The sequence below is a fragment of the Canis lupus genome, chromosome 6 (genome assembly GCF_011100685.1).
Source record: "Canis lupus familiaris isolate Mischka breed German Shepherd chromosome 6, alternate assembly UU_Cfam_GSD_1.0, whole genome shotgun sequence".
In the NCBI taxonomy this organism is placed as follows: Eukaryota; Metazoa; Chordata; class Mammalia; order Carnivora; family Canidae; genus Canis; species Canis lupus.
In genome coordinates, this window is record NC_049227.1 from 54,355,882 (window position 1) to 54,490,351 (window position 134,470).

A 134,470-nucleotide genomic window follows, 5' to 3' on the forward strand; every position below is an offset into this window, starting at 1 on the left:
GGTGTTTCCAACACCCCAGAAGCATGAATCAGCTTCTGATATTGCCTAACTCCCTCACCCTACTCTTTGACATGACCACCTTGAACTCCTCCCATTCATCCCTGCACCCCTTCTCCCATCCAGGTTCAAGCCACACTGTCCTTCCTTCCATCTCAAAGACTCATCAAGCTTTTTCTTACGTTTGAATCTTGATATACAGATATCATTTCAAATATTACTTCCTCAAAGAGGTCCCCCCAACACTCAATTGAATCACATCTAATTGTTACCCCATTCCCTGTTTGATTTTCCTCATAATACATCTTGGTTGTTGACATACTGTGTAAATATTAAATTATCTCACCAGAATAAATGCTTTATTGGTGTATCCATTAGTTATCCATTTTGTTCACTGCTTGTCCTAAGTTCCTAGAGTAGTATTTGCCATATAGTAGGTGCTCAATAAATATCTGTTAAATGAATGAATGAATTCTGCAGCCCAGACATTATGCTAGGGACTAGGGGCAAAAGAGTAAATAAGACAGACCCCTGAACAGGGGTAGTATCCCGTTAGAAATATGCCTTGTGGTCAGTGTTCTTGAAGGGGGTATATGTTTGTTTGCAAGAGATTCATTTGGCAGGATAAGTTCATTTTTTTATTAAATTTTTAAGTTTAATTTCAGTATAGTTAACATACAGTATTATATTAGATCCAGCTATACAATATATTGATTCAACAATTGTATACATGAATCAGGGTTCATCATGATCAGTAGTTATTTTTTAACTCTATTTTTAAATAAAAAATATTTATTTTTTAAATAATAAATTATTATTTATTATAATAATAAATAATATTGCCTTAAAGACATGCAATACTCAAGACTCTTTAATCAACTTTATTCTGTTCACACATATACTTTTTACTGCATTTACTCCTGCTAACTCCCTTTACAAGAATTTTTTCTTTAATTTTCACTACTAGTAAAGAGAAGTGAATGGACCTGATGATAGTCTCCTCCTTCTGTCTTACTGCCTGATAAATCATAATCATAATCATAATCACAACAATGCTTAGAAAAAGTTTGCTGCCTATCCTCAGGAGGGAGGAAACAGCTATTCCCCTCTAGTTGAAAGACCCACCCTGGACAGGTCTAGTTGAATGATCTACTTGAAAGACGCACCCTGGTGAGTGGGAGGCTGGGTTTCAGTCCCAGCTTACCTAGAATTAGGTGTGTAACCATAAGTGCTGGGTACTTTTTTAGGCTCCAATATCTTCCCCAGTGATTTTCAGTTGATAAGATCTTTGCTACTTAATTTATGGAATTTCTGTGAAGATCAAATAGGGTAGATGTCAAAATACTTCTAGCTCCTCCGGGACAGGGAATGTACCATAATCAGCTCGGTATCTCCAGGGACACTCAGATTTAATCAGGTGCAAAATAACACTTCCTAAAAGAATCCATATACTCTTAATGCACCTCCACACCCTTGCCTAACTGATTTCTTCTGCCTGGAATGACATGTGCCTTCCCTTTTCCCCCCAACTCCCTTCCACGTCTCAATGTTTGTGTAACCATCCTTTCATTCAAAAGAATGCTGGTTTTGAATATTCTGAGCTTTGGAATCTTCAATGTAACAGTCATATAGGGATTAACAGCCTCAAGATTAAATAGGAACGACTGAATTACACTCTATAACAGGAAATGCATATACAGATGCTATAACAAACTAGAAAGGATATTCACCGTGTTTCTAAGTTTCCAAGTCCTAAGTAACCAGTGATAATCCTCAATCAGCCTGGCCAAGAAATGTCTACTATGGGCTGGTCTAGAGCATTCTTTTTGCAGTCTCTGTGATACTTCTGTCTGTCTATACTGCTCACCTTTTTTGCCATCAGCATTGATCTATTCAATCCTTGCTTCAGAGTGTGTTTCAGAAGCTATTAGTTCTTGCTTACACATGTTTTCAAACCATGTACAGTTGTGCAGATTGTGCACTACAGAGAAGCACCCAGCTTGGTGGGAGTGGGGGAGTGGTAAGAGTAAGGACTGGAATCCAGCCTATCCTGTGCTGGCCATACTGGGAGGAAGAGGGTCTTTTGTAATCTGTCCACCTAGAGGCAGTGCCACTTGGCAATTTATAGTATATAAGCTTGTAGAAACTCTCTTTCAAAATACCAAGTGACGAACTCCTTCTTTATCAATTAATTTCTACAGAAGACTACATCCCTCCAAAACTTGGGGTACAGGGGCCAGCTCTAGGATGCTGGCTTTGCATCTCCCTAATCTCGATGTTTCTGGTCGAGGGCCCATGGTCTCTCTCTCCTCGATCAGCATTCACCATCCTGAAAGAGGAGGTGGTTTTTAAACCTTTTTTTGAAAAAAAAAAAAAAATTCATTTCTTGATTGGGGGTCTGACGGGAGAACTAGTATCTCTCTGGGATAACACTTCCTCTGTTTGAGAAGTCACTCATCCCAGTGGTAGCGACGGGGGTCGATGACAGTTAAATTGTGTAATGTTCAATATCCTGGGGGCTACACATGCATTACAGCTGAAATGCAGTATCTAATGAGGAGGGCCACTCGATCTGTGACTTCTACCCCTATTTTCTTTACAAGACATTTCACAATATTGGAGTGAGGAGTAAAATAACTGTATAACGTGTGACTGAATACCAAAGAGGAACGAAACCACTCGCAATATTTTCTCAACATTTCTCTAAGGCCTTAATGAAATGTTAAGTTTCAAGGCCTCCACACAATTGAAATACATAGGATGGCTCTATAAGGAAATTTTCACAGAAGCCAAAAACTCCATCATCATTAAAATTAAATATGTTGTCATTAAAAGAAGTGGGCTTCTTTTAAATGCACTGAAATGTAAAAATATTGCTTCAAACTTAAGTCCAACGCACCACAAAAGGAGGAGGAGATGGCTGTTGAAAGAATTAATAATGAGAAATGACAGAACTGTTTTATATCTATCGCTCTTTGTGTCTCCCCCTTCTCCTTAAAAGCAGATACTATAACAAAAAAATTTAATAAGTAAAAAATACATTTTAAATGAAAAACCATGATTAACTTATTAAGAACCATTAAGTATATAATTACAAGGATTCTATTACATTAAGATACCAATTTCTTTAAAGCCAGAAATAATACCTACTGAAACTTTAATTATTTAAATGAGAAGAGAAAGAGGCATGTTATCTTCTCTGACAAAGATTAAAATCAATTTAATTGCTTCTCTGCTGCCTTGACATGATTCTCGCTGTGAGTCAAGCAACCAAAAAGGGAAATTAATACTGCAGCTGTTAATCAAGTGATATCCGTGCACTCAGTTTGATTACATCAGGGAGAGAAGCGTCGCTCCCCGGCTGCCTCGGGAGCCCACACCACTGTGGCTGGTGGTGGCAGCTGGGTGGGCTCTGACACGCGTGGAGGCTGGACTTCGTTTCTGGAGCCTGTGAGAGCCCCGGCTGAGGCCCGGCCTCAGGAAGCTGCAGGTTGCTGTGTTCGAGGCGGTTCCACCAAGACAGAGGTCTGTTCCAAATTAAATTCACCCCTTGGCTCCTGTTTCTACTGTCCACAGTGTGAAGTACAAAGAAACGCAAGGGCATCGCAGGGCTGGAGAAGGAGAAAGAATAGGAGAACCTGGCTAAGATGGAATTTTTCTTTTTTTTTTTGCCTGTAGAGCATAACAATATATTTTTCAAGGTAGACAGCCGCGGTTTCTAGAGGTCAAACACCAACTCTCTCACCCGAATTAGAACACGCATTTGAAAGCCAGGTACAGTGGCAAGCAGTGTGCACCTCGAGGCCCCAGATGTGCTGGTTTAAAAGCAGAGCTTTTGTCAGGCACCAGCCACTGAGTGAACATGCAGCAGCATCCACACTCGGCAAACTAATGTATCTGATTGTAAGAAAATGGTATTGTGAAATATTTATGAGGCTGGAAATACAAACCAGTACCCTGCCTCATCGTGTCTTATCAGCCCTTGTTAACTTTACAGATGATGAGAGGCACCGGGATAACTGAGGTTGTCAAAACGAATGGATCTCGGGCACTTTGCACCCATAGAGCTCAGTTGCATCAAAAGTCCTTTTGTTCAGGAACTTTTAACCCTCCTCTATCCTGTTTGCCTTCTCTTGTCACAGACGGAGGTGGATAATAACAAGTCTCAAGTAAATACATTCCGGAGAAGAAGATTCTTCTGAGGACCTTCCCTTTTTCCGGGATAGAAGAAAACCTCCAGTTAGGGAGCGAGAAATTCAGTTCACGGGAAAAAGTTTTGTATTTGGGCTTTTTTAACGTCCCTGCCAGTGACATGAAAGGATCATGAGCAAAATGCCCAGTTGGAGGAGAAGCCTGCATTTAGCAGGATATGCAGAAACACAAACAACAACAACAATAACAACAACAACCACACAAAACAAACAACACATACTGCTCCCCCCCTCCAAAGATTACTCCACCTTTTTTACATTTCAGAAAACTCAGCACTGGCTCAGGTCAGCCCAGGGGATGAGTTAAGATGCCCATCAGCTCTTATTTTATCTGAGCCCAGTTCACCTGTCCCCGGGATCTGTAGATGACTCTGCCTGGCTCTTTTTCATCAAATACAACTCATCCTACTATATTGGATCACCTTGCTGTTAGCCTGGCACTGTCCCTCCCCATTTCAATTTGACCAAATTGAAACAGATGCCCAGAGGCCACGGAGATCAAGACTGGTATAACAAAATTTGGAGCCAGTCTCCAAGCTTAAATCAATATTTAACGGTAAGCCTGCTTTTATTTATTTATTTTTTGGCAGGCTTTTACTGGCAAATATCACTTTAAACTGAAAGCCAGGAGCCTTAATTATAAAGGATGCCGTTCAGGCTATATTTTGAAAAACAATAACTCATTGGACAAGCCAACCTGGTGGTTTAAGGGATTGCACTCCCCCAGCACCAGGCAAGGAGAGGAGTGTTATTGCTTTCCGGATCCTTCAAGGATGTATTTAATTACCTCCTCTCCAAGCACGCAGAGGCCATTCAAATAGGGGAGAGGGGGGCAGGGGGGAGGGAGAGCCATTCCCCCTCTCAGTCCAACCCAGCAGAAGCCCCAGGCCCACCAGCGGCATCAGAGACACGACACTTCGAGCAGGTGCAGGAGCGGGATCCTCGGATAGGAGCGCGGTGAAAACCACTCGCCAAGGTGGGCACAGATCCCCCGCAGGACTTACACCCACAGACCCGCGTGCAGGCTCTTCCCTGGCGACCTTTGCTTCACCCCTCCGCTCCCCGACACGTGTGGCAAGCCTCCTCTGGCCGAGTCCACGTCATGGACAGCTGGGAAGGAAGTGACATTAGGTCGGAACCCTGAGCCCCATTGGGGCTCAGCGAGCCTGGACTAGAGATTTTATTGCTTTAGCCTAATTTTTGCATTGAGTCGCAGACACCCAAATTCTGCTTTCATCTCCCCTCCTTTGAACAGTGATAGCCAAATAGAAACAGATGATCCACGTAAGTTATTATTAAAGATTAAAAAAAAAACAACAACCCAGTGCACACACGGGTATACAAATGACTCCACACCCAACCTAGCAAGCATAACACAGCTCACCAAGAAGCAGAAGGGACTGCAAGCAATCCTATAAGGAGGAAACCCCAGTCGCCACATGGGCCCCAAGCCCGGTTCTCCTCTGCCTGCCAGAACAGATACCAGGAATGGTGGTGTCTTTCCCTACGTTGTCACGTTGTTTTACAAATGCAGACCAGCCTCCAGCCACCGCTCTCTTTCCTCTAGGAAGTAAAAATCCCAGGAAGCTTCTTCCCCTTGGAAGGCCACCCCCAAGCCCCCTGCACCCCTACTCCCCCACCCCAGGCCTTCCAGAGACTTGACACTTGCCTTTTGCTTCTCCTCCAGCTCTGGGCAGAATGACTTGCACAGGATCTCTTCCAGACGCTCCCATGGGTTCTCACACCCACCTCTGCGAGCAAAACGAGGGTGGGGGGGCGCGTCTACACTGACACCAACACAGTTGTAGGGCTTTCATTTCATTTCATCGACTTCCCTCTGCAGCTCGTCTGTCTCCCCCATGTCTGCCGCCCGCAGCAGGAGATTAAAAGAACAGAGGAGATAGAAGCTCTTGTGAGAACCACGGGAATCTTGGCAGAACCTTTATAGGAACCATATGGCAGCAACTTTGCAATACAGGAAGCACTTCGAAGGGAGAAGATATTATTATTCCCAAGAAATTTTTCTCACCCGCACGAGGGAATTGAGCACTCCTGCCATGGGATGGGAGCAACATTTTCTGAAAAGACTGTACGGATATAGGTTGTACCTAACCTTAACGTAGCTCAGTCACAGTAGGTCATCGTTAATAACCCACAACGTGTTTTCCTAATTCCCCCAAAAAGAAGACAATATGCGGTATTTCCGATATTCCCTAGCTATTCAAACCTGCTTAGACCACATTTTACTCATCTGTGTAATGAAGAGATTGAACGAGACGAATGGTTTTTAATTTGTTCCCCTTGGTTGTAGACTCCTTTTTTCAATCAAAATCATATTCAGAATAAGAACCCCAGTACACAAGACGGGATAATGACAGAGCCCATCGGATGCAGCAAGGGTGGAAGGCCTGGGTCCGCTTTTTTTAGCCTCCTCCTGACTTTTTTCTTCTTTCCTTCCCTTTTCTTTCTTGCTTTTATTTTTTAAAGAATCTTCCCCAGATTATTACTCTTGGTTCATTTTAAACCATTGGAACAAAGAGAGACACCCATCCCCTCCAGTTCTAGCAGCTCCAGACACGCTTTACTCTCTGGGTAAAGAATGACAAGCTGGGAGTGACATTGCCTCAGTGGGTCCGTGACTTCACAAGCAGCCCCACAGTCTGGCGGGGCCATAGGCTTCTCCCCGAACAATTTCAGCGGGTGGCACTTGTCTAACAACCAGGACCAGCGCTGCTAGAGGAGGTCCCAGGACGCTGCCTCCAGCCCAGGCAGCTGTGGGGTGCGTGTGAATGAGCCGCAGCCACAGAGGAGAGAGAAAAAAAGTGGCTGAAGAAGGGCATCACCATCCCCAAACCACCTCCAATTTAGAGCTTCTAGAATGCTCCAGTGGGAATGCATCAGAACTCTCACACCACAGGGATGCCTGAATATGGTTTGAATTTTGAGGATATATTCAAACTTAAGTTCGCTCTTGCTGTACTATATAGGGTTTATTTCCTAGGTCATCTTGATTTCCTCCTCTCTCAGCTGTCTGGTCCTAGAGAAAAGAACTCTGCGGACACTTTAATGGAAATGCTCCTGAACCAAGGGAACCCAACATTACTCTCGGTCAGATGAAAGCATGATGGCAGCGGCCTATTGAGAAAAAATACGACAACATCCCTTAAATGTGGTCACCATAGATACATATGTGCTCATTATTATTCCTTGAGAACCTGTTCTAGAACAAGTAGTAATAGAATTCACTTTCTCTGGGCATTAGTTAGGATGCTTTTATGAAAAAAACATTCTAGAAAGAAATGCAGAAGTAGCCCATTTCACAGGAAACATGGAAGACCAGTTCCAGTCCTCCATGACCACTGTTAGATTTTTTGAGTAGTGTTGGTTTGCCTTTCAAGGTGTAGTTTTAGAAGCCATCACTCTTTCCTGGATGAAAAACCTTGCGTATTTTACTTAACCTCTCAGAATACCTCACCCGAAAATGTGATGATGATGACAATACCTATATACCAGTCTAAATTGACTTCACAAGAGTAGAAAGGAGCTTGACACTTGAGGAGTAGCCAACGAGCCTAGTTCTACCACTAGGCTCTGGGACTGGTGGAGTCAGCATCAGACCAAGACATCCTGGATACCTAGCAAGCTAACAATTCGGTGGTCTTTAATCAGGTATTGTTATGTATTTTTTTTAATATCTGTTCAACAATATCTACTGGAGATGTTGAGGGCTGCAATGAGAAAGAACAACTTCTGTCTACCAAATTCCATCTCCCCTTTTTTCTTAGCAGTTTAGCACTTGCCAACCATTAATACTCAAGAATTTACCTTGGGTGTCTTAGCACCTTCCCTCCAAACCAGCTTCTCTGTGTTTTTCTTATAATATAGACAGTATTGTTCCTGAGAGGAGCTCCAGAAATGTCATTTTTCTCCATCTTTTCAAATTTCCAGGGATAGTTCAGACCCCAAGGATATTCTAGCGCTCTAAATTATTGACAATATAGGAAATGACCCAGCTGACCTGCCAGTTTAAGCTGAGTCTGGATGGGGCCTCCTCCCTGACAACTTCCCAGCTGAGCTGACCTTCCAATTTAATTTGATTCTGGGTGGGCTGTCCTAGCAGATCTGTCAAATAACATCAGACGGTGTGGCAACCAAAGTCTTTGGGGTTGAGACAAACAATAACAGTTAATAAATCATAAAGAGAGAAGCAGGGTTGAAAGTGAAGAAGGATGTTCTTTGGAGCTGGGACTGAGTGACTAGAACCAAGCAGAAGCCGGTCAGGCATGAAGGCGGTGTGTCCTGGTGCCTGGTCTTGGGCAATGTTGGTAGCTGACTGCACCGTGTTCTGACACTTAGCAGGGACTCCAAAGTGTATCACTGTGCTAGGGCGACTTAAAGGTCGAAGAAGACGGGCTCTAGAGTTGTCGTGAGAACTAAGGATGATCATGCATATAACGGCTCCTGCTGTTAGTGAGCTGTGGCTCCGTAATTAATAAGCAAATGCTGTGATCACTACCCCTACTGCCCTAATTATCAGTGTCTCCCAACTACAATGTGCTCGACACTTTTAGTCCTCGCAGAGAATGCAATTAATACTAGAGAAAGACATTAATAGAGATCAGGAGATTGAGGTTCAGAGAAAGCTGAGTTCAAATTCCAACCCCGTTACACTTCAGCTGTATGAGCTTAATCAATTCATGTCACCTGGAGCCTCGATTTTCTATTTTTCAAAATGGGGATGATGCTAATGGCTTGAACGGATGCTGTGGGATTGAAGGCAGCTTTCATAAAGGGTCTGGCCCACAGTGGTAGTCAGTAAATAATAGTCGTTAGTGGTATTATTTCCATTTATTAAGTTGAACATCACTGTGGGGGTCTTTGAAGGAGAGGAATGATTTTTTTCTCCACTTACACAAAAACAAAGGACAATTCCGCAGGGCACTCCTGCCAGAGGAGGAGGCCCTCAATGTAAACCCATTAACATAAGCATTTTTAATCTATTCTTGCTATTCTATAGCAAGAAAACTCCAGGGTCAGCCCAAAGTAGCTTTAGTTTTTACTCTTGTGATTGTCCTTTCTTAGCCCACGGAGGGAGGTGGGAAGGCTTAAATGTCCTGAGAGATTGATTAATGGGGTATTTTTAGAAGAAAAACTTTTTTCTTGACTTGAGATTTGGGGATTTTAAAGTTCTAAATTGACCATCGGTGTCTTCAAAGATTAGAGAAGAATATATGAACTTCCCAGATTGTGTGAAAAACTGTGGGAGTATTGCACGTCTGTAGAATGGTTACCAAAAAAAAAAAAAAAAAAAATCAGCAAACACTCCCTCCTGAGCGAGACTGAGGGAAACAGGCAGGGGAGCCGGGTGCAGTCATCGCGGGGGGCTGGGGTGGGGGCGAGACCCAGGGGGGAGGGGCCCGCGAGACGCTTTCGTCGCGGGGGGACCCGTGCGCTCTGCCCGGGGGCTGACCAAGCGGGAGCCGAGGCGTGGAAAACTCGCACTCAAGCCCCAACCCCACAGCCTGGGCCGTGCACAGACCCGGCCTCGGGGGGGGGGGAGGGGCGCCCCGAGGGCGGCGGCGGGACCCGGTCGTGCCGCCTCCCCGGCCTCTCCCCATCCTCTCCCAGGCCTCTCTCCGGCCTCTCCCAGGCCTCTCCCCATCCTCTCCCCATCCTCTCCCCATCCTCTCCCCGGCCTCTCCCGGGCCTCTCCCGGGCCTCTCTCCGGCCTCTCTGCGGCCTCTCCTGGGCCTCTCTCCGGCCTCTCCCCATCCTCTCCCCGGCCTCTCCCGGGCCTCTCCCTGGCCTCTCTCCGGCCTCTCCTGGGCCTCTCTTCAGCCTCTCCCCATCCTCTCCCCGGCCTCTCCCTGGCCTCTCCCCATCCTCTCCCCATCCTCTCCCCGGCCTCTCCCGGGCCTCTCCCGGGCCTCTCTCCGGCCTCTCTCCGTCCTCTCCGCGGCCTCTCCTGGGCCTCTCTCTGGCCTCTCCCCATCTTCTCCCCATCCTCTCCCAGGCCTCTCCCCATCCTCTCCCCATCCTCTCCCCTTCCTCTCCCCATCCTCTCTCCATCCTCTCCCCGGCCTCTCCCCATCCTCTCCCCGGCCTCTCCCGGGCCTCTCCCCGGCCCGCCGCCAGCACCCAGAGCGACGACGTGGGCGCTGCAAGCAGCCCGAGCTGGGTCTGCAGGTGTTGGGTGAAACCGCGCACAGCCCACCGAGGTCCCGGGGCTGGCAGTGGGCCCACGGGGAGGGGGAACGAGCCTCCCAGCTGTGGGGGCCCGCGGGGCGCCAGGGTGCTGAGCGCTCAGCGCCTCCAAGAGGGACCACCCCCCCCCCACCACCACCACCGCCGCAGTCTGTTTCTGAGCTTCCGCATCCTCGCTTCCGGGGAGAAGGCTCAGCTTGGTCAGAGGCCAGAGCCGCTAGGCGGCTGGTCAGGCGCCCGCAAGAGGCCCAGGGGCTGGGTGGGGCGGCCCGGCTCCGGGAGAGTCGCGGGGGCCGCGCGGGCCCGCACCCACCAGGCATCCCCGTCCCACCCCGTCCGTCCCTTGATTGCCCTATTTGGGCACATTTGCAAAAAGAGCTGCTCGCCCCCGCGCCTTTATTCCCCAAGTACAGCAGATGGCTTCGGCGCAGTGTTTCAAATCAGATGTTAGGCAGAGCCGAGCCGGGCCCAGAGCATCTGGGTTTGCAAGAAGCAGGGCGCAGAGCCTGCGAGGCCGGGAGAGCGCGGACCCAGAGCCCGCGGGAGGGCAGCGGCCTCCCCTCCCCACCTCCAGCCCCGGGATTCTTGTGTCTAACTTTAGTGCGAGGCAAGGTGTGTGCTCACAGAGCGCAGCAAGTGGATTGTTTCAGGAGGGAGAAACTTTAGGTCAATTCCTTTCCAACACACACGCATATACACACGGACAAAATGCTATCACAATTTTCCTATTTAAATTATTTTAAATGGGGTATTAAAAGGAGCAAATGAAAAAAAAAAAAAGGAATAATTCAGCTCCATGCAATGTTCATGTGTTTCAAAAACCTAAGTGGGTTGGGTTCAAAAGGACATGCTGCTGTTTCTGAAGATTATACTCTGTCTTTTTAAAAGACTGTCAGGTACAGAGTTAGTGAAGTTGTGAGGCAAAGACACACGGTGTAGAAATTACTTGTTTTTGTCAATATCTGAAGAAAAATTGAGGAATCAGAGTGGTTTCAGAGTGTCCAGTTGGATATTCGTCAGCCTTGTTGTACTGCCAGCTTGTTAGTCACAGTATGGTGCTGTGACCTTAGGCATGCTCCTGCACCTCCTTGGAGGCCCCAGTTTGATAATCTGCAAAATGAGAGGGAGGCCCCATCTTGCCCTAATATTCTATGAATAAATTAAATTCCACCTACTTAACTAATACATATTAAGTACTATGATATCTGCTATAATACTTGGCACATAAGTGCTGAGGAAGTGATGGCTATCATCACGAATAACAATATAAACTTCCCATATCTGCCATTATCATCATATCAATTTTCTTTTTTTTTAAGACTTTATTTATTTATTCATGGGAGACACAGAGAGAGAGAGAGAGAGAGAGAGGCAGAGACACAGGCAGAGAGAGAAGCAGGCTCCATGCAGGGAGCCTGACGCAGGACACGATCCCAGGTCTTCAGGATCACGCCCTGGGCTGAAGGCGATGCTAAACCGCTGAGCCACCCCGGCTGCCCTCAATTTTCTTTAAACATCAGTTGCTTTAACTTAAAAAGAAAAGACTGGGCAGCTCAGACTTAGACCGTGATCCCGGCTGGGCCTGTGGAGAAAGGGGGAAAGCAGGTGCTCACTTCCATACCTTACTTCAAGAAAGCAGAGTGAGCAGCCCATTATCATGTTCTCTTCTGGCAGCATTTCCTGATTTCACCAATGGTTTCTCTTGGGGATTGTATGGAAAAGGAATATGGGCCCCAAACCTTTCCTTCTTCCCATCTCTGAAAGCTTGTTCTCATCTACTTAAAGATACGCTCTTCTTGGTCCTTAAAGCTATTTTAAAATAATATATATTTGTGTGTTCCCTATTCTGAAAAGTAATGACCTTTTCAACTAGAAAAGGTCTAAGAATAAACCAGTGGAAATTATAACATAAAGCTTAAACACGTAGGGTTCTGCTCCTGGTGACTCTTTCTACGTTTCCCTTAGTAAACGGTATCCATTTCACTGTGCAAGTCAGGATTATCCTAGGCTTTTCTCTTCCCACTTTCACCTTCTCCTTCCCCCTTTTCTTCCTCCTACTTCTACCAGTAGTTAGTTATATAATGCCCTATATTTGATGAGTATTTGTTGAATCAACACCACTAATACCTAAAAATTATATAGGGCTTACTGTGTGCCAGATACTCTTCTTAACATCTTATATGTATTTACTTATGTAATTTTCACAATTCCATCATCCCCATATAACATATGGGGAAACTGAGTCACAGAGGTCTTAAGTGTCTTGCTTAGAGTCCCATGGCTAATAAATGGCAGAACTGCTTCTCAAATCCAGTCAGTTTAGCTTCAGAGGCTGTGTGCTCAATCACCATTCTTTAATGTCTCTTTCTATCTTGAGACATTTAGGTTTAATCTTGCCATCAGAGTCAAGTGTATTTGTTCCAAGTTGAATAAAACAGTATATTGCTTGTGCTTAGCTATTGTTTTTCTGTAATTTGTCCTACAGATACTATTTAAGTTTCTTACCTTCCCAATTGAGTAGGTGCATCCTGGAGCTCTTAGAATGGCATGGACACCAGTGCAGAGAAGTGTCAGGTGGCTCCATCACTCCTCCCTGGCAGCCTCACCACAGCCCAGTTTCTCATGTACACACAAGTCGGCAGGATGGGGAGCAGCAGGAGAGAAAGCATCAGAGGTAAACTGAGATTGGCATAAGCAGGGAAAGGAATACAGACTTGAGGGGCACCTGGGTGGCTCAGTCAGTTAAATGTCTGCCTTTGGCTCAGGTCATGATCCCAGGGTCCTGGGATTGAGACCCACATGCTTAGCAGGGAGGCTGCTTCTCCCTCTCTTCCCTGCTTGTGCTCACTCTCACTATCTCTCTCTCACACACACATAAATAAATAAAATCTTAAAAAAAAAATCAAGTCTTGATTCAATAACCTATTATGAAGAATTGGAAGTCTACAACAGGGTGTGAGATGACCCAAGCTATGCTTTTAGGAAGGTCAATTTGATAGCAGTGCAAGGGAGGGAGGGGCATGAGAACAGGCTGGAAGCAGGGATAGCAACGTACCAACTCATTCCTCAGCTGCCTCTGCTGAACCATGGTGAGGGCTTCAAGCTGTGCAATACAAATGGGAAAGGACAGATCAAGTTGAGAGATGCCTTGGAGGTAAAATTGGCCTCAGTGCCTGGGTAGACAGAGCTGGTAAGGGGGAGAAGACAAACAGGTTTTCAGAGAGCAGGAGAAAGGTAATATCAGTGGGTGGCAATGGTGAACAAGATAGGCATGGGCTGTGCCTTATAGACTAGCTTATAGTCTAGTGGCGACACATACTAGATAAATAGGCTAAAAAATTATGTCAATTTCTATAAAAGAAGAGATAGAATATGAGGTGGCAAGCAGAAAAAGAGGTCTACTTAGAGGTAGAAAAATAAGCAGTGAAGTCTTGTGTCATAGAATCCAAGGAAGTGGCAAATCTCAGCAAGAAAGAGATGGTAACAATATTAGGATGTTATAGGATTTAGCACTAGATGGCCATTAATGGCTTTGGAGAGCACAATCTGTAGAGTGGATGGGAGAGAAAATTGTGCTCAGTCAGTTCGAGAGTGACCGAGGCATGAAAAAAACAAGAGAAATCAGCCTATGCCATGCTTTGTGGAAGTTTGGCAGAGAAGGAAAGAAATAGGAGTAGCTGGAAAAGGAAGCAGGCTTGAGAGGACTTTCCTAAGATGAGGGCAAGGGTAAGTACTTCGTGGCCTCAGGGAGAGGTGAAAAATTCAGCAGACGGAAGGGCACAGAGGAAGGGGAAGAGAGGATTAAGAGCGGAATTGCACAGAGAAGTAAGGCCCCTTGGCCCAGAAGACAGCACATTATCAGGGGGCTTGAAAAGTAAAAGAACTAGGTGTCTTGAATGAGGTCAGGAAGCAGCCTAGGAAACATTTGCCCCTCCAGATGGGCTGCATCTGAAAGATACCACCACTCTCTTACAAAGAGAGAGCTGCGTGCCAGGAGAGACTCCTGAAATAGTCTGTTATTACAAATTCAATACACAAACAGTATTTGCAAAATCACGCCAGCATTTATCTCAAGAAATCAATAAAAAGTATTAAGTGGCTCTGATTTTCCTTTTACCATCTGAAACAGGAAAAATCTAGTAAGCTGTTTGGCTAGACATTACTTAAATCAATTACCTACAAATAATTAAATTTATTTTCAAGTACAACAAAATAGGAAAATCATTTCAACTGTCTCCTTTAGATGGATGTATTTTCACAGTGGGCAATGCATAAGTTGAAGGGAAATAAAAAAGAAGAAAAATAACATTTATTGAGCACCTACTAGGTTCCAAGTGTCTTGGATTAGATATAAGATGTCTGTTCTCACTGAATCCTAATACCCTATAAGGTAGACCTTGTCACCTTACTACATGAAAATGAGGTTCAAACACGTTAAAGAGCTATTCTCCTGAATGATCATCCTTTAATGTAACTACCCTAGATGTTTATGTCTAGAGACTGGCTTGGCACCAACCTCTAGACCACTGTGTTTGGCACTCTTTGCAGCATGGTAACCCCAGAGCACTAAACAATCCCATTCTTATGATTTATCATCAGAAGGACCTTAGGAACTCACCATTTCACTCATAACCATTTGTAATATATATGGTCTCAGACATCTTTCTTGCCCACAGTCTCCTCTCTGGCAATTACCTGGCCCTTAGCCCTTGTTGAAGGGGCAGTCCCAGGTAGTTAGACTCAACAGCTCTGCCCTTTGATCACAGCTCAGGAGATATCCCAAGATGGAACCTTTCATCCAAGGCCTGGACTGGTCAGCTCCTCTCTAACATGAATCTAAGACACAGAAAATGCATCAAGTTGTGATGGGCTCTGGAACTAAGAACCACGTAGGTGTGAGGTTGGAGTTGGTGCCAAACCAAAGCCATGAGCAAGTTCTAGTATGTGTCATGAGAGCAGCAAACATGAATAGAGAGAAGCAGCTGATATGAGGAGAAGAGAATGGGAAAGAAACAGAGAATGAAGGTTAAGAAACCACATAGCCCCGGGAAAAGAGATTATTTCCATCTTTGATTCCTGTCTATTTGAGGCTTCCCTATACTTCATCTCAGGCCCTTTGTGCCCATATTATCTAATGTAGCTTTATAATAAACCTTACTTTTTGAATTTGTAAATAAAAATTATTGACTCAAGAATTGCTCATTTAACACAAAATGTTGCATTAACAATATACTGACATTAGCTAACATTGAGTGCTGCACATCCAAAGTGCCATCCATTCATTACTTCATTTGATCCATAAGGAAGGTGTTAATTCTCTTCTCATCTTACAGGTAATGATACAGTGATGCAGAAAGGTGAACTCCATCGTAAACTCATTGCCTAGCACAAGTGGGACCCTACTTCCATCCTCAAATAAACTCTACTTTGCCTGTGTTTCAACTCAAAGTTAATTCAGGTCTTAAATCCAAGAGGGTTTTCTAGCAGTTTAATTGGTGGAATGGGAGTAATTCATTTCTTTTTCAGCTATAGAAACAAGTTGCAAATAGCTACAGAAAACAAAATTTATTCCTGAACCAAAAATTAAAACTTAATAATGCACAAGCAAATTGCATTGAGCTTTTATCACATTTTGCCCTTGCTGAACATTTTTGGCTTCAACAGCTGCTCCATGAAATGTAACTGTCACTACAGTGAATAAATAAGCAACTATTGCTGTGATACAGCTGCCCCTTCTAACAACATTAGGGCAAAGCCTTTAGTGGAACCACAGGCCGGAAGAGAGCTACATTCTTACTGAATATGGATGGGGTTTCATGTGGTCTATAGCGATCCCCAGCGATTACAGTGTACGTAGAAGGGCAAATGAGCTTCATAGTGGACATTTACTCTTTAGCCTGCCCAGCAGACATTCCTTCCTCTGGGGATTTTTCCAAACCTAACTCCACTTTAACTATGTGATTACTATGGGAGAGCTGCCATTTTTTTCAATGAGCCTGCCTACCTGGCCACAGTCAGTTGGTCCAAGCCGGGCCAACCAGAGCCTTCCCTTTGGATTTTGCACACTGGAACCAAGAAAGAGAATCAGTGTCTAGGAAAGGAGAATTTAAAATGTAAAACTCAGGAGCTATCAGCAGGCCATGTTTTCTACTGCACATTGGAAGGTAGCCTTCTAAGAGAGAATAAAGCCAACATTCAGAGACAAAAGAAGAATGTTAAAAGCATTTGAATCCCTGGTTACAATAGTTTTTGGGTCTAGCTGTATCACTGCTCTCCCCACATTTCATTACTCAATCCCTTCTTGGATTACATAGGCCAATAAATTCCCCTTTTATCTAAATTGGCTTGATTTATGTTTCTGTTGTTTTGTATAAGAGTCCTAACACAATCTTATCATTTGTTCTCAATTTTTGTGGCCATTTGTAAGGGAGGACATACTCTCTTTCCTCAAAAAAACTTGGGTAGCCTCAATATGTTCCTTTCCTTTCCATTATCTTTTCTCTAACCAATATTCCCCTACTACAAAGATTAGCCTCCCAATTCCATGATCTTTACAAACATCTTAGAGTCAGAGCCACCATATCAAAGAACCTCAGGAGTGCTATTTGCAAATGTGAATCACATCCTCTGGAGTTGCACAATACATAGTCATATTCAGCAGCCCTGCTAATACCCAGGACGGAGTTTTTAATGCTGAAGAGAGCATTATTAGCTTGTTTACTTACAATGTTAGCATAAAGTTTATGGAGGGCAAGATGGCAGATGTGGCCTCCAAACAAACCGAAGTGCTATATAAGAACAAAAAGTTATAGGGGTGCCTGGATGGCTCAGGGAGTTAAGCATCTGCCTTTGGCTCAGGTCATGATCTCAGGGTCCTTGGAATATGCCCTGCATCAGGCTCCCTGCTCAGCGTGGAGTCTGCCTGAGATTCTCTCCCTCTGTTCTTCCCCCATAATCATGCTCTCTCTTTCTCTAAAATAAGTAAATAAATCTTTTTAAAAACAAGTGATATTCTCTGAATATAGATTTGCTAACCCAGTAGGATGGGCCAGCCATCTCAAATATGGGATGCCAATAACAAAACAGTGCTGGCAAGGCCTGTGGGAGGATGAAGGGCATTGAAGGCTGACAAAAGCCATAGAAGAGAGAACTGCATGGGTCATTCAGGTTTTCATCCTCATGGTCAGTAGTACAGATGAAAAGAGACTCTTAGTCTTCCTTTAGTGATTCTGCTTATTAGATGTAGTCTATATAATATTCTAGTAATATCCCAATGCCAGGGGCCCTCTAATCACACTGCACTTCCCACACCAGCTCAGTTTGTCCAGATGGAAGGGGAAAGGGTACCAGATCTTCCACAGCCTTTGCCTTTGTTAGAACTTGCTCAGGAATCAAGGTAAACTAAACCATCACGTGGACATGATAAATAAGTCAAACTTTTTGAAGCAGAGAAAAAGAAGCAGGGGCAGGGTTCTACATTCAACACGGGAATGTACATTCAAAAGGACTGTTTTTTGTTTTTTTTGTTTTTTTTTTTAAAGAGAAAGTCTTCTTTCTTTCCTTAGCACCCTATTCCAGGTAATTCAAAGATTGTCATATTTAAGGAGCAAAAAAAATTTCTATAGCCTTGCTATTCAAGGTATGGCTAGAACAGTTGCACCTGAGAGCTGGTCAGAAATGCAGAATCTCAGCCCTACCCCAACCCCACTGAATCAGCATCTGCACTATAACAGGATTCCCATGCACATTTCAGTTTAAGAAGCCCCAACTTGAGGTACTTATTCAAGATGCAGATTTCTAGGCATTGCATCTAAAGATTCTGATTCTGCAGGTCTCAGGATGGGCTGAGGGAGCTATAATTTACCAAGCATCTCTGGTGTTTTTTTTTTTTTCTGGAATTTCCTGGACCACACTTTGCAAAATACCCCAACCCCAAATTTCCCTTAACACTGGTAAAAAACAATTTCTTATTCTTCAACATATTTGAAGGAGTAAGGAAAAGAAACATAGAAAGGAACAGTTTCTTTCTTTTGCAGGAAGCCAATGGTCAGAGAAAAACAGATTATCAATGTCTGTTACTATCTCTCTACCATTGCAGTATGTCCTCCCTCTGAGCTAAACAAGCAATAGGAAGAGCAGATGGGAAGACCAAGAAATAGGGAGCCAGAAGAGTGGGAAAATGGGACAGAAGAGAGACAACTAAGTGGAGAACACAAGAGAGAGAAGGGAAACAAAGTGGATCATTGCCACAGATCCATATTATGATTATCATTAAGAATTAGAATTCCAGTAATATGAAATAAGCAGGACCTGCTTAAAGCAACCATAAAAGACTCCTGAGAGACTTAAAGGATTTGAATAAATAGAAAATATATATTACTCTTGGATAGGAAAAGAGTATTATAAAAATATCAGTTCCCCTTAAATTAATCTAGAAATATTTTTTCAAGTTGATAAAATGATACAGAAGTTCATCTGCAAAAATAAACATGTGAGAACAGAGAGAACGAGCAGTTATAGCTTTATCAGATATGAAAATATATTGTAAAGTTATGCTAAGTAGAAAGTTTGCCATTGACGCTAGTATAATCAGACCTAATAAATATAGATACTTGATACATGGTAAGGTAAATAATAAATAGCATATTAAATAGTATGTTTATTGGATAAACTAGATAAATAAACATTGTGCAAATATTTAATATTTAATATTGAATCAGTTAAATAGCCATCTGCAAAATTAAATTACTGCTTATACAAAAATAAGTTGCAGATGGAACAAAAACTCAAATAGATAAATAAGAAAGCACAAAAATACTAAAATAATACCTATGTGAATAACCTTCTTTTATTATTATTCAAGAAGAGTAAAGGCCATTCTAAACATGAAATAAAGCCCATAGCCATAAAAAGATTGCTAAATTTTAATGCATAAATCCTAAAAAGTTTTTTTTTTTTTTTTGACGGAAGCCAAAATAAGGGGATCCCTGGGTGGCTCAGCAGTTTAGCGCCTGCCTTTGGCCCAGGGCGTGATCCTGGAGTCCCGGGATCGAGTCCCACATCAGGTTCCCTGCATGGTGCCTGCTTCTCTCTCTCTGTGTCTCTCGTGAATAGATGAATGGAATCTTTAAACAAAAAAAGTCAAAATAAAAATTGTAAACTTGGAAAAAGATTATAATACATATAACAGACTGTTTATATGAAAAAATAATCCAACAGAAAAATTGGGAAATGACATAAACCAACAGCTGAAAATATTAATGATCAGTAAATATATGAAAAGATGTTCAATATCACTCATAGTAAATGAAATTAAAACAAAAATGAGATACCATATTTTATAGATTAACAATGCTTTTTAATAGTTTTATAATACTTGATCTTGAATCTCATACACTGTTGGCAAGATTACAAAGTAGTACAAACTTTTTGGAGGCCACTATGGCAATATTAATCCAAGTTATAAATACTATACTCTTTGACCAATAAATTTCACTATAAGGATTTACCCTACAAAAATAATTGATATGTGTGTAAAGGTATCTGTAGAAGGATATTTGTAGTAGCAAAAACACTGAGAACAACCTTCAATAGAGATTTTGATAAATGCATTATAACATGAATATACCATGGACTATTATGCAATGTGAGAAGGAACAAGATGGATCTACATCTATCTTTATAGAAAGATGACTAGGAAATAGTAAATGATCAGGGGCAGCTGATCACTTCAGAGCAGAATATGTAGTATAATCCTTGATCATAAAGGCATGATGTCTGAAAATACACAGCCTACGTTGCAACCAGGTTTCCTACTCATAAACCTTCAAGACCTTAAGCGGAAATACTCGACCACTCTGTACCTCTACATATTGAAGGTGAGAATAACACTATGTACTTTACCTAGTGCTGTGAAAACTAAACAAAATAGACATGTAAATTGCTTAGCACAATACTGAACATAGAGTTAGCACTCTGCACAAGAAGCAATTCACAGTGGTTCTCTCTGGGAAGTAGGGCTGGGCTTGGAGCTTGCCTGGGACTTCTATTTTATACTTTGCTATACTGTTTGATTTTCAACTCAAACATACTACATTTACAATAAAAAATTCTCAATTTAAATTTCAAGTTAAAGAATCATATCAGAAATTTATTTTAAAAGACTATTCCCTACGTATTTCAATATTTGTCATATTCTCAAATTAAATTCCACTCAAAAATAAATGTCTATACTCTTTCCTCAAATATGAAAACCAAACAGCAGTTCTCTAGCATCTGTAAATCTCATACTACCCATCCAGACAGGAGGGCTGAATTTGCTTGGTGAAGGATAACAGCAGTGAGTCACAAGGCTTAAGTTGACTTATTTGTTGTTATAATAAACCATTATTCATTCATTCTCTAAAGTATATAAGACAGACTGACCTTGGTAGCATTCTTTAGGAGTGAGAAGACTGTAAGCCAAATATCTAATCATCAGAATCAAAATCTGATTTCTGGATCATCAGAAAAATCGGCCTCTTCTGCTGCCAAATGATCCTCCTGCTGACCACATTTTCAGTCAATCAGAATATAATCCTATCACAGGCAGTGAGCGAGCGTGAGGATTGCATTTTGTTTCATAGCTGTTCTAAACATGATTACTGCTTTCATCACACAGCCATATCATCAAGTCAATAAGGATTTTCTATACTGACTTTTCATGTTGCACAGACTGTCGAGAGGAACCCGGGTAATTCCAATTTGCTGCACAAAACCCAGTTCTGCAGAGAATAGATTAATACCTATTCACCTTGGCTTGCTCAGGATAAACCACGGTACTACTCACCAGTCCATTAGGACATTTCTTTTATTCCAAATATATGAAAAACTCACTAACCTTAAGTCCTCTCAAAAATAGGTTCCTCTTTTAAAAATAGACTTTTAAGACATTTCTCATACTCAAGCTATGGATGCTGTGAAAATCGTACTATTGCATTCCATTCTTTGCACATCCCTACATTTAAAAAAAAAATCATACAACAGTCTCCCCTTTTGAAACTCTGAGTCGCTTGGCACAGTAATGACTAGCCCAACGGGATTTTATGGACAGAAACCAACAGCATTCAATTGTCAAAATATTCTTCCAGCCTCAGATGTAAGCTCAGTCCCAAAAGGACATGGAATCACATCTTTCGGCCCAAAGCTCTACGGCCCCAAAGCTGACTGTGAGGAAATGAACCAACATGCAGAAAAATATTTCCTTGAAAAGTCCTGTGGTTTGGGCAGCCCCCATGGCTCAGTGGTTTAGCGCCGCTGCAGCCCAGGGCGTGATCCTGGAGGCTCTGGATCGACTCCCACGTCAGGCTCTCTGTATGATGCCTGCTTCTCCCTCTGCCTGTGTCTCTGCCTCTCTCTCTCTGTCTCTATGAATTAAAAAAAAAAAAAAAAGTCCTGTGGCTTGCCATGAGAAATAGAAGAAGTCTTGGGGTGCCTAGGTGGCTCAGTTGGTTAAGCCTCTGCCTTCAGCTCGGGTCATGATCCCAGAGTCCTGAGATAAAGCCCCACATCCGCTCCCTGCTGAGCAGGGAGCCTGTTTCTCTCTCTCCATCTGCACCGCCCCCTGCTCATGCACAAGTGCTCTCTCAAATGAATAAATAAAAAATCTTTACCAAAAAAAAAAAGCAATAGAAAAAGTCTTAAGGATCTGGAAAAAAAAGAGAGGTATATGTCATAGTTATCATTGTAAAAGAGATAACTACGTATTCAAGGTGTGAGAAATATTTAGAAGAAAAGAATAATAAAGAGATCAGGAGACATAATAACATCTTTTTCCTACCACCAATCTATCTCTTGCTCCAAAAAACATATATATTTTACCAGGAGCACTGCAAATCTCCCATACTGAATAACAAAAACTTTCCATGTGCCTGTTCAGCTACTGCCACCATTTCACAGCAAAACATTAATAGTAATAATAGTGACTATCTTTACTTCCTTAACCCCCAATGTCTCTTCACCTCACCCTAATCAGACTTCCATGGCACAGTAACTGCTTTTTTCAAGTCACTAGTGAACTCCATGTTACCAAATATAATGGTTATATTTCTGACCTCATTCACCTCAACTTCTCAACCACCACCTCATTGAAAAACTCTTCTTTTGTCATTTTTGACATTATGACATTATGATATCTTGGTTTTCCTACTAAACACAGGTGTCCCCTTGGTCTCATTTGCAATTCATCATCCTCGGCTTCCTTCTGAACCCTGGCATGTCCCATAACTGAATGCAATTCTCTCCTTTCTATCTTCCCTTACACCATTGAGATCTCATCCAGTCCTATGGCTTCAAATACCATCCATATACTGATGACTTCCAAGGGAGATCTCTGGTACAAGTATCTCCCTTAAACTCTAATCAGCTATCCAAAGGCCTAGGTGACATTTCCACATCAATGCCTAATAGAATGTCAACCTTAATGTGTCTAAGCAGAGCTCCTAATTTTCTCCCCTAAACTTGCTCCTCTTTTAGGCTTCCTTGTTTCAGAAATGGCATTATCATGAACCCAGCTTCTAAGCCAAAACCTACGATTCACCCTTAACCTCTTTTTCTCATCACCTTTTATATCAAATTATCAAGTCCAGTAATCTAACCCCATAGAATATTTGAAATGCATCATTTATCTCCATTACCATTCCCTCTACCCTAGCCCAAGACACATTTATCTCTCACCTCATGAAGTGAGAGCTCAACTTTCAATGAGATAGCAGCTCACAGAAATATACAATAGCCTCCTAATTGTTTTTTCTGATTACCAAAGAAACCTTTTAAAATATTAATCAGATCATGCTCCTCCCCCCGTCATCTGAAATTTTCCAGTGGTTCTCTATCCTTCTTAGAACAACACCCAAACCTCTTACACTGTCTTCAATGCCCTGTATGATTTGGCCTCTGACTTGAATGAGCTTATCTTTCTCCCTCATTAAAATCCAGTCATGCTGGCTCTTCTTCTATTCTTTGAATATACTGAGATTTATCTCACTTCAAATGTTGCATAAACAATGTATTCTACTTAGAATTTTCTTTCTCCAAATATTCCTATGGCTTATTTCTTCTGGTCAAAATGGATCTTGGGTTAGATGGAATCACTCCAGAGTAATTGCCTTGACTACCTAACAAAAATAGCCTACCAATTCTCTCTCTCCTGGTCACTCCCTGTAACAACCTCCTACTTTCTTTCTTTCATAACATTGATAACAATCTGAAATTAGTATTTTTAAATTATTTTTCTATGTCCTTTCCCCCTCCCATTAGAATATACACTCCATGTAAACAAGAACTACTGCTATTCTGGATCCCTACTACACAGAAGAATATTTGGCACATAATAAGAACCCAATAAAATGGCTGAGAAGAGCTAACAAATAAATGGATAACAAAGATAGTGCAAATGTAAGCTTTGCATCCATTTACTGAGCCATTCCAAATATTTACCAGGTGCTTTGTTGTGATGTTCAAGTTGGATATAAAAATAAGCAAGTATTCCTCTGCCCTTGAGGAGGGGCATCCCCAAAACCAAATTTATCAAGAACTACCAAAGAAAAGCCAAGGTAAATAGGTATACTAGAAGGAAGTGTACAGATCTTTGTTTTTGTGACATCAAATAATTATATGTAGATATTTACAGAACTAAAAAAAATAGGCAGCTTTCAAAGGTTGAAAAAATACACAGCTTTCAAATATTGAGGACAAAAGTCAGACTGGAATAATCAAGAGATAATTATTATAGAAAACAAAATTGTTGTAGGAACAAAGTAGCCCATTTGTTTAGAAGCTGAGAAGGAAGAATAAAAAGGACAAACATAATAAAATCAACAGATATTTCTGAGCCTGGTAATGACATACATGGCACATGTGTGAAAGGAGGAAAGGAGGTAAAGAAGGAGAAAGAAAAGGATGGAAAACAAAAAGGAAGATGAGAGAAAGAAGAAGCCAAGAATAGCATGGAGAATAAAACACAAGGAAAAATAAAATGTATGTGCATCAATAATCAGAGACAGAGAGGTGGGGAGACCATTAAGTCTGATGTATGTCAGACAGAAACTGGGCCCATGAGTTGGAAGTTCCACTAGACCAGGAGCTTTCCAAAGACCTGGGCTACAGCTTACTTTGTGTTCCCAGCTCCTGGTATAGTGATTGTTATGTGGGAAGTTTTCAAGAGGCTCTATGATATGATGGAAAATGCCAGAATGAGATAGCAGCTCACAGAAATTTCAAAGTGGGGCTGTATTAATCGGCTCATGCTGCCATAACAGAATACCAGAGGCTGGGTGGCTTAAATAAGAGAAATTTATTTTCTCACTGTTCTGGAGGATAGATGTTCAAGATCAAGGTGCCATCAGCATTAGCTTCTGGCAAGACCTCTTCTCCTATCTTGTAGATGGCAACCTTCTACTGTGTCCTCACTGTGTCCCTACGAAGCCTTTCCTCTGTGTACATGAAGCAAGGGGGAAAAAGTCCTGGTATCTCTTTCTCTTTTCATAAGGACACCAGTTCTGTTGGATTAGGGCTCTAGCCTCATGATCTCATTTAACCTTAATTATCTCTTTAAAGGCCCTATCTCCAAATACAGTCACATTGGAGGTTAGGACTTCAACATGACTTTGGGTCAGTGGGGAGGACACAATTCAGTCCACAACAGGTGCCAAAAAACAGACAACTCCAGAACTCTCAAGGAGAATATCAGTGCATCAAGAAAGTGGAGTTGAAAAGATGAATGAGAAGTTATTCTTTGGGAAAACTTTGGAGTTTGATGTTCTCCCTTCCTCCAAAGGTGGTAGAGGGACTGTGTGATCTCTCAGCTCGAGCCTAGTGAGAGGGGCTTTAACTCAACCATTGAAAGGAGGCCTTGATGTGTATACATGCTCCTGGTGCAAGGCTTAGGAGACTGGTCCTGATGCATATCCGAAGAATCCGGAAATGAGAGGCTGTGCTTATCAGCCTAAGGTGGTGCTAAGGTGCAATAGACTGCTGTCTTTGAGAAGTAAGTGCCCCCCCACCAATGGCTAGGCAACGAATACATGAGTGTTTCCCACATGGGGGGATATAGCCTGGAGCCAGTTTAAGTGCTCCCCAAGAGGACCACCTTGGCAAGGGTAAAGGATGCCAATAGAGAGAGTCTTATCTACACAGAAAGCCTAGAAAGCTAGATATTGGCTATCAGGAGAAAATGTACTTCTTAAGGTTATAGTTCCAAGATTCCAGCAGAGACGCTCCTAAAAATCAATGGAAACCAGTCCAAGGGACTCAGCTTTGAATAACTGAGCCAGAAAATGCAAGACTGTCTTATGATAGTACCGGTCAAGTAAGAACTTTCCATTCTCACTTTTCCTACCTGCCTCTTTGTGCTCCAAGAGTAAAGGGTCAGAACCCACAACTAGTAACTTGGGAAAGAAAAAAAAGAAAAAGAAGAAAGTATACTGTAGTCTGCAACAAGGCAGGTCGCTAGCCACCACAAGCTGAGGAAAAGGAGAATGTTTACTTCAAAACCGAGTTAGGTTTTTTTTAATTGGACCAAGCATTCTAGTCTTGGAACTAAGATTACAAAAGTCATGGAGTTTGCCAGAGTTTTTACTCTGTAGCAGGAAAACAACATCCATAGCTAAAAAATTTCAAGGAATAGTAGCAGGAAAACTAGAAGTGCCTACTGATTACATCTCATAAGAATGCTTGTTCAGCATATTGGTTATGCTGGCATAGGGCCTGCCACATAGGACACTGAATACACTTTTTGATCAATGTAAATAAAATCACTCAGAAATACTAGCAAACTCAAATAGTATTTAATCTGCTTCACTTTTCATGTACTTTTATGTTTCACTGTGAATGCTCCCAGTAGCTCCATCATTGATGTGGGCCCTATTATTATCTGTTCTATGAATGAGGAAATTGAGGCACAGAGAAATACCCCAGAAACAGCATCTGTGAATTGGGAGCTCCACTAGTCATTGAGTTTCCAGAAGAATAGAACATATCTAGGAAGGGGGAGAGCCAGGATTCATACCCAGGCAACATGTCTCAGAGACACTCTCTTTACCTCTATCCTGTTCTGCTCTGTCATATTAGCAACATTTTATTGGTTGTCTAATATGTGCTGTATGTTGGGTATGTTGACAATGGTGAAGCGAAATGCTGCCCTGTCCTCAAGGAATTTTCATTCTAGAAAGGAAGAACAAGTAACAAACAGGTAAATACATAAATACAAGAGCAATGAAAGAAATAAACAGGCTACTATAGTGGAAGGTACACACAGAACCACTTTCAGATGTGTAGTCAGAGAAGATCTCTCTGAAAAGGTGACATTTAAGCTCAGTAAGTGTGAGAAGGAGCAAGTCAGCCAACCTAGAAGGGAATTTTAAAAATCAAGTAAAATAGCAGATTTGCCACTGATCTTGTAAAATGTGCTTTAAATGGAAAGTGAGTTGACAGAGGTTAAAATGTGATATGCTTTGTGTCATATGCTTTAAGAGATGATGTCAACATTTACTCAAGAGACTGGAAGAGCAAACCCCCATGTGAGCACACCTCACTCCCCCATCCCCCCCCCCTTCCCTTGGCACATCCTGGGATGGGAGATGACTTGGGCTAAGCATTTAATGAGCCCTCCTAAGGCTCCTGATGGGTTCTTGCTCTACCTGCAGCTAGACGAGCAACCACAAGACATACGTGGCTCAGGGCAGGCTCTTTGTTCTATTCCTTTTGGATCAAAAGAAACACAGTTTGAATGTGAGAGAAGAGAAAAAGAACAGGAGCTTAAACTCCCATTATGCCATACAAGAAAGCAAGGGGTACCATCGTCAGAACACCCCTACTAGTTGGTACAAACTAGGGCAGGTGGGAAAGTATTTCTTGCTGTGAGTTTCAACCATACCATCTCTGAGAATTAATAGTTGTCCTTGGGAAGTGCGTATGTGTGCATATCTGTCTGTCTATCTGTCTGTATGAACACATGTTCCAACAGTTTGAATTTTGAGAAAAATAAAGAAATATGTTTCCATCTCCACCCACAAGACAAACTCCTAGGTGACCAGGTTGGATGCTCAAGTCTACTCTGGATTGTCTACACAGACTCAGAGTTCTATAGATACAGAGCTGTGAGTGAGAGCGGGAGGATCTTTCTGAGGACTGTTAGTCCAAACTGAGTTATTCACATTTAAGAACTAGGGATGGAGATTAAGATCCATCTCTGCGGATGGAAGATGCATGGAGAGTCACGTGGTGGAGATTAGAAAAAGGACACACTCTTGCTGAAATGGCTGACTTAGAAACAGTACAAAATTAAAAAAAAAAAAGAAAGAAACAGTACAAAATTAATAACTAGGGGACCAGCAAGAGAATTCTCTTTTAAAGATGGGTTTTCCGTGAAATATGATATGGGAAAGGTCATATTCAAGCCCAGCTTAAATAGACCTCCTACCCTAAAATTCCCTGTAGTTAATCATGTATCTTGCAACCCTGTGAAACAGTCCTGCAGAAACAAGAGATGAGCAGGCAAAGGAAGCATGGTTGGCCATATTCTCATTGCTTTGATGTCTCGCCAAGGGAGTTACATCTCAAGTAGGGAGGCATGGTAAATACCAATACCATGGTAGATTCCAGCAGGAATTTCAGGCAGGGACAACTGCAGGAGTGGGTGGGCCTGGAGACCTTGAGGGACAGAAGGAATACATGATGATGGGGTGGGCAATTTAGGAGCAGGTATGAAATAACCCCTCTGTTTCCCTATATCTTTATAGGAGAAGAAACCTATGGAAGAAGGAAAAGTGAACACTTGAGTAAACCAACCCCAGACCATATTGGAGACATAAAACTGTGTGTGCTGTCTAATTTGGCCCTGTCAGGCCAATGTAGCTATTCCTTTTGTATATAGGTCTTCTCTGGTAAGAAGCCAAATATTGAAGCCCACTTCCTCCCAGAAAGACAAAAGCTCTCTTGGGCTTTCAGCATTGGCTGGTCACTGCCAGATCAAAATGCCCACCCAGGGGAGAATGGGAAGGTTGCCTGAGGAAACTATCCTCTTGAAATGTACCTTTTCTTGGTATCCAGGCAGAAAAGGGGCTAATAATTTATGGCTTTCCATCCTATGGTATATTCATATCTATAAATGTGTGCATGTAAAAGTGTATTTCTTCTATTTTTTTATTCTTCTGTTAAGAATGTAATGGACTCAGTCCTGGGACTTTTGAGAATTGTCATGCTGAACTTGTGGTTTTCTCTAATCTATACACATTTCATTATTTGCCAATGGTGCCATAGCTACTGCTGTGACTAGCAAGTTCATATTTCCCACAAATGGGCCCATCTCCTAAAGAACTATATTAAGAAAGGAAAAGTAACCTTTCATTAGTCTTATCAACATAATTTGAATAACCTGGAAGCTAAGCAAATTGGGACTCCTATACATTAATATTCTTCTTTTTTTTTTTTTTTTACAAAGGATTTATACTTATGTTCTGGCATCTTGCAGATTCATTCTTAGCCTCCCCTGTTTCAGATCAAACCCTGTCAAATTCTACCTAAAGCCTTATACTCCTAGCCTCAGGGCCTATGATTCCTCATATGTTCCCTTGGTGCTAAGTACTCTGGTGGCACTGAGCAAAAAAAAAAAAAAAAAAAAAATCACAGTCTTAACCATGGTTAGATTTTAATTTCATTACTTTGGACTTTAACCTGCCCTCTAATTAAACAATGAACTGAGGAAAATCTAATTACTTTTCCAATATTTCATCACATCGCATTCTTGATTATTGCCATGTCACATTGAACAACTCACAGAGACTTCCTGAACATGGATAACAATCATCTTTTTCTAAACAAAGGCTGTAGTAATGCCCTTCATCAAAGAGTGGAAACATTTTTGTTTTTGTTTTGTCTGTTTTTTTTTTTTTTTGTAGTTTCACCCCTATCATGAGCTTAGTCAAGTTGAAGGCTACTCAGGTAGCCAAAGGCATTTGAAACACACTACAATAGGACTCAGCCTGTAACAATTCTCTTTTGCATTAGAAGACAGACATATGACCTTTCCTTCAGTCAGGAGCGAGTGGGTAAATGGATTATCTGATTGACTGGATATGACAGTGCTGTTGAGAAATATACTTTAAACATATTTGGCAAGTTGAAAATAGTGTGGCCCATTAGGATTAGATTATGTTAATCTGGGTTGTCATGCAGTAGGAAAGCAGTTCTGCTATAATGGTACATTGTAAAGAACTGCACGGGTCCTTCAGGTGGAAATGGCCTTTTGGTACTGAGGACAGCTAGATGCAACAGAACCCAGAGACAACATATAAGCTCTGCTACTTCCTCATCTCCTATAATTAATTGCTTTTATGAGGAAGATTAAACAAGACTGGGACCCCCTCTTGTTGCTTGATTGACTACCACTGGCCTTATGGATAATGGATAAATGAGAGAAATAAGGAAATCAATGGACTAGGTCTAGGCTTTCACCCTTTGCCTCATCATTTAAGCCGTCCCTACTCAAGCTCTCCACTGCCACCATAATCATTGGAGTTAAAAAGGAGGTCACTGTGCTTTTTTGCATCAGACTTCCAGAACAGATTTCATAAAGAATCAAAGAGAGAGTATCAATAAAGATGAAGAACAAGCACCATTAGCCTCACCAGGTATTTTAATGGCTGGAGCAACAGCCACCACAACAAAATCAGAATTTCTCACCAAATCTTTACAGACATTTCACAGTGAATCTACCTCATTTTTATTAAACTACTTAATGCACTGGATTGACTTTGAGATTGTCAGATATGAGATTCCATGCATTTGAAGTCTGTGATCCACCAACAAAGACTGTAGTGAGAGAATTTCTCACGCACAACAAGAAAAATGTTGAGTGAGAGATACTATCCTACTTGGCAATTCAAAAATCCTTCTCCTCCTCTGCTTTTTCTTTTTTTTTTTCTTCTGCTTTTTCTAAGATGCAAAGTGACTCTCTTCTGCTTCTGGGGAGGTCAAAACACAGAAAGAAAACAAGCCAGAGGAAGGATTATCTTGGATACAAACCCTTTTTCTGGGATACTAGATAATCAAGAGTGCAAGCTGGTTCAAGACAGCTAAACATTAGTCAACTGCTCTTGTGACCGTAAATGCAGCTCCCTGTTAAGTAGCATGGAAAAATTAAACCACAAAATCCCAGCAAGACAGAATGCAGACAATTTATAACTCAGATATTGCAGCTAGGGAGAGATCTCTGATAGTCTTACCTAAGAAGCAATTACAAATGAAAGAGCTTCTCGCTAGTGGAGGATTTCTTTAGGAGGTACATCAGTCAGAAAGACAAAGAGATCTATAAACCTCATCTTTCACCACATCACTGATAGACAAAGCAGGCATATTTGCAAAATTGGATGAGAGCACATCTCCAAAAGCCACAAGGATCTTTGCAGTAGGAAAAAATGGATAAATAGCTAGAGCTAAAAATACATAGTTGATGAAGTCTTTGCACTCTGAAGTCCTTAACCAGGGGGCAGCCTAGTGAGCATAAAGACTGTCAATTCCAAAGCTAAATGAATAAGAATTCAAAATAGCACTTACTATTTCTAGGATTTGGGGTAAGTTTTTTAACATCATTGAGCCTCAGCTTCCTCAGTTGGATAAAGAGTATAGTAGCATCTGCATCTCAGAATTATTACAGAGCCAGTACATAACAGATGCTCAACAAATATTATGTCCCTAATCCTTTTTTGCACAACTAGAAACTAAAAATAAGAATAGCAAAATTTCCCACTGCCTAGATAAGGCAATGTGTGATAAAAACCAAGAAGAGACAATATAACATCATTGAAAAGATAATTTGCCCTGGGAGGCAGAAGATCTGAATTCACAACCTGGTTCTATCCATTTCTAATTCTGTGATTCTGCTGTTCCAATCCTCTGGCCCTCCAATTTCTAATGTGAAAACAAAAAATATTGGACTAAATAGTTGACCCCTATTGTTTCATTTCACTGAAGGTTGTTGTTGTTAGTGATGTCTAAGCCACTGAAAAGATATTTACTTAAGCAATACTTTTGTGTAAAAAGCAACAATATATAGATAAACATCAATGCAAAAATCCTCAACAAAGTATTAGCAAACCAAATCCAACAATATATTAAAAAAAAATCATTCACCATGATCAAGTGGGATTTATTCCTGGGATGCAAGGGTGGTTCAATATTTGCAAATCAATCAGTGCAATACATCACATCAACAACAGAAAAGATAAAAATCATATGATCATTTCAATAGATGCAGAAAAAGCACTTCACAAATCCAATATCCATTCATGATAAGACTCCTCAACAAAGTAGATTTAGAGGGACTATACCTCAACATAATAAAGGCCATTTGTGAAACCCATAGCTAACATCATCCTCAATGAGGAAAAACTGAGAGCTTTTCACCTCAAGTTAGAAACAAGACAAGGATGTCCACTCTCATCACTTTTATTGAACATAGTATAGGAAGTCTTAGCCATAGCAATTGGACAAGGAAAAAGAAAAAAAAAGGCATCAAAATTGGTAAGGAAGAAGCAAAACTTTCACTATTTACAGATGACATGATACTAAATATAGAAAACCCTAAGGACTCCACCAAAAAAAAAAAAAAATCCTGGAACTGATAAACTAATTCAGTAAGGTCACAGGATACAAAATCAATATACAGAAATCTGTTCCATTTCTATACACTAATAGTAAAGAAGCAGAAAGAAAAATTATGAAAACAATTCCATTTATAATTATACCCAAAATAATAAAATACCTAGAAGTAAACTTATCCAAGGAGGTAAAAGACCTGTACTGTGAAAATGATAAAACACTGATGAAAGTAACTGAAGATGACATAAGCAAATGGAAAGATATTCTATGCTCATGGATTGGGAGAACTACTATTGTTAAAATGTCCATACTATCCAAAGCAGTCTAGACATTTAATGCAATCCCTACCAAAATACTACCAGCATTTTTCACATAACTAGAACAAACCATCCTAAAATCTGTATGGAATCACAAAAGATACCAAATGGCCAAAACTATCTTAAAAATGAACAAAACTGAAAGTATCATAATCCCAGATTTCAAGATGTATTACAAAGCTGTAGTAATCAGAACAGTATGACACTGGCCCAAAAATAAACACATAGATGAATGGAAAAAAATACAGAACCCAGAAATAAACCCATGCTTATATGGTCAATTAATCTATGACCAAAAAATAGGCATGTCCTATTTCCATAGGACAAACACTTAAACAAATGGTGTTGGGAAAACTGTTCAGCTACATGCAAAAGAATGAAACTGAACCATTTTCTTACACCATATGCAAAAATAAACTAAAAATAGGTTAAAGATTTAAATGTGAGACATGAAACCATAAAAATCTTAGATAAAAGCATAGTCAATATTTTCTCTGACATCAGCTATAGCAACATTTTTCTAGATATGTCTCCTAAGGCAAAGAACACAAAAGCAAAATTAAACTATTGGGACTATGTCAAAATAAAATTTTCAGCCCAGCAAAGGAGACAATCAATAAAACTAAAAGAGAACCCACTGAATGAGAGAAGATATTTGCAAATGACATATCCAATAAAAGGTTAATATCCAAAATATATAAATAATTTATACAACTCAATACCAAGAAAACAATCCAATTAAAAAATGGGCAGAAGACATAAACAGACATTTCTCCAAAGAAGACATCCAGATAGACAACAGACACATAAAAATATTTTCAACATCACTAATCATCAAGGAAATGTGAATCAAAATCATGATGAGATATCACCTCACACTTGTCACAATGGCCAAAATCAAAAAAGAGAAGAAACAGCAAGTGTTTGGCAGGGATGTAAAGAAAAAGGAAACCTGTGCACTGTTGGTGGGAATGGAAACTGGTACAACCATTGTGAAAAACATCATGGAGGTACCCCAAAAAATTAAAACAAGAACTACCATATGATCTTGTAATTCCACTACTGAATATATACCTAGAGAAAATAAAAACACTAATTGGAAAAGATATATGCACCCCTATGTTTACAGCAACATTATTTACAATAGCCAATATATGGAAGCAACCTAAGTATCCATTGATAGATTAACGGATAGAGAAGATGTAATATACATATACATCTAATGTAATATATATATTACTACATCTAATATCACATATGTTACATGTAATATATATATTACTAAATATGTAGTGAAACATTAATTAGCCATAAAAAAAGGATGAAATCTTGCCATTGCAACAACATAGATGGATCTAGAGGGCATAGTGCTAAGTGAAATAAGTCAGTCAAAGAAAGACAAACACCATATGATTTCACTCATATGTGGAATTTAAGAAAAAAAAACAAATGAACAAAGAAAAAGAGAGACAAACCAAAACCAGACTCTTCACTACAGAGAACAAACTGAGAGTTATCAGAGGGGAGGTGTATTGGGGGATGGGGAAATAGGCTAAGGGGTAATTGTTGTGATGAGCACTGAGTAATGTAAAGAATTGTGGAATCACTATATTGTGTACCTGAAACTAATATAATGCTATATGTCAACTCTAGTGGGATAAAATAAAATTAAGTTAAATTAAAGAGTTTTCTTTGAGATCCAAAAAAAAAGAAAAAAAAAAGCACAGCAATTTGTAATAGTAACATTTGAGGGCTATAAATTGTACTGCTTGGGGTTTGAATTCCATAGTTGCCACTTACTGGTTCAGGGACCTAGGGAATTTAACCTCTCTGTGTATTAGTTCCTTTTTCTGCAAAATGGGGAAAGTAAAAGTTGCTATATCATACAATGGAGGTGAAGATTTAGTGAGTCAGTCCATGGAAAGTGCTAAGAACAATATCTGAGGCAGAGTTAAGTACTCCATAAATAATAATTGCTATATTAGTGTTATTGCTGTTGTTGCTATTATTAATTATTATTATTGATTGAGAAAGAGATGCAATAATCACTAAATGCAGTGGTTTTGCCCACTATGGATTTTTAAACATTATGCATGCGTCTTCATATAAATGAATGTGCAATAAATTATCTTTGTATGTGCTTGTGGTACATTCAGTCTGCACTTGCATTGCCTTCTAAACACCCAGAGCAATGACTGCCCCTACTTCTGTAGCCCAAGCAGGCAGATCCAGGAAGCATTCTGAGTGTGATACAGATATCTATATACTGAGAGAAGACCAAGCCCAGAAAAGAACACCATGAAGCACTGCCATAAATTGTGGAAAGGTCAGACAATAACACAAGCATTTTCCTGAGACCTGAGAAAAACAAACAAAGGAATATACAAGTACAGAAGACATAATTTCAAAGTAAGGAACACTTTGAAAACTTTTTAAAAACTCACTTTTGAATACTATGACATTTGAGAAAAATCTGCATCAGTGTATATAACAGGGAGGCAGTATTTCCCAAATACTTAAAACCAGTGATTGATCCAGAGCAGATGTGTATGTCAATTAATCTAAATTAGATTCAAAACAGATGCCTTCTAAAAGTTTTACTTATTTTTGAAATACATTTAATGGCATTCAATTGTTTAGTGTTGGTACAACTTTGGTCTCACAAACCATGATCAGCTGTAGTACAAAAAAGTCAAGTGAACACTAGGACGATTACTGCAAAGGACAATATCTGGCCTCAGGGAATTTGCAGTGTAATGCATGAGCTCTCAGAGTCCCATGATGTAGTCAAGAGCTGCTCTGTGTGGGTCAAACATTCAGAAATCTTAAGGGCTTGAGGAGATGGGATACTGTCTTAAGGTACTGACACATCAACAAGGTTTTTCTTTTTAGTTTTCTCTAAACTTGCCCTCCAGTTCTTCTTTTAGTTGTCCTAGTAGAATCTTCCAGCCTTAGCTGGCTCTAAGTCCACATGGAAAGGCAGTTTGCTATTGATGAAGAAATCACTTCAACTCTCACACATTGTCATTGACTTTCATCACTAAGAACTTAAATTTTCTCAAGTTTGATTATTTAGAATATTATCATTTAAAACAATTCCCTTATGTTGTCTTTCTCAATCTTTTAATAAAATATTCTTGGGGGGCCTAGCTGGCTCAGTCAGAAGAATATGTGACTCTTGATCTTGGGGTCATGAGTTCAAGCCCCATATTGGGTACAGAGATTACCTAAGTTAAATTTTTTTTTTAATTTTAAGTATCTTGATGATACTAGAGAAAATTCAAACAGAAACTCAAGAATACTTAGAAAATAATTATAATAAAAATCCAACACATGATAACCTATGGAAAATAGCTAAAATAGAATTCAGAGGAAAGATAGCAACCTCAAGTACCACTGAATACAGAAAGAAAAAGAGGAAATGTGAAAATTATGCATTCAAATTTAAAATTCAATATAAGCCTTTAAAAAGCAGAACAATATAAAGAATAAAAATTAGGAAAAAATGAATGAATTTAAAGAGGAAAAAATAGAGGAAAAAATTTTAAACTGGGTAAAAACACCAAAAAACAGACAAATTATTATCAATTCTAAGAAAATAGTAAAATCAAGTAAATATACAAAATAAGAAATAAAAGGAGAAAAGTAGCTCAGAACTAAAGAAAATTGAAGGAATCATAGCAGATTATTTTGTTCCCAGTTTAATATAGTGGATAATTTCCTAGGAAAAAAAAAAAAACTTCTAAAGTTTACCAGCAGAGTACCCCCGATAGCCTGAAAGAAATTAGGAAGGTGCTTTGTTTTTTCCCTACTGTCTGTTAACCTCAAGCTCAGACATGGAGGGTCTGTATCAACAAGAAAACTAAGTAACCAATTTTCTAAAGCACCGGTGCTTTTTAGCATGCAGAGTACCAGAGCAGTATCTCTGTGTACCCACATGGAGATTACAACTCCAAGAAAATGATGTAGCAAATCTAAGGTATTGAAAAGAGGAAAAGGTGGCAGTGGTTTATTATATTTTATCATATATATATATATATATATATATATATATATATATATATATATCAAACAAAGTCCTTCAAATGGTATGGAGAAAAAGAATCCTGGAAGAAGTATGCGTTTAGATTTTTGGAGCACTTGAGAAGTTCAGTCGGTTAAGCATGTGCCTTCAGCTCCAGTCCTGGGATCCAACCAGTTCCATGCAGGCTCCCCAGTGGGGAGTCTGCTTCTCCCTCTGCCCCTCACCCTCTGGTGCATGCTCTCTCTCTCTCACTCATGCAAGTGCTTTCTCTCTCTCAAATAAATATATGAAATCTTTTTTAAAAAGAAAAAATATTTATGTCTTTGCATACTCCATCATTTTAGAGTGTGAGAAAATCAGGACAATCAATTTCAAAAGGATTCCATCCTCAGGCCTTCAACATCACATTATTCCAGGGTCATGGAATTAGGGTACAAAACATTTCCTATTTCCCAATGATCTGAGAAGTTGCCATCTATGTGCACTTGAAGAGTGAAGTGAGCCAACAACAGTCCAAACATTGAACTGACAAACCTCAGATATGAGTGTTAATCTCAGAAATCCTCTGGGCTCAAAATCCAGAGACTGCAACCAGACCAGGGCTGAGAAGAAGGAGTTGCATGGAAGTTCTGCTTTCTAGCAAGAGAACTCAAAGCAGAACCTGGACTTAGGAACTTCAAAATTCTAAATGCTAAAATGTTTCAAATGCCCATGTATCTCCTCATCACAGCTTCCTAAAATTTCCTTACCAGTTACTGAAATAAAGTCACTAGCAATTTGCATTTTAGTGTCTAGAAATATCTCATCCCTACTTCTGTCATGTATCTCACCAGGTTAAATAACTATATTTGTTCAACTTCAGGACTTAGGGCCTGAAGTCCAACTAGGTTCACCCTGCTATACTCTCACTATGGGTTACCTCTGTGGCATGTTAATAAATAGTGGCATCAAATTCACCCAAAGCTAGAAGGCCTCTTAATTCATTTCTATCTCCAGTATACAAACAAAAGCAGCCTCAGGTTCCAAGCCATCTCAAAATATATGGAAGCCACAGGTAAGCTTCAAAATGTAGACCTATTGCGTTATTTTTCAGTTGCCCTGACAGACCTCTTTCTGTCCTTCTTCACCTTAGTCTCAGCCCTGGGAAATCATCTGGATGGAACATATTAACTGGTTCACATGCTCTCTTGCTTTCACCTGGGTTGAGCTAATGGAGCACTTGAAAGAGATGGAAAGGACAATGGTGGTGACTCTTTCTTTACAAGGTTTCTGACAGATGCTTGTTATCTGTCCATCAAAAGTCACTGCTCCATTCAAACCTGGCTCTACAAAAACTTCCCCCCCTTCTTGGTACGTTAGCATGGAAACTACTCAGGTGCTACTAAGACACTGAGTTATTGCATCATTTCTTATACTTTCCTTATACTCATATTATAGCATACAGTCCCTTGGTAAGTAAACCTCCTCTAATTATTTCATATCGAGGGTGCCATCTGTTTCCCATGAACATGGACACAGTCTTCATTGGGGAGCTTCTAAAACCATGTACAAGGTAACTTCTATTCATAAAAATGCAAGCTATCACCTCCCCAACTAACGAAGAATATAGACAGAGACCATTTTCTCCTAGATCAAAAGCCATTAGATCTCTAAAGATATTGCACAGATGGGAATAGCAAATAGTTGCAGCATGTTTTCTGGTTTCCCAGAGCAAAGACCTTCTTACTTGACATTAGGGAGCCCATGGCTATGAGGTGCTTCCTTCGGCCCATCATAAAATAATAAATAAAATAAATAATGACATTACCTCTATCATGGAGAGGAAATTAATCACAACTTCCAATCTTACTTTCTTAAAGATGAAGTGATGACCATTGATAACTAAAAACTGAGGAGAACCAGAAGTATGAAGGAGAAATAGAAAAACTGACCTCAAGAAATCACAGAAAAAAAAGATAATTTTTAAAGTCTAATTACCATAGACAAGAAGAGTAAAAAAGCTATGACAGTCATAAAACAAAATTAGGATGCTATGACAAAGGAATAAGTAGTGAAAGTTATAATTTAAGATATTGGACATTTAAGATCATTCTTGAAATGAAACTGTTAAAAGAAAACTAGAAAATAAAGTCAAATTTCCTAAAATTGAAGCAAAAGGACAAAGACATGAAAAATATTTCTTGAAAAACTCAGACTACAAACATCCAATCAATAAACATTCCATAATGAGAAAACAAAAAAAATTTGAAAAGAAGGAAATTACTGAAAAAAATATGAGAATTTCCCAGGGCTAAAGCAAGACACGTGTCTTCAGATTAAAAGTACAAACAAAATGTCTAGCATGATGAATTTTTTAAAATCTATATCTAAACACATCATTGTGAAATATCAAAACCTGAATATAACAGAAAGCTGCCAGAGAACAAAACAAGTTACCTGTAAGGGACACCTTTTCACCAATATAGCAGACACTAGAAACCAATGGACCAATGCTTTCCAAGTTTTCAAGGAAAATTATCTTCAACCAAGAGTTCTGTACCAAGCCAAATTATCGATTAAGTTTGAGGGCAGGTGAAGACTCAAAAATTTATTTTTCTTCAGTATAATTCCAATCAAAATGCCAGTTTGGATTTTTGTGAGGAACTTGATAGATATACTCTAATATTTACAAAAAAAAGAATAAACATCATGAATAACTAAATAGGCCTTAACAAAATGAGATGTAAGGAGGGGAAAGTTTCCCTAAGGAATGCTATGAAATCATAGTAATCCAAATCATGTTGTATTCACGCAAGAAGAGACTAATAAAAATATTAAACAGAATAGATAGCATGGAGACATCTATTGTGTTCAGTAGATGATGCTGGGGCAATGACCTCATTATGCAGAAAATAATTGTTGATCCCTACCTAAAACTCCATACAAAGATATATTCCAGGTGAATTAAAGGCTTAAAAATGAAAGAAAACCATAAACTTAGGCAAAAATGTGGGAAAGTATCTTCACTGTTTAGAGGCTGAAAAGGAATTTGGGAGTTTTATTTAAAACTCTTTCTTTACAAGGTTTTCCCTTGTATCTCATCCCTACTTCTGTAGGGAACAATAAACTAAAAAACATGAACAATAAAACTAAAAAGAATTTCATAATTTCATTACATTCAAAATTTAAGTTCAATTTACCATTTGAAACCATTGAAAAGTCAACAGACACATGAAAGATTGAGATACCTATCTATGTCTAAACCAGTCACTACTCAGAATATTTAAGGAACACCTACAAAATAACAAGAAAAAGAACAACAACCACACTAAGAAAAATAAGCAAACCCAAATAGGCGATTTGCAAAAGAGGAAACCCAAAAGACCAACAAATATAATGAAGAGTGATTTTTTTTGAAGAGTGGTTTTTTAAAAAACCATAAATAGAGAAATTCAAACTAAGATATCAAGGAGATACCATTTCATATCTTTTGACTGGCAAAAATTATAAAGTGGGTAAAAATATACAATGATGCAGGCTTTCTGGAAAACAATCTGGCAATCAGAATGACTTTACTCATGACTCAGCAGTTCCCCTCATGAATCTTCACTTCCAAGTAGTTCTCACGGGTCCTTAGCGGTTTGTATATGATGATGCTTGGTGTAGCTTTTCTGTAGAGCAGGGAACTGGAAGCAATCTGAACATCTATAATAAGAGAGAGGTTATGTTAACCATAGCAGAGGAACACCACAGAATACTGTACAGAAATCAGAAGCAATGGGTTAGATGTATGTAACAACATAGATAGATCTACCAGATACAATGCTTAGTGGGGGGAAATGTGAGGAAAAAATTAAATATATAATTATGACAGTAAGGATCTTCCAAGAAAGCAGAACTTAAGCCAGGTAGTTAAATAGATGGCATTTAATATGGAAAACTAAGAAGATTTTAGAAGGGCTGAAAGGAAAGACAGAGGAATACAAGGCAAAGCACAAATCAACAACTGCTATGGTGTTTCTTTTTCATTATCATTCCTCTGAGAAGATTTTTTTAGGTTGATTTTCCCTAATCATCCCCCCATCATGATACATTGTATATCTCTTTATGCAGTGTATATAAAAAAAACAAAGTAAGATTCCCCTCCCTTAAGAACCATTTTAGCTTCTTTGAAGGCAAAATTTCCCCCACCAGGACGCATGTGTTGGAGGAATAAAGGGAAAAGATGTCAGGAGGATGCTACTAGAGCTTGGAAGCCAGGGCCACCTGGTTGGTGCTGGCAGCACAGCAGTAGGTGAAGCCACTGTGCAAGTCACCACGAGGCAGAGGTGAGGAGGAGAATCCACCACCCTTTCCCTTCCTCCTTTCCTCAAAGCTCACCCCAGTGCTTTCTTCAAAACCCAACCAAAGCCAGGCATGTGTGGGAAACGTGCTTTGTGTAGGTCATGCCCTGGTGTGTGATACAGAACCCAGCAAGAAAAATTCAGGAAATGGGTCTGAGAAGAAACAGGCAAAATGACCAGCAAAGTAATACAATGCTGTTTACCTAAATGAAAAAAAAAAAAAAAAAAAAGAACAAGTATGCAAACAAAAGAACGTTTTGCAAGAACGTATACACACAAAAAAAGATGCATGATGAGTACATAAAAATTGTTGCCTGAGTAGAAGGGGATGGAAAAGGGACTGGAGAATAAAGACTGAAGAGACTTAAAAATGAGAGGAAGGTTATTTTGGGGAGAGTTTCCAGCAAAACAAGGATACAAACCAGAGGATGACATAGGAACCAGGAAACAGTGGTGCAGCGCAGGGGAGCAACTCGAAGAGCTCCCAGCAGGCGGCTGTGCAGTGCACCCAGGAAGCCACCAGTCCAGGCTCCAGTAGAAGAGAGGAGGCTTGTAGGAGAGAGGATTCCAGAAATATTAGAATGAGCTCTCAAGAGGATTGAAGGCAACATTAAGAATTTAAAGAAGAAATTGAAGCTACCTTCAGTGAGAACCGTGCCAGAACAATACAAAGCCAATAGAACTCCCGGAAAACAACACAAAGTGCACACAGAAGTGAGACTCCGACTATCAAGGAAAATGAATCATCTTCAAGCAATTGATGGAATGAAAGCAAGAGGAATCCATTTGCCTTTGATCTTAACACTAAGAATAGTCTGCATCGCCTGGCTTAACTTACAACACAGGGCTCACAGAGATCAAAGTAGTGTCCTAGCACACGGCCACCTGTCATTATTGACTAACGTGGTTGACGTTCACAGGGACTCGCAGTGCAAGACATCAACCTTGACCACCTTGACAAAGCAAACATAAAAGAGGAGCAGCTAACAAAGACGGAGCAAGCAAAGCTGAGAAGAAGCGGGGAGGAAAGCATAGGGGAAAGGTAACCATTGTATAAAGTGGCGAATCAAAAGACACTCCCAAATCTGCCTGAACAAGAGCGAGAGATGTGAGTGTGTTATTCAAAGTTATGATGGTAATTAATGGAAGAAATAAAAATAATCACGACCTTGAGAATCTAACTCAGAGCAAAAGAGAAAGAGTAAGGGACATAAAAACGTGAATTAAATCATCATATTTTACCTCTGGCATCACTAAGTGTTACCTAAGATTGATCAAACAAGAAATAAAAGCTAAACATCTTATCTAAAATATGGCAAAAACTGCCTGAAGGAGAAAGAAGAAGAGGAGGGGGAGGACGAGAGGAGAAAGAGCTTGCCTCTGGGAAGTGAGACCTTATCTGGGGAGGGAAGGAGTAGAATTGCAGGCTTGTTTTATGATAAAGCAATCAATTATAGCTCGGTTGTTACCATGTGCACATAACAGTTTTGCAAAACAAATAAAAAATTAAAAAATCTTCAGTGCAATTCAGCTTTGCTCAATAAACTTTTATTGAGAGTCTCCTCCTGACAAAGTAGAATAAAATTCCTCTCGCAGCAAAAAGCACCAACTTTCTACTGGCCTCAAAGGCCCTCCGTGATGTGACCCTGAAAGAATCTGTCCAGCATCATTTCTCTTAGAGCATAGTCTCCCATCGGTCAAAGTATTTGTAAGACTCCAAACCTGGGATGCCTTTTCCTACCTGCTTGCCTTCCCACATGTACACGCTCCCTCTGCCTTGAATGTCTTCCTGCCTGTGTCCTCCTGGCCCCCTAAGACCCAGCTAGCAATTCCACCCCTCTCAGGCCTTCACACCCCAGGGAGGGATGATCCCACTCCTCCAATCCATCAGCTGTAGGACTTAGCCCACAAAGACTATAATGATTAACTTTATCTTATCTCCTTTTCTAAACATTGAGCTTTTATTCATCTTTGTATCCACAGCAGCAATTATAATGCCTGGCACATAATAGATGTTTAATAAATACTTAGTGGCCACTTTCATAAATGAATAATGAATGAAAACAATGAAATATTTTGGATAAATTAATTGTACAGTATTTTATGTTGATTTTGTCTTACATATAGGTCACTCTGCATGAATAGCCCCCAAATAAAAAACTTTATGGTATATATATATACTTTTTATATTCATGTCTATTTATTTATAGCTCTCCTCTTCCTAAAAGAAGGATCTGTGAGAGGCCAAATTATATAAATAACCTTTGTATTCATACCCATTTAAAAACAACTTAACATTTAATCAATTTAATCATTTAGTCGCTGAGCTGGATTTCAGGTTAATACTTTCCACATCTTCCTTAACAGGAAAACCTCATATTTCCTGGTTTTGATTTGTTTCAGAAGCAAATAGTCAGAATTTTTTTAAAGCCTGTAATAATGAAATTTTCCATTATGTTAATTCTCTTAGGACAAAGGTCTAAATAGGAACCAGAACACTAGAAAGCTCTATCCACCCTGTTGCTGACAGAGAAGGAAGACCTTCTTTTCTGGACTCTAATTCTCTCTCTGAGCGGCACATCTTTTTCACAGCACCAAGCAGCTGAAATGATGGTTTTGGGAGGGGGATGGGGAACAGATGTCATTCATTGACTCTGGGTAATGAGATTTCATATTCCGTCAAAATCCTGAATAGGACAGGAGAGGCCTCATTAGTGGTTTCATGACTGAACAGGTGTAGAGGTCCTATGCACACAGCAGGTAGAGAGAGGCCATTTCAATTCCATGTGTGGATGTATCCAGGAAATTGGAAAGAGAGAAAAAGTGCTCTACCACAACTGCCATCTCAGGGAAATTACAGCTTTTGGAAGCCAAAACAGTATTATTTCAGACCACTGGTACATACCTCATCCAGAGGCCAGAGAAATGGCTGAAAGCAGGAGATGGGTGACAATCAGAATTAATAATACCATACAAAGGAGTCACCTCCTTAATTCTTTAGTTCCATATGGCATGTCATAAAATTTTAGTGCTCTTTAGCCAACAAAGTAATAACCCTCTTAAGACCACCAGTCAAAAAATGGGACTGCAGGGTAGAATGAAATCCTATCTCCAAAACTAAGGACAGAAATCTCTTTAGAAGATAGGCTACATTGGAAGCAGTGTGTGGATAAAATGTTCCAAGTACAGAAAAGCTTGGCTAGTGATTTGGCAACTGCTTCCTGGACAAGTATCTTTCTTTCACTGGGGGTAATCAGTAACTGGCCCCACTGCCTGTCTGCTGAAAGACAAACACATCATCCAAGAGTCAGGTGATCCACAGGTTGCTTCCCAAGAGGGACTACTACATAGCAGCCCTGCAGTGCCTAAGCTGTTGACAATGGCTCTGAATGTTTAAATGGGGAATATCTGTACCCAAGGAGTCATCCGAGGCCTAAAAATGTAGCAGATTCTTACGGCCTTCCTATCTACATGCCCAATTAGTTAATTGCTCTTCATCAACCCCACTGAATTCAATTCTACAGTAAAATCTCAGTGATTTACAATAACTTGAGGGTGGATCAACTGCAATTATAATATGTATATTTTTAAGGTCATTTTGTTATATTCCCTAATGGTTAAGATCTGGAAATCTTGTTTGATAAAGAGAGTCTGGTTTCTCCAATTTTTTGAACAAAGAGGTTATATATTCATGCTGAACCCACCATGTTCTGGTCACCTTGCAGGGCACTTGAAATGAGTTGTCTCATCCACCCTCACATCGACATTATAAAGTGCTTAAGCTTTGAAAGACAAAGTCATGTGGTCAAGCTCACAGGCTAGTATATGATTAAGGTACAAAAAAAGTAAGAAAATAAAAAAATGGGACGCTTGGGTGGCTCAGTGGTTGAGCATCTGCCTTCAGCTCAGGTCATGATCCCGGAGTTCTGAGATTGAGTCCCACATCAGGCTTTCTGCAAGGAGCCTGCTTCTCCCTCTGCTTATGTCTCTGCCTCTCTCCCTCTCTCTGTGTCTCTCATGAATAAATAAATAAAATCTTAAAAAAAAAAAAAAAAAAGCCAGTCTGACACCAGAACCCATGTTCTTTTCATGGCCTCATGCTGCCTCTTGTGGTCACAAAGAAGTAGTTCAAAAAATGCGGACTAAAAAAAAAAAAAAAAAAGAATGTTGACTAAAGGCCAAATATTGTTAAGTAAAGCTCTCATTGGGCCTGTTTTAATAAATGACTAAGAACCATTTATAATAATTACTAGCGTATTGTTGCCATTGAAGTGGTTGATGCTAAAGTAGTTTGGGAAATACTAGAAAATGATTCACTGCCTTAAATAGACTAAGTGTGGCCTCCATAAACTGATTTACACCCTTGGTACTACCCTTTATCTTAAGTGGTATAGAAGGTAAATTTCAACCCAGTCCATGCATACATGATCTCAAGATCTATATTACTGAAGTAGTAAATGTGCCTTTTATGGGGTATTACTTTCCACTTATTAATGTACTTTTTCTCAGGAAGTGAATTCCCCAGTCAGTTTATGTATGTGGCCTGATTTCCCAACTTGACTTGGGCTTCTGAGAGCACTCACCACCATGCTTTACTTGCCTTTAGTACTTCTGCTTATCCTCCTCTCACTCACTACTGTGCCTGGACAACATGGAGCCCTGAGGAAACTAAATGCTTTCAATATACTGTCAACTAAATATAAGTCTTGTTCAGGAGTTAGTATATTATAAAAGCAAGCAAAAAAAAATCTAACTTAATGTAAAAAATGTACCACTGTGGTATAGGATGTTGATAGTGGAGGAGGTTATGTATGGGGATGAGGGTCTACAGCAACCCTCTGTACATTCTGCTCAATGTTTTCTGTGAACTTAAAACTTCTCTAAAATATAACTATAACTATAACTATAACTATAACTATAACTATAACTATATATATATATATATATATATATATAAAATACTAAAAGGACATACGGAGAAACCAGGGAAGCCTGTACCTATGTCATTTACATTTAGTTTCTGAGCAGCATTTCCAACTCACTGCTGCTCACTCACTAGAGATAGAGTCAGTCTCAGCCTCAGTGGAGGAATCCATTAAGATAATCATGTTTGGCCCTAACATTAGGAGGGACAGCCACTTTTGAGAAGGCTGGCATAGACTCTGCCCTACCAGGCTTTCCATTGCTTAAACCAATCAATCAGGTGGTTGGTGTAGACAGAGTTTAAACAGTTTAGAGATTCTGGTCATGAAAGGTGGAGAGAGTAAGAGAGTTAAGGGCTAGGCTCTACAAGATACAGACAAACATGCACAGTCTTTTGTATAAACGCTACAATTGGTGTTTTAAAAAGTGAGGGAATATTATATTTATATTTGTTCACATGTGCATTAAGAAAACTCCAGGTAATTATAAAGAAACTAATAAGAGGACTTAACCAGTTTGGAGGGATTGGGAATCGCAGAAGAGATGAGGATGGAAAAAAGATCATAACATTTAGATTTTTAAGCCAATGGATGAGATTTTAACCATTTATAAATGTATATGAACCCCATACACAATATAGCTGAAGGTCTGGATTCTATCTATCTGTAGTCCCAGCCCACTTAAAAATAGTGTGACTCTGGATAATTATTTAACTTCTCCAAGTCAACATTTCATATGTAAAATGAAGATAGTATACCTAACTTACAGAACCGCTTTGAAGATTTGATTACAAATCCCTAGAACATGTGTACCACCTAGTAACTTCTCAATAAATGTTAGCTATTAACATTTTCACACTGTTATTGATATATTATTAGTATTTAAGAAACTAACTGCATATTACAGAGTCCAGGAAAATTGATACAGGAGAAAACTTCTTTTATACTCAAGCTATTGATATATCCTTCCAGTAATCTTCCTCTATTGAGGCAATAAGTGAGTGTTTTTCCTTATAATCTCCAGGACCTGACAGTGGGACAGATACATTCTCCACAAAAGCCACAATATTACACATTCTAGTAACAATATTTCTTAACAATAATGATCTACAGAATTTCCAAGATCTCTTTTTATATCTGTGAAAAAATATCCACTTCATTTTTCTTTTCCTTAAGTGAAATTTTGGCAAAAAATAACAAAGGAAACAAAACATGGTCTTTGAGAGGTGGAGGAAACCTATCAGGTTTTGCAAGAGAGAATTGAAGCAATAGAAAAATATCTCTCTGAAAGAAAGTTAGATTAATAGGGGCCTTCATCTGAGATAAAAGGTTTGTTTATGAGAACAACTAACCAATCAAACAAACAAAAACACAATACAGTAGAGAATAAGCAAAACTGGCTAGCTCTGTGAAATTCCATAAGAAAACTGAATGTAGCGTATTAGACCACATGCTCAAATAAACTGTTCAGTAGTTAGAAGTTTCTTCATCATTTTTTTTAAAACTCCATGTGGTATTCCTCATTTATTTAATAACATATAATATGTATTTAAATGTCCAAAATTAGTCATATTTTGTGAAAACAAAAAGTAAATTCATGATCACGTCCCCTCACCATAGAGACATTCAGTTATGTGTAACTGGGACAACCAAACGCACTGGCCGGTGCTAGCTGTCCTTTTGCCTCTTCTCACCTGGTCAACCCAGACTGAGATGAGTCAAACGTCCCAGGAAACTATTTTAAAATCTTACTAACAGATGCCTGCAATGCCATTTCCTCTCAATACACCTTAAATAAATGGCATCAACTCTCACCTATAATCTGACAGACAAGAAGAAAAGAAATGATCTGGTTGCCCAAACACTACCAGATAAATGATTCAACTTTGCAAAATAGAGTATATTCCAGAAGATCTTTCAAGAGTAATATAGTTTATGTCACCTAAAGAATCACCAGAGATATAAAGGTATGCACATACAAGTAAGTAAATGAATAACATCATTAAATGAGTCAAAACAATGGTGGTTACACTCAGGCTTTATTTTACTAAATATCACAAGTAAATTTTCAATCCATGTAACAACAAACTTGTAGCATCTGTTTTATTACAACCATCTGAGCTATCAGAGGTCAGCCCATAGAACCATTAGGAAGATTTTTGCTGGCTCTAAGTTCCCTGGGGACACACTTTGAGAACAAACTTAGGCTAGCTTCTCTGGCTGTTTTCCAACTCGTTTATAAAATTAGTCTTATTATTTGATGACAATTTTTTTCTAACCATCTGATTGGCATTCTAATAATCTTTTCTTGGAACAATGAAATTTTATGATTTTTTAATATAAAATGATTTAATTCCAGAGGTTCTGATCAAATTAAACAGAATCCTAATTAACTACTAATCAAATTGTACAGCAGGCAATGTTTAAGTTACAGTATGGAATATTAGTGATACTTTGTAGTAAGAGCCCTCCTCTAGGAACATAGCAAGCCCTGTTGGGATTGCTTAAAGGTTTCAGAAGTTACTGTAAAGAAAGGAAGGCACCAGTCTGAGTAAGGGATGTAGCAAATGAGGCCAAAGATAATATTATTTGCTTAGGGGTAGGTAGGAATTTTATAGGGAAAAAATGTGAAGCTAAGAAACAAAGCTATTGAACTGCCCCTGGGCTTGTCTTCACCCCCATTCCTGGCTCAAAATAGCAAAAAGTAAAACACTTTGTCCTCTTTCAAACAATTTGTTCTCAAATTATTTTGTGTCACGTGTCATTCTCTCCGTAAATCCCATTGAGTTCAGGTCTCAAATTAAATGCATCAAATACCATGCAAGGCATTAAATAAATAAATAAATAAATAAATAAATAAATAAAGTGACCCTTGGACATTGATTCATTAAGAAATTGTCCAAGGGCATACCCTCCAGTCCTCTCTCCTATGGACCCCTCTTAGGCTCTATTTCATTAAGACCTTGCTATGACACAGCTACCGTCACCCATACCTCACTGTTCAGATTTATGTTATCTCTAGGCTTAAAACGAAGGTTAAACTTTTTAAAGGGTCTTTGGAAATTTATGAGGAAATATCTAGTTTCTCAGCACAGGAGAAATGTTGTAAGTCATCGAAATCTGTACAAATCAAATGAAGTCATTACAAATGACCCTGATCTTTCTCAGATGCTGCCATGTTAACCGCAACGAGCACATAAATTTTGATAAATCTCATCTCATGGCTAATCTTTCGCCAAAACTGTGACCAATTAAAATCAGTTTGTGTTCTTATAGTAATGGTCACAATTAAACCTAATTTAGGGACCTGAGAACTCATGACAGAGTATGAAGACATTTGCCTTCCTGTACTGACTGAACTCAGTGCCTCATCTTTTCACTCTCTGGGATGAAGGAGAGTTTCTACAGCATCCTGAGAGAATTTTTAAGAAACCCTAAACACCCGTCCAAAGTCTGTCCAAATTTGACCTTACTTTGGAGACCACATTGTGAATGACAGCCATATTCCTTCGTGGGAGGGAATTCGTCGACCCCTGTGATCAAAGAGGAAAAAAAAAAGCACACATATCTTCTTCCAAAGAGTAAAGAAATAAAACACCAAATGATCCTTTAACCTTATGTTCATGGTAGAAAACACAGGAAAAAAAAAAATCAAACTTCAAACTCAGAGACCCACAGCTGTAAACCTCCTTCCAACTCTCATCGGTGCAAAACGACAAATGGTGAAGAACTCAGAAATGAGCAGCACTTCACAAGAGCATATTGATTTTCAATAAAGCCATTTACACCTTTTTGCTTGGACTACAAGTAGCCTGCTGTTTTCCCAAAGCCTCTGCCACTGAATTAAAAAGTGTGGACAATGTCCTTCCTGGCTACACAAAGTTGTCTTTGGATATATTCTTGATGAGAAGAATGTTCCAACCTTGACCAGAGAGGAAAAGGGAAACAAAAATGGACAAAATGACTTTTGATATTTTTCCCTGACTGAGTTAATTACTTGGAAAAGAAAAAAAGAATGCCCAGTCCCCCAGAACAAAAAGGCATTTGTTTGAAATATAGCATAGCTCATATTGGCTTTGCACCAGCGAGCCTTCCAATAGACAGAACACAGGAAATTAAGAAGAGACTGCCTTGGGAAAATATTTTACATCCTAGGTGAATGGTGATATTTTTTTATTGCAGTCCTCTAGAGTAACACCTCAGTGTCCATTGAAAAATGAGAAATTTTTCATGAAAAAATTAAACTGAAGACAGAGCTAATATGATTCACCCTGTTGCCAGCTGACCTTCTGTCTTACTATGGTTTTGATGCCACAAGCCATTGACCCTCCAATGTAAAGCAATAATAATGACGGGAAGGAGGAAAATATGACAATGCAGACAGAAGGAAAAAAGAAGAAACTTTGTATGACATGATACCAATCTGCTGATGGTTGACCGCCAGCATCCATGATGTCCCTCCCCTTATTAGAGGGAGTGCTTCAGTTGGAGGAACTGACACAAGGAAGAGGGGCTGTGATTGCTATAAATCAATCACGGCAAACCCGTCCCCCCACCCCCGCCATAGTGACTGGTTTAAGAACCAAAGCTAGTGCATCAACTGATAGATGAATAAATACAGTGCAATATATCCATGCTCTGGAATGTTATTTGGCAACAAGAAGAAAGAAAATACTGACATGGGCTACATAACATGGATGAAACTTAAAAATATGGTAAGAGAAAGACACTGGTCACGGATGATCATGTATTGTGTGATTCCACTTACATGAAACATCCAGAATAGACAAATCTATAGAGGCAGAGGGCAGATCTGTGGCTACCTAAGGCTGAGGGTAATGAAAGAAGTAGGGGATAATGGCTAAAGGAATGGGAGTTGTTTATGGGGGTAATGAAAATGTTCTAATGTGGTGAAGGATGCACAACTCTGTGAAGATACTAAAAAATCAGTGAATTGTACACTTCAGATTGGTGAATTGTATGGTATGGGAATCGCACTTCAATTAAGCTGCTAGAAAGAAAAAAAAAAAGGCTAAAGCCAACGGTCCCATGAAATCCCCCTGGCATCTTCATTTGCTAATTCAATAAAAAAATATTTATTAGATGACTTCTAAGTCATGTACTGTTCTAGACAAAGAAGATAACACAGGAAATCGAACATACAAAATTTCTGCACTTATGGAGATTACAAACAAGAAGCAAAGGAAAAGTTAAGTAAAAGGCATAACAAGTTAGATGATGGTGAGTTAGACAGAATGAAGCCACAAAGTTGGGTTGTGCTTGGCCAGAGGAGATCTGACTGAGAAGATGATATTTGAATAAAGGCCAGAGGGGATTATTGGTTCAGACATGGGCATGGGACCCAATTTGGTCCAATGGAGCTAAAAGGAAAGAAAAAGCCTTTTGTTAAGTGGCTAGGGAAGAGGTTAGCATGCTCTCTCTCTCTTCCTCTCTCTCTTCCTCTCTTCCTCTCTCTCTCTCTTTCTCTCTCTCTCTGTCTCTCTCTCTCTGTCACACACACACACACACACACATACACACACACACACACAGAGTCAGATGTGAAAGACAAAGCATGGACTCCCAGTCCTATGCTCTGTATCCACCAGGAGCTCCTGCCCGAGCACAGGACAACAGAGCAGAGCTGCAGAGAGAATCTGGATTTTTATAAGATCATCAGTTACTAACATTGAAATCCCTCCCCTACCTCTCTACTTCCAGGTGTGTGAGCTAATCAATTTTCTTATTGTTTATACCACGCACGCCATACAGAGATATCTTCCCCAGGAAAGATAGCAAGGTTCATTTTTAAGAGATTTCTCATTGCTTTCCTCACAGCCACCAATGGGGAAATTACCATGGGGCTGAACGCCAGCCTCACCAGCATGTTTTCATTCATTACTTAAGCCAAACATTACTGAGTGTCTCCTCTTCCAAAGCACGGCTACTCTGCCAAGGACACAACAGCGTACACCTGAGAGGACTGTCAGGTCCAGAAGGAATGACAGACAAGCAAGTAAGCAAATAATGAAGTAAAACAACTACCAAATGTCATAAATAAACTTGAAGGAAAGAAACTGGGGGGTGAGAAGCCGAGTAACAAGAGAAACTACCCTGCAGGATATGAATGGAAAAGACCTCTCGAAGGAGGTGACTTTAACAGCTCTATTCATGTCCCCACTCCAGTGGATTCATCGTAGATCTTCATGAGCAAAGATGAACATCACTCAAGTGGAGGGGTGGGGGAGATGCAGTGTTTCAGTAATATATCTTCAGATTCTCTTTAAGAAAATACCATAGAGAAATCAAATTGTCCTTTTCAGAATGTTTTAGGTTGGTTCTGGTCCTGCTGAAGAGACAAATCTCTCACTGCAAGAGTGCAGGAGCAAGGCCAGTTTCTTATAAGACACCTTGCCAAATGTTTGGGACCAGAAAAGGATAACGTGATATTGGAAGGTGGGCTTAAGGCAACAGGGAGGATGGAGACTGCATGGCTCACAGAAAACAGGAAAATTCAAATAATGTTGAAAAATACTCTGTGGGCCAAATAAAATATGTCTGACCAAACTGCCTGAGGAGACTGTTTTGACTTCTTTCCTAAGAGTTCATTTCAACACCTGAGGGCATTTTTATAACTTTTGGAAACATCGAAAATAATAAAAAATGACCATTTTCAAAAGTGAAAGGCAAAGATGCAGAGCTACACCAGTGAAAATATGTGAGAATAAGGCAAAAAGAGTGAAATCTTTGTCAGGAAAATAGCAATAATTCTGTTTGCCTTTATTATAAATATTACCTTGACAGAGAAGGATGGAACAGGACAGCAGAGCCAAGGAGGCCCAGGTATCATAGTTGAGACCAAGGGCCCACACAGTGGGGGTGATGGTGATGGTGGGGATGGCTACCACGTTTTCTCCCTTGCTATCTGGCATTTAGGAGATGTAGGCTGAGAACATTCCAGCATGCATTAAGAAGGCAGCTACATGCCCATTTTAGATTTTAACTGTGCTATCAACATCAGGATTTTTTTCTACCATTTCAGTAAACATTTTTGGAGTTTTAAACACAACAAAGAATGACACAGGAGAATAGGAAATATCAGATGGTAGACATATTTCACACAATACACCCTTGCAATCTCTAGAAGAACCAATAAAAGAAAAAGAGTATATTAATATTACTACTGCATGCATAGAGGTAGAAAAGGAATAATAAAAATAATAAATCCAAAAGAAGATAAAAAAAGAAAAAAAACAAAGAAAGATAAGAAAGGAGAAAAAATACATAGAACAGGGAGACCAAAAAAATGTTAATTATTGATTTAAATTTATATTTGAGGGGTGCCTGGGTGGCTTAGTTGGTTGTGTCCAACTCTTAATTTCAGCTCAGATAATAATATCAGGGTGTTGAGATTGAGCCCAGTCAGGCTCTATGCTGGGCATGGAACCTGCTTAAGATTCTCTCTCTCCCTCTCCCTCTGCCCCTCCCCCTGCTCACGGGCATATGTTGTGTGTGTGTGCATGCACACGCTCTCTCTCTCTCTAAAAAAAAAAAAAAAAAAGGAAAAAATGTAGTATATTAGAAATCACGTCATACATTTAGGGAATAAATGTTCCAATTGAAGAACAAAAAAAGGCTAATTTTTTTTAAGTATATGCCATTTACAATAGATATGTAAAATAATGTAGTTAACCAAATTAATGAAATAAAGGAGAAAATCATAAGATTACTTGATAGATGCAGAAAAAGTTTGATAAAATTCATAATTCACTCACAGTTATTCTTAAAAAGGTCTTAGAGGCAGCTGGGTGGTTCAGTCGAAGTATCTGACTTCAGTGCCTGTCATGATCTCAGGGTCCTGGGATCAACATTGGGCTCCCTGCTCAGCCAGGAGTTTGCTTCTTCCTCTGCCTCTCCCCTGTCACATGCATGTTCTCTCTTGCAAATAAATAAATAAAATCTTTTTAAAAAATTCTTAGACAAAGAAGTAAACTTCCGTAATTTTATCAAAGCTCACAGTGAACAAATAAATGTGATACTTAAATATTAGATGTTGAAAACTTTCCCCAACATTAGGAATGAGATATGAAAACCTCTAACATTACTTCTATTCACTATTGATTGAAGGCCTAGACAGTACATTAAGGTAAGAAAGGGAAACAAAAAACAATAGGATTGGAAAAAATGTATAAAATTCTCATTATTTTGCAGATGATATTATTCTGTTTTAATAAAGAACGTATAAGTAAATTATTAGGATTAATAAATAAATGTATCAGGTTTCCTGGATAAAGTTTAATATTTTAAAAACAGTTTTATTTATATGTTAGTCAAAAACAGTTTGAAAATGGCATATTAAGAATAAAACTTATAATGTTATAAAAATATAATAAATATGAGTAAATCTAATAAAAGATCTATAAGACTACTACACAGAAAACTATAAAACATTACTTGGTAAATTTGAAGAAAACCTAAACAAATGAAACCATTTACCATATTAATGAATTAATTAATCCAACATCATGATAATTCTCCTTAAATTTATATATGGATTTAATGCAAACTCAGTATAATTACCAAAAGATACATTTCATGGAAATTGACAAGAAAATTTCAACTTTTATGTGAAATGCAATGAACCAAAACTAGCAAAGATATCTTAGAAAAAGAAGAAAACTGCTCTCCCAGATACCAGGACTTATTCTTAAGGGTACATTAAGACAGTGTGGTATTGGGTACAAAAATAGAAAAACAGATTGTTGGAACAGAAGAGAGTCCAGAAATCTAACCATACATATAAAGTTGCCTAACTAACAACCCAGTTTGGTACCACAGACACCGTAAGATAAAGATATTCTTTTTAGTAAATGACATTGGGTCAAATATCCACTTTAGAAACACTTAACCTCTACTATATGCCATACACAAAAAAATTAATTCTAGATTTATCATGGATATAAATATGAAAAGACAAAATAATAAACCTTCTGGAAGGAAAAAGTAAAGAACATCTCTATGACCTTTGGATAGATAAATATTCCTTAAGTAGGATACAAAAGGCATTACCATAACAAATATTAATAAATTTGACCACATTAAAATTAAGAACTCTATTTATCAAATACACCATTACAAAAGTGAATATACAAGTAACAAATGAGAGAAGATTTTCAAAACACATGTAACCATTAATAGTTTCATATTCACAATAATTAAAGAGATTCTATTAATCAGTTTTTTAAATGAGACAATGTTAAGAAGCTTAACCCCTATGTTTTCTTCTGGGAGTTCTATTGTTTCAGGTCTTATATTCAAATCTTTAAACCAAAAAAAAAAAAAAAAAAAAAAATCTTTAAACCATTTTGAGTTGATTTTTGAACACTGAGCAAGATAGTGGTCCAGTGTCATACTTTTGCATATGGCTGTCCAGTTTTCCCAACACCATTTATTGAAGAGACTGTCCTTTTCTCATTGTACATTTTTGGCTCCTTGATAATAAACTAATTGATCATATATGTGTGAGTTTATTTCTGGGCTCTCTATTTAATTCCATTGATCTATGTGTCTATTTTTATCTCAGTATCACACTGTTTTGATTACTATAATTTTGTAATATAGTTTGAAATCAGGAAATGTGATGCCTCTAGCTTTGCTCATTCTCCAGATTGCTTTGGCTATTGGGGTCTTCTGTGGTTCCATAAAGATTTTATTTTATTTTAATTTTTCCATAAAGATTTTAGAATTGCTTGCTCTATCTCTGAAAAATGCCATTGAAATATTAATAAAGATTGCATTAAAAAAAGATTGCATTAAATCTGTAGATTGCTTTAAGTAGTATGGGCATTTTAATAATATTAATTATTCCAACCCATGAGCACATATGCTTTTTCCATTTATTCATGTCTTCTTCAATTTGATCTCAGGGTCCTGGGATCAAGTCCCACATTGGGCTCCCTGCTCAGCCATGCTCTCCCTCTCCCCTGTCACGTGCATGTTCTTTCTTTCAAATAAATAAATAAAATCTTTAAAAAAAAAGTTCTTAGACAAAGAAGTAAACTTCCTTCTCCCTCTCCTCTGTCACGTGCATGTACTTTCTTTCAAATAAATAAATAAAATCTTAAAAAAAAAGAGTTCTTAGACAAAGAAGTAAACTTCCTTAATTTTATCAAATTTTGTCAATGTCTTATAGTTTTCAGTATACAGGTCTTTTACTTCCTTAGTTAAATTTATTCCTAGGTATTTTATTCTTTTTGATGCTATTGTAAATGGGATTATTTACTTAGTTTCTCTTTTTGATAGTTTGTTTTTAGTGTATGGAAATACAATTGATTTTTGTGTACCAATTTCATATCCTGCAACTTTACTGCATTTGTTTATTGGTTCTTACAGTTTTTGTGGCATCTTTCAGGTTTTCTATATTAAATATTATGCCATCTACAAATAGACTCAACTTTATATCTTCCTTTCCAGTTTGGATGCTCTATTTCTTGCCTAATAGCTCTGCCTAAAATTTTCATTTCTATGTTCAATAAAAGTGGTAAGAGTTGACAACCTTGACTTGTTCCTGATCTTATAGGAAAGGCTTTCAATTTTTCACCATTGAGTATGATGTTAGCAATGGGCTTGTCATATATGGCCTTTATTATGTTGAGGTATGTTCTCTCCATACCCACTTTGTTGAGAGTTTTTATCATGATGAGAATTTTTATCATGAAAGGATGTCTAATTTTGTCCAATGCTCTTCTACATCTATTGAGATGATCATATGATTTTTATCCTTCATTTTGTTAATGTGGTGTATCAGAGTAACTGATAGTAGGTTGTTTGTTTCTAGGAATCCATCCATTTCTTATAGTTTGTCCAATTTGCTGATGTAAAATTGTTCGTAGTAGTCTCTGAAAATCCTTCCTATTTCTGTGGTGTCGGTTGCAATGTCTTCTCTTCCACTTCTGATTTTATTTAATTCAATTATTTCATCAGTGATTTCTAGAAGTTGCTAGTTATTCTATAAGAAACATTTGCCCTTTATCTGCCCTGTCGAGGAACCACTTGAGGTAGCACTCTTGGTAATTTATTCAAGGGTACAAACCATTTGCCAGATCATTTCATGTGAAAGTCCCTGAAAAGAAATTTAAATGCATCATCACAATGACGGGGACTTTTCAGAAATACCCTAAAGTACACGCACAACTATATGGACAAAGATGTTGTATGAGATTCAGTCAAGCATTATATGTAAATATGCTTTGAAAAGTGTGGCCCACTGCATTAAGTGAAAAAAATTGGTTAATTAAAATAACCTGGAAAAGTACTGATAGAACAAGAACCATTTCTCAAATAACATTCAACTTATAGTTAGCAAATTAATATGCTATAGCACAGCATGATTTAGGAGCAATTAAATTTACAGTTCTCTGATTAACACAAGTGAAAGGTTCACACTTCTCATTCCTGTTTGACCTGGGCCCCAAGGCATATGTCTTCCTAATAACTGGGCAGTGACTCAGAAAAAGAGAAAGGAAGCAGGAGCCTTTAGGCTGTACTGAAACATAGCTGAGACTGTTCCAAGAACAAACAATCAAGCTCTAGCTCCATCAACAGCTCCACACAAAGGTTAGAGAACCACTCTGCCTCCTTGGGTTACTATTTTACATCTCTTCCCTATAGGTCTAGCCTTGATAAATCTACTGCTCTTTTTTAACCCATAGACTATTCCAGCACACCTTTGGTATCCAAAGATTTGATGACTAAAGGGAATTAAAAGATTCATAGACATCTAAGTGATTCATCTGAATATATTCAATTGAAGTAAACTAATTAAAAATGATACCACTTTCACAAAAACAAATCTATTATTTACACAACCCGTGGCATTCATTGGATGCTTGCTGCATTGATTTAAAAATACCAACACCAATAACAATGAAACAGTATCAATTTGTAGATTACTGTGGAAGCTAAGAACTTGGCTTTTGGTTTTATCTATCTTGAGATAAATAATTGTTCAGTGGGTCAGTTTACCCCACTGTGAGAGAAGTTATTTTGATTATCTTCCACACCTCTCACAGCAAAGACCATTTTAGACCAAAATCTTTAACTATGGAGGAAAATAACACATTTATCAAAGGGTATTGATCCATCCATAGCATATACAACTGTGAATGCTAAAGGAACTGGGCTGTGAGAACAGTCTGTGATATCCATGTGTGACATTTATTTCTCTCACTGATTGCCAAGGTCTATTCTCTCATACTGACCCACCAGGTAGGTGCCTCTTTCCTCTCCTACAATTCCTGGACTAGAAGTTAGAACCAAGAAGACTTTCCCGAAAGAGCCGGGGCGCCTCTCTTGTAAATACTTGAGAGTAGCTTTGTTTTCCTTCCCTAGGAGAAGAAAATCAGTTCTATATAATCACTGTGTTACAAATATATACTCACACTAAAACAAATTAAAATAAACTATAAAAGAATCAAAAAGCTTTCTTGCATTTTTACTAAAAAATAAATTTAGAATCATTACCTCGACTCTATTCAACACTCATATCCCTTCCATTGTCCAACCTATTCTCCATCTTCTCTCAAGATGGAAGAAGTTGTCAAAAAAGAAAAGTTAATTTCAAATGTCTCACTCCAAAGCACCCTTCTTGTTCTCAGGGCTGATTTTCCAAGCTGATTTCACCCAGCATCTGGGACACACCAAGGCAGGGACTCAACAAATGCTATTTAATAAGTTGGCTGAATCCTATCCCTCCACTAGAAGCAGTGATGAGGCAGGGCGGGACTGGCTAAAAAAGAGACAAGAAAATTTGCTCAAAGGAGATCCAAAGAGTGGCACTAGAACAAGTCCCAGCACTTAACAGTTTACACACTATTTCTAGATCAGAGAAGAGTCAAATGGTCAACTCAGGAGTGCTAGTAACAACAGCTACCACTATTTTTTGAACATTTAACTCTGTGCCATTTATATATGCTGTGTCACTTAGTACCTTGGCAGGTACCAGGACTATTATCATTATTATTCCCACTTTGTCAATAAGAAAACTCTATTAGTTATCTATTACTGCATAATAAATTATCCCCCAAACATAGCAACTTAAAACAGCAAATGTATTAGTTCATATAGTTTAGGAGGGTCAGAAATCCAGTGGCAGCTTAACTACAGAGTTCTGACCTAGAATCTCATGAGGTTACAGTTAAGATGTTGGTTGGGGCTGCAATCATGAGAAGATTTGTCTGAGGCTAGAGGATCCACTTCGAAGCTCACTCACTTGACTTTTAACAGAGGACCTCAGGTCTTTCCCACATGAGTTCGTAAGGTAGTTCACAACACTGCTGCTGGCTTCCCCCAGAACAAGTGTTCTAAAGTGCAAGAGCCACTAAAATGGAGGTTTTGGTATTCTATAACCTAATCTCAGAAGTAACACACCATCATCTCTGCACATTTTATTAGTTACACAGACCAACTGGTAAATATGAAAGGTGATTACATGTGGGTGTCAATATGAGAAGTTAGGGATCATCAGAGGCGGTCTTGGAAGCTGGCTATCACACTCACACACAAAAAATGATGCACAAAGAGTAAAGTTCATACTAAAGAAATCAAGATTTAAACCTAGAGGTTGTTATTCTATTTGGAGCCCTAAATCCTTTAGGACAACTGAGCTATTATAAGCCAATACGGAATAAAACATGCAGACTTAGTGGGCCACCCTTCATGTTTGAAAGCCCTCCACATATTGGCTTCAACTCGAGAGTTTCTACTCAAATACCTTTGACTCCAGCATGGCTGCAAGTCTTATCAGCACACTGGTGTACTTTAGTGCAAGACTCTCAACCTGTTTATCATCCTTCCTTCCCCCAGTCTCTAGATATTAGAAGTCCTGTCCAAAACCAAGTCTTTGTGTTTGTCTGAAAACAAAGACTTGGGGTGGAACAATAAAACACACCTCCGAGATTGTGCTAATTTGGTAGGTTTAAATAGTAAAACAGAATTTTTTTTTTTTAAGTTCTCTTGCAATTCCCCTACTTGGAAATAAATTCACATGCTCACTTCAGCTAAACACAAAGGGAAGAAATAAGTTTTCAGTGACTTTTCAAAAGATTGCTAGACATATTTCTTTAACAAACATTCATTTCCTGGATTAGACACTAAGGAACTTATATTATCATTCTATTTTATTTATTCTGTGCATCTGTGGATTATAGAGTAGATCATGTTAAGTATAATGCTTTGAAAGGACCCTTCAGAGAAAGAACTAAATGAATTTTCCCATCTATTCTTAATATTCCCCCTACTGAATCCAGATAGCAACAGGAAAATTCAAAGCTATTATTTTTAATGTCAAATGCCTTACTAGTCCAATAAAAGGGGGAAAGATATTAAACTTTTTATACAACAAGAACCAGATAGCACATATCTTCAAGAAACACATCTTAATCAAATTGAACATAGGAAATTAAAAAGAGGGTGGATGAGTGAAGGTATCCATCCTCATTTAATTAAAAAAAAAAGAGCACTGGCAATCCTTATGAATACGAGAGCATGTATTTTTCGCCTTTGTTCCTTTCAGAGGAATAGTGTGGATTAATTTGGGTTCAGAAGGTTCTGAAAAACCTGAGAAATTGCTGTACTCATTGTTCTCAGATGAAAAAGAAACATTCCTTCTTTTAGACAAGCCCATTTTACCTTAGGAAGCAACACCAGTGAGTGGGAGATATGAACTTCTGAAAGTCACCTCTGTAGCCTTGACCAAGGGGATTAAAATGCCTTTCTGATGACTTTATATAGAGTGGCTATAAACTTCAGATGAGATACCCCATTTAAAGCCTGCTGGGAAACAAAAGCCTTATGTAAGTATAAGGTGGGGAAAGTAGTAGTGTGCTTCGTAAGGTTATCTACATAAAATACTCCAAAATTGGGCATAAAACAAATTCAGCCAACTATCCTACCACAAGAAAAATCATAATAGCAAATATTTATAGAGTACTCACCATCAACAAGGCACTATGTGTTGCTATATTGAATCCTAAATACTACATTTAGTCCCATTTTACGATGGGCCAACAGGTTCCAAAGAGTTAAGCAACTTCCCAAGATTATGCAGCTCTGGATCATGCAGCAGAGCCAGGATCTGAGTCTGACTGCAAGCAGGATTCCTAGCCACGGTGTGAGCCTGTCATGCTGCCTCCATAATGCTGCAGACACTCTGTTCTCCCCAGCTGAGGATTACCCTGCTCATCCTCAGAACATGGAAGACGAACGGAGCCTCACTGTGAGAGCACATACACAAACACATACACCACAGCCTCACACATGCAGAGAGGCTCACGTTACATTACATTCTGCAAGTCAGAAATACTCCTTGACATGAACCACAGTTTAATTATGATTAGAACACTGAGCCAGGTTTGTAAATATATGGAGACATACACCCATTTTTCACTTCACACCTGAGCATCAGCTGAGAATTCAAATAAAAATGTTACTGGTTTGACATGTGTCTTAGTTTCTTTGGGCTGCTATAACAAAAATACCAGAAATGGGGTGGCTTATAAACAACAGACATGTATTTCTCATATTTCTGGAGGTCAGGAAGTCTAAGGTCCAGGCCAGCAGATTTGATATGTGGTGAAAAGCCACTTCTTGGTTCAGAGACAGCCATCTTCTCACTGTGACTTCACATGGCTAAAAGGGTGATGGAGCTCTGCAACCTCTTTTCTAAGAATGGATCTTGCTTGGAGATCAGCTTCAGCCCAGTGAGCTCTGGCCCATTCACTGCATCACAGAGTTGAGGGGCCCCTTGGGACAAAGAGCTGACCAATCTCCCTTGGATTTGCCTTGGATTAAGAGGTTTGCCTTGGTTTGCCTTGGATTAAGAGGTTTACAGAGAGACATGGGACATTCAGCATTAAAAGTAAAAAGTAGGACAGTCTTGAGCAGACAAAGATCTTCATCACTTATGAGATACTCAGTATCAGCCCAACCTGGAGATGAGCGAGAGACTTTAGGGTGAGGCAGATAGTGCTTCTCTTGAGAAGGGGATGCTGTAAGCATAAGGAGCCCATTCTCAAAGGTGGGAAATGCGCTCACCAGCCTCACAGGTGATCTGGGCAGGACACCTCAGTGCTTGCCTATACATATATCCCAGCAACAGTTTCCTTCAATTCCACACCCTGGCTGTTAAATGTGAATATTCATCCACTATGTTTACATATCAAAAGCCACAGCCTCATTAAAACTAAAAGATGAAATTATTGCCAAAAACTCATCACTTGTTTTTTTTTCCTCATTCCCTTTGTATGAGACAAAAAAACAGACTATGAAGAGTGGAAGTTAAATCGGATGCTTTGCAATATTTCCGAGTTTCTAGGTAACATGAACTCTCTAAACAAAATCTCAAACCACCTTTGTAAGCCCCACAAGCCAGTGGGGACCCAGGCTCTGGGGTAGGTGGAAATGGACTCCTCCTCTTAGTCTTCCACACCACAGTTTCTTCTTCTGAAAATGGAGCACGAATCCTGGCTTCACAAAAGAACTCTGAGGATTCAACGCAGAGTAAATGTGCCGCCAGTGGTAGCCTTTACTGCTAACTGTTAAACAAAATCTGAAAGCTTGAATTCAAAACCAGTGTTGTAAAGTGGGATGAGAGACTTTCACTAATTAAAATCTAGGTGGTGGCCAGAAGAGTTCCCTATCTGCAGAAAATGTAGAGCTTCATATTCATCCTAGAGTGCACTTGAATGGCACTCAAAAAGATTTATATCTTGGACTTTTATCAAGTGATTCTAAAATATTAACTAGAGTAATTACTTTAGAGAAAGTCAAAGGCCATTAAAAATTTTTTTAAACCCAAAGTGAATGCTGATTCGTGTGACTTTAATATCAGCATGTGTTTTTATGTGTGTGTTTTGCAAGGGAGGGTGGGGTGTTAAATGAAGCTACTGTATACAATTTGATTTGGGAGCAGGAATGAGGGGGCTAACATGATTCCAGCTGCATTTCAACTAGGCTTTTTACACTGGGAGCATGGTTCAGTAACTGCACTTACACATAAATGGGTTTATCCTTGTAATTCAAATAATTGCTTTGGTATTTTCAGTACCAACCAAGTATGAAAGCTTTGTATAAAAGCTGTAGAACATTCCCAGGGGCAGGAAAGTATCTATAGATCAGCCTATGAAACTGTATCCCATCCCCACTTTCTTTGCCTTGTAAGGGGAAAAAAAAAACAGATATGCTAAATAATACCCATTTCATGGTTTGTCAAAATAAAATGAGATCATTATGTCAAAACCTTTGATAAACTGTAGAGGCTCTTATAAATGAAGGTTTGAGTATTCTAAGTATTATGGAATTCAGAATACCACACACACACACACACACACACACACACACACACACGAGTTACAGCTAAATGTGCAAACCACAGGAGTGGGAGGGGGAGGCTGGTTCTTCTCAGCTTTTTGACAGGAAGGCAAATTTTCTCCCCTAAAATAAACTTAGTTTGAGATAGAACTGAAAAGATTTGGCAAATGTAAATATCCACTGGTTAACTAGAAGTGAATTATAAACAATACCTACTCAGGGTTATAAGCATTAATGGGGTTAAGTGGAATTTCACACTTGAGGAATTTCATATGCTCAATCTTGACCCAGCTTCAGAAAATATGTGGCTTTACTGTAAAATGCCCTAGAGACTCAAGAGGCATGCTGTTAGTTTGTGGGCAACAAGCAGCAGAATTTAAATCAGGATGGAAAATTAAACACATGGCACTCCCCCCTGGCCTTCTGTTTCTCTCTAGGTGGGAAAGAATCTTACATGACTCTTCCTTCTTCCTAACCCTCTTTTCTAAGCCTCCAGCCTGTTTCAACCTCAGAGTATTTTTTTTTTCTGACCACTTCTTCCTCTCTACCCCACACCACTGCTTCAATGACTCAATATCCGGACATTTGGCTGCACCCCTTTCCTCCAGACTCAGGTCCCAGAGAATTGCCCCAGCCGCAGTCTTTCCCAAGTGAACTCATCTTTTTGTCTGCCACCAAGTCAATTCTCCTAAGACGGGGGCTCCAGAGGCCCACCAAATGCTCCAAGAAAATCAGAAATTCAACAGTCAAATCAGTTTGGGAAATGTCACTTATCATATCTCCTTCTTGGAGTATCACTTTTGCAAATTAAGGGTCCTGAAAAGTCCTGCAGCGAAGATACCAACTTCAATCTAGTCAACCCAGATTCTTCAAAGTGAATAATATAACTAACAACCCCTATGAGATAAGTACTATGAGGAGGTTGCCATTTTACAGATGGTGAGACCAAGGCCTTACAAGCTTAGATAACTCCCAAAGGCCATGCAGCCCCTGAATGGTAGATCTGAAGTTCAGACCAGATGAGCTCCAAGGCTAAACACTCTGGTATCCCACAGCGCTGTAATAACAGACTGATGAATCACTGACCTCTACCTCTGAAAACAAAAATACATTATATGTCCATTAACTGAATTTAATTTATTTAAAAAATTAAAAACCTATAAATAAGTAAAAGAAAAATATTAATTAATTAATTAATTTTTTAAAAATGAGAAGCAATCTCTTAAAGTTTCTACTATCTAAGGCTTCGGATCTAAGATTTCCACCAAGTCGCCCTACATACCATTTATCTTTTTTAACTAGATCCTTACTACTCAAAGTGAGGCCTAAGGACCAGCAGTACTGGCATCATCTGGCACCTCATCCAAAATGTGAAATTGCAACACCCCTGCCCCAACCACCACCAGCTCAAAAGAGTCAGAACCCACACTGACCACAGAATCCCATTTGAGAAATGCCACCCTGGAAAGTCTTTAGAGCATAATCTGGTCTGTGCTCACTATTCTTCCACTGGTAATTTTGTCTTCCACAAACCATGTGTCCTGGGCCCATCCATTGGGTAGTGTCAGTCAGCAAACAGCACCTCTTGGACTCGGCCCCCACCCACTCCTACTTACTCCTCAAATTCCTTCCAGATGGTTCTGGGATTTCTCTGCATGTATCTCACATGTGTCCTAAAGTTTGGTGTCCACTTCTCCCTCTCTCATTCTGCGGCCACCTCGATTCTCTGCCAACACCAAGCTGGCAAGCATGCCACCAACAACCGCTGGGGACAGTGTTGTCCTGATGCCTCAGATGCTGAGCCAAGCTTACCAACATGGAGGTGCAGGACATGGTGGGGCTGCCCTACCAGAGCCGGCACTAAGCCCTCAGCTTCCTGTGGACCCAGACCCGTGATTGATTCTCCCACACATCCCAGCATGGGACACAGAGCCTTCACACTCCAGACAGAGGAAGAGATGAGGCAGGGCAGAGTGGGAAATCCAATGATTAGGGCAGAAGGATTGTTCATTTTATAAAACAATTCCTTACAAGGATGCCTCAAAACTATAGATTTCTGGGGCACCTGGGTGGCTCAGTGGTTGAGCGTCTGCTTTTGGCTCAGGCCGTGATCCAGAGTCCTGGGATGGGGTCCCACAGCAGGCTCCCCGCAGGGAGTCTGCTTCTCCCTCTGCCTCCCTCTGTGTGTCTTTCATGAATGAATAAATAAAATCTGTAAATCCAGACAAGTTTGCTGAGAAAGGCCACGACCGTGGGCCAAAGTGGGATACACGCATGCACTCTTTTGTAGGCAAGGTGTATCCATGTGGGGAGGACACAGAAAAAGAGGAGGAAAGAAATCAAAGGGGCTGACCCAAGGCAAGGGGTCAAATAGGCACATGTGGCCCCTGGAGGATTCACTACTTAAATGGCCCAAATTGAAGAGCTGTGTAACAGATGCCTCCAGACTAACGAAGGGGGACGCAGGAGGGAAAATGCTGGTAGAGGAGAAAGTAAAAGAGCTGGTGCCAAGGAAGCTGACCAGGGATGGTTGAAACCCCAGATGAAGAGGCCACGATGGCATCTGTGCCCTGTCAGAGCAAGGAAGGTGGCCAGGACAGGGGGTTGTCCAAAGAACTCTAAGGCGCCCCACTCCTTATTTCCACAAAGAGGAAGGCAGGTAAGGCAGGAGACAACGAAACAGATGTTCTCTGAGATCATTCAGGTCCAAAGACAGGATGCTGGACCAAGGCTGGAGTTGTCCTGGGCACCCACCCAGCCTCACGCACCCACTCGAGCAATCACAGGGCCCAGCTGGATTTTGCATTCAGTCACTCCCTTTTTATCTACCTTCACCACCACCCTCTTTGGCCAGTGCCCTCTCACCCTCTGCAATTAAAGAGCTTCCTGTCTGGTCCCCTAAATTCTCTTCCTGCCTGTCTCCGTATTCATTCTCCACAGAGCAGCAGGCCCAGCTCTAAGAGCAAGAGGCGCTGTCACTGTCTGGTGTGAGGCCTCCATGACTCCCCAGAGCTCCCGAGATCCTCTAGGCCTGTGTAGTGGACCTGAGCAGAAAGCCACCATGCTCAGGCGCCTCTGACCCCCGCCCCCCACTCCATCAGCCTGTCCTCTCCTGCTCGCTATCTTTGCACCATTTCCATTCCTTGGACGCCTCAAACTTTCTCCCACCTCAGAGACTGCATAGGCCATTCCTTACCCCTCAGCCTCTCTCTTCCTTGCACACAGCCTGTCTGGCCAGCCACCGCAGAGCTTCACCTAGATTCCTTCTCTTCTGTTAAGACCTAGTTTAAATGTCACTTCCTTTGTGACAACATAAATCTCTTAGGACTCCCCAAGACCAGATAGGAGGACCCTGCTCTGCCCTCTTATATTCTCCCCAGAACCCCTGAGAGCATACGTCATAATTTCATTTAATTAATCACTTATGCACATAAAATAATCAATTTCTGCAAATGCCAGGGTGACAGAAATCATATTTATCTTATTTATTATTGCATCACCAGTGCACAGTACACGTTTGGCATTTAGTAGATACTTAAATGTCTATGGAAGAAGGAGGAGAAGGAAGGAGGGAACAGCGGAAGGAAAGAAGAGGGCTATTTTCCAGGCAGTTTAGACAATCCGGAGTTTGTTGTTTTTCTCATCAAACTCCTCGTAACAGTACTGTCAAACAACTTAAATTAACTAACCTTGGCATCACCTGTCCACGGAAAATGATACAAGAAGGCGAGACTTTACCGAAGATCAGCAGGTACCTCCCAGTTCTAGAAGTAAAAATACTGTTCAGCTAATTCTTGACTCCCATCAAAGTCTTAATTAGGGGGAAAATCAGCAGTGGGCAGTGGTGGCCAAAATTGAAGTCTTACGCCTATTTGTCCACACAAGACTATCTGGATATCATCTCTATCTGTTCCCATAAATCACTAAAAGTATATTTAGAGAACATGTTACAAGTATGTACATATACACACACAAGAACATTTGCCAAGTTAAAACAATATTACTAAGTCTGTTTAAAACATTTTTTCCTTTACAGTGTGAATTCAATTTTCCAGTGGAAAATACTTTTAAGTCAAAAAAGAGACATCTCATCTTTGTCTGACTTACATTTCAGATCAGCTCAGCTACACTTCTGGGGGCCTTGCCAAGCCAAGGACAGTTGATGGATAGCACTGGGTTTGGGAACAAGGACACAGAGCAACAAATAACTCCCAGACCTCGTTTTACCCCTTCCTCCAGTCACCCTAAGAGCTGCAATTAGAGGTTTAACCCATGATGAATACTGATTTCCACCTTATCTTCCTTCTCTGCCCTGTGGTGAAGTGTAAATGCACAGAGAAATATCAAGAAGCAACATCAGAGGTAGAGAGAGAAGGTTGCTTAAAGGCTGAGATAATCCACTCACCAGAAACAGAAATCCCAAGGAGCCAGTTGGTCATATTTGCCAAACTGTAATGTACCCTCCTTTCACTAAGAATACATCTTGGCTGAACGTTCTCTTTCTGGATGTCTTTTCTAAGCTCAATACCATGAATGGTACCTTAAAATCTTTGAGGAGCATTTACTGGACAATTAAAGACAGGTATAGCCCCATTTCTGCTACGGTTTAACGATGTTAACTCATAGATGTTCCTGGCTAAAGTCCTGACATGCTCTCTACTAGAAAATATGTTGTTTGGATTGTCTCCCTTTCCCTGTCTGGGGTACTACTACTACTCTCAAACTAAAGTTTGAGGTCTTGATAGAATCAAGATCAAAATAGGATCTTGAGCAGGTTAATTGTCAGTTCTTCAACTTTTTTCACCTGTAAAATGAGACAATTCAGTACAATCACATTATTTCAAATGGAACTATGAAATATTTTTCCAAAAATAGCTTTAATATGGTTCAAAATGCAGTCTTGAAACTGCATTAACAAAAAAATTGGCAAGTGCTGGCCCTTTAAGGACGAAGTTTAATGACTAGCTAAGCATGGTTGTCAATAGGCAGCGTGGCAATTATTCAAATGGTTACAGATAGTTCACACCTGAAAGCAATTTTTTATTTTAAGTGAGGTAAACATTCCCTTGGACTCTGGCAGAGGTAATCACTTTGCTCGGCTAACTAACAATGTTTTGCCAAGTGGGCTATCAACATCAGCCCAAGCTAAGTGCATGCATCTACAGGGTTTTCTTGCACACTTTCCCATTCTTACCCATTCTGCCCCAGTGATGCCCACTATTCTTGATCTGTAGGGTTGACTGCAAGAATGAAGGAACAGAGGTGCCACCATCTGCCACCAGTGGCTTCACTTCGCTCCTGTCTCACCTCCACACGCTGACACAATCTGAACCCCCAACGACCTTATTCAGCAGGACAAATGTGTTTACCTCATTATTACAGAAACTCTCTTAAGGACAATTTTTCATCACTTAATAAAACAGGGTGCCCATTTGAACCAGAATATGGAAGCTCCTCTACTGGATCACAGATTAGTGCTAAAAATCTTATTCCTCAATCCAGGTATTCATAGCCACAGAGGAACATTCTATTCCCATTTTTGTAATGCCTATGTGTGACCAGTAAAGTCACCCAGCTGGCACAGCTGGAACATCTTTCTTCTGAGATAAACTGTGTTCTTATTTCTCTGAAAGTTCCTAAAATTCTCCGCAAGTTTGCAAGCAGGAGAGTGTCTGAGCTGAATCCTATTTTATCAAGTTTCTTTGCTTCCGATATTTTGGCAGGTGGAATTTTCCACTATTTCTACATGTGTAGACACTTGTGTGTCTAACAAGTGGTATCTCCTAGGGGCTACTCCATCTCTGTTGCATTTGATGCTTTGCCTCTGCTGTTTCTACATCCTGTGCCTTTAGACCGATCATCACCTTCAGGCCTGCAAAGTGCCAGAAAACAGGATCTGCAGAACCAGAAAGGAATATGTCCTGAGGAATAGCTTATAAATTTAAAAGCAAGTTGGGCCGACTCTGTGTTCACAGGGGTTCTTCCTGGGTTTTGTTGTTACTGTTTTTCTTCTGTTTTCCGTAGAAATTTAGGTAAGGGTGTAACAGATGAACAGTCCATAGATAGTCTACATTCACTTTAGAATCAAATTGAGCATTTTCCTAAAAAATAACATCTGTCCTTTAAATATAATGATACTTAACACAATAGCCATTATTTGTGAGTGCTTACTGTTTGCCAGGCACTGTGCCAAGTGCTTTTTCTGACACATCATATTTAATCCTCAAAACCACCATAAAGATAGATATTATCATTTCCATTTTCAGATAAAGAAATTGAGACTTAAATGAAGTAACTTGCCATGGTGACAGGTGTAAGCGATGGAACTAGATCTGTCTGACTCCATCACATATGCCCCTTAACGAACATACTACACTGTCTCCCAGGGGTTTGGAAAGGATTTTGTTAATCATTAACAATGTATTCACCTTCTACTGTGTGTTACCACATTAGTCTATCCGCAGGTCTTGCTGTTCTTTTTCTTTCTAGTCCATTATCCATCCAGCCATCAGAACTGCATCTCCCAAGGAATAATTCGGAAGCCATTTGCATCAGAATCACCTGGATGCTTGTTAGGAATGCAGCTGCCAGACCCACCCCAGAAATAGTGAATCTGAATCACCAGCATTTTTAATAAACACCCCAGTTGGTTTTCACGCACACTAAAATTTGAGAACCACTTAGATCAGTGTATCATCTGTTCACGATCTTCAAACAGTTTTCCGAAAACTGACACACTGACACACTGTTTGTAGCAGGCTGAGTAGTGGCCTCTCAAAGATGCCCGCATCCCAGTCTCTGATATCTTGACTTCACAAGGCAAAAGGGACTTTGCAGATGTGATTAAGTTAAGGATCTTGACATGGGGAGATTATCCTGAATTATCCAGGCAGGCCCAAGGTAATCACAAGAGGGAAGCAGGAGGCCCAGAGTCAGAGAAGGTAACATGACAACTGAACCGGGCATTGGAATGATGGGGGTTGGGCGGCAGCCTCTAGAAGCCAGAAAAGGTAAGGACACAGATTCTTCCCTGGAGACTACAGGGTTGGTGGTGGCCTGCAAACCCATCTTAGGAAGTCTGAACTTCTTACCCCCAGGCTGTAAGAGAATATATCTGTTGCTCTCGGCCACTGAATTTGTGGTGATTTGTTAAAGCAACAGTAGGAGGCAAAACATTGTTCAAAAGTCCTTCCTAAGTCATCGGTGGGCCAGCTCCTTCTTAGTTTACCCCTCTTACCTCTCATCTCTTCACCTTGAACTTTATGCTCCACTAATGCTAATCACATTCAATTCCCCATATATGTCAAGCTCCTTAATACTGCACTTGGACATTTACTTCCCCCAATTCCCTAGCTTGAGGAACACCAATTTATCCTGGAAAGAAGCACAGATTAGTTCCATCTCTAGGTATTAATGTATATATATACACCTTATCACATACTGCTATAAATATCTGAAGCCCACAACTATAACCCATTCATCTTTATATTCCCAGGCCCATTCACAGTGCCTGGTCCAGGGTAAATGCTCAATAAAAGTTAGTTGAATTGAACTAAACCCTGAATAGTTGTCTAGAAAGCTGTAGATGTATTCCCAAATGCCACCTTTAAAGAAAGCATTTAAGACTGTCCTATTTTATAACTTCCCTCAGATCCTATATCACTGCCGTTTTCCCACATATCCTCGGTAATAACAAATTCCCATCCTTTTGAAAGGTTTGGATTTGGGAGGTAAAAAAACAAATACTATACAAAGATATCTACTAACCTAAGAGAATGATCCAACTATCATAGTGTATGATTTTAGATCAAAATGAATCAAAGCTATCATAGTGTAAGACTCGTCAACCAGCTCTGATGGCACTGATGGTATACAAGCATGTAGTATTTTAGTATTTTAGTCTTTTAAAGCCTATAAAGTATTTATGATTATATTATCAAAGCATACTGTTCTGCCAAAAAGCCAAAAACATGACTCTCATACAAAATAGAATAAATCCATGTAAAAGGATTCATTGAGCTCATAAGCTAATGAGGAAAACAGTAAGAAGGTGACAGAGCACTTGTGGAGCTGGGTACTTATAGGAAATTTAATAAGGAACTGTTAAAATAAATTTGTTAAATTAGATACAGAACTGGTTAGTGTCCTAGAAGGCACTAACCCAAAACCTTCATGGTTACCTTATCTGCCTACCAAAAATGATTTCCACCCAAACATCTAGATACAGGGAGGCCTAGGTGGCTCAGCGGTTGAGCATCTGCCTTCAGTTCAGGTCATGATCCCAGGAATCCTGCATCTGGCTCCCTGCTCAGCGGGGAGTCTACTTCTCCCTCTGCCTGCAGCTCCCCCTGCTTGTGCTCTCTGTCTCTCTCTTTCTCTCTCCGACAAATAAATAAATAAAATATTTTTTAAAATATCTAGATACAACTCTAAGAGTCAACATATAACTTCACATAATTCTAGCCCTTAATTAATAGTAGATAACAAAGTCGATCGACAGTACACCCTCTCAGGTGCACCTGGGTGGCTCAGCGGTTGAGCGTCTGCCTTCAGCTCAGGGCATGATCCTGGAGTCCTGGGATCAAGTGCCGCATCAGGCTCCCTGCAGGGAGCCTGCCTCTCCCACTGCCTCTGTCTCTGTCTCTCTCTGTGTGTCTCTCATGAATAAATAAATAAAATCTTTAAAAAAGAAAAAAAAAACAGCACACTCTCTCAGAAAAAAAAAAAACTCAAGAATGGTTATGCGGTTATACTCATAGTCTAATTTATAGGTTTGGATAATTTTTTAAAATCGTTTTCTTAAATACTATTTTAAAATATTTAAAATTACAAAGATGGCACCTGACTAGCACCACAAAGTTTCAGAGGAAACAAACAACGCTGAGAAAAGTTTGGAGATTTGCACAGAACTGGGCCTTGAAGAAGAAAAGGACAAGTGGCTATCAATAGACTTTTTTTTTTTTAAGATTTTATTTATTTATTCATGAGAGACACAGAGAGAGGCAGAGACACAGGCAGAGGGAGACGGAGGCTCTCTGCGGTGAGTCTAATGCAGGACTTATATCCCAGGATCCTGGGATCACAACCTGAGCTGAAGTCAGACGCTCAACCACTGAGCCACCCAGGCGCCCCAACAGACTTTTAAAGATCCTTTTTTAATACACCAAGGTCAAATTTCTCTCCAAAGAAATGACTCTACTGTTTTTAATGAAATACTATTTAGAGAGATTGAGAACTTCACTTTACTTTTCTGGAACTATGCCTATTCTGAAAATCGAGGTACAGCTTAGCTCCTGTTCTCATACTGTGAATCCAGAATTCTCTCCTGCCTGCAGGCCAATGCACCTGCTCTCCACTGCCAGGGCTGGCCCAGGGCCATCTTCCAGCCCTTTCTCCCCTACCGCCCTGCACCTCAGCCACACCCAACAGCTTCTCACCGGCCGCACATGACATGGCCTCTCTTTACCCCTTTATCAGGGTGCGATATGTGGGTGCACGCACATGCACCCTGGCTATGAGAAACTCTAGAAGAGAAGCTACTTGAACGTAGGAGGAGTGACCGAGGGACTACAACACTAAAAGGAAGCTCCAGGGAAATGAAGAAGAAAAGAAGAAAGAAAAGCATGATTGAAAGCTGGGGGTAAAATTCTGGAGGGTAATCACCCAAATAGATGTTAGGATGTGAACAATGGTCAGGTGGTACTCAACACGGAGGAACATGGGGTAGGAAAAAGGTGCAGCTCTGAACCTGGACGCCAGCCTCAGACTCTACGTGCCCTTTGTCCTGTGGGGTCTGCCTCTAACTTTCTTTTTATTTTTAAAACGATCTAATTAATTAACTGATTTTTATTTGACAGAGAGAGAGAAAGAGAGCGCAAGCAGGAGGAGGGGCAGAGGGAGAGGGAGAAGCAGACTCCCCGCTGAGCAGGGAGCCAGATGTGGGGCTCCATCCCAGGACCCTGGGATCACACTCTAACCGAAAGCAGACACTTAGCCAACTGAGCCACCCAGGCGTCCCTGTCTCCAACTTTCAAAATGATGACAACGTAGTCTTCCAGTAACCACCAGGTCACAGAGAGAGCCTTTTGACAGTATTTGCTCATAGTTTCTGAAAGCTGTGTGAGCGTGGACAGCTATTCATTGTCCTCTTATGGATTCATTCAAACTAGTTTCACTACATGCGAACTCTGAGAAAATGTTAAGCGTGTTTATAATTAACTATGTAAATGAGCTGCATTAATATTTTATTGAGGGCTATCTGCTAGAATGGCAGAAACTCTGTTGTCTAGCTAGGAATCGTGGAGCATTCTGCATTCATATCTGCCCTCCCTCCAGCTTGGTTCTAACGTAGTTATAGGAGTTTGAAGCTGAGAGATTCCTCGCCCACTCTTGTATTGTCGCTGTAGAGCGCAGGGTCTGAGAACATGGTAGGGACATGCGGGAATGGACATTTGAAGGAATGTTAAATAAATGGGCCGAACGGAAAGTGGTGTTCTTCGATTTTCAAACTGTTTTTGAAAAGTGGAGCTGCTTTAAAAATGTATACAAAACCCCAATACATAGAAGAGATGAAAGTGGATGGTTCTGAGAGAAGCAGAACAATGGTGTGGGCATAGCTCTCTTCCCATTCTCTCCACCTCCCACCAGCACAGCTCAGGGAAGAAAGTGGCATCAGAAACATCTTCCTGACAGACCGAGGTAGAAAGTTACTGCTTAAAAAAATTAGCTCCGGTGCCTTTTCATACCTTTTTTTTCCCCCTACCTACCTACATAATGACTTTTAACAGAGTAAAACAAGACTGTATACCATCTCAAATTTTGTTTGCCAGGTCTGTGATGTCTCATGAAAATGTGCAGAAGTTGTCAATCACTCTGGAAGTGAAAAGTTCAACCAGATAACATATTGCTGGGTTCTTTTACTTTTACTTTTTTTTTTTTTAATTCATTGGAATGCTCTAAAAAAATCATTCTTCTATTTCACAGGCATCTGTGATGAGCAAAAGTACTGAGTTCTGTCAAGTTCACATGAAACGGAAATTCACAGAAGTCAACACTTCCAATCAATGCAAATGATCTTGATGGAGAAATTGACAAGATTTACTGAGGGATGTATCCAGATGCCTCCTCTTGTCAGGCCACAGAATCCCAAAGCTCTGCTATCTGTCATTACACTAATTGGGGGGACCCAGGAAGTGGTGCAGGGGATAAGGGCAGGAGCAAGTGGGGGAAAAAAGTTTAAGACAGGATAAAAGAGCAATTTTAAAATCGTTACTTTTTAACAATGAACACAGCTATTATTCCAAACCCCAAATCACGGATGTGATAGGCAAAAAGACAAAAGAATAGCAGGGTAAATTGTTGAAACAAATCTCTTTATAGTCGATAGTAAAAATCTCATTGCAATTCAAAAGATAAATGGCAATTAAGTAGTTTCTGTTAAGTGTTTATTGTTCACCTTTTATGTGGGTGGCCTTTTAAGTGATTTTCTTTTTAAAGGAAAAGAGAAAGTTTGTTCTCTCCAGCATTTGAACCAAACATGATGCAAATGCATGCAACCATCAATTTTAAAATAATAATCGTCTTGATTTTCTAAGCCGATAAACCAACTACCATCCACCACTTCCTTTTCAGGCTGTTTGCTTGGCTTATCACAGTTAACTATTGCACTGTGACTCTGCATGAAGACGGTAATGTAATTAAATCCTATTAACACATCAGGAATAAAGCCCTTTAATGGGCACACAAGGCTTTGAGAGGCAGCTCGTTCCTGAGCAGATTTAATATCCTTAAATTAAGCAAGTGTGAATGGGAAGATGAATCTTATTAAAAACTTAAATCTGATTATATTTGAAAATTATTGGTTTCTTAATGTAATAAATTATCCAATACAGACTAGAACAAATAATATGTCCTAGCTTCACATAACTCCACTCTGTTATAGAGTGACAAAAGAAATTATGGGTGACTGTGGGGCAAAAAGAAAGGTCTTTTGATAAAAGTCATTTTGCATAATGAAATACCTAAATCATTTTAATAAACATTTGGGGGGAAAAAAGTGCAAATGACACAGTTGGAGAGGGAATCATTTACCCTATTCAGAAAGGGAATGTGGAAATAGTGATGCTAATGTTTTTTTTTTTTTTTTTAAATTGCCATTCTGGCCAATTTGTTGTAAATTCTGAAAAGAAAAGCTACAGCTTATGTTGTTGGTAGCGAATCCCTTCTCCAGAAGGCTAATGCAAATGTAAGCCATCTGCCGCGCATTCTGCTGAGAAAGCTGGAGCAGCAAACAATGCGCCAACAGTCTCTGAATACTAACACACACACTCTCCGCGGGCAAGAAAAGTTTGCATTTTCCCCAAATTTTCCCCAAATTTTTCATTAGACCAAGGCAAAGGTCTACTTTGCCTTGCCTCCTTTCCCATCATCACCAGGACCACCAGGCACCCACCCGCTCTCCCCCCGTCCAACTGGCACCAGGCAGGCTTCCACATGATTAGTCTGATGATGTTCGCAAGGAGAAGCCCCAGGAGAAGCATTTCTGTTCAAACCAACTGAAGCAGGAATGCAAGACCTGTTAAATTATTTAACCAGACAAATGCTTCACAGTGTGCGTTTTTTAACTTAATCCCATTTTAGCAAAATCTGGCGTCGCCCATCGCACTGCACATCGGAGCGTCGTGGGCGTTTTCTCCTATTATGCCTGGACCCCCGCGGACGGGCACAGGACACGGCCCCGCCCACCCGAGGGCCGCCGCCTCCGCGGACGGGCACAGGACACGGCCCCGCCCACCCGAGGGCCGCCAAACCCCGCGGACCGGCTCCGGACCACGGCCCCGCCCACCCGAAAGCCGCCAAACCCCGCGGACCGGCTCCGGACCACGGCCCCGCCCACCCGAGAGCCGCCAAACCCCGCGGACGGGCACAGGACACGGCCCCGCCCACCCGAGGGCCGCCGCCTCCGCGGACGGCTCCAGACCACGGCCCCGCCCACCAAGGGCCGCCAAACCCCGCGGACCGGCTCCGGACCACGGCCCCGCCCACCCGAAAGCCGCCAAACCCCGCGGACGGGCACAGGACACGGCCCCGCCCACCCGAGGGCCGCCAAACCCCGCGGACGGGCTCCGGACCACGGCCCCGCCCACCTGAGGGCCGCCGCCCCCGCGGACGGGCACAGGACACGGCCCCGCCCACCCGAGGGCCGCCGCCCCCGAGGACGGGCACAGGACATGGCCCCGCCCACCCGAGGGCCGCCAGCCCCGCGGACGGGCTCCGGACCACGGCCCCGCCCACCTGAGGGCCTCCAAACCCCGCGGACGGGCACAGGACATGGCCCCACCCACCTGAGGGCCGCAACCCCCAACTGAGGGCTGCCCCCACCCGACGGGCGCAGGAGCAGGGCCCCGCCCACCCGAGGGCCACCACCCTCCGCCCACGGTTGCAGGACAGCGCCGGCAGCCGGCAGGGGGCGCTGCGGGTCCACGTTCACGCAGGGCTTTCCGCTCCATCCGGCCCCTGGAGTGCTCACTCGTTTGGCGAGCGTGCCCACCTGGCTGGCTCCACGGCACGGTGGAATGTTTTAAATATTGTTTGGAGTTGGGGGATGGGGCAGAGGGACTGGCGACTCCCAGTGAAAAGCCTTCACGCAACTTCTAGTTTTCCTTCTCCCCAGATCCGGCCTCTGCCGGCTTTCATCCCGGGTCTCTTCCCGCTCCCATTCCCACGTTCCCTGAGTCTGTCGCTGGAGGTTTCTCGAATTTGCCGGGCTGCATCTTCCTGCCTCGCACGGCGGCCTGTTCAGGGCCTGCAATGCCTTCCCGCCGTCGCCCTACACGCCATCTAGGCAGGGGTCCAGTGTTTGCTCTAGAGTCGGACTTCCTGGGCTCAAATCCCAGCTTCCACACTTGGTAGTCGTGTGGCTATGGACACGTTGCCTCACTTCCGGGTGCCTCAGTTGACTCAACCGTCAACGAGCATAGTTAAGAGTATAACCCCCACTGAAGACTAACTAGGGTATGACCTGTAAAGGACTTGTCATCGTATCTAGAACAATGTGTGTTGGCTAATGTTACATATCACTATCCCTTCTTGGGTGGAACTGGAACCGCAAGGGTGTCCTTTGCCATCCCCTCTCTCATTCCTGAGTTATTCCTTCTCTGCATGACCACGTGCCTCTGTGCAAGCAATGCTTATGCCGTGGCATTCATCACATACTTTAATCGGGTGCTTCTATGTGTCTTTTCTGTTAGGCTATGAGTTTCTTAAGAGCTTATTCTTACTCATCTTTGTATCCACGAGGCTTAATACACTACCAGGCACATAAAAATTGCTTCATAAATATTTATTAACTAAATACAAGAATTAAGGAATGAATGAGTAATTCTTTAGTAAGAGCTGGATTAAGCATCTAAACCAAGATGGGGAGGAAATCAATGTTTCCCATCATATATTTAACAGTGAAGGCTATAGATGACCAGAAAAGGACTTCCAGGTGTTGAAGAGGATGTAGAGCAACTGGAATGTTTAATACATTGCTGATGGGAGTGTAAACCGTCTCAGTAACTATAGAAAACTGCTTGCCAGTAGCCAACAAGGCTAAATAACTACCTACCCCATGGCCCCAGCAATTCCACTATTTAACATATACCCGGTAGAAACAAATGAATATGTTCACAAAAAAATATGTAAAGCAAGCTCACAGCAACTTTATTCATAATAGCCTCAAACTTGAAACAACACAAACACAACATCCCTCAGAAGGAGAATGGATTAAAAATTTAAAATCTAAACATTTATATAATGAAATACTACCCTAGATTTTTTTTTTAAAGATTTTATTTATTTATTCATGAGAGACACACAGAGGCAGAGAGAAAGCAGAGGGATAAGCCTGTTATGGAACTTAATCCCAGGACCGGGGAGGGGGTGCGGGGAGTGGTCAGGACCTGAGCCAAAGGCAAACACTCAACCACTGAGCCACCCAAGTACCCTACGCTAGAATTTTTTTTAAAGTGTGCAAGGGGGGCAGCCCCGGTGGCGCAGTGGTTTAGCGCCTCCTGCAGCCAGGGGTGTGATCCTGGAGACCCGGGATTGAGTCCCACATCAGGCTCCCTGCATGGAGCCTGCTTCTCCCTCTGCCTGTGTCTCTGCCCCCACCCCCTTCTGAATAAATAAATCTTTTAAAAAATTGTTAAAGCGTGGAAGGGGAATGTAGCAGTCCCCCTTATCCTTGGATTTACTTTCTACAGTTTCAGTTGTCCTGGTAAACTGTGGTCTGGAAACAGGTGATGCTCCTTCTGAGGTACTGTCAGCCGGCCAATAGTAGCCTAACAGTGAGTCACACATTCACCTCACTTCATCTTGTAGGCATTTTATCATCTTGGATCATCACAAGAAGGGAAAATACAGTACAATGAAATATCTTAGAGAGGAAGAGAGATCACATTCACATAACTTCTATTACAGTATATTATTATAATTGTTCTGTTTTATTCTTGGTTATCGGTGATTATCTCTTACTCTGCCTAATTTATAAATTAGACTTTATTACACATAGGTATGAATAAGAAAAAACAATATATGAGGTTTAATACTCCCTGAAGTTTCAGGCATCCACTAGGTGTCTCCTACAAATAAAGGGGACTACTACACTGATATGGACAAAAATAGAAATAAATCTCCACAATACAATGTTGAGCAAAAGAATCCAGACACACAAAAGTATATATTATATGATTCCATTTATATGACATTCGAGAACAAAACTAATCAATGACAGCAAAACTCAGGATAGTGATTGCCTCAAAGGGGAACTTTCTAGGGTAATGGGAATGTTCTATAACTTGATCTGAATGGAGGTTAACACAAATATATACATTTTAAAAAACTGGGCAACACACTTCAGGTTTGTGCACTTTACTCTGTACAATTTATTCCTCAAAAAAACTTTTCATAAGTTGTTGGCAGGCATATACATTGATATAACCTTTCTGGAGTGCCATCTGGCAATATATACTGAAAGCATCCCAAAACCACTGACTCAGAAATCCTACTTCTAGGAATTTATCCAAAGAAAATAATAAAACAAATACACAAATATATATGTATATCTATTGACCTAAAGTTTATAATAGCAAAAACTGAAACTACTATAGGCATTTAATGGTGTGGAACACTGCACAATGAAATATTAGGCAGACGTTAAAAAATATATAGGTCTACAATTACTAAGAGAGGAAGGTAATCACATAATACTATTAAGTGAGAAAAAAGGTTACAGAGCAGTACTCTGGTATAATCTTATTTTGTTAACACATAAACATACATACATACACACACAAATATATATGCATGTATATATTTGCCCAGGAAATAGTCTAAAAGGATGCACAAAAAAGTGCACAGTGGTTTTCTCTGAATGGGATTTCAGATGATTTGGTTGTTTTGTTTATGTCTGTTCCTTTTCTTTTTCTTTCTTTCCTTCTTTCTTTCTTTCTTTCTTTCTTTCTTTCTTTCTTTCTTTCTTTCTTCTTTCTTTTTTACTATGACCATTTGTCAGTGTGAAATTTAAATAAATACATAGATACATGATAGCTGGATAAATATAATTGTGTGTCTGCAGACATCCATTCAGCAGAAATGAACCAATATGACCTAAGGCCATATATGACACAAGAAGGCTGCATTCTCATTTTAAGTAAAAAAAGTGGTCTTCATAAGGCAAGAAGACTACAGGCCCACTCTCTGAAAGACAAGCTTAAGTCTTGTCTGACCATCAAGAACGGGAACAATCTCTGGGGGATGCGAGTTTAAAAGACTTGCTCTGCTCAATAGACTTAGACGGGAAACTGTCTCTATTTTAGGCCCCCTTAGGAAATATGTTTAAGTAACTTATAATTTCCTAAAAAACAAAAAGAAGAGTATCATTTCAGGACACTTAAATTGTAATTGGATGACCAGCCAAATCTCCACAGTTCAAGAATGTGGTTTTTACATACACAGTAAAGAGTCTTTTTAACATTAGATTTTAGAAAATAATAAAAAGTTGGGGGAGGAAAAAATAGACACAGAAACATAAGGATAGAGATAGAAGAGACAGAGATAGAGATGTCCATCTCTAGTTATTGCCAGTGAAAAGGTAAAGTCCTAGTTCTGGCTTTCTTGCATGATCATGCTTTGTATGGATTTATTTCTTTTTCCTTCTTTTTGATTTTCTGTTGATTCTCAAGTGGTTGGATACAGGGTCAAGTCACTAAGATTCCTTCTGCATTTTTCTCAGTATGTAATTATTACAACTCAAATTTAAGCAGTCTTGCCCCATCCCATGTGCTCCACATTTCTCATCAGCCTCTTCTCTGTTTTTAGATCTAGATCTGATTCAAACCACAGGTTATGTTTTTTATATGATTCTATTTAAATTGGAAAAAACATAAACTTATAGAAAAGTTGCAAATATAAAGAACTTTTTCCTTGAATGATTTTAGAGTTAAGTTGCTGGCCTGATGCTCCAACATCCTTAAAAACTTTACCTGTGTGTTTCCAACAGACACATTCCCTTGCATAACCACAAAAATTAAGACATTAACACTGATACATTACTAATATCTAATCCTCAGAATCCCCTTCAAGTTCTATCAGTTGTCCTCATAACGTCTTCTAGATCAGATGGATGCAGTTCAGAATCACACAGGGTATTTAGCTGTCATGTCTCACCTACCTCCTTCATTCTGGAAAATCTACTCAGTCTTTTCTTGACTCTTGTGACCTTGACATTTTTGAAGACTGTGGGCCAGTTATTTAGTAAATAATCCTCAATTTAGATTTTTCTGATGTTTCTCATGAAAAAGGTTATACATCTTTGACAGGAATATCACAGAAGTGATGCTGTGTTCTTCTCATTGCGTCCTATCAAGGGGCACACAATCTTGATTTGTCTCATTACTGATGTTCTCTTTGATCACTTAATTAAGTTGGTATCTGCTAGGCTTCTCCACTGAAATTATTCTTTCTCCCTTGTAATTAATAAATTGCTGAATATGCTGATATTTAAAAGCATTCAAAGGAAGAAAAAATTAAAAAGGATTAATCAAAAGTAAGAGGTAGGTGAATAAGAAGAAAATAGCTCCATGAAATCCAATGCAAAAGAGACATTTTGAAAATGAGAATATGATCAATCATCTGAAATGTTACAAAATAAGAGATCTAAACAATAGCCATTGGTTTTTGCATCTATAAATAAGGTCACTGGTGACAGTGGCCAGCCAGTTTCAGGAGAGTGGATGTCATAGTCTGAGGACTGAACGGAGCAGATCAACAGGACATGGGGTAGGGTGACTTTAGCTTTTCCAATCCATGTCAAGAGGCAAGATAAGGATGGATGGAGTTAGAACAAAGAACAAAGAAATTATGGGAGTTTATACTTGATGGCTTCTATTTTCTCCACTAATTGGTGTCAACTATTGATGAAAACAGGGAAGGGATGAGGTAGAGGTTTGGGGAAGACAGTCAAGGTGACAGCAGCCAACCATGGAGCTTGAGACAGGGAGCCTCCAGGGAAACTAGGCTGTTTATTTGCTCTAAGAGAACCTTTTTCTCTAGTCATTTGCCTTTGCCTTAGGTCTCCAAGCCCTCTAAGCAAAGTTTCCTGATTGGAATTCTACTGCTGATGGCTGAAATCTCAACATTCTCTATCTCAGACCTGAGATGGAAAGAAGATAGAGGAAAGAAATGAGTTGCAACCACTGGGAAAATGATCAAGGGAGAGTCTTATAACACATGATTTTTTAAATTTTTTAAATTTTTAAATGATTTTATTTATTTGTTTATGAGAGACACAGAGAGGCAGAGACACAGGCAGAGAGAGAAGCAGGCTCCCCACAAGGAGCCCAATGTGGTACTTGATCCCAGATCCCGGATCCCGGATCCTGGGATCACGCCCTGAGCCAAAGGCAGACAGACGCTCAACCGCTGAGCCACCCAAGCATCCCAACACATGATTTTATTTTTTTAAATCGGTTCTCTGATATTAAACCGGCATCTAGTTTTAAGGAACACAGTGTCGGCCACATCTCCACTAGTCACATATGCTTTAGGGTCCTTACTGACCTCTTTAGTTACTGTTGCCCCTGTGTCACTGTCTAGACCCACCTCAGGCCAGCACTGGACTCAGCATGACTGCTGAACCAGTCCACACCCTCTTCAAGGTCTCCCATGCACTGTAGATCTCTGGGCTCTGATCTCTCAGCTGCTTATCTGGCTCTATTGTTCTAAGCAAGAAAAAATAATTACAGTGTTTTCTGTATTCACTTTAAATACCTCTTTCTTTTGGTTGAATCATAATGTTATATCCATACATAAAGAAAGGCTATGCTATTGATAGCCAGAGAAAGTCCTCACAATCTTTAAATCCACTGGCATTTCTTTCTCCCACCCCTACCTACCTCCATATATACATACATAGGTACCTGCACGCGTATATGTGTGTGTGCGCACGTGTCACATCATTTCTCCCAGACGCACTGGTAGGTTTGTGCCGTTTCTGTCATATTGAACAATCTGGTTACCATCCTATGTATTTGTAAGCAGTTAACTTCCCAGAACTTAGGGTAGGAATAACTGACACAATTGATGATTAAATATATATGGTCTTAAGCTAGTTACACTTGTGCTCTGAACACCCGAGTTCCTGGCCACGGTGTCTGAGTACATTAGTCACACACACTCAGCCCCATTAAAGCCAAATTCCCTTGCGGCCTTTAAGTGGTATCTGAAATGGTTATTAAATCTTGTCCTTATGGAAATATTTTTATACTCAGTGTCATGGTAGGAACCTCTTAGAACATATTTCATACATTGGACACCATTGGCCAACCATAGATTCTGGGACATGGTTCTCATTCTCAGCAACACTGCACACTGTGTAAGCCATCGATCCTTTATTTGTGGCAGAAACTAAAAACCTCTATAGGACAACAACAGGCCAGAAAATGAGTTTGGAGCATAGTAATTTACACATATATCACCAGGGCAGGCCATGGACATAATCTATGGGAACCTTCAGGCCTGCAGCATTTAATAAGACAAGCAGCAAGTCACGTTGCATGTGAGAAATATTCAGTCTTAAAATGTTGATAGGAGATGCTGTTCTGTATAGGGAGAACCTCACAAAAATACTCTGTGCAGACATGAACATGGTTTCCCAGCAAGCAGAGCCTGTATCTGCAAATTTTCTCCTCACTGTGCAGCCATAAAACTTGCTCCTGTCACAGCAACCGCAAGTGTTGCTAATTAGTTCTGGCTTATAACTTCCAGACACAAGTATCCAAACACACAATCAGCTCAGTTTCCCCATCTGGTTCTGCAAAACACAATACTTTGTCCCTCTATGATGGATAAGGGGAGGCAATCACGTGTGTACGTGCACACATGCACGCACGCACACACACACACACACACACACACACACCCCACTTACTTGGAGGGAGGGATACACATTTTTTTCACATCGGTAAAATCTACTGAAGACTTTTCTTTAGTTTTATGGCAATCAAACCCTAAGAAAATAGTAGATAAAGCACAAATTCCAAAGTAGAGAAAAGCTGCTACTCTCATTATGAACACCAGTACATATTATGTTTTGACCATCTCAATGAGTCTATGATGTCATATGGAGGAGTCATTTGAACAAATTCAAAGAAAGAGTGATTATCTGCCTTAATAGGTATTCTTAATCACACTCATCTCCAAGACCACATCCCATCACTAAGGCCAAACCCTACCACTATTCTCCCCTTACACCCCCTTTTACCTTCTGACACTCACAACCTTATGCAGAGCAATCACCGGAAGCTGATTCATTGGTGTGATTCCCCAGGTCCTGCATTTTGAAGGGATTCATTGCCACAGCAAAAAGAGGTACAGATGAAGAACTGGTATCTGGTAGCTAAGATCTCAGCCTGAAAAAAAGAACCTAATTCCCCCATCTTCCATTCACAAGATCTATTTCTGGCCCCTCTGGGATTCACCAAGTGCTCTCCTTGATCCTCCTATACCTGTTGATCAAGAATGCCTTCTGTGCTTCTTTTAACCAAATTTCACTTGCATAGAAAGCATAAGGGAGATGGAAATACATTTTGCTTTGTCCCGGGCTCCACAGCTCTTAAACATGAACATGATTTTCTTCACTGTCTCCTTCCTACCTTCACTCTGTGGGGCTGACAGCCGGACTCTCTCAAATGTGCCTTCAATACTGTGAGCTCCCACACCCCTTTACCTTTAAGTCCAAAATCTAAGAATTAAAAAGAAATAATCCAAAAAGGTGCCAACTTTAACACCTAAATTAATAAATTATTTTTCTCCTTATCAAACATTTTAACCATTTAATTATATACCTGTTCTTAGATTATATCAAAAGCACAGCTCCTGTTGCACAGACATGCAATAAATGTTAAGTGAAAAAAAAACGCATAAAGTAATGAATAGCTGGCTATCTGAGCTATAGTACACCGGTCAGGGTTAACAGCTTCCACTCCTGGTCAGCATATTTCTCTTTGCACTTCACATCTTATTCTTCCTTAATCTTCTTTTTTTTTCCCCAAGTCCCAACCCTTCACCACTAATAGTTCACAATTAAAATTGAAATTTTCAAAATTCTTAAATTATCATTTCTCACTTATTTATCTCTTGATCAACATGCTAATTTTCTATCCACTCCCTGAACGCAAGTTTGTACACATTCCCTTCAATACCTGAAATACAATTTCTCTACTCCAAGGTCATCTCTTCTATGCAATCACTATTCACCACCCTTCGGGTATCAGCTTAAAAGTCCTTTCCTTAGAGACTTCCAAGACTAAGTTAGGAAGCCCTCCTGCCATAATTTCTCCATAGAATATATCATCATTGTACCTAATAATTATAATTATATTTATTATTGGTTTCTCCCATCAGACTGTAAGCTCTTTGAGGACCTTCCAACAACATGGTTGCTTGTGCTGATATGGACAATCCCCACTTACTATAAACTACAGAATAGCTTAATTAAATTTTAAATATCTATTCCAACTAAAAAAGAAAAGAAATCCATGTGTGTAAGAAAAAAATGAGATGAAGAGAAAAAACTTGGAGCATTAAACAAGAATTAACTCCTCCATGTAGAGGTAAAATTATGACGACAAAAGCACAATGTCTGGGAGGGAAGAAGAGGAAGTCTACTGCTGTAAGGTTCTTATGTTATTACATGATTAGTATAATATCACAAGATAGACTATGATAAGTTACAGATGTACACTGTAAATACTAAATCAACTGCTTTGAAAAATAAACAAAAGTTGCAATTTTAAGTATGCTTTTTTATGCCAATAAAATTGTCAGCTTCAATAAAATGGACAGATTTCTTTTTTTTTTTTAAGATTTTATTTATTCATGGGAGACACAGAGAGATAGAGAGGCAGAGGGAGAAGCAGGCTCCATGCAGGGAGCCTGATGTGGGACTCGATCCTCGGAAACCAGGATCTCGCCCTGAGCCAAAGGCAGATGCTTAACTGCTGAGCCACCCAGGCATCCAAAATGTACAGATTTCTTAAGAATATGGACTACTAAAGTTTATTGAGGAAAAAAATGGATAACCTAAACAGTCTTATATATGTTCAAGAAATTTAATTTATAGTTAAAAATCTTCCCACAATGAAAACTCCAGGCCCAGAAGGTTTCATTGGTAAGTTATACCAAGTATTAAAGGAGGAAAAAATACCAATTCTATACATACTCATCCAGAAAATTGAGGAGGAGACAATACTTCCTATCTCATTTTATCATATTACTCTTATAAAAAAAAACAGACAAGGATACCATGAGAAGAAAACAAACAAACAAAAAGAAAAAAAACCTACTCATCTACTCATGAATATAGCTGCAATTATTTTATTTTTTAAAAAATATTTTATTTATTTATTTGACAGAGAGAGAGCATAGGTAGGCAGAGCAGCAGGCAGAGGGAGAGGGAGAAGCAGGCTCTCCACTGAGCAGGGAGCCCAATATGGGGCTTAGTCCCAAGACCCGGAGATCATGACCTGAGCTGAAGGCAGACACTCAATGGACTGAGCTATCCAGGCGCCCCCATAGCTGCAATTCTTAACAAAATTTTATAAAAGCCAATCTAACAGTATATTTAAAGGATAATATGTTGTGACCAATGGGATTTACCCCAGCATGCAAGGGTGGTTTAACACAGGAAAATCAATCAATGTACTTCACCATATCAACAGACTAAAGAAAAAAAAACTATACAGTCATTTAAACAGATGAAGAAAATGCATTTGACAAAATCCAACAGTCATTTCTGATTTATTTTTAAGGTTATAAATGGAGAAATCAGTGGTTCTCAGAGGTTAGAAAAACAAAAGGTGGAGAGAGTAATTGTGGCTATTAAGGGGTAGCAAGAGGGAGCCTTGGTGACGGAACAGAGCTGTTCGCTTGAGTGTGGTGTGGTTCCATGAAGATATGCATGGGATCAAATTGCATAGAACTATATATACTCACACAAATGAGATTGTAAAATTCGGGATATCTAAATGAGCCCTGTGGATTGTATCAATGGCAATTTCCTGTTTGTGATATTGCACTCTAGTCATTTAAGGTTATAAAAAGCTCAATAAGGCAAGGGAGGAAAAAAAAAAGACATTGACATTAGAATGGAAAAAATCAAAATTGTCTCTACTCCTAGAGAACACAATTGTCCATGTAGAAAACCCAAGGCAGTATTTTAAAGGCCTGTTAAAACTGGGGTGTCTGGGTGGCTCAGTCAGTTGGGCATCCAACCCTTGGTTTCAGCTCAGTTTGTGATTTCATGGGTTATGGATTTGAGCCCCATGTTGGGCTCCATGCTCAGCAGGGAGTCTGCTTAGGAATTCTCTCCCTCTGCTCTTTCTCCTACTAGTGCACATGTTCTCTCCCTCTTAAATGAATAAATAAACCTTTAAAAACATAAAAAATAAATTAAAAGCCATTACACCTAATAATGGAATTTTACAAGGTTGTAGGATATAAGATCAAGGTAAATAATCAATTGTATTTCTGTATACTAATGATGAACTACCAGAAATTAATATTTTTAAGGTAATATAATTTTAATAACATCAAAAGAATGCAATACTTAGGAATAAATCTGACAAAATATATGTAAAGCCTATACAGTGAAAGCATTAGAACATTGCTTAGAGTAATTAAAGATCTAAACAAATGGAGAGATATGTCATGTTATAATTGAATATGTTAAACAATATCAATTTTACCCAAATTGATCTAGAGATTTTAGTACAAACTCAGTAAATTCAGCAAGATTTTTTTGTAGAAACTAAAAAGCTAATTCTAACATTCACATAGAAATGCAGAAGAAATATAATATCAGACAATTCTGAAAATAAGAATAAAATTAGAGGATTTACACTAAATGACTTCAAAATTTATTATAAAATAAAACAGTCTGGCATTGGCCTCAAGATAACGAATAAATCAATAGGACAGAATTGAGAGCACAGAAATAAACCCATATGCATATGGGAACTTGATTTTTTTTAAAATCTTATTTTGAAATTGTTATGGATTCCCAAAAAGTTGAAGAAAATACACAGGGAGATCCTGTGAGCCTTCCATTCAACCTCCTGCAACGGGAACAACTTGCAAACTAGAGTGCAATATCACAAACAGGAAATTGCCATTGATACAATCCACAGGGCTCATTTAGATATCCTGAGTTTTACAATCTCATTTGTGTGAGTATATATAGTTCTATGCAGTTTGATCCCATGCATATCTTCATGGAATCACACCACATTCAAGTGACAGCTCTGTTCCATCACTAAGGCTCCCTCTTGGTACCCCTTAATAGCCACAATTACTCTCTCCATCTTTTGTTTTCTAACCTCTGAGAACCACTAATGATTTCTCCATTTCTATAATTCTTTTATTTCAAAAGTATTATATAAATGTATTCATACAGTGTGTAATATTTTGAGCTTTTTCACTGAGCATAAAATTCTCTTAAGATAAAAAAAAATTCTCTTAAGATCCATCCAAGGTGTTCTATATAGGATCAATTTATTTTTGACAAAGGAACAAAAGCAATCAATTAGAAAAATGAGTCTTTTTAATAAATGTCATTGGAATTAATTGAATATCATTATGCAAAAAAATAATTTCCAACTATCCCTTACATAATATGCAAAAGTTAATCAAAAATGAATCCTATATCTTAATGTAAAATCAAGACCATATAATTTCTAGAGGATAACAAATGTTTGTGATCTTGAGTTAGGAAAAGATTTCATTGATAGAGCACAAAAAGAATGATCCATGAAGGAATATATTAATAAACTGATTTCATCAAAAGTAAGAACATCTGCTTTTCAAAAGACACTGTTAAAGGAATGAAAACACAAGGTAAAGACAGGAAGAAAATATTTGCAAAACACATATGTGTTAAAGAACTTGTATCCAGAATACAAAAAGAATCCTTTACAGAAATAATAAGAAAACAAACAACCCAATTTTAAAAATGGATACAAAGTTTGGATAGACATATTACCAAAGAAATAAGAATAGCAAATAAGCGCATGAAAAAATGTTTATAACCATCAGTCATTGAAGAAATGCAAATTAAAACCCAGTGAGGTACAACTATACCTATTAGAATGTCCAAAATTAAGATCACTGACCATACCAAACATTGGTGAGAATTTTAAGGACTAGAACCCTCATATACTTATGGTTGGTCAGAAAAGTGGTACTACCACTAAAAAACAACTAAGCAGTTTCTTAAAATATTAAACACATCTACCAGATGACTCAGAGATTCCACTCATGGGTATTTACCCAAATGTGGTCATATTTCCATACAAAAGCTAGTATACAAATGACATATCACTTGCATTTGTAACAGCCAAAAATTGGAAACAACAAAGATGTTCATCAACAGATGAATGGATAAATAAATTGTGACATATATAAATGCTTTAGTTAGGATTATTATTTTGTTAGGATTCCAGAGAAACAGAACCAATAGAATATAAAAAGAGATTTATTATGAAGAAATTGCTTTCACAGTTGTGGAGACAGAGAAATTGCACAGTCTGCAAAATCAGTCCAAAGCCTGAAAGCCAAACCAGCCAGGAGAAGATGAGGGCAAAAGATGAGATGCTCCAGCTCAAACAATGAGGCTATGAAGAAAAGAGGGAGATAGCTCCTCCCTCCACATGTCTGTTCTATTCACACCCTCAGAAGACAGGATAACACCACCCACATTGGGAAGGGCTCTTTACTGAGCCCACCAGTTCAAATGCTAATCTCTTCTGGAACACACTTACAGACATATCCGGAAATAATGTCCCACCAGATTTCTGGGCATCCTCTGATCCAAGTCAATACATAAAACTACCTATCACACCATGCAGTGGAATACTACTCAGCAACAAAAAATTGATAATTTATTGACACACTCAAAAAACATGGATGGATCTCAAAATTATTTTGCTGAATGGAAGAACCCAGACAAAAGGAGTATGTATTGGATAATCGTATTTATACGAAACTGTAGGGAAAAAATACAAAGTATTCTATAGTGATAGAGAGTAGTAGTTGCCTAGGGTTGGTAGAAGAGTGGTTGTGGGGAGATAAGTAAGTTATGAGGATGTAATATATGGCACAGCGACTACAGTTAGCCATGCTGTACTGTGTGTATGAAAGTTGTCGAGAAGGTACATTTTAAACATCCTCACCATATCCACAAAAATGAGAGCAATAGATGTGTTAACTAATTATTTATGGTAATGGCTTCCCAATAGATATGCATACCAAAGCATCACATCAGACACCTTAAACTTACACAATGTTATATGTCAATTATATCTCTAAGAAGCTGGGGAACAATTATTGAGAGAAAATAACTGTCAATTTAGAAAATTTACATCCAGCCAAATTATCATTAAGTATTAAGATCAAAGAAAGCACTTCATTTTTTAAAATTTTCTTTAATTTGTTTATTCATGAGAGACAGAGAGAGAGACACACAGGCAGAGGGAGAAGCAGGCTCCCCACAGGGAGCCTGATGTGGGACTCGATCCCAGGACTCTGGGATCATGACTTGAGCCAAAGGCAGACACTCAGCCACTTAGCCACCCAGGTGCCTCTCAAAGAAAGCATTTCAGATCAAGACTAAGAAAAAGGTTTTTTGGTAAAAGAATGACAAAAGGGTGTCCCTCCCTAAGAGGGAAGTCAAACCCAGGGAAAATGAGTGTGTTGGGGCAGCCCTTGTGGTGTAGTGGTTTAGCGGCACCTGAAGCCCAGGGTGTGATCCTGGAGACCCTGGATTGAGTCCCACGTCAGGCTCTCTGTATGATGCCTGCTTCTCCTTCTGCCTGTGTCTCTGCCTCTCTCTCTGTCTCTATGAATAAATAAATAAAATTTTTTAAAAAATGAGTGTGTTGCAAGAAACAAGGGTGAGCAAAGAAATGGGCAAATTGTTTGGTAATTCTAAATAAGCACTGACTGAAATAGAATTGAAAAGATTAATATTGGATAGTTAAAAACACGACAGATTGAAAATATAGGTAACAATTATGTGGGAACAAGGAAGGCAAAGTCCAACAGTAAAATTTTTTTTTCAGTTCCATATGCTATTCAGGAGGCTCACAAGATGTTGATTAGTTTTGGACTTTTAAGTTAAGTATTCATGTTAAAATTTAAAAATAACTACCAAAGGGATAAGCAGGCAGACGGAAAGTCTGTTTAGCACAGAGCCAACACAGAGAAAGAGCTTGTGAAAATGGTTAAATAAGTAACTTGCTTGTTTTCTGTATTTTCTATATTTCACATAGCATACCAGTACATTCCTAATGTGATATCTATTACCAAGCTTCATAACTGTCAGGATTCTCCCCAAAAACAGAACAACCAGAACATACAATCCGATGCTGTAGTCTCGGGACAGAAGCCACTAGAGTTGATGAGGCGAAATAGCAGAGCGCATGGAAGTTTGCTCTCTGAGTAGAAGTCCCAACTCTGTCATTGATCAGCTCAATGATCTCGAACCAGATACTTAATCTCTGATCATCTCAGTCTCCTTACCTTTAATGCTACTGTATTGTACGTTGGGTGAAATCAATTACTGATCTTATTCACAAATAAATGAAATTTGTTCAAAGGTGTCTGGAACATCGTAGGCATTCAGTAAAAGGTGGTTTCTATGATTTCTGTGTCTCTGTCTTTCCTAGAACATGCGGATAACTTACAAAGACAAGGCCTGGATCAGCTGGTGAGCAGTAAGCGTTAAACTGCTCAGGACTGATCCTCTTCATTCTGGCCTCCTAGGAAAGAAGCTCCAAGACAATCCAGGTCAGCCCCAAGCTTGGACTCACACACAATATGCCGAGGGAGAGACTAGCATCGGAGAGACGGGTGTGCTGAATCCTTCCCCTGGATTGCCCTGATACACATCTCCGCCTGCAAGGCTTGGAACTCTTGTTTCCTGCTCCCACAGGGGAGGGCCTGGTTCTCCCTCTACCACTAATACTGAACTGGCAAGACAGACCGGGAGCCAGAGCTCTGCTGCATCACATCACGGTCACATCCACACCACTGATTCTGTCAAGGGAGGGCCCAGGGCTTCCCTGCCTAAGCAGCTGGTACGTCTCACAAAGCACAGTCTCCCCTGGCCCTGCCAGACCTCCGCGTTGTGCCCTGAAATGCCAGGGACAGTGACAGACCCGCACACTGCCACTGCCCTAGCTCAGAAGCTTGCCCCAATGAGCACTGCTCCCACAGCCTTTGGTGAGTACCACTTGGCTGTGCGCCCTTGTGTCTATGACAATCAATTAACTCAAGATAAGGTGCAGCCACAGATACCCAACTAATAGGATCCTGCTCACCTGGCTCTACTTCCCTTCCCTGACACACTGCAGGCATCTTCGGGCCCTGAGACCCCTTTGGGGATCAGCACCCAAGTCATCTTTGTCCTGTCTTCTCTTAAGCATGAAGTCTTTGATCATTTTTCCTCCCCTCTGCTCTGCCTCTGCCTCGTCCGTCCTACATCTACTGCTTTTCTCCCGTAGCCAATTTCACTTGTAACTTCACACCACAACTAAGGTCGCATATGATATTGAGCAAATAAACGGAGATCCTCCTTTCTCCCTGGGGAAGTTGGGAAGCAGTGATCAGGGCTGGTAAACAGACTGGGGTCCCTAGAAGAACTCCCTGACAATGTGGACCTCAGACTGTTTACGCTGTTTGAGGAAAGTGGGCAAAGACCCATCAAGTTCAACCTGCCAGTCTCTGAGTACCCACTACAGCTAGATGGTGACCCGATAATGAGTGAGCAATAAATATAAAGTGGTAGTTGAAAAAAATGAATGGAGAGTTGCTAGAAATGCAAGATTTGTGTTTGCAACAAACTGGGTCATCTAAATAACAGGCTAATTACCTTTTTTTAAAAAAAATCCTGGATGGCGTAGATCAGTTCTCTAAATTAAGAAGCCAAATGTACATGGCAAATTGGGGCCTTTTCTAATTCAGATTACAGAGGCATCATAGAAAGATGCTTTCTACCTCCTTCTTCCATTCATTCAACAAACTTGTATCAGGCACTAGGCTAAATTACTCATATACACAGGGTGGAAATTCTGGGATACTACTTGAATCTTTATCTGCTTCCGCGCAAGAAACAATAAACACTATCTGTTAGAGAGACTGGGTCTGGAAATATTGACTTCAGAGAAGAAGTTAGCATAAGGTATGTCTAAGGGGATTTCATTAGCGTTGTAGCGGAAGGGGCTCAAGGTAAAGGGATCTCAGCCTGAGGCAGCTCCAGTGCTGTAGACCCCAAAGGCAGAGTTACAGCAGGATTCTGCTGCAGAATCACCTGGAAGGTCACCTCTCTTCCCACTCAAACTTGAGTGCAAAGAAACCTGGTGGCTATTTCTTCAACTCGAACAAACCTTTGACCTGATGGCTGGGTAGAGGGGGGTTGTGGGGGCTCTCTTTGTAAATCTGCACACCCAAACAAAATCTGTCTGTCAACTTTCAGGGAAGCAGATACCAAAACAAAATATGCTTTTTAAAAAGTCAGCTAATTCACATCCGGAGAATAATCTCACCTTGATTCATTTGAGGGCTCATCTCTTCAACTCCCCAACCCACTCTATGCTCCTTATTAATTATCAACAATTTCTTATGCACTGGTTATTTAGATAGTCTGCTAAGTTCTTATGGAAACAAGCAAACACATTTTTTAAAATTTGCCAAAATCTGCTGTTCTCTTTCCCTTGGAAGTACAGAGAATGAGTTCTTGTGGTTTCTTAGATGGATGACAGATTTCAATCTAATTAATCCAGAGCCCTGAGTATAGAAATGACTGCAAAGCAAACATGTCTATTAACAAAAAGCAGTGATTACTGGTTGGCACTAGGCCAATATCTCTACATAGGCAATGAACTGATGTCTACAACTGTCTCTGTGCCATATGGGTACTGCTGTAGCAATGAATTTGATCCAATGCAAGGTTAAGAAATGTCAAATTTAACTGGGGTTTAATTGATACTGGTAAGAGGTTCTAAATAAAGACACAGTGTATGCACCATCAGAAACAGGCAACACGTCAGGCTCTAGCCTCCCAGTCTGTTGGCAATGCAGTCACAGCCAGACATTCAAATTAGTTTTCAAACTCAACTTTTTCCGAGAAGATTTTTTTCAGAAGTTGGATTAACAAGTTTATCAGCAGCTAATTGAAGCTGAGCACCCTACCATTAATCAGTCTGGTTATTTCTCTTCTTACCACGAAGTTATTGCTTACACAAACCGTCTAGAGAACTCAAACCCAACATGTCCAGCATGAACCCATTCTTTCCCCAAATTTATTCTTACGTCTATACTTCCTGTCCAGATTATGGTCCCACTGAATGCCAACGTGAAAGATCTTCAAGTCATCTTGACTCCAACTTTCTCCACCACATCCGATAAGTCAATGAGACCCATGATTTCAACTTCATAGATGTCTCCGCCATGTGCCCACTCCCGTCTCACTACCACCTGCTCAACTCTCATCATCTCTCTCCTGAATCACAACAGCCTCCGAGCTAAAAGGCCTGCCACTTTCTTCCCAACTGCTGGACACTTCACTGCTTCAAACCCCTGATAGTTTGGTTTTGTATCTCCTAAGACAGAATTCAGACTTTGCTCCAGCCACCCTGGGGTCTTTGTCCTTCCCCTGGTATGTGCATGCATCTTTGTCCATGCTTTTTCCTCTGCATAAAACAACCTCACCAGCCCTTTAAATTTTTACCTGAAAATTAAGAGGGAAAACCTCAAATCTTACTTTTCTGAGAAGACTTTCCCACCCTCAAGCGGAACTGGTCTCTTTTTTTCTGTGCTCCCACAGCTCTTTGTTCATAACTTTATTATAGCCTTGATCTGATGCATTAGAGCTGTGTTTATGTCTATCTATCCATCTCTATTATGAGGCCCTATGATTCCTATCCATCTTAGTTATGGAAAAATCATGCCATTTATCTTGATACAGACTAGTTCCCCACAGAGCTGGGCCTCACTCTCCGGGTGGAGTGAAGAATACACAGAAGGGCATATTCAAGCCATGCAGATAGGCTTATTGAACCCACATTAACAACAGTATACAGCCTCTCACTCATAACACGACAGAGGAGATACCTCCTCTACATCCAGGAGATGGATTCAAGTTCAACCAGGTATGTCTTGTACCAATTATCAATGACAACAACTAATGTTTGTTGAGCACTACATTTTACTAAGCACTTTACAATCATTTCATTTGTTACAGCAGTTCTATAGGGTGAGGATTTTTCTCTGCTTTTTTATTCTCTAGTCCAGGGGTTGGCACATATTGGGTAAACAATAAATACTGCTAATGAATGAACAGTATACACACTGTATTATTACCCTCATTTTACTGATAAATTGAGATGTAGAGAGGTTAAATAACTCATTCAAGAGTTATGGACTGAATTATATTCCTCTAAAATTCAGATATTGAAGCCCTAACCTTTAATATGACTGAATTTAAAGATAGGGCTTTTAAGAGGTTATTAAGGTTAAATGAGATCATAAGAGTCCAATAGGATTGGTGGCCTTACAAGAAGAGGGAGAGAGAGAGTTGTGTGTGTGTGTGTGTGTGTGTGTGAGTGTGTGTGTGTGTGTGTACATACACAAGAAAAGGTCATGTGAGAACATAGCCATACAGCAGCTATGTGTTCTCCCTGGAACTCAACCATGCTAGCGCCCTGATCACAGATTTCCTCCAGAAAGGTGAGAAACTAAATATCTATTGTGTAAGCCATTCAGTCTATGATATTTTGCTATGGCAACCCAAATTGACTAATACATCAAGTTACTCAGGGCAATTAGGAAATAGAAGACTCAAGCTTGGAACCTGGGTCAAAAGGTTCCAGAACCTTTATTCAACTGCTTTGCAACACTTATCAGGTTATATGTTGTGATCCTTTAGTTGGCCCTGAATTCAGCCTAATGGTTCACAATCAGCATTTTTTTAGAAAATTAAATGGGCAAGTGTAGAATGGAGTATAATTGAATAGACTAGAAAAATACCAGAGTGTATCACACATAGAAGAATAGGTATATTTTATAAAACTTTTGTCCCAGGAGTATGTGGGAAAGTGTGGAGGGGTATTTGTATCCCAGGATAAAATGTATTTTTTATTGTGAGTTTTAGTCAAAATATATTTTTTAAAACATTATAGTTCTTGCTATACTACTTCAAAAACAGCCCATTCATCCCTCTCTAACCAAACCTCTTCTGACATAAGCACCATGGATGAACCCCAATATTCATGTTGTTTATACAATGTCTTAATATAGCTCACCCCAGCATGGCATAGTTTGTCACTTAAGCTCTACACATTATATATATATATGTTGGGTAAACAATAAATACTGGGTATTTATTTATATTTTATAATATAAATATATATAAATAAATAAAATATATTTATTTATATATATTTATATATATTATATATATTATATATATATATATATCCTTATTTATTTTTGTGCCATGGTTTTCCCTTACAATAGGCCATGGAAGCTGGGCCACAAACTTGACTGTCCATCCTTACTCCCTGTTTTCTATGACCCTTAACTCACTTAACCCAGGATTTCTCCATTATACATGCACACTAAATATGTATAAAATAAATTCAACCAATTGATCCAATCAAGTAGATTATATCCACTGGAGGGTCTTTATAAGCAGGCACCAGTGACCCATAAAAATCTGAAGATTACAGCAGAAAATTCAGTCTCTAAGGAGTCTAGAGGCAGTTACAGAGAGATAAAGCAGGCACGAGGCTCCATTCCTGGGAAACTTGGCTTTCAAGCCTAGAACTACTCCATCAGTGGATTTTTTAATGCTAAGACCACATAAATATCAAAATTTTCTTTCAGGTTCTGTCTTGATCTCTACATGGTAGTCAGGATCATTGACTATGGTGAGGGGAAGGTGTGGGATGTTCATCCCACTGAAATAGGATTGGAAGCCCAGGAATAGTCACCTCAGAGACCATATCTGGATATGGGCCAGATGGGAGCTATTGCCACAGAATGATCTGTCTGGATTCTGAGTAGGAAAGCCAGATATGCTCCAGAAGAAAAGATTTGGGATGTACTGTCCATTAGCACTGTGGACTATTCTAAATTGTAACTATCCAACTTCAGAAGAGCAGAAATCCCTTTGATCTTGGGTCAGCCCCACCATACCTGGCTTGCTGCCTCTCCAGGGTATGGCCCACTCCACAAATGGTGCCTCAAACTGAGAATGTGCATTTCCTTGTCAGAGACCATCTGACTCTCCACCAAGGAATTCTCTTTTCCAATCTCTAGAGATAATGCCTCTTCCTCTGGGTAGATATGGTCTCTCATGGGGATAGGGGTGAAGGAGTAGAAGATGGGTTCAGCTTTCCCCCTATTCCTTGATTTAGCATCATCCTTTTCCAAGGCCCTATACTTCTGTGACCCAGGTCAGAACCTAACACAGGTTGGAATTAGGGGAGAGAGTCTCTGGTCTACCTTATTCTAATGTCGTGTTTTTGTTAGCTTTTTGACTGCTCAGCATCTATTCCATCTTAATTTAGTAAGAGATTCCAATTTTTGACAAGCTACTTCTCTCCCAGTACATTGTGTCTATCAAGAGGCTCCATTATCCCCAAAGGAGCAGTCATAATACCCTAAATGGCCAATCAAGTGCTCCCTTCCTAGAGTTTGAATCATGAGAATTATAGTAAAATACTTAGAATTCTTTTGTTATTGAGGTAGGCCTTCGCCCTAACAAGACAGTTGGATGGTTGCTTTTGTCCAGAACTTCTGGACCTATATGTCTCCTGTGTATTCCAAACCTGCTTCTTTGATCTCATGAGCAACTTTCATACCTCTCTTTTTTGCTTAAATTAGCCAGCATTTGTTTCTATTGCTTATAACCAGAATTGCTATCAGTTTCCTGTGGTAAGAACAAAGATCAGGCTTGGAGTGTGGGAATTGAGAGACAAAGGGTGAGGAAGGTAATAAACCTACAATTGGCAGATAATGAAGCTTAACCAAGAGACCATGAACCCAGGCTCTATACTACTTATTTCTAAATCCTTACACACTCAGCACACACTTAATACATAGCTGACCCTCAAAATTTACTTGCTGAAACACAGATAAAACTTACAACAACGTGAATATGACTAGGAGAGAGAAATAAATGGCACTGAAACATTATTCTGAACAGTAGAAACTTTGGAGGAAAGAAACAGCTCTCAAAAAAGTCCGTTACCTCTTCGCCTTTCCCTCTATCTCGCTTCCACTCCACGTTCCCCCCACTTTCAACAACAAATAAAAAATTCAAAGCTTCATCCTGGCCCTCTCATTTGTTAGGGCAGAAAATGCAGTGTCTGTTATACCATGGAGTAAAGCATCGAAGCAATGTAAAATAAAACCAATGTAAAATAAAGGCTTTCAAAGAATTCCTAAATTTTGATCCTTTCTGATATTCCCCTGACTCCAGTTAATAAAAATAGCTACAGTTAATAAAACATTCTATCCACTCCTTTTCAATGCTGCCTATTATTCTTGAATGCTCAAAAGCCCCAGGCTCCCAGCCAGGTCAAAAGGTTTCACAAAACATCCACGAATTATTTCGAAGCAGAGAGATTCCCACAGCATGTCTCCCCGGAAGCTGTAAGGCAAGAAAATCCATCCTCTCTTTCTGATCGAAAGCCAGAATTCACTGGAGGAGATATAAAGAAACCACCAGATAAAGGTTTCTTCTCATTTTGCACCTTCAACCTGTAATCCCAGGTACACCCCTCACCTAAGTAGGAGCGTTCTCTCCCAGGAGAAGAATCCCAGCATACCTTCTACGACAATATAGTTTCAACTTCTTTTTGTAACTACAAATTCGGGTTGTTTTTTTTTTTAATTCCATTCTCCAGTATGCTGGAGGGCATGAGTAGTTTTTTCTCCCAAGCACTGAAGGGAGAAAATTCTCCCAACTTAGCCCTGTTGCCTTTTGTCTTTTAATCAGACTTTAGCAGGTTCAAGTTGAGCCTTCTAAAGAGGAGCCTCTGTTCCTTGTCGAACCAAACTTTTATGTACAGCCCTTTGGCTTTGCTGGATGTTGTTATAATACTGTGGGCCCTGCATGCAACACAGTATTTACAGCCTGAGAACCATCTCTATTTGGTTTCATATCCCAAACCCCATTTCTTCATGGGTATATTGTGACTTTAGGGTAAAACCCTTAAACCCCAAATGCCTGTAGCTGCTAATATATGAAATTCTACCCTGATTCAGTCCTGATCCACTGCCAAAATACTGATCTAAGGTTGGACCTTGTATATCCTATTAACGTTGTTAAGAGCGAAAAGACTTTGAAACTCAGAAAGATAATAGGTTCTAGGGAAGGCCAACAGTGAGATGCAAATCACTCTGCTGTAACATTTGCATTTTTAAAATCAAATTGAACTGTGTGGTAACCAAGAACCACATTCTCCTACGAACTCAGAATATATCATAGTATCTTGTCTTTGCTTCTTGCTATGATGCCTTCAACAAATTTATGATAATTTTGCCAGAATCAAGTTTCCGGAATCTGTTTGCTTTATGGATTCTTAGTCAAATTATTCCTCATCGTGGTCTAGAGTTGGAGGAGATGGTGGGGTGTTCTTTGTTTTATTTTATTTCTACTTTATAGTCTTAGTACATGACAATAAAAAGATAATTGTAAACCAAGTAAATATTCTAAGTACCACTTCCCAAGCCCATAACATTTCATACTCATTCTTTCAAGCATCTATCTATTCTCCATCAGGCTTGGTACTAGGCACAATACTGAAAATAGTAAAGTGGGTAATGGGATTTTATATTTTAGCATTTTGAATGTGCCACTGGCCATCTTCACCTTGTAAAGCAATCTTCTTCATTAGCATAAAGTCTTTTTTTGTAGAGATTGGTTGCTGTCCTATTTCTGGGCAAAATTAGAACTTCTGTTAGAGCTTGCATTTCCACTTAGGCTTCTATCAGGCTTGGGCTTTTAAAAATTATGACATTTTATTGCAGCAAAATTGAGTCCTCGGGCCAGATCTTTCTACAGCAATTACAACAAAAAGTTCATTATAACAAAAAAAATATTCCAAAGTCCCACTGGTGGCGAATAGAGGCAGTGTTCTCTCTTGACTTCTAAGTGTCTTCCCACAGGCACTAAGAGGCACAATAGCTGGTGCTGCTGTCCCCTCTCCCCATTGGTACTATTTGCAGGATTCTCTTCCAGGAGAGGTTTTTACTGTAACCACCATCCTCTCTAAGGCCTGCCCCAATTTCTTCCTCAGGGTGATCTAAGACATCAGAGAGCTAAAACTTAGCTCATTCTTACCAAAAATAAAGGAGGGCAATGGTTCTCAACTCTCCATATGCAGCCCAGTCTCCTCCACTGGGTAATCAGGGTTCAGTCAAATCCCGCCCTGACCCAGCTTTCTATCTCACCTTCCTTAACGGGAAATTCAGGTCAATTGCTCAGCTCAGCACCTTCCGAATGGGCCCTGTGCTTCCTCATCCTGATTCCTTTGCTTGAAACTTCTGCCTCACCTAGAATATCCTTCCAAAATTCTGACTATTTTTGAATAACTAATTCAAACCCCACCCTCTCAAAAAGGCTTATAACTGATCCAAACTGAAGTCATCGTACCCACTTTTTTTCCAGTTACAGTAATTAGACAGCTGAAAGACACCGAGGGCCTGAGTTAGGACAAGGGCAGCAGGAATGTACAAAGAGAACAGATTCAAAGTCGCTTAATGATGGTCAAATCGTCAGGGCTACATGGCTGATGGTGGATGTAATTATCCATGCTTCTTTGTCAGAAAATTGACTGGGAATGAGGCCAAGGCCATGGAGAGGAGATGAACCTTTTCCCATACATACCATTGCTACTAAGGTACAATATTTAGAACCTGAGGCAGAAATGACCACTGGTCTGGTCTAATGGGAAAATTCTTAAGATTTTATATTTTCCCAAAGGAAGTAGGAAGTAAAGAAACATCTCTATACCACAGAGATCTGCTGCTGACTCTAACTACAATAATCTCGCATTGTGAATTCCTTCCCCCACCCCCGCACTGGTTCTTTCATCACAGACACCCAACTTGAAATCAAAGATGACCAACGTCACTTCTGGGATTTTATTACTTGAAATATGGGAAATGAAGGTTATAGCTCTCGTGGCTCTTGAGCCATACATGTGTGTGTCTCAGTCTGTCTTGCCTGAAATAAATTTGCTACAATCACTGTTTTACAATATGCTAAAGATATATTACCAAAATAAGCTTGCTTCTCCACAGACTAAGTGAGCCAAAGGCATTGTGTTCCATCTTTACAATGAAATGCAGATTTCTCATTGAAAGACTAATCTTCAGTTTCAAAAGATTGAACAAAATGGTGCTTAAAAAGAATTATAGCTGGTTAAATATAAGCTGCTAAAAACGTCTAAGACGAGAATATTCTTTGAGTGTCAAAGCATTTTCATCTGCTTATGATTTAAACAATTTTTTTCAACAGAAGACCTTGCCCTAGTATTTTCTTCTGAGATCAGCAAACAAAAATCAGTAAGTATGCTGACCCAGAGCCTTCTTTACCTAGATGATTTATTTCTCCCTGTGTCAATGAGATTACTTTGTATGGGGGAAGATTGGCCCCTCTCCCAGCCTTGACATCTCACTAGCAGGATTGAAAAGTTAAAATCCCCCGCCCCTGGCCTGGACCTACTTACAGCAGGTTTGAAGTGAGCCCTGGTGGGACACTCATGCACCACTTCCCCTCCAGACCACTGCTCATTGACAGAGAGGCCAGTTCAAGGAGACTCTGCTTAAAATTAATTATCCACTCCTTCCTTAGGAGTCTTCTTGGCCCCAAAGAGTAGTCTCTATCCTTTCCTCAATATAACCCACTCTCCTTTCCCTTATCACTGCCCAGACCCTTCCCTTGGGTCTTCCAGAAGTCATGGCCTGTCAAGACTTCCCTTAATATATTACTTTCTCACTCCAGCTGGTATCTCAAGTAGATCCTAGAGGTACTGCTTTCTCTGCAGCTCCTTCCAGTGGTGGTTATCTGTTCTCTGATTTATCTTGAAGGAAGGGGTAGATCTCATTTCTCATTACCATATCCAGATAAATATTTCTGATTCTGCCTTGCAAACTTCAGCTTCACTACCCTACACTTCTCATTGCAATGATCTACTTTCCTCTCTGCCAACTGAAAGAATCTTTTGTTTGCTCACTCTCTTTCTCTTCACTTCCGTTTCTGTAATATTTTTTTATTTTTTATTTTTTTATTTATTTATGATAGTCACACAGAGAGAGAGAGAGAGGCAGAGACACAGGCAGAGGGAGAAGCAGGCTCCATGCACCAGGAGCCTGACGTGGGATTCGATCCCGGGTCTCCAGGATCGTGCCCTGGGCCAAAGGCAGGCGCTAAACCGCTGCGCCACCCAGGGATCCCTCTGTAATATTTTTTAGTGGGTTCAATAGCCACATAGATTCTTGATTTTTTTTTTACCAGCCATTGGAATTATCCTGTATCCCACCTCTGCCACTCACTTTCATGACCCCACCATCTTTCTTTTCATCACCAATAATTTTCACCTCCAATTTTAGGTTTCAGACATCTCTTTGCTAATTATAACTGATGATCTTTCCAGCTCAATATTTTTTTTACTGCAACTCCAAAAATGCTTTGTCTCCCTTAGGATATCCAAATCATTGGTCTCATCACTCTTGTACATTCATCAGGCTCTCACTTCCTTCCATGCTGCAGCTTAAATTCTATGGTCCATGTTTAAAATCCACCCCCCCTCCCCCATAAAATCTCCCAGCTCTCCTGCTCATCTTTCCCACCAGGTATTCAGCCGACAAAATGGCAATCCTAGCTAAATTCAGCTTTCTGCCGGCTCCATGCTGACACCCAAACCAACACTAAATGTTAGAGCAAAACTATAACCCTTCTAACTAAGCCCACTTTAAAATCGTGACCAGAAACGTCAGCTATGCCCTCAACATTAATCAGGAATTCCAGCTTACTGTCTTAGTCAATTCATCCTCCTGCTCTCTGAGACAAGTATATCTCACACATTCTTCCTCACTTAAAGCTCCAACACATCCTATGCATTCTTCTCTCAGGTGATAACTTCATTTCTTATTTTACTGAGAAAAAAGAGACACTCGGAAGAGAACATTCTCAACCTGCAGCCAATTTTACATCCTATCTCCTGCTGTGTGCACATTTCACCCGCCCTCCTATAGTGGTCACTGAACTGTATGTCCTATCAGAGACCTCCTCCTCCCCTTATGCAATGGACTCATCCCCTCCTGCCTGTTCAAGGACTTTGGCACAGCAATTATTTCCAGTCTCTCCTGAGTAAGCATGTTTGGCTGCCTACCAGGTCACATACATCAGCAAACATACTGAAATAGTTTCCTTTTGGAAAAAGAAGCCCTCCCTTGGCCCCACATCTTCCTCCTGGTCCTGTTAATGCCACTCTCCATCTCTCGGCTCCTGTCCACAGCAAAATTATTTCAACGAGCGTGCATTCTCTTGATACCCAATTTCTCACTTCCTATTCTTTCTCAAACCCCTTCCACTCAGGTTAATATTCCTTCCATGACACCAAATCCACTCCTTTTAAGGTCTCCAATGAGCTCGGTATTGCCGAACTTGAGAGTCTTGTCTTGGTCTTCATCTAATTTGGCTTTCCTGCATCATTTTATAATTCATCACTCTTGTTCCGGGAACATTTTTTCCCCTGTACTTGGAACATCATATGTTTCTGGTTTTCTTCTTATCTCCCTGGCACCTCCCATTTTCATTTACTGGCTTCCTCACTCCTACTGAGGCACAGTCCTCAGACCTCTTCTCTATCTATCAACACTTCTATCCCTCAAATGATCTTCCTCTTCTCTTGCTTTCAGTACTATCTACGTGCTATGGCCCAAGTGCAAATCTGCATCCTCTGGCTTCTCCCATAATCCACATACATTCAACTCCCTGCATGACGTCTCCACTTGGATATCTAACAGGAATCTCTGCAGATTTGAGATCAATCAAAGAATCCATGACATTGATGACCAATAACCATGAGAAGGTACTTAACTTCACTAGTAATCGGGTTGTGCCAAACAAAAAAGAAAATGCATTTTTCTCATCACATCATTATTACCAAGTATGTTGCCACGAATATTTATAGGCATGTCTTCAATACATGTGTGCATGCAATTCTGTTGGGAATTATGGAGTCATAGGGAGGGCCTACAGAAGTTCAAGTTGAGGAAATGCCAAACTTTTCTAAAGTGTTTATATATATAAACAGAGAATATATAAACATTCTCAGCCATGTTTCAAGTTCCTGTCTTTAATCTCTCTGTGGCTACTACCAGTCATTTTAGTTTTCACCAGATCGCTATGTATGTCCTATTATGACATCATGTTTTTAATTTGCATTTTCTTGACTACTGGTGAGGTTAACACCTCTTCACTGCAGGCCAAACAAATTCAACTATGATATTTAGGGTGCAAGTTCAGGTGGTTGAACTATAAAGAAAACTAACAGAGCAACTATCATAAAAATCAGGGGAATAAGGTTCCATTAGGGGAATGGAAGATAAACTTCTAGAAGAGGGCACGTGGCAGGGGAGGGGCCCTTAGAATGCTGGCAGTACTGTGTCTTTCATCCCATACAGTAGTGACATAGACATCACTCTGTGATCAGGCATTGGGCTATAAAGTCTTGTTTTGCACATTTTTCTATATTTGTCTTATTTCACAGTAAAAATTTCAAATAAAAGGTTAAGTAACAAAATTAATATTATTTGAGTAACTACTGTGTCCAGGGTCCTATGGCAAATATAGGGACTCAACGATGAATAAGGAAGGTTCTTTCCCTCAAGGTTACCATGACTCACACAACTAGTAGATGGGCAGTATGCACTGCTTCTAGAGAAATGAGAACCTGTGAAGGATGCCAAAGGGGAAGGGGATTTGTGATGTGCTGTCAAATGTGAGTAGGATTAGATAAGCAAAGAAGAGGAGGAGGCATTATGGATACCTTTTGATTTGTGACTGGAGTCAACTCTCCATCTACACACACACACACACACACACACACACACACACACGCTGATACTCAGATGCTCATAGTCATACACATACTCACATATTAGTTTGCTAGGGCTGCCATAACTAAGCACCACAGACTTAAACGACTGTGACTTAAACAACAGCAATACATTGTCTCCAAGTTCTAGAAACTAAAAGCTGGAAATCAAGGTGTGGGAAGACCTCTTTCTGTGGTCTGTGAGGAAGAATCTGTTTCTGGCCATCTTCCCCCCGGATCTCTTCACAGTATCTTCCTTCTTTGAGTGTCACTGAGTCAAAAGTTTCCCATTTTATAAGGATACTGGTCATACTGGATTAGGGCCCACCCTAATAACCTCATTTTCATGTGATTATAAAGACCCTATCTCCAAATAAGGTCACATTCTGAGGCACTGGTATTTAGGACTTCAATGTATGAATTTGAGGGAGTTGGGGGTGGGACACAATTACACTTATAACATGTACATATACATATAGCTTCACAAATTCACACATATATGTACTCCCATACACATATACAATCACATACACAAACTCCCATTCACACAGACTCATTTACAAACATGCATATGAATTGCTCCCGGAGAGCAAACTCTCCCATATACTCATACACACACCCAAGTATTCTCAAAATGCACTGACACACACATACATACTCACATACCCAGATTACACTTTCTCACACATATTCATACATACTCATATGTGAGCATCATACAAACATGTACACATCTCACATCTGTAGAGGAGATACTCTTTCTCTCAGTCTGCTCCTCACAGCATCCCATCTCCTTGGAGGAATGTGACCTAAGCCAAGGAAAGCAGGGCCTTCCCCAAGAGTAAGTCACCTGGAACTAAGAGAAGACCACCCCCTTTCCTCTGTGGTGGCAAATCTGGGAAGAGTACAAGTAGGTACTCTCAGGCTGCTATTGGAAACATTACTTCCTGGTCATCTGTGGGATACGCCTGTCTGCTGGAGGGAAACGAAGGAGATTCATGTGAGAGAATAAGAAAGGGAGCCCCATTGACCCTTACCCCCAGGTTCCAGCCACCCGTGGAGTCAGCTGCACCCTGACTTGCCTAACAATTCAGTAACTCCCTTTACTGCCCAAGTTAGTTTGGGTTGGGTTTCTATTAATCATAATTGAAAGAAGCCAGATTCCTTGAAAGGGCTTTCCAATGGAAGCCTAGGGAGTGTGAGGGGAACTATGATGATAGAAAGGAAGTGACCAAAATGGAACTTGTGGCCACAGTTGGGTTTTCTTTTCTTTTCATTCCATTTTGTTTTATTATTCCAGAGGCATACCGTCCTCCAACTACACTGCCTTTTTTCAATACTTTGCCAACCTCTACCCCAGCAAATTCTGCAATCTCCCTCCTCCTTACAGCATATCTGCTTGTATGTCAGTCTCTCCAGGACCACAGCCTGCTGCCTTTATGAAAGTCATATCCCTCATGGGATGCCCTAACTCAGACTTTTGATTGTTTTCTCTATAGCACTTCATTGCACTCTGGAATTATTTTGGGTGCTATTTACTTGGGTCTATCTTTCTTCTCCCTTAAACCATAAGCCCCCTAAGGAGAGAAATGTGGTGGGGCGGGGGGGTGTTCTCCATCTTATCTCTGGAACACAGCACCCAGTGTGGCACTGCTGGGTGATCCAAGGTCAGCGGGAGAGACAAGGATGAGGATGATGTGTTCTCTGTTACTGTAGTAACTCCCCAGCTGTGGCCCCCCATCCAGGCCTTCTGAAAAGACAATTTTAATTTTCAGTTGGCAACTTCACCATGGATTCCTACATCTCTGGTTCACTGCGGTTGTGCAGCTTTCAGCTCCTCCGTGACTCTTTCCCTTCATCTCCCAGGCTTCACCCCACAGAAATCTCCTGCTGCGTGACCTGCTTGCTCAAAGGGCGTAGTGTGTGGGCTCCTTATTTTTAGCACAGCCACCAGTGGCAGGTCACTTTGTTTTGGCTTTGGCTAAATGAGAAAACATGTTGATAATTTTAAAGTGACTGAACCAATTTTAATGTTTTAATTCCCACCCACCCACCTCCATTTTTTTTTTTTAATTTCTTAACCCCTAAGCCTTTTTTAGAGGGCATGCCACAGGCAGTGTTGGATCTCTTGAGACACAGCAGTGAAGAGAATGTCTTGTTCAGAAACATGCACAGTGACATGCAGGCAACTTTCTGTTTGGAGAGCCCTCTTTGGGGCCAAGGAGAGAGGATTGCTCTAGAGTCCCTAGTCATGAAATCCTGCTTGAGGGAAGACAACGGTTTTTTTTTTTTTTTTTTTTTTCAAAGTAACACATGTGAGAGAAGTGACCATGGTTTGTTAACATTCCAGAGTCTTAGATACCAGAACTCTAATTTACCACAAAGAGCACTCCAGGGGGGAAAAAAGTTAACTGTGGTGTATTTAACACACCTGAAAGCCACATTTCCTCCTCCCTTCCCTTTCAGATACTCCATCTCTGGAAAACCAAACTGAGAAGCAACTGCAATTCAGGGCTGTGGAGTATCCCACGTCAGAAATCAGTATGGAATGTTCCACTAGCTTTGCCTGTAACTTTTTTTACAGCCTTTAAATTGCCGTCTCTCTAACTACATTTCTTCAATGTTGCTATTTGAGTGGTATCAATCAGACAGGACTGCCCTTGGACACCGAACTCTCAGAGTCAGCCCTCATGAATAAATTCTGATTACTCCTGTATTCCAAAGAGAAAAATGTATGTTTTCAGCTGGTTGTGAGCTGTGGGTGGGTATTATATATATATATATATATATATATATATATATATATATATATATATATATATATCGACCTCTCATTTGTAGGTGTCTGATGCTAAAATGGGTGAATTTTTCTCCCACAACCACCTCAGGCCTAGCTCCTTGGCCACACAGTCTTAACACTCCACTGCTTTGCCTAATTCCTAATTCTAAGCAACTCTCATGACCTAGTTTGTTTTGTTGATTAAAAAACGTACCAGTTTAGACTTCACATTTCAAGTTTGATTGCTGTGGGACAAACTGGCTCATAAATCTTTGCTAGGCTACTAGTAACTAGAGAGAAGTCTCTTTCTTCAGTAAACATTCCCTGCTTCTCAGTAATAGGGTGCCTTCCATCACCCAGAGGTTTTTTCCTTTTAATTGAGTGTTTGTTGAAGCATGACTCTGAGATAGGAGGCCTATTCAGGAATAGAAATTGCAGCCCAACGTGCCCGTTACTTACCTGAGACGGGCCCGAGACCAGCTGCACCTAACAGGGCCGGGATGCCTGGGCCGGGGCTTGGGCTGCTGGGCCAAAGAGCGACATTGCCGAAAACCAGGGGGCACAGGGGGTTCGTGGGAGCCTGGGTCTGTGTAGCCTCTCCACTTCCTGCAAAGAAAGCTGAGGGTTAAAACAAATAATGCAACCGCCCTATGCTCACTTCCTCCTCACCTCCCACACACCCCCCTCCAAATTCCTCTCCCAGAATGGAAACTCAACTTCTCTGCGCATCAGAACAACGTATCTGTGTTTTTCCAACCCATTTCTCCTCTCTGGAAGTCAGGAATCTGCTTTCAAAGCTTCCCCTACTCTTGGAAAGGAGAAGAGAACCAACATTTCTGGAATCTCCGTTTTGCGCCAGGCATTCTACTAGCTGCTTTCCAACAGGGCAATTGGCTTGGTGGGCAAGTTGCAGCTACCGGAAGGGCAGGTGTGCTGTCCTGGCTCTCCCGGTGCTGATCTCCAGGGCCCTGTTTTTTCCTGACCCGGAGTTCTTCTCACACATCAATATGGATAAGGTTTTACTTTGAACTGTTCATTCTTCCAGGAATGACAGATGTCAGATTAAACTGCAAAACTCTCCAACTTTACATTCACTGCATTCACCTCCAATCAATAAACGCATCCTGGTGCTTCTCAGCAGGAAGACACTCCTCATTATGGCCCTCCTCGGCATTGCCGGGGAGCTGCTCCTCCCAGCCCTTCAGAGCTTACACTATTTTGCACATACACTTCTCACCCCTGATGTGAAGCAGTATAGTGTCTTCAAATGTGATTATTTGAATTCTAGCAGAAACATTTGAGGTATATCCGGGTGGCCCCCTGTCCTGAGCTGAACCTCCCGTGCTACAGAAATGGGTTATTACAGATACCTAAGAATAGCTATAGCTTTTCTCTTGGCTGGAATAAATTACGGTGTGACCCCTCCTTGGTATCCAGCATGTTGTGAGCCCTTTACCTTCAAAACAAAATGGGGCTGAAATCACAAATATTTACCTCACAGAAATACTTGAGGGTTGTTCTTCTCTCTACTCTCCAACACAGCAAAATCTCGGCTTTGATCCTTGCTTGTTCTCACTGCCCTATTCCTTTGCCCACGCCTTCTCTGTCACTGGGCTGCTGAAAGTCCCTGTTCTCCCTCCCTATCAACTATTCACTCCTCGGTAACAGCTTAAAACCCTCCCCAAGAAGGAGACTGACAGCCGAGCTGGGTTTTCAGAGAACAGGAATACACAGAGCAGAGCACAGCAGGTGGGAGAAACACATGCCTATTTGTGATTTTTGTGAGCATTTAAACACTCATTGGAGATTGATTCTCTGGGCATCTATTATAATAAACCTTAACATTTTATTACAATTCAATAAACAATCATCTATGACATGTGTTGGCCACTATAGTTTTGGTCGCAAATCGCAGAAACCAACCTAAACTAGCTTGGGCAACAAATGAGAATGTATTGAAAAAACAGTAGAGAACACCACATCTAAATCATGGAAAGGATGGAGATGTAAGGTAAACAAAGTTCAAGAGGATTCACAGGCTCAAAAAGAAGTCTCTCTCTTTTTCTTTCCATCTCCCCTATACATCTCCCCGTTGCCCTCTTCTTCTCTCTGGCTTTCTCTGGTTCATTTTCCCTTACATTCACTCCTGATGGTTTGGATTTTTTTTAAGATTTTATTTATTTATTCATGAGAGAGACAGAGAGAGAGGCAGAGACATAGGCAGAGGAGAAACAGGTGGGGAGCCCGAAGCAGGACTCAATCCCAGGACCTTAGGATCAAGACCTGAGCCAAAGGCAGATTCTCAATGACTGAGCCTCCAAGGTGCCCTACTCCTGATGATTTTTGACTTAACATCCTCCACCACTAGAGAAGACCTATTTTTCTTGGTTTGATTTCTTAAAACCTGGGATAGGATACTAGTTGGCTCAGTTTGGGTCAGATGCCACCTTTGAATCAATAAAGTCTATCTGGGGGCAGGGATGAGCTGGCAACTTTAAGAACATGACTTTGCCTACAGGCATGGAGAAGAAAAGCACTTCCCAAAAAAGAAGATATTTAAAGTTAGGGTAATACTAATTACTGGCAACTGATAGCTCCTATATGTCTCTGTGATTTAACATGATGAAAGTTTATTTCTTGCTCATGACACAGTTCTGGTAGGATGAATCTTCTCCACAAGGAGCACAGGAGGAAGGGGAAATGGGTTTCCTCTTCTGTCCCGTCTCTACTGTAAGGTTCTCCTTACAGTGTGAGGGGAATCGAAGAAAGGGCATTCTCAGTGTCCCAAACAGTAGGTGTCCATTGTGCTGGGCATAACACATCAGTATGCAACACCATCACCAAGGAACGCTTATTTATGAAAAAAAAACTATAAACAGACAAAAGAGATACAAATACACAACAAAACTGAACATGAAATTATGAAAAATCTCCAGGAAAACAGGAAAAATGGTAGTTTTAAAAAAATGTTTCATATGTTCAGATGGACCATCCTGAGGAACATTCTTGTTTGATTATCCTACGGTCTTACAAAGTACCAGGTTTCTGTTTCTACCTCCGCTGCCCCCCAGAAATGATAGAGTCATTTTATTTGCATGTATATCCCCGCCAGAGATCTTATTAGTGCCAGAGATTGCAGTGAGCCAACACAGTAAAAGCTGGAATCAAGACCTTTCCTTGTTCCAATTCCTTGATCCCAGGCTTAACTGCGTTTCCTCATAGGATCTTTATTTGCCACAAAGAGACTGCAGCTGATTCTTTCTTTTTTCCAGTCCTGATCTCATCATTTCAATTAAGCAGCCTCTTGGAACAGAGCATACGGCAATCTTCATCAGTCTCTTTTGATTATGTCCAGGTCAAGGAATTGCCTCTGACTCTCGCCTGCAGTTTTCTATGATGCCTTTGGGCCCTGGTCCCCTTCATTTTCCTTTTTTCCTTCTCTTCCTCCCAATGGAACATTCACCAGCTCTACCATTTCCCTATGTCACTGGTTAGAATCCATTCATACCCCATCCAGGCAGGTGCATCCAACCACCTTTATCACATTTTTTTTCTCACATCTTACATCAAAGTAATTGTTGAGATAGTCCTTGGGGAGGGAGCAGAGTAAACGGGGCAATCATGGAGGAAGCTAAAAACTGCAAGACATAAAGAAAATCTACCTATGCACAATGACGGCTCCAAAGAAGTCTTCAAGACTGATAAATGGGTACAAACCTTTGTAATTTGGGGAGAACCTCCAGTCAAACCTTTAAACTCACAAAAGCATCCCAAGAGACAGCCTCTCGTAGCTCATTTTTGGGACACAGAACCCGAGTCCAACCTGATATAGGGCACAACAAGCATCAAACAGTGTTCCTCCTATAATCCTCCACATTCCCACAATGCCTTGACAAAAGAACCTGCCAGATATGTCATCTGCTTGCCTCTCTTTGATTGGAAACACTGAAGCATGGCAAAAAGTGGAGTGAACCACCCACCGCATGACAGAGTAGCAGAGATAGTTCAGGAAATAAAACTCAGGATTTCATCCCTGGTGCCTACCTTAGCATGCAGCCATTCTGCTGCACATGTTTTTCATAATGTACCTCAGGGGTTTGAATTATTGCTGGGTTTTGCTTTTTTAGGTGGATAGGGAGAATTCAGGTGGAGAGCACTAGTAAAATGCAAGAAGTTAAAGCATTATTGGTATAACAAATAGAGAATGTTTTGTTCCAGTTGAAAGAGCTCCAATATTTCATCCCAAAGTCATCTTCTGGGAAAACCGAAATGTAAGGAGTCTGACACACACTGAATAAGATTTAGTAGGCACATTTCCAGGGTATGCACAGAGCCCGTGTTTTGCTGATTTTACACTTCCTCTTTAACCTTAGGTCTACCTGGCCAAATATCTATAGTGCCTCATGCGAGCAACTTTCAGGGCAATGTAGTCAATAGAGCACAACATTTTTATTATATATTAGTTTCTCTTTTCACATGCTTGTATTTGCAAGACATAATCCCTGATCATAGACAACTTTCTCTCCAAATTATATAAAAACAGTTTCAAAGGTATTTTGTTCCATAGGAAAAAATACTGGAATAAAAAATTACCCAAGTATTGATAACAATTGCTAGATGAAGGTATTATTAGGTGTGATTTTTTTTTCTTCCTCTATTTTTATTATTTCTGAAATCTCTGCCAGGGCTTCAAATTGCTTTTTATTTTTTAAGACTTATTTTATTGAGAGAAAGAGCACACAAGCAGGAGGAGGGGCAGAGGGAGAAGGAGAGAGAGAATCTCAAGCAGACTCCCCATTGAGCCCAACACAGGGCTAGATCCCATGACTCTGAGATCATGACCCAGGGCCAAACTCAAGAGTCTGATGCTCAATCAACTGAGCCACCTAGTCGCTCCCCAAACTGCTTTTTAAATAAAAAATGAAACAGGGGTGCCTGGGTGGCTCAGTTGGTTGAGCATGGGACTCCTGATTTTGGCTCAAGTCATGATCACAGGGTCATGGGATCGAGGCCCTAGTCAGCTCCTTGCTCAACATGGAGCCAGCCTGAGGTTCTCTCTCTCCCTCTTCTTGTGCCCCTCTCCCTGTTCACAATCTCTAAATTAATTAATTAACTAATTAATTAATTAATTTTTAAAAGTGAGACGTTAAGAAAAAGGAAAAGAAATGAAACAAAGTTACAACCTATAAAGGAAGCGTACAGTTCCAAGTTTGCCCATGTTACCTCTAAAGGACAAGTCCAAACCCTTGAGTGGCAGGTGGGAAGCTCCTTGAGGCTGTCATAAAGAGGCACTGCAATATAGAGTCGATGTGAGCACCCAGCTTTAAAGCCCAGCCCAGCTCCTAGCTAGCTGTTTGACCTTGGACTGATTGCATCATACCTCAGTACTTCAGATGTCTCCTTGCTCATCTGTAAATCTGTTAGAGTAAGTGGCTAGTTAGGTTCTAACAGAGTACCTGGAGGTCAGCTATGGGAAAGTCATGGCCAGCTACGGGTAGGTCAGAAGCCTATCTTGGCAGCACCCCACAGGAACCCAAGTTCAAATCAGACAGGACCAAGATGGCGGATGCTATGACAGGAAACCCCTGACCAAATTAGGAAGAAAAAGCATAAAAGCTTCCAAGCAAGCAATGAATATTCTTCTGCCTAATTAACAACTGTCAATAGAAGACAGAAACCCAATCCCCAGGGCATGCCTCTCTCTCTCACTCTTTCTCTCTCTTTTGCTTATTTGCTCTCACATCTACCGAGAGTGTAATTTTCACTTTAATAAGCTATTCCACTTGTGTCACTTGTCCACTGTGCTGTCTGTCTGTCTCTCCTTGAATTTATTCTCGTTACAAGCCCAATAACCTTCCATGTCTCCCTGGGTCATGGCTGGGTCGAGGGCCCAGGGCCCAGGGTCTCCCCAGTTCACCTGGCAGCAAGTCAGAGTAAATAATCATAATAACCATGAGACAGGGAAGCCAAAGGGACCTCATGAGAGAAAAAGCTGTGTTTTTTCCCCTTTGCTTCTTATCCACCTTGTGTTCTTGCTAGGACCTGCACCTGCACTCCACTCTACACACACCTCAGAATGCAAATAGCGTCTGTCCTCCTGGTAAGTGACAAGGAGTTAATGGTTCCTCTAGAACAGCTAACTTCTGAGGAAGGACCAGGTGAGAATGACCTGCGAAGCTATTATATGTGTATTCCAGACCACTATTAAACATCTCGATGCCAAGACCCCTGGCCTCAGAGAATAAATGATTTATGATGAACAGCTGGACCTTGTCCTCATTCTGACCAGTTCTGGACATGTGCACCAGACTACAGTCATCAGTAAAAACCCCCAGTCCACAAAAAAGATAAGACTCATGCTCCTTTCTTTTCCAAGTCTCCCAAAACTCAGAAAGGATGATGGTCCATTTGTATCTGCTGTCTCTATGTCTTTTTTTTTTAAGATTTTATTTATTTATTTGACACACAGAGAGTGAGAGAGCACAACCAGGGGGAGCTGCAGAGGGAGACACAGAAGCTCAACAGAGAGCCTGATGTGGGACTTCATCCCAGGACCCTGGGATCATGACCTGAGCTGAAGGCAGATGCTTAGCCGACTGAGCCACCCAGGTGCCTCCATCTCTATGTCTTTAATAAACTCTGCTCTCATCTCCTGCTGGCTCGTGTTTGATTTCTATTCTGTGTGAAGTCAAGGACCCTCTTGGCTGGTCCTGGGGGACCCCCTCTGGGTCTTCGGAACCAACCTGCCTGCATCAAAACCTCTTTACAAGTTAATAGGCACAGGAGTCAGGGAAAAGTAGTTTCCTCCAATGTAGGTCAGGGTTTAGAAGGGCAGGGAATAAAGTTGAAAGCAAATGTGCAAATGATTGGCATAGCCATTATCCTTATTTGCTAAGAAATAGCTCTTTAAAAGCCCTTCAAATCTGCTTACAACCACATTAGGTAGTATTCCATACTGTTATCTTTTTTAGCTTCCTCCAAAGCGAATTTTGGGAATACACTAACCTCAGGGTCAGGTCCGGTGACTAGCCCCAAAGAATATTGTGTTCTGTCTCCACACCAAGCCTCAAGCCTGTGATTCCCTTGAAGTGCTGCAAAGTACACTACCTTGCTTCAGGGAGGGTGTTCGTAATGATTCCGGCTTTCTTCATGTGCCCTTCAAGGCATGCATAACACAGACATTGTTATGCAGATCGAGACGTCCTGCACTTCAGTTTTCATATCTGTGGCATGGAATGCTATTACCTATCACACCTTGAAGCCCAATTTTTGCAAAAGTACCTTAAAAACTGTGAAGTATTTTACGCAAATGACTTGTCATTACCTTTTGATTCTTGCTCTTTTTTGTTACCCCATGCTACTCCTCTTACAGGGACAACTTGGTCATCCTGACATGTTAGAAGATACCATGAACCTGTGTCAAAAGAACTAGTCACCCAATAGGATGGCTTCTGCTAAATTTCCATGTGATCCCAAACCAAATCAACCCTAAGGCACGCTGATACAGAAAATGAACTTGTTCACATGTTAGAGTTCTCAGCCAGCCTGACCGCACAGATGCCTACATATGAAGGGACATCTTCCAAAATATACCAAATGATGGTTCTACAAACATGCTCTTGTCATCTCAAAAGCATATTTAAGCACATTTTAAAACTCAAAGGATTGAGCAAACAGAAAATCTGAAGTATCTTTCTCAAGGCCATGCAGCCAACAAGCAGCAGAGCTAAAAGTTGGACCAATGATCATGCACTGGCATTCTATTCACTCACAGCATTGCATCCTACAATAGCATGTGTATGTGTTCAGAGATCTCTGTTTTCCCTTTATTTCCCTTTTGGCCACTCCAAATGCAGGCTGTGACCCTGGCAGCTCCACCCCGCACCATATGGCCTGCACCCAGGAAGAGCTCCAAGCAGCTTTCCCTGACCATGATAATGCACCCCTCAGATCTCTGCTGCTGCTGGCAACATGCAAAAATGAGTGACAGTCCAGTGGCTGCTCTCTGAAATCCATCACTGCATTCACACGGAAGCCATGCTTACCACTGCCTGTTCGCAGCTCACAACTGACTGTAGCAGGGATGCTAAAGCAGGGCCACTCCTGGACTCCCTGATAGGCTCCCCAGTGGCCTAAGACTCTTCCACCCAACTTTATTTCCTTTTCTCATTCACTGAGGGCAGACCAGCCTCATGTTCTGCTGGATCTCCCACATGCCCTCATAAACATTTCCTCTAACCGATCTTTGGTTTGTCCAATCCAGCCTGGCATCTGCTCCTAAGAGGACCCAGACTAAACAGCATCTCTTACTTAGTTCTAGTTCTTTCTCTCCCCTTATGCCTCTTAGTCTCATGTTCCAAGGCTCAGAGTCCCAGCATTCAACTTCCACATCAGTGCACCTAGCAATCCACTCATTTTACACACACCACTACTCCCAGCCCCTAAACTGGGGGAGAAACTAAATGTTTTCCCCCATTTTCAACACCTCTCACTGCAAGAATCAATTCAGTCCTCCTTTGCTGCTTGAATGGCCCCTCATCAGAGAAGAAGAATGTTATAAATCTACTGTCGCTAAGGTGTAAATATTAACAGCTTAATGTGGGATCTCTCCAGGGAGCCTGCATTTTAAAGAGGCCAAATCGAGAGGGCAATCACTTAACCCAAAGAAATGAATAAATCTACAGATATTTCTTGAGTACCCATGTCAGAGAGCTCAAGAGAAGCTGAATTCAAATTTAAAGAGTGTAACTCCTGGGTGGCATTTAAATAATGTCCCTTGACTGGGAGATCTTTTTCTCATCAGATCAATTTACCCTGCTCAATAACACTTTGAAGACCATCCTAGATAAAACCTTCTCTCCCCCAAACAGTGCATTTTTTAAAGGTCAGCCTGGACAAGATCTTGTTCCTACAAGGGATAAGAGGAGTTTCAATCCAGGCAGAGACCATCCAGCAAGTAAGGAGAGTGAAGATAATTCTCTACTCTTGTCTTCCCCTGGTTTTTTCATGTTACAGCCTTTTAGTTACAACAAACTGGAGAACTCTACCGTGACATGTTTTATCACAGAAGGGACACCATCCTGGGTCTTACAAAGCACTATCCAGGCTCTTCACTGAGCACTAGGGGCAGGCTGTTTCAGTTACAAAGGTTTGCTTCCCTGATCGTAAGAAAATAAGCAATACCATCATCTTCCTTAAAGCTGAAGAGTGAAGAATAAGTTAATATTTTCAAAGGACTTTAAGATATATGACACAGTAAGTAACTTCCTATTGTTGGCAGGAAGGTGTTATGGGTGATGGGTGATTGAATATTAAGACAAAATAAATACTTTCAAAGCACTGAATAGGGTAATTATACAGGCATTCAAATGAATGCCCTCAGTGTAGTGTCTCCAAGTCAAGCATGTTACAAGAACAGAGACCTCTTTTTTCACTCCAAAAAACAAAACAGAACAAAAACAAGAACAAAAAACCTGCACACACATGCACATATACATAAAAAAGCAAACATGTTGCTTTTTTATGTAATGCAAATCATGTAATGCAAATTAATGCATCATTACTTTTCTGTATTTTAAACACAGAAGTCTAGAATTGCAGTTATTGCAAGTCAAGGTTTTTGGCTCCAGGCCAGCTAGCACAGACTGATGGACAATGACCCCCAAGTTATGAATCTGCCAATCTGCTCCCACCTCAGTCATCAGCTTATCAGGGGACCTTAGCAAAAGCATCTACCCAACCTGTGCCTCCATTTTCCCCATCTATAAAAGTAAAACATTACATTCAAATGACTTTAAGTTGGCTATTAGCTTCACAGGAAGGTTGTGAATATTCATGAGATGTGGCTCAAAATTCTTTCTTACCTTTAGAACAAAAATCTCACTGTGAACCAAAGACATTCCAAAACTATTGGGATGGCGTGTCCCCTGAAATAAAGCACCCTAAGTTATTAGAGTCAGACTGCTGAATAGAAAAGGACATTCCAACCAGAAAAGAAAGGACTGAGCCAAGAAAGGGCTGAGGCTGGTAACTATGTCCCTCCCAGTAAGGGGACTCAAGGCTGCAGTAGCCTGAACTGCTCACAAAGGTCTTTGACAGTTTAAAATAGCCTTATTCAAAAGCAAAAAGGCTGCAGCTTCCCTCCCCCACCCGCATCCTTATACTGCAAAAGAGTTACCTCAAAACACAATCTCAATAAGAGAGAGTTCCCCAAGGACTCTAGGTGCAGTTCAATCATCATCTCCTCCTAAGAGTCTTCCCTGATCACAATTGTCCCTTTTCTAGTTCCCTCATTAGATGCCCTGTCTACGTTCCAATGATACCTTTTATATTGTGCTGTAAATACTTGTTTTACTCATATGTCTTCCGGTAAATGATGAGTTCCTTGAGAGTAGAAGGTTGTAGGGAAGGAAAAATAATTTTCCCTCTGCCTCACTGAGTTTTTGGCTGAAACTCCTCCAATAAAAAACAGATTAATAACAGAAAACAAATAGGTATTGATTAACATTGATTAACATGTAAACATGGGGTATGTGACATGGGAGACACAAAGGGGAAAATGAGTAACTCAAAGAAGTAGCTTAGAATTCAGGCTTAAAAATCATCCTAACAGGGAAAGGAAAAGGGAGGTTATAGGCAACTTAGAGCACAGTAAATGGTTTTTAGGGAAGATGAACAGACCCTCAGAAAAATAGGTAGGAGGTGTGATTCTTTGTGACAAAGTTTGTTTGGGTGTGGTGTTAACACCCAGTCTCCTCTCCCATGACAAGAAGCAATCCTTTCTGGTTGATGAAACTCTTTAGAGGCCATTAATGACAACTGAGTTCTTTTTGGATGAATCTGTCTTTGGGCAGAAAAGGGATGTTCCGAGAAACTCAGTACAATCAATATGCCAAGTACCTACAGCCCAGTACAATCAATATGCCAAATTAGCATGTTTTGGGATGGCATACTTTGGGGCAACATAACTTTCAAGATTATACTCTTTAATAGGGGCCTAACACACTTCCTGGCACATAGTAAATGTTCAATAAATTTCCAATGGACAAGTGACTGAGTGAGATCACAAGGAGGATAAAGTATAGGTGTGCCCTTAGGCAGCCAAAAGTCCAGGAAAGGTGACTACGACTAGAAACCAATGATTTAGGACAAATTAAAAGGTGCGACTAAAACTCTATGTGAATTTAAATGAAGAAACCATCTCAGGAGTGAAGGAAAAACACAAGGCAGTAAACAGGATCTTAAACAAGGAACAACATCTGAGAAGAGGCAGGACAGTGGCCCACAAGGCCCCCCAGCCACATCTCTACCAAACCCCTCCCTCCTTCCATGCCAGCCACGCCAGCCTCTCACTTTTCTCTCAAGCTACCCAGCAATGCCAGTCACATGGCATTAGCACATGTGACTCCCTCTATTTGGGATGCTCTTCCTGCAGATACTTACAAGACAAACTCCCTCGCTTCTTTCACATCTCTGCATAAATGTTACCTGCTCTAACCACTCTGCCCTAAACTGAAATCTGCCAACCCTCCACCCACACTGCCAATGCTCCTACCCTTCTCTGCTTTGGGTTGTTTTGTTTGTTTGTTTGTTTGTTTGCTGTTTTTTAACAATAGGTCTTATTAAACAAATGTAAAGATACTTTTTAGACTACTTAGTTGTAAACTCCGGCCCAAGTGTTATTTCAAACCTCCCACAAGGGAAAAGGCTCTGGAGAAAGCCAATTCCAAGATTTCTCTCTTGTGAGACACATTTCCAACAGGGGAAAGGGGTTAGATAATATTGTTACACTAGGTACAATAAAGGATGTCTGGTTAAAAGTTATTAGGCCTGTCACAAGACAGATGATTAGCTGAGCAGATAAATCTAACTTCCCAAAAGGGGACCTTAATCTCATTCAAGTGCAGTGACATAACAAAGTATATTGAACACTCAGAGCAGATCATTTTTTTCTCTCTCCTCCCTACAATAGAATTAGTTTTAGGAATAATCATGAAATTAATAATAATAATGACCAGAGGAGAATCAAAAACTCTGAACCTTTTCTTTCATTGATCTTTGTATACATATACATGCCTGTAATACAATTTAACAATGAACAAAGAAAAAAATAAAATAAATATCACAATGCCAAAAAATGAATGAAATTAAAGGGTTAATAACTTTCATCACGTTTATGTATTTTTGGAAAAAAAAGAGAAAAAGCTATACCCACGTAATATTTCCCTCAAAAGTGAATAAATTGGAGTTAATGACAAATAACAAGAATTTTCTTAAAATGAGGGGGGCACTGGAAATCATCCTGAGCACAGTGATGGTGCATCTGCAGGTGAGGGGCAGGGCTGGCAACCCACACCTTCCAATCACCTGGCCCTCGGGAGGTGACCTGGATTTCCTGTCAGTCCATGACTGAGAACAAAGCACAGGATCCTTCCCTGAACACTTTGGATCACCATGCAATAAAAAATAAACAAATAAGAATTTTCAAAAAGACAAATTTCTATTTTAAAGATACTATTCAAATGCACTAGAGTATCTCATGTATGAGCTAAAGTTTTCACTTAGCAAAACCATGCCACTTTTGGGCATCCCTTTTCACGCTCTGTTTCGGTGTTTTAAATTGCAAACACAGATAATATCCTCAAGTGGTCATAAAGAAAGACAGAATTGATACAACCTCAGTTCTATATCTTTGTCTTAACAATTGCTCAGAGCTCTTGTTGTTTACATCAAACCTACTATTTGCACACAAGCCCGTATACTGAGCTGGGGATAGAAGTCATGTACTGCACCTGAATACACCCTAATAATTCTGCGTTTACTTGTTCAGGATGGCAGGGGAGGACACTTTACAAATAGGAATTATCTGCATTAATCTTCATGTGCAATACAATGTTTATTAAAGAATAGGTAGTGAATGTGTGCTCCTCTGTGCTTATATGTATATTGACACTGAACAGTAATCAAAATAATTGTTTAGTACTTAGATCAACAAAAAGGCTTTCTCTAGGAAGACTATTCTAACACTGGCATTGTTTAAAAGTACCAATCTATGGTAATCATTAGAAGCAGACCAGCTTTTTGTTACTCTCTGGACAGTGCATGCCATTTTTGCTTACTCTGGGATGGATCTTCTGGTTGTTTTACCCTTGCTCTTCTTCAGCTCTCATCTACTGAAGTATTCTGGAAGCATTTTATCAGAAACCTAAAAAGTTAGGTTTTAGATAATTCTATTTCTCATGTAATAGGTAATTTACTTAATTATTTTGTTTATTGCTTATCTCCTCCATAAGGGCAGGGATACATGTCTGTTTTACTCATTGTTATATTCCAAACATCTAGAATAGTATCTGGCACATAGGAAGTGCTCGACGTTTATTTGATTAAATTGAAAAATGTCCACTAATTCTCAGCTATCATTAATTCATGGATAGATTCTCATATGTGTTGAATTAACTATCTTTCCCTCCAAAGAATGATGCCAAAGATCCAGCAAACTGCTCCCTCAGTTTTTGGAGTATCATGATTAAGAATTCCTGTCCCCAGTCACAGAGGTCCCATGTCCCTCATCAGATCCATGAAGCTGTGTCAGCTAGTTCTCCAAGTTTGTTCTGAGGACACTAATTCTAGGATATAGTAATGCTGTTCTGCAGGAGGGAGCAAGGGAAAGTGACCCCGGGATCAAATTATTTTAGGAAATTTTCGATTAAACAAAATTAAGGGAAGACTATTTTTGTTTTCTTTTTTCCACTGCAACACTTTTCAGGGCTTAGATTATATTGTCATTGTGATTCTCCAGTATCATATAATAAGGAGGACTTCCAAAACTTATTTGATCACAATTATGAGAATTTCTGAAAAAATCTGTACTGTAATAAGTGATCTCCTGACCTCCTAGTACTGTGGACTCTTACTCCAAACATGAACATGATAAAAGTGGCTGCCACATGGAACAGAAAAAACAAATCCACAGGCAGCACACCAAACCATTGAAGAGTGCCTGACACATGGTCAACATGCAGTGAACGTTAGCTATTGCTCATATAATTTTGTGTGTGTTTGCCTCAATCTAAGGAACCCATAGTATTTTTCTCATTCCATTTTATAACTGGACAACCAAGGCAGATAGAGGAAAAAAAATGGCTTAAAAGAAAATCTCAAATCTGTTGCCAGTAAGATAACCAAGCATAATTAATTAATTAAGCAATGAAGATTATAAACAATGACAATACAGTTTTTCCTCAAACTTAACATAATACTTCACAGTTTATCACCCCAGTGTTCCTTGTCAACCAGGAAAATCGTTGAAACACACACCCACAAAAGAGTACTAAATATGCCAGGATAAACAGGATCCATCTTCTTTGGAATATCTATTTTGTGTCAAGATTTGGGGGTAGAAAACTGAATTAATTTAATTAATAATTTTAAATATATGTATATTTTAAATGAAAATATTTCAGAACTGAATGCAATCTTGGGAAATTTAAAGAAAAATATGAACATGCAAAGAAATATTTCCTGCCTGCAGGAGGCAGCATTGAGCAAAACCCCAGAGTCCTTGAGCCATCTTCCTCCTTCCTGGGACAGGAGGGATACTTTGACAGCAGCCCTCAGACCTGAGTACTGAGCCCTATGCGTAAATGAAGCAAAGAGAAAAGAACATATGCTATCAAATGTGATTCACAATTCAAATACATTTTAATTTCTTATTCTTTTCACATTCTGAGAAACCATCTGATAATGTGCTTGTTTTGTAAAAGAGTAAAACTCTTCAGATAATATAAAGATTTTATAGCTACTGCACAGATTTAATAAGCAGAAGACTTGCTAGCATGAACCAAGTTCAAGCCAAACCACTGTACAATTTAATTCAACACAATATTCCTCTGTTTAAAGTGCATGTAATTGCCAATTTATATAGTCACCAAGACCAAAGGCTTGCTAAATAGAGTTCTGCAAACAAACATAGTATGGAAAGCTTTATCCCCAAGTACCATGCACCAGAATGAATGAAGTTAATCATTAATCAATCATGCATCTAATTCATTCCAAGGGCTTCTTGCAACTGTACAATTATATCAATGAATAAAATCAAACCCATCTATGTTAGTATTTCTCTAGATCTTATCACCATAAAGTTTTTAAAAATCCTCACAAACTTAACAGAACATGTAAAATCAAAGTGTCATTATCTTAAACATTAGCAGTAGATCATTATTTTCCCTCCATTATAAAGATTTCCTTTATGGAGAGTTATTCTTAAATAGCACTGAGCTTTCTGAAACTTAATTCACGTGCTCTCTTCTACTTAAAGAAGTTTTAACCTAATGGCTGAACAATATATAGTACTTTATTGTGGGTGTGTGTTTCAATTAAGTCCATTATACTCTAAAAATTCATTTGGCAACTTTCTTTTCACATCAAGTTGTGAGTTTTGAGGTGTATAATGCTGCATATAGATAGATCTCGGCACTGACTAGAAGAAAAACTCAACCTTCAGCCAGAGTTTTTTTTTTCTGGGGAGCTAAGGAGGAGAATGAGACCACAGGCATGCGGACTTCACAGTTTTACTTATTGTATTGTATGTATTTTATTTATTGTATTTATTTTTGTATTGCATTAATACAATTTATTATTGTATTAAATATTGAAGTAAGACTAACAAAATGGCAATAATTGTTCATTGTGATATATACCTGGATCATTTCCTTATGATTTTCTGCAATTTTTAACTCCTCAAAATTAAATAAATATATTAAAGGTTTGAAAATATATTCTTATTTTCTCATGTAAGCAAACAAAAAAAATTCTGAGTTTACAAGATGGCAGAGTCCTTGATTTTGCTCCCTCTTTCCCTCCTTCTCCCCATTCCTTCAGAAACTACTTTTTAAGGACCTGCTCTATGGCAAGCACTGTCCTACATGCTGGAGATATAGTAGTGAAAAGATGAAGATCCATCCTCAGAGTTGACACTCTTACAAAGGAATGGGTAGATAAACAATGAACAAATTATATAAGTAATTGCCTGATGTATTACAAGATGATAAACAATATGGAAAGTAATAGATACAGAGTGTGAGGGGTGGGAGTGGTCATGAAAATGTCACTGCAAAGGTAACATCTGAGCAGGTAAAGGAAGAGAAAGTGTGAGTTTCCATGGCCATCTAGGGATAAAAAGAATTCCAGGTGGAAGAGAGAGCAAGTGCAAAGACCCTGAGGTAGGATCATGCATGGAGTATTCAAAAACAGTGGGGCCAGCTCCTTGGAGTAGAGTAAGCAAGGAGTGTGCAGCAGGAAATTCTGTCAAATGTGTAATACGAGGGAGGTGGGGAGGTGGCTAGAAGAAAGCCTAATTGCATAGGAAATTGTAAAGTTTGCTCTAATGTCTATGTCAATGCTACTCAGAGTGTAATCAGCAGATCAGCAGCATCAGCATCACCTAGGAGATTCAAAGAAATGCAAATTCTTGGATGTCACCCAGACCTACCAAATCAAAATATGTGGGGGTATTTGGACTCTCCATGTGATTCTTATTTATGCTAAACCTTGAGAAACACTCTGTCATAAAAAGAAGAACCGATCATTCTTAGCTTCAAAACTGAGTTGAAAATTCAATTCTGTCCCTTACGAATCATCTAGCATTAGACTAATTGCACAATCTGTCCAGACCTCAGCTTCCTCATCTGTAAAGCAGACAAATTCATGTCTGCCTCCCTTTTTAATCAAGAGACTTTCTTTAAAAATTTTTTAAATCAAATCCGATGGTAAATGTTAAAGAAATGTGGTGACTGTAAATCTTTTGACAAATGTCTTTATTATTATGAATATGAGCCCCTAAGCCCAACCTCTCTCAGGGGTTTGCTCTTTCCTGTGCCCCCCACCCCCATGCGGTTGGGCTAGTGAAGATATATTCATGAAAGGCCTACAGTGAGTCTGGTTTGGTTTTGTTAAACTTGGCATGGAGCCTCAACACTTGAGACTGCAGCTGGTGTGATGCCATTATGATGTATATGGTACCTGGCCTCACTTTGGCAGGCAAGACCCACTCAGCCAAGCATTTCAGACTAGGATAATGGGACAACAGAGATGCTGTGGGATGCTTAGCCCAAAATGCCTCCATCACTCTTTCTACCCCAAAGTATTTGTTATGTTTTATGCAAACAACACTTTCACTTCTGTGACTTGGTATACATTGAGATTTGGAGTCAGAAGAGAAGGGTTCAAGCCCCCAGGCTGACTATTTATAAGCCCGATGACCCAGGAACTCACATCACCATGCTAGCCTCCCTTCCTTTTTTGTCCCCTCAAGTCGGTGAAGCAAGATGACGTGTGTGAAAGCTCTCTGTAAAAAGTAAAGAAGCACATAGGAGAATAGGACATTGTTATCATCTCCAGTTTCTCAGTCAAGGAGTCAACAAACATGTATTGAGATCACAATATGCCTGGCTCTGTGCGAGGCTCCAGGACCCAGCAATGAATAAAATCACACCCCATGTGGCACTTACATACTAGCATGGAAATAGAGAGACACAGGGCAGCACAAATACTAACTACAGCTTGTCAAGTGGTGATGAGTGCATTGGAGGAAAATAAAGAAGAAAAATGGGCAGAGGGAACGTTGAGGAGAGGGGGTTGCAGATCAGAAAGCATGGCCAGGGAAGGCCTACTCCACGAGAAGGTGAATTCCACCAAAAACCTGAAGGAAGGGATAAAGTCCACCCTCCACATTGTTCAGACCAATTCTACATGTAGCTGGTCTTTATACATCTGAGATCCAGAATACTTGCAGAATTTCCCTCATTTGCTAATACTACCCTCTTAAATCACTTTTGGGATAGTCGGCTAGGTATCGTCTGTGCCATGAGTAACACAAAGACTCAAACTTGAGCCATGTGAACATCTTATCTGAGGACATTTTGTTTACTGAGATGTGGAACAGTGCCAGGTGGTTGAATGAACTCCTCTTCTACCGACCCCAGAATCCAGCAACCTTCCCTCAATGTTAGCATAGGAGCCGCACATTCTAGAGACTAGAGACAAACTCCGTATCTGCCTTGTTTTTATTGTTAGTATTATTGTTTTCATTCTAGCTTAGCTTTCGTTTGCTGAGCATCTACTATAGGTTTAGTATTTTGCAGTTGTAATGAGTGGAAGAACAATTACTGTTTTACCAAAAAAAGGACTACAGCTCTTTCACATAGTACAGGAGGGACAGGTGTTCATTACAGGACAGATAGATTCCTAGTTGCATTTTTAGATTCAACAATAGTGGACTCTAGAGCCTCATGTAAAATGAAGGAATTAAATTAAATGCACTACATAAGCGAGTGAGGAAATGCTTCTGCTTTCCAGTGGCAGATGTGGAGATGGGGATTTAGGAGACCTGGAAATATGAACATCTGAATAGAGGTGGAAGAGACTATGGGAGTGGACCCCAAGAGATGAGGGGCTACCAAAGTTGAAGAAACAAGACAGCAAATAGGAATTTCCTGAGCCAGAATGGGAGTTTAAGACCGGTAAAAACAAATATTTCATTTGGAGTATATTTCCTATTCCATGCTGTAGCTCTGCTCCATTATCCAAACCTTCAGTAAAATCTGGAGGAGTGTGGTATTATCTTTAGGAAAAGAAGGAGAAAGGACTACATCTGCAACAGCAGCTGTGGAAAACAAGATGGCAAACCACATCTTAGCAGGAACCAGAATTGAAAGCAAGAGACAAACAGACAAATGTGAGTCCCCACCAACTGTACCCCAGAGAATCCCAGGAAATGTGAAAAAGACATTGATCTTGCCTCAATCCAAAGGATGATAGTTCAAGTTGTCTTCTGTTTACCTGGAGGGTGTGGGGACAGGAATTTCACTGCACAACTCTGGAAGGCACCATTCACATCACAGTCTGTGTCCAAGATGGCAGCCTTGCTAGGGATGCGCATACATCATCTCATTTAATCTTGGAAGAAAGACATAATTATCCCTGCCTTACACTTGAGGAAACTCTGAGAAGTCATTTGTCCAAGTTATCACGTATCTAATAATTAGGTCCAATCAGTATTGAGATTCAGCTTATTCCCACCCCCAAATCCATTCTGTTTCATCCCCTGCTTCCATGAAATGGTGACTACAAGAGGGTCCTCTACACACAGTGCCTTGCTGCCACTTTAGAGCTACACTCCTCCACCTGAAGTAGAGCCGCGAGGACCAAAAGAAAAATCCACTAATTTTTAATCACAGCACCTTGACTAATGCAAATTTGTGCAAATACGTACACATAGATGTGAATTTAAAAACAGGCTAAGTTAATGCCAGAAGTGTAGAGGAGTTAATAAGTGACGGGAAATCGTGGCATAGGAAAGGCTCCCACTTGCTTTTGCCTAACTCCTAAATCTAAACATCATCCCATTTTAAATATATAATGTTAGTTAGCAGTTGCCTAAGACAACTCCACAGAATCAGTACACTCTCCTGTTTTCCTCTCCCCTAAGAAAGCTACAACTGCCACTTACTTTAAATGTCATCAAGGTGTTAGACTGACCTTAGCCAATCAACCCCCAGCACCAGAGGAGTTCTGAAAGCAAGTCAAGTCTTATTTCCCTGGAGCTTTTCCCCTTCTCCATTATCTTCTCTCACCAATAACATCCTGATGTCTTCCATTTCGCTCACAGTCAGCACGTCTGGCTCTGTACACCTCCATGCCAGGCCTTCTCTGCATTTCCATTTTCTTGGTTATATCTTCATTTTCATCCAGGCTTCAGACGCCTCTCTAGGTGACTCAACTTTCAGTCAAACTTCTCTGTGCTTCTTTGATGTTGTGAGTCCAGAGGAAATCAAGGACTACAAAGAAGTGCTCTACAGTTTGTCGCTCTAGTCAACCAACAAGAATTTAGGTTTGTGACAAGTTGATTTCTTAGGATAAATCAAATGATGTCATATTCTGGAGCACTCACTCTGCGGGACACAGTGACCCTGGTTCTGGAGAGGCTGGTCATGATCCGGGAGACCTCATCAAGGAAGGACAGGGAGCGCTACCAGTGATAACTGAGAAGGGGGCATCACTGCCTCCGAGGCTAGCTTCTGGTCATTCTTAGCCGCCCAAATAAAAGTATGTGATCTTACGGAAACTCCGCTGCCTACTGTTTGGTGGGAAAACCTGTTCTTGGTAGTTTAAGTTCTCCCAGATTATTTTTTGCAATAAATATTTTGCAATATTTGCAACATCCAAAAAAAATTTTAAAGGAAGTACCTGGGAGAGGGAGAAAAGAGATGTTTTTCTTTTCCTTCATACAACTGTTGTTGACAATCTAGGTATTTCTCCGCTGTGATAATCCAAGCCCTGAAGCTCCTCCCACACCATGGGGACATTTCTGCAGGGGCTGTCACCTCCATCACCTGCACAGATCTTTTCTATTTTAGTTCAAGTTGACAGAGGAGTCATTTCATCCCTTCCCTGACTATTCTCCACTGGAGCTGCATAGTGAAAGATACAAGACGCGCTTTGGAGGCTGGGAGAGTTCCTGTCTCTGGAATTTACTGGCCTTCTGTTCTGTGCCCTGCAATGATCCTGAAGTTAATTAGGAGTCCTGGTAGGTGGATCTGTTAGGAACCAAAATGCTTGAGACAAAAAGGAAATGTATAGGTTGATGTCAGTGAAAAGCTGCAAGGACTGGAAAGGCTGGCTTCACGTGCTCCGACACTGTCGTCAGAGAGCTGCCTCTTTCAATGCCATCCCCACGCAGGCTGCCAGCAGCTCCATATCCATTTTCTAGCATCCCATAACCTACTTAGAAGGACTCTTCCAAGAAGTTTAGAAGAAAGTCTTAGGATTGTACATCATTGCCATGACCCACAAGGGTAAAATGGCCAGAGCATGAGCCCACCCAGGAGCTGATAGTGAGGTTTCAGACCGAACCACATAAACTGTGAACTGTTCCCAAATGATGTCAAGTTGTTGTTGCCAGAAAAAAAAAAAAAGTGAGCAAGTACTGGACAAAGACAATAACTCCCTACAGGGAGGTGAATGAAGATGGACAATCAGCCCACCCACAAGCTCTTACTCATTTCCCGCTGACCCTAGAATTAGTCAGGGGTCCCACACTCAGTGTTCTGGAGATTTCTGCAGAACCTGTTGGTAAAGAGAGGAAGGAAACAGTGTATACCGCCTAGCCGTGCTAGAAAAGGATAGACTCTCCTTGTTGGGGGCCACGATCGTACAGCCAGCCCCAAAGCCCACCACCATTCCTAGAAAACCAAATAGAAAACTCTTCTTCCTTTTCCAACTCACCTTCCTCACCCTCGGGCTGCAGAATAAGGCTTTTTTGTGGTTCCTTTCTTTTCTCCTCCAAGTTGTCCTTGATGATCATCTAAATCTAATATTCTTTTAATGTAAATCCCCTCTTTACTGTTGGTGGGTCAACCAGACCACAGGCCAACTCAGCTATCCAATAACTAACAGAATTTTAAATTCAGGCCTACGGAATAGACATCTGAAACCAGCCATGTCAAAACAGATTCTGATATACAGCAGCATGAGAGCAAAGATCAAACCTCAGCTGAGAAGCCAGGAAGTCTCACTGTATAAAATTGGGGGAAGCAGAAAGAAACACTGCAGTTTGCTGCAGACGTTATGCCTCCTTATAGGAGAGTTTAGGCCCCGAGCTCGGCAGGGTGGGTGAGGAGGGTGGGGAGGGATGAGTCCCAATGTCCACCACTTATTGAATAAAAAAGAATGAAAATGGGATTCCAATTATATACATGTTGAACGGTTATTAAGAGATCCAAAGCCTACATTGACAGGAAATAGACTTGGCAATTATGGGGAATAGGTCCAGGTACCTTAAGCAGTTCTGAAGGAAGAGATATCCTGGGGTGCTCAAGATGATCCAGGAAGGTCTGTCACACTCTATGGGATGGACGTCAGTGTTGCTACTCATATCTGATGGGATTCTTTGGTTACAAATTATTGAACTTCACCCTGGCTAGCTCAACCAAAAAGGGGATTTATCACAAAGCTAGAGTGTGGCTCACAGAACTGAAAGAGTAGCTTAAGAACTGATGCAGAAGGGGCAAAAGTAAAGGTTGCTCCAGGAATTGAGGCAGCAGCAGCAGATTGATATCCTGACAGGGCACAGCTCGGATAAATCATCTCCAGCTGCTTTTCCATCCAGGTACCGTTCTGCCATGGTTTAGTGTCTCAAGAGAAAAACTGATTGGCCCAGACTGGGTCACACATCACTGGCAGGCTGGAGCCCGAGACAGCATGGGGGAAGGGGTGGAAGGCCCCTTGACTGACAGTCTCACCAAGGCTGCACCCAACGTGGGGAAAGGAATCCCAAATGCTAGCAGGGAACTAACTATTAGCTACAGAAAAGCGCAGTGGTGCTTAGTAGAGAAAGAAGAGAGAGAGATAAGAAGAGGAGAAGGGAGGGAGGGAGGGAGGGAGGGAAAGAGAGAAGAAAGGGAAAAAGGGAAGAGAGAAGGAGAAAAAAGGAAGGGGAGGAAGGGAGGGAGGAGAGAGGGAGGAGAGACACAACAAGAGAGTGGAGAGAAGAGGAGAAAAAAACCCTCTGCCATATTATAGTCCTATTCCTGTAGCTCAGCTCCCTGCGTTTTTCCCATTTCTGCAACACAGTCCAACCTCCAGCCTCCCAAAGCACTGCCCCATTAAATGAGATGATGTCTGACATGTACGAGGCCGTCTGTAAATGCTAGCTCTTTTTAGACTGTTGTTAGTATTAATTATCTCTGCCACATGAAGTTCAAGCCACCAGTGAGCAAAGCCTTGGAGGAGGAGGGAATTGGGGAAGGCATGTGAAAGAGAAGCACTCCGAGCAGGACCACTGAGGCAGAAATGCACAGAGCATGTGCAGCGATCCAGGAGGATGGTCATCCGGCTGCCGGGAAGTGAGGACCAAGGGGCCAGAATCCTTTGTCCTTCAAAGTGATGGATGCTGTTGAGCAACTTTGCCCCCATTTAAATCCTCTGGGTGATCGCAGGGGACTCCAGAGCCATCAGGCCACACATGATGAAAACACCAGCTGAATCAGCTTTTGCCTGAAATGGCTCCACTGTGTCAGGGTCAACAGAATGAGCTTGGGAGTCTAAGTTCAGCTTGAACCCCAGCACCACCTCTAGATGGCTGCGCATCCTTGGGGAAACTGCCAAATCTCCTTCATCCTCAGTTACCTCAAGAGTCAAATGCAAAAGTAAGAGTGGCTTTCCCATTGGTTGTTGTGACAATTAAATGAGATGATGCCCATGGGACACTAGCCATAATGACTAGGTCATGTCTCCTTATGAAGAAGCTGGGAACCCCTAGCCAATGCTTAGAATGGAGCAGGGATAGAATAGCAAACGTATCGAACACGTCCATGTCTGGTAACTCCAAGCGCCACTGAATTAGCTAGGCTTCCATTCACCCTGGGATGTTGTGATTCTTCACTTTCATTTGCCTTCAGGTCAGTTCACCACGTATTTATTACCTCGTGTAAGTCACACACAGGCCTGGCCAGTGGAGATACAAGAATGAGCAAGACATGCTCTTTGCCCTCAGGTAGCTCTTATTCTTTCAGAGTAGCGTGTAAATGAACAACTATAAAGGCATGCTCAGTATTTAGACAGAAATGAAGGGAAATCCAGAGGAGGAGCAAAACTCAGGCCCAACGGGAGAAGATCCACCACAGCTGAGGACCCGAGCCGAGTGTTAAGGGAAGAATGAAAGCTGGCCAGGGTCAAACTTTGGGAAAAGATGTCCCAGGAGGAGAAGCAAAGGCCAAGCTGCAAAGAAGGGAAACTGCATGGGGCCGGGGGAGTCACAGCAGCTAAGCATCGCATCAAATGCCAAATGCAGCATCCAGAGCCGGGGGACACGCCATGCGTATGCCTGAAGACACTTTTATGCCACAGAGAGATCTGTTGCTGCTCATCTCCAGCTTATCTCTCAGTGCTTCCCCTCCACTCAGTACACTCAGTGACCTGCTTGGTGGTGTTTGAGCACAGCACGTGTGTTCCCGTCACATGGCCCCTGCCTTTGCAGTTAGCGCCTTTTGCCCACAAAAGTTGTGTGTCTGGCTTCTTCTCATTTTGGTCCAAGTTCAAATGCCGCCTCCTGAGAAATATCTTCTCTAACCACCCTATCTACTCATTCTCGTTTCCACCAGTCACTCAAGTACCTGATCCTGGCTTTTTATATTTTCTTATTCCTATTTAAAATTATCTTGTTTGTTTGTTTGTTTGATGTCTGACCTCCCCCATATCACTAGAATGACAATTCCATGAGATATTTGACCTACTTTAGGTATAACTCTCAAACCTAAATCAGAATCTAGTATAATTGGAAGCATTCGCCAAATATTTGTTGTGCCTGAAAAATGCCATGCTGAAGAGCATCAAGTAGGGGTTAAGAACTCAGACCCCGAGTTCAAAATGCTTGGATTTAAATCCCTCTAGTACCATTCACAGCGTGTGACCTTAGACAAGTCACTTAACCTTTCTACGGCCACGTTTCCTTTCTGTAAATGGGGATAATCATTGCATCTACGAGGACCATGTAAAAGACTTGGCATATTGCCTGAAACATAGTAAATGCTCAATAAAGTTTAAGCATGTATTTTATATAAAAAGCCACTTAAGAAACTATTATCAAAAAGAAATAGGAAACTATCTGCTCCTCCAAAATAACTGCTCGTTCTCTGTATAGACTTAACTTACTTAAAGTAATCAAGTGATCAATCATCCAAGAAAACAGCAGAGCAATGGAAAGAGATACTAATGTCCTCAGAATGGAAAAACTCGGGCGTGCCAAGGCATAGAAGGAATGTAACTTGACGGGATGCTTTCTCACCATGAAAGTGGGAGCCGTTCATAGGTCTGAATCCGAGGTTTCAGCAAGCATTTTTATGCAAGGTGAAGACTCAGGCCAGATGAGAGATCCCAGATGACTGACATCCCGGATACAACCAATGAGCAGGTGCACGCTTCATCACCACAGTACCTTCCCCCTGCTACACCAGCACACGTTCCTCAGGTCTGTCACGCTTGGCTTCTGCCTAAGTCTCGTCCGAATGATGCCAATCAGGGTCTCACACCGCCCGGCAATCCCTTCCGCACAGCTGACCTAAAGGAAACCTCCAGCAGACTAGAGGTGTTATCAGAGTCGAACCAGCTCTCGATTTGCTCTGTTCTTAGATGCCAATTACTCACAACCCAGACTCAATTTTGACCGAGGGGAAAGGAGGGATATTTGAGGTAAGAACCCTGAAATAAATACAACCTCCAACGAAGCAAGCTGTCCTGCTAGGAACTGTGTCCCTATTCTGGTACATCAGCTGCACAGCCTGCCAACTAGCTAGCCTATTCTACACACAAACATATGCACATCCATAATAGCAGTGAGTTTCTGATGGGCATTTCTCAGTGAGCAAGTGTATTATTGAAAAAAGAGAGATTTGGGTTGCGGTGAAATGGGAAAGGGGGAGGCATCCCCATCAGCCTGCTACGTTTTCATCGCTGGTATCGGCTGCTCTGTTCCATCCTAAAAGGGAGCTGCTCTCTTCCCCATCATCATGTCATTTTTATTATGCCAACAAATGATAAGGCAAAAACCCATCATCACAAACCAACCTGTGAAAAACCAACTAACAATATGAAGTTGAAAATGAAGAAGAAAGTCTTGCATTTCCTTTTACCTGTAGGGGGAAAAATGATGAAGCCCAAGGCCAGCCCCCATCACCATTCAGCAGTCCATCTTACTTTAAAATATACAGCACACAGACTGAACAGGAAGATTTCTGCTATGCACGGCAATTGTTCCATTTTCTGTATTTCATAACCTGCAATTTTGAAGCCATGCTTGGTACACACGCTTGTAAAATAGTCATATCAGATAAAAGCAGAGGGATGCTAAACTATTGGAAAATAAATCAAATTCTCAGCAAGCAGTTATATCCATCATGTTGCAGCAAGCACACGTATAGTTTAAGCTCTGCGCGCACAGTCTATCCATTGTAATGATTTGGGGTCAGGATCCTGCCACATGCATTTAGCATTCACTAAGAAGTAAGCCCAGGAGTGTAGCAGGAAAGAGTGCAGAGCTGTAGCTCGTGGTCCTGGAAGTTGCCCTCACTGCATTTGTTTGAGCAGAGCCATTGTATCTAAGTAGCCAGGCAGAGAAGAATTAACACATGCATGGAACTTGACCATTTACAAGGTGCTTACAAGAGCATTATCTCACTTGATCCTTAAAAGAACCTCAGGAGACAAATGGAAAAAAGCATTCATGTGTTATAGCAGCAAAAGACATTTGGGAACATCTGTAAAATGTTGAGAAAAAATTCTGAAAAACCCATCCACGTCACTCCCCTTCAAAACCGCGGGGGAGGTGTGGGAAGGATATGTTTCAGCAACATCTTGTCCTGGATTCAACATATTCACATTTGACTACAATGAATATTCCATGGCTTTGACTTCTTTTCTTGTAATACAAATAGCTGGTTTATTAAATTAATTAAATAAGGCTAGTTTATTAGACAATCTTATTAGACATAAGATTCTGTGATGCCTCATTTAAGCTCCAAATATGAAAGTTATTCAGAGAGAGCAACCAAAGCTTAGAAATACCATTAAACAAAAGAACTGCACATCACACAGTGTCCTATTATGGGATCCTGAAAACTATTTCATAATGTTCTAATGTAAAAAATAGAGAAATTTAAAAGCCATGGGTTTTGCTTGAAAAAAAAAAAAAAAACCCAGAACAAAACATAAAGCTTCAAATTCCAAATATGAATATCACAGTAAAGAATCATGACCTCATCTAAACCTTAGTATTGCCCAAAGGCCCCATCTCTAAATGCCATGATATTGGAGTTTAGGGCTTCGACATAAGAATGGACGGAGCGGGGTGAGGGAGGCAGGGGGAAGGAGATACAATCAGTCCGTAGCAGCCCTATTTCTAATTCTTTTTTTTTTTTTAAGATTG

At 40.4% G+C, this 134,470-nt stretch overlaps 1 long non-coding RNA gene across 2 annotated transcripts; it reads right to left on the bottom strand.

The window, feature by feature from the left end:
* Window positions 1-11,790: 11,790 nt before the first annotated feature.
* On the bottom strand, window positions 11,791-53,567 carry LOC119876387. Of its 2 annotated transcripts, XR_005361182.1 has the most exons (5): window positions 53,409-53,567; window positions 39,945-40,073; window positions 13,468-13,599; window positions 12,918-13,031; window positions 11,791-11,994 (listed from the first exon to the last, which is right to left on the bottom strand). It is a non-coding gene; the product is annotated as an uncharacterized LOC119876387 (long non-coding RNA). The 2 variants fall into 2 exon arrangements; XR_005361181.1 differs by having other exon boundaries at window positions 12,918-13,599.
* Window positions 53,568-134,470: the final 80,903 nt, after the last annotated feature.